The sequence below is a fragment of the Myxine glutinosa genome, chromosome 1, assembly GCF_964187855.1.
Source record: "Myxine glutinosa chromosome 1, kmMyxGlut1.1, whole genome shotgun sequence".
In the NCBI taxonomy this organism is placed as follows: Eukaryota; Metazoa; Chordata; class Myxini; order Myxiniformes; family Myxinidae; genus Myxine; species Myxine glutinosa.
The window spans coordinates 403,844,382-403,956,881 of NC_136261.1; the positions used below are offsets into that span (position 1 = coordinate 403,844,382).

Genomic DNA, 112,500 nt, shown 5'->3' on the forward strand with positions numbered 1-112,500 from the left:
TATATATATATATATATATATATATATATATATATAGTGATTTTGAAATAAACGCCTCCAACACAGTCCTTGAGGCTTGGTTTGTAAGCCACCATCTCCAATTCCAATGCAAGAGACATCATTACTCTTCTTTTCGATCTTTGGAGTCCTCTGAGGTCTTTTCGGTCCTCTGGGTCTGTTGGGTCTTCTGGTTCCTTGGGGTCTTTTGGGTCCTCCAGCTCATTTGAGTCTTTTGGGTTCTCTGGATATTTGGGGTGCTTGGGTCTTTTCAGTCCTCTGGGTCTTTGGTGTATTTAAGGGTATTTGGGGTAATTTGGGTCTTTGGGGTAATTTGGGTCTTTAGGGTCCAATTAATCCTCAGGGTATTTAAGGGCCTTTGGAGTCTTTTGAATGGTTTGTGTTTTTGAAGTCTTTAAGTGTGTTTGGGGTATTTTGGGTCTTTGGGGTCATCGTGGTATATTTGGTCTTCAAGGGTATTGGGGTCTTTTGGGTTTTTGTGGTCTTTTCGGTCTTCTGGGTCTTCAGAGTTTATGGGTATTCAGTGTTTTTGGGATATTTTGGGTATTCTGGGTCTTTGAGGGTTAAAATATTTATGGGTTCCATATTTAGGATATTGATGGGTTTGAGGGTCTTTGAGGGTCTTTGAGGGTATTTGGTACAAAAAAAGTTAGGGGACAGACACAGACAGACAAACCTCATTAATGAGCAAGGACATGGATACAACCTGACGTACACACACAAGATTGGCATCAAATAAGCTGCCACATCATCTTGTCACACAATCTCACTTGGACTTACGGCTGAGACCCGCCGGTGAAGGCCCAGAAGGACCTTGGTGATTAAGGGAAGGAAAGGAAGGAGCTGCAGTGGAGAGACGGCTGGTGATGAGTGGGATGGAGAAAGTTATTTAAAGAGTGGAGATGAAGCTCGATACGAGGTACTCGATATGCAAACCCAAGCAAGGCCTTGGAATTGATTGCTTGTTGCGTGCAGCCTCGGTGGAACGTTATGCAGAGAAGCGATCTAGAAATGTAATGTCGAGTCACCACCTTGGGGATAACTTAGATTTGAAACCACTTCCGATGGGCCAAAGGAGGGTGGGGGAAGGTAAGAGCCTTCGACAAACAAAATGAGTGTTGGAAATGAAGGGAAAAACAAATCACTGGACAGAGACCACCGTGTGGCATTTGCCTGTGCGGCGGCACCGAACTCACTCCAAAGAATGAAGCCTGCACCTCCTCTAGCGGGAAGAAAGACCAACTCACAATTGGATAGAGATTTGCACCAAGCCAAGATGCTGTGGAGGTGCTACCCATCTCAAAAACTACACTCAAGAAAATGAACCTTGGAGCATGGAAGAGAAGGAGTCCATTTACTATTGTAACGTCTATTCAAGACAAACAGTTGGGGATGACCAGTGGAGGAGCTACATTAATGGACCGGCTGAAGATCAGATTGACCACCAGAGCAGAGACGGTGACATCCAAAAAATTCGATTCAAAAAATTCCAAATAAAATTAAAATAAAAGAGATAACGGTGAAGGCCAGACACGAGCAGAAGAAATGAGGAGGATGGGAGCCACAGGCCCGGCAGGGATGGACAGAGGACAGGTGGAAAAGTGGCCACAACGTCGTGGGTTGGGACGGCGCGGAGAGGGCCTGCACGATGAAGCAATAGTTTGGAATGCAGAGCATCACTGGGGACCTAGCGGCGAAGGCGGGGTGAGACAGAGGTAGAGACGACAAAGAACCACACAAATGGGGGAGGGGAAACAGACCTGACTTACAATCGTGGTCCGAGTGAAAACACCAACATAAATGAAAGGGATGAAAATAAGAACAGTGGATGATACAACAGGAAAGAAGGGAACATGGAGGTGAAGGCGTATAAGGATGATGAGGAACAGCGAAGACTGGAATAAGAGCTGCCAAACAAAATAGTGGAGATGAGATTGCACCATTTGGGGAAAGACCACAATGATACGAGAAAACAACTGACGGACAAAAATGCTGTTGGGTGATACCCAAATACACAACAGGAAATGTGAAGCAATCCACTAATGCATCTGCAAAAGTCCTCATATTCCCGTTCCAGAAAATTCATGGAAACGTTATCCAATAGCAATCATGGAAAAACAATCCCTGGTAATCCCTGGCTCGGCACAACCTAATTATCCCATCGAGCATATAAAATAAAGCATTGTGACCGGATATCATTCTTTTATTTAAAAAAACAAGGCAAAACCCTGTCTCCAGCTGTGCGGCAGAAGGCCTAATTATTTGATCCACATGAGGCTCTTCCCCAAAATCTAACCGATACGTCCTCATCACACACGCAACCTGTCCACCAAGATTCGTCAGAATCCATCCATAATGTTTTGAGACATTCTGCTCACAGACAAACAAATAGAGGTGAAAACGTAACCTCCACCCACCTTTTTGTGGCAGAGGTTAAAATCAAAAACTAAATCACAGATCATAAAGGTTACTTCTTGACATGCTATGTTGTATCTAAAAAGTATGTCACGTACCAGACTTGGGTGTCAATACATCATCCTGAAATTGGAGACTGCCGAAATCACCGAGCCTGATTCCAGAGAAACCAGAGACGTTGTCCAGGTGCACATTTTGAGATCCAAAAGTCTTTTCACAGAAACTGGAAAATTCCCGAATAACATTCTCCAAATTGACGAAGATACTTCCCAAAAGAGAAGAACCTGAAATCTGGACATATTGCGGTTTCGAAAAAGAATTCATAAATTTACAGAAGTCAGCATACATTGCAAATTGCAATTTCTCTTTGGCGAGAGCTCGGAGCTCGGTCCGCAATGCATCCGACTCAGTACAAGCTCGAATAACCTTCTGGTCCTCAATTCCAAGCTTATCGATCACTGCTTGGGCTGTTTCTGCTCTTAGTCCTTGGGATTTGAGCCATTCCAAGAAGTTCTCCATTTCACCAATGGCCTGCCAAGGATACAATGCTTATGTTAATCATGGAAACGTTACACATGTCATTTTCTTTGCTCAGTTTGAAGTGTTTGGAGAGTTATAATTTTATCCAATTTGTTCACGTATCCAGCTAAACTGTAAATGTATACAACTTGATCACCACATTTGGACAGACAGTACACGTAAGAGACAGCCACACTTGCCTTTGAGATGTGAAGCATGGTCAAAAATAAATGATTTGCCAGTGCGTTATCCTGAGGTGCCCATAATAAGGGCATAAGCTGGATCAGCCACTCTGAATCAATGTCGTTGTGACCAAAATTTATCGGCCACTCTAATTCAACGATGTCTTCAAAGACCCGAGTAGCACCAGGACGCCATCCGAGTTTGAAGGTGATGTTGAGGTGACGTGACAGTTGATAAGGGATTGTGAGGGGTTGGTGGAGTGGGTTGAGAGGTGTGGGTCAGTCATGGGTATTGTTAGCTCGGGTGATGGTTGATGGGGAAATGTGAAGGGATGGGGGAGTGGGGTAAGGGGTGTGGGGTGGTCGTGGGTATTGTTAGCTCGGGTGACGGTTGACAGGGAATTGTGAGGGGATGGGGTAGGGAGGGGGCGGGGGGGGTAAGGTGGTCATAGGTATTGTTAGCTCGGGTGATGCTTGATGGGGGATTGTGAGGGGCTGGTGGAGGCGAGGGGAAATAAGGGGTGCGGGTTGGTTGTGGGTATTGTTAGCGAGGTTGACGTTTGCTTTGTTTTTTTTCTGGAAATTTGAGCTGCTTCAAAAACCAAGAACACATAAGTTGAACACAAATCAGCAAGAGCTATATTACCAAATGAAATCAGCAAGAAATTCAAATCAAAGCAGTTGTCAGCAGAAAAATGTTGTGCAGGCTTGAAACAAGATTGCCCGGAGGCTCAAACGTAGGGCAGGTACTCTCCTTGTAATTATAATAATGACTTTATTTCGTTCCTTATTGAAGACATTTGAGCCTTAAATATAGAGTGCTGCTTACGTCAGTGGGATACTTCCAATCAGAACCAATCAGATCAATCCGAGGTGGGATGGGTGAGAGTCCGACTCACAGAGTACCATTCAAAGTTGCTTTCAGTTTATTCCTGGTCTTCGATTTTGTGCCAATTACAAGTGAAAACCCTGACTCACACAGGTATGTGGTGGGGCACGTCAACAGGAACTTGATTGCCCGCTCTGACTGAATCCTCTGCCACTGTAAATCCAAACTTACTACATTCGGGGTCAGATTTTCTGACGATGCGTTTCACCACCATTGAGCAACTCCTGAAGTGTTGCCACCATCATCAGTTTTGCTTTTCAGTAAATGGTTCATGTTTGTCAAAATAAAATACAGTGAAAGTAAAATACAGCAGCTTGCCTTTTCGTATCAACACGAGGTGCCCGAGACGTTCTCCATCCTGGAAACACCTTCAATCAACCAAATACAGTCAATGGCGAAACTGCAAATAGCGAATCCGTGAATGTTACGGATGGAAACCCTCACGTCATTTCCGAAATCACCTTTAAACTCAATCTCTCTATATTTTCATGTTAAACAGCATCATTCCAATCACAAATTAATACAACAAGTGAGGTACACGTGTTACGCACGGGTGGGAGGCCAGAAGCAAACAGACAATGCAGAAATGGCGAATTCTAAAGCATGAAACCAATAAATTCCACATTCTTGTTGCACCTTCAGTTGCACATCAGACATGGACAGCAAGTTCGTGAAGGACTTTCATGAAAAACATACCCGTTTTCAAACAAACGGATACGTTCACCTGTGGAAACATCAAGTGTGGGTCCGTGGCGAATCTGCATATGGCGATCCGCGAATTTCACGTTTAGAAAGTAGAAACCATCATGACATTTCGTCATTCACTTGAACTCAATATCTCTTTTTTCATTCCAAACAGCATAACTCCATAATTAATACAACTCCAATCACAAATTAAATAGCACTAATATAAAAAATAAGCTTTTAACAACATTCGTGACATAAACAAATATTTAAATCCTCATGTGAAGTTCCGTACGGTTGGGTGAATACAATTATGAATTCAAAATCGTAATTGTATTCACTCAATTCCAATCATCAATTGATACTTCAACAAAATACTGTTTTAAATGACGGTTGTATTGGGATATTATCAAACCCGCTCATTGCCGTAATCTGTCCACTTCCGCATTCGCTGCAGCTTCATAATCCTCATCAAAATCTAAACAGTATTTGTAGAATTTCAATAAAAGCCACATCACTGTTCATATCGGTAAATATTATTCCATCGTGTTTGGAAAAACGAAAAAATTGGAAAAATTGGAAAAACAGTGTAGTGTCGCGGTTACCTTATTGGGACATAATCCACGTGCACGGGCCAGTGGGGCTTTTGATTGTGTGGGGGTGACATACTCGCGGTTGTTGAAGCCACGCCCTCCGAAGAGGGTGTTGGTGCTATAAAAGCTGTATGAGTTCCGTTCGCGGGAGGATTTCTGTCGGAATAAAGGAGCTTTGAACACCTACGAAATGGCCTCGTCTTCTCGTCTTCCGCAACTCTTAAACTGGTGACCCCGGCTGCTCCCAAACGGATTTGGGGGCTTCAAATGAACATAGCAAGCGCAGTTTCGACCGAACTGCCGGAGTTTTGGGAACGACGGGTGGCCATTTGGTTCGCGCGCACTGCGCTCGGCTCCTCCTCTGTGACCAGAGGGGCGAGCCTGCTCCAGGATCCTCCGAAGGAACGCGGTTACAAGACGTTGGTGGCACTGCTGCTCGTCTCTGCGTGCACTGACGTTGGCGGCACGGCTGCTCGTCATCTTCGCATGCAGTGCGTTGGGGTCATCCTCTGTGACCAGAGTGGTGAGCCTTCTCCAGGATCCTCCGAAGGGACCCAGTTACGAGACGTTGGTGGCACTGCTGCTCGTCTCCTTCGCGGGCACTGACGTTGGCGGCATGGCTTCTCGTCACCTTCGCACGCACAGGCCGAGTACTGCTGCTCGTAGGCATCGTGCACACTACAGCCAAGCACCTCCTCTGCGACCAGAGTGGTGAGCCTTCTCCAACGTGCACTGCTGCTCGTAGCCTTTGCGCGGACTTCGGCCATGCACCTCCTCTGCGACCAGAGTGGTGAGCCTTCTCCAACGAGCATTGCTGCTCGTCACCTTCGCGCACTGACATACTATAACTACAACTCGCGAAAACTCTACAACTACAGCTGCAGCTCACGTGTAGAAAGCTGTAACTCGCACAACTACTACTCCTACTCTGCAACCTCGGGAGGACCGCGAAGAACCTGAGCAGCCTCCCCTGAGGCCTTGACCAGCCCCCTTGGTTGGCTCAACCCCACTGCAGCTTTTTTTCGCGTGCACCGAGGCCGAGCACTGCTCGGGCCTGCTCGGCACTGCCGAGTGCGCCCGCGAACAACATGCATGCCCGTGCGAGTGCATTCTGGGGGGGGCGCATGTAGTGGTTACCTTATTGGGACATAATCCACATGCACGGGCCAGTGGGGCTTTTGATTGTGTGGGCGTGACGTACGCAGGGTTGTTGAAGCCACGCCATCCGATGAGGGTGTTGGCACTATAAAAGCTGTATGAGTACCGTTCGCGGGAGGATTTCTGTCGGAATAAAGGAGCTTTGAACACCTAAGAAATTGCCTCGTCTTCTCGTCATCTGCAACTCCTAAAATAGCCTATTTTACTCAAGGGTGTACCAGGATTACCCACCCAAAATATCGTTGCGATTGGTTCAGCCGTTTTTGCAGTACCTGGGAACGGACGGACAGACGGACATTTGGTGAATTGTAGTAAAATATCATTAATATCACTTTTTTCATGAGGTAAATTTTACAAACAATCGTGAGGTAAACGAATCACCTGCCTTTGCAGGTGGGTATGATGTCCGCCGACCACGAGGTTGCACCTTCCTTCCCACTGATGGTCGCGACCCACCAGTTGAGAATCTCTGGTCCAAACGACTTTTTCGAGAAGATAGTCCAACTTTAGTTTTGGATGTAGCAGATGGGACCGACATTTTTTTTCCATATCAACGCTACAGAGATCCCTCACCCATCCATCCATCCATGTACAACCTTTATAACATATCCTCGTTTTGAGGTCACATTGGATATACAAGTTAATTATAAAAACTTTCTGTATGGTTCGTTGTTAAAAGGAAGAAATAGGTTTAAACATCGTTGTTTGAGGTTCAGTGATGACGTGATATTAAACAATGCAATGAATAAAATAAAACGAGTGAAAAACACCTCATTAATATGAACAATCAAATGCCTCAACATACATTCAATAAAAATTCGTTTAACTTATCTTAATTTCCGTCATCAACGAACAGAAAATTATTTTATCATTAAATAAGCGTTTTACAGATCTTTCTCAGTATTAATAATAAAATGAGAATCTATGACCTCTTCAAATGAGATCAGATCCGATCACGTAAACCTTCGTCACAGTTAGTTTCACCACGAAGTTTTCAAGATAACCCGGAAGTTCAACGTGATTGAATACTTCCAGTTGCGTACAGAGTTCTTCTTCTTCTTTGTAGGAAGATTGTTTGTGACGTCAGCAATTTGTATATCACCGCCACATTATAGTGCAATAATAAAATTGAAGACAAAGTAGAAGGAGGGACGGCTTCCAGGTTAAGAGTGAACCACGTGCGAGTAAGCGCTGCTCTGTCCGCAATGGCGGATTAACGTATGTGAATACTGGTCACGTGCCCAAGGCCCCCAAAATGCAATGGCGTCATGCAATCAATGCAACCCGAGACCACAGAGATGAGAGATAACGCGAGACAGATCGTGGTCCACAATGTTTCGAGATGAGACCGAGGGTGGGTCTCACTTTACCCACACAACATATCACCTTGTGAGTGGTGATAAACACAGCATAAAGGTAATGCTCCATCTCAAGGAAATAAAGCTTTGTCACGTGATTAACCGATTAAAAAAAACAAAACGTTTTTCCCTGAAGTTTAACGAGACTAAACTATTATAAAATTAAGGGGTGAAGTTAGTATTGGTAAAAATCAGGTTAAGTGTAATGATGCATAACTCATTGAATGTAGACAAATGTACCAATAATCACATTACAATTCTATAAATGCTATTGTTAATACATACCGATATTGTTTATCAAATGCACATTTTTTTTTTTCGTATACAAGATCGAGGCTTGTGAAAGAGCCAACATTAATCACACAAAAAGACAAACCGACACACAAAACACAAAAAACAAGGGGAGCGGCAGCCAAGATGGGGAGAGAGGGGGAAGGACACAAAAGAGAGGGGGAAGAGGGGGAAGGACACAAACACAACATTTGAGAGCAGGGACATCGGGAGGACTTGGGGGGAGGTGGGAGAGGAATAAAACATATGAACACTGCAAGGACTCTGGGGTGAATTACCAGGGGTAGAAAAGATCATGGTTTTCGATGGGGGAAGATAAGAGATGGTGGTGAACAGCTGTTTTAAAGACCTGGAGGGAGGAGTGAGATTGAAGGGAGTGGGGGAGTTTGTTCCAGAGGCGGGAGAAAAGGGGAATGAAAGAGTGAAGGTAAGCAGAGAGCCTAGACTTTGACATAAGAGCGTTGCAGGCAGATCTTGTGCGACCTGAAGGAATATTGGGGGGACAGAGCACAGAGAGAGCTGAGGGAGCAAGGCCGGAGAGGAGTCGGTAGAAGACAGAAAGACCACCAACCTGCCTGCGGTGAGTGAGTGAAAGGCCCTCGGTGTTGACTACATCGCAGGAGATTCCAATGATTCTGAAAGCTTTGGCCTCAACAGCGTGAAGCCGAGCAAGGTGTGAGGCAGGAGCACCAGCCCAGAGGGGGGAACAGTATTCCATTGAGCTGCGGATGAAAGCCTTGTATGTGGTGAGGAGCTCAGGTGTGCCAAGGAAGGACTTCGCACGACGGAGGATGCCCAGTCGGCTACTGGCTTTGGAGGCCAGCTTGGAAATGTGGTTTTCCCAAGAAAGATCATGGCAGAGAGTGAGACCCAAAAGCTTGAGTGACAGAACTTCTTGGAGAGGATTGTTGAGAAAGTAGATGGGAGGGTTGTCCAGTCGGTCCTTTCGGAGAGACATTGTAAGAGTGTGAGATTTGTCAGGATTGAAAGACATGTTCCACTTGTTTGACCAGTCTGTGATTTTGTCCAGGTCTGCAGAGAGTGAGGAGGCTGCAGACTGCCGATCTGAGGGATGAGGAATGGAGCAACAGAGAGTAGAGTCGTCAGCAAAGAGATAGAGAGGATTTTCAAGAGAGTCAGAGAGATCATTGATGAAGACCAGAAAAAGCACAGGGCCCAGAACACTACCTTGGGGAACTCCAGCCTGAACAGGAAGAGGAGATGAGAGAAACCCATTCAGGGCCACACGTTGACTACGACCAGAGAGGAAGTCCACCAGCCATGCGTGGAGATTTCCATGGATACCAAAGGAGGAGAGTTTGGTGAGCAGAGCAGGGTGCCAGACTGTATCGAAGGCACGTGAAATGTCAAGGGAGACAGCTCTAATTTCCTGTTTGGCGTTGAGGACCTCCATCCATTGTTGAGAAAGCAGAAGCAGCATGTCCAGAGTAGAGTGACCAGGTCTGAAACCAAATTGATGATCAGAGATCAAGCCATTGGAGAAGAGGAAAGATTTAATATCTGAAGCAATGATGGATTCCATGACTTTGCTGATAATTGGGAGAAGGCTGATTGGTCTGTAGTTGCTGGGATCTGTTTTTGCACCTTTTTTGTGCAAACCGGTGATGTTGGCTGATTTCCAAGCAGATGGCAGATGACCTTGAGCAAAAGAGAGTGTGAAGAGAACAGAAAGAGGGAGTGAAAGAGCAGAAGAACATGATTTTAGGACCCGTGGGCTGATGCCGTCAGGACCAGTTGCAGAATCAGAGTCGAGGGTTGACAGAAACTTTTCCACCTTGTCAGGAGGAAAGGACACAGAGTCCAGGAGCAGCTGGGTACGACTGGGTACGGTGGGTACATTATAATATATTGTACAATGACAAAAGAAAGTTCATTAGTAAATGGATTAACCCGTGAGTTCGGTGGAACGTTGCGGTTTTTAAAATCAGAACTCCTGTCCGCCGCATTCCAGTGGATTGGGAACTCAGTACACTCGTCCCTCTCTCTATACAAGGGGAAAGGTGACCCTCTGGACTGTGGCTCTTATCGAGCGATAAAGTTATTGGAGCATGGAATGAAGGTATCGGAAAGGGTGTTGGAGAGGAGGATAAGGAAGAAAGTGAAGATCAACGAAATGCAGTTTGGATTTATGCCAGGAAGAGGAACGACAGACGCGCTTTTTATTGTAAGGCAGTTGCAGGAGAAGTACATGGAGAAGAGGAAGAAGTTGTTTCTTGGGTTTGTTGATCTGGATAAAGCATTCGATGGGGTTGCACGCGAAGTAGTGACATGGGCATTGAGGAAGTTAGGAGTGGAAGAATGGTTGATCATAGTAGTGATGGCAATGTACAAAAGAGTGTGCACAGCTGCAAGGATGAAGGACGGGAACAGTGGTTAGTTTGAGGTGAAGGTGGGAGTGCATCAGGGGTCGGTACGAAGTCCACTACTATTTGTAGCTGTGATGGAGGTGCTGGCTCAGAACGTAAAGGAGGGTTTACCATGGGAGTTGTTGTATGCAGATGATCTGGTGTTGATTGCGGAAAGTATGGATGGACTGAACGAAAAGATGAACAAGTGGAAGGAATATATGGAGACAAAAGGTCTGAAGGTGAATATCGGAAAGACGAAGGTGATGGCAAGTGGTAATGCATGTGGTGAGGTGGAAAGAACTGGGAAGTGACCATGTGCTGTGTGCAGGAAGGGTGTCGGAGTGAACTCCATTCAATGTACAATGTGCGCTGAGTGGGTTCATCAAACGTGTAGTGGTCTGAGAGGGTCATTAACCAGTGTGGCAGCTGCATTCAAATGTAAGGTGTGCACAGAGGGAGCTGCAGATGGAGGAAATGTTGAGGTGGATCTCGGAGACGGCATGAAGGTGGAAGGTGTGAAATCATTTTGCTACCTCGGAGGCATGCTGAATGGAGAAGGTGGATCAGACTTGGCAACGGTTGCTCGAGTGAGATGTGCATGGAAAAAGTTTCGGGAACTGAGTGGCGTGCTGATGAGGAGGGGAGCGTCGTTGAGCTGAAGGGAAAGGTGTATGCTGCATGTGTGAGAAGTGTTACCATTTATGGGAGCGAGACATGGGTAATGAACGTAGAGCAGCAACGAAGGCTGGAAAGGGTGGAAATGCGAATGGTTCGGTGGATGTGTGGAGTATCGTTGAGAGAGAGGAAGATGAATGATGAATTGCGAAAGATTATGGGAATAGAGCCTGTGATGGATGCTGTGAAGAGAAACAGGTTGAGATGGTTTGGTCATGTGTTGAGGAAGGATGAAAGTGACTGGTTGAGAAGAGTGATGGAAATGAATGTAGAAGGAAGTGGAGGACGGGGAAGATCAAGAAAGACTTAGCCAAGGATGGTGGAACAAGAAATGCGGGCAAGAGGGTTAACAAGGGGAGATGCAGAAAATAGGGCAAAATGGAGAAGATCGTCATGGGGACCGCAAGGCTAACCCCCACTCGAGGATGATGCAACAAAACTACCCGAGCAGTGATGATGCAACCAAACTACCAGAGGATGATGATGCAACAAAACTTCCCAAGGATGATGATGCAACCAAACTACCAGCGTGGTGATGATGCAACCAAACTACCCGAGGATGATGATGCAACCAATCTACCCGAGCGGTGATGGTGCAACCAAACTACCTGAGGGTGATGATGCAACCAAACTACCCGAGCGGTGATGATGCAACCAAACTGCCCGAGCGGTGATGAAAAGCGAAACACAGCTCAACTAGAACAGCACTCTGTTGAGAGCACACCTGCACCAGGTGAACAGTTTTTTTGTTAGATCGGAAACAAATAGTTAAGATCTGGATCCCACTTGAACCAAACCCGAATTGCTTGATCTTGTCTCTTCTCCAACTCATGAACCAAGTTTTGTTATCATCCGTCCACAAGTTTTTCACATCAAGTGATATATAATCGGTTTTTGTCCGATCTCTCAATGGTGAAAAATCTCTTTAATAATGCTCAGATCCAGATCTTCATCAAAATCAAATCATTTCTTCTTTTTTTTCACAATAACGCACAAGATCAAGCAAAATAGTTGAGAAATCTTCATTTGGGAAGAACTAAAAAGTTGCTAATGAACACCCAATGAAGGTGCTGGGTGTGTTCATTACTAAGCAGCTCGTCCGATTCCGAGTGCATGGATTCCTCGCTCCCTCCTCAGGAGACAAGCGTTGGGCTCCCCCTTCCCCTGAAGATCCCCAAGTCAAATTATTGGTGAGAATATCGGCCTCCTATGGGTCCAAACCGTTGGGTCCTAATAATCCTGTCATGTTGCTGGAATTTATCATAAAAGAATTCGGTGACATTTTGAGTGATAAAAAGTTGAGATCTGGCGATGTATGAATTCAATTCAAATCGGTGCTCAGCGGGATGAGGTGTTGACAGTGTCAGGCCAAGGTGTTGAGAGTGTCGGGCCGATGTGTTGAGAGGGTCAGGAAGAGGTGTTGAGAGTGTCGGGACGAGGTGTTGAGAGGGACGGGACGGGGTGTTGAGAGGGACGGGACGGGGTGTTGAGAGGGGCGGGGCAAGGTGTTGAGAGGGACGGGGCGAGGTGTTGAGAGGGACGGGATGGGGTGTTGAGAGGGGCGGGGCAAGGTGTTGAGAGGGACGGGATGAGGCGTTGAGAAGTTCGGGACGGGGTGCTGAGAGGTTCGGGATGGGGTGTTGAGAGGGATGGGACGAGGTGTTGAGAGGCACGGGATGAGGCGTTGAGAAGTTCGGGACGGGGTGCTGAGAGGTTCGGTACGGGGTGTTGAGAGGGATGGGACGAAGTGCTGAGAGGTTCGGGACGAGGTGTTGAGAGGGACGGGACGAGGTGTTGAGAGGGATGGGATGGGGTGTTGAGAGGGATGGGGCGAGGTGTTGAGAGGGACGGGACAAGGTGTTGAGAGGGACGGGATGAGGCGTTGAGAGGATCGCACTTTCATGAGGTGTTGAGAGGGATGGGATGAGGCGTTGAGGGGATCGCACTTTGACGAGGTTGGGGTTTCGTCTCAAATTCCGAGGTCGATGAGGGAGAGCCGCAGAGTAATCCATGTTGTGGATCCATCCATGGAAATTGATGAAATTAAGTGAAACTTTGCAGACAGTGGAGTTCTCGACCCTCAAAGATCCTGTAGATGTCTCAGCACGATCAGGAGCAAAGATCTCAACACGGGGGTCTTGTGTTGAACTTCATTCTTCTCACAATAAAACGCAAGCACACCGCAAGGAAGTTACGAACTTCTAATAACACCGTATAAACGATTACGGTGCAAACAAAATACCAATAGTCAGAACAATGTCACATTATCTGATAAACACCTCGATAGTTTAACTTTCCAAAAGACAGAGACAAAGAGCATGATACATGAACTCAAAACCACGTGGTTTGGGCCCAGAAACACGAGGCGGAGGAGAGCACAGAAACTAAATAACCCAATACTAAAGCTTGATATTAAAAACCCTTGAAACCACATTATTGTTTGTTCCATAGATGTCCAACATATTTATCCACTGAATTATAATGAAGGAATACCTTGTTACCTCTTTATTCTGGGATCCAAAGACGAGGTGCCGTGCTTCGATTCGGCGGCTTCTCTTCCGTTCAAAGACGTTTGGCGAATGAATAAAAGCCGTTGGACCCACTTTCGAACATGGTCTAAAATCTAAACAATCACACGTACATTACAAGGTATTCCTATGCACGACTCTGGGCTTGACAAACACATCTTGTGGAAACAGTGTTCAAACTAAAGTATATCGATACAAATCAGGGGTAATATGCAGCACTATTTCCTGATTACGTATGTACACACATTTGTGAGTTGTGATGCGGTCCCCGCCAAGAACAGTGCACTCACTGTATGACCGGAAGTGCGGCAGAAATAAATCCAGATTCCGGTTGATTAAATTTAACATTAGCAGTTGTATTGCAAAGAAAATGAAAATATGTCATACTATGGAGTTATATTTAACAACCAGTAACAGCCAATATAATTATGCGATGTTTGGCCCCATAAAAAAAATTATTATATTTTCACCCTCACGCGCGTCACTTATGGTGGAGTTCCGATTTATTTTATTTTTTCCTATCGTCTTTTTCGGTCTTTCTTTGCTCGAAAAGCGAACGATTCCTTCCGAATAACAACAAACGATTGAATCGCGCTGCGGAAGTCATCGGATCGATAGTTTTTACTTTATGCGCATGCGCAGTTACCACAATGTTATGTGTTTGACCTTGACCGTCAACGCGCCAGCAAACACCGGGTGATATTTGGCTTTGGCCAAAAAAAAACCCCAAAAAAAAACCGCCCTCCCTCATCACTTCTCCAGCCTGGATCGGGTGATAAGATAAGAATTTTTTTATTGGGCCTTATCATTTACACCGATCCCTGTGAACCGACGTGAGGTGAGGCGCCCAATCCACGTCTGTTTAATAAAACTTTGATTGAGGGATCTTCAAATATTGAAGCATTTCTTATGATTGTCTCCATCCACCCTTAGCCTGGTGTTGGTTTAACGGTTTTGGTGGAGGGCTTGGGATCCTCGGGTGCTGAGTTTGAATCCCAGTCAGCTGTTGAATTAACACCAGGTGGGTTAACTCACCTGTCAGGCTTCCGAGGTCGGCAAAATGAGCACCAACTCACTGGTTCCTCTCTCAAGGAGGTGGTGGCAGGATTTGCACTCCGGCTGCTGTAAAACACCTCATTTCGAAACACACACAGTGGTGTATGACGGGATGGTGCTGAGGTCACATTGATCGTGTTGACTAACTCACCAACATATGGGATAAACCAGGATTTCAATGTAATCTCTTCGTTTCCATGGTGACAGACAATTTAGATACGTAGTTCTTCAAAATAATGTGATACTTACATTATTTGCTGACTGGTATCTCCACCCAGGTCGTACTATCCTCTTCAACCAATGTATCAAACAAGCCTGGCGACGCCGCTGTTCGACTTCCAGTCTTGTTTTATTTGTTTTTGTTTGCATACTCGAGGCTCGTGGAAGAATAAAAAGTTTATTGTGGAGTGATCGCCAAGTGGCTCAAGCACACAAGCAAAAACTTCAACACCGCTGGTAAGGAACGGCTGGCTTGGCAAGCGATAGCAAGCTGCTTGGTAACTGAACACACAAGCTCGACAGACCGAGAGACCCTTTTCTGATTCTGTTGCTTGTGTAATGAACAAAGTTAATTTCGAGTTTGTTGAACCCTTTCCACCTTTTGTTACCTCCGCAACCAAAGGTGGATGCAGGTTATGTTTTCACACCTCTTTGTCTGTCTGTTGGTTTGTGAACAGATTTTCTCAAAAATTGTGGACAGATTCGGACAAATTTGGTGCAGAGGTTGTGTGTGTGACAAGCACGAAAATATTAGATTTTGGTGAAGATCCGAATCTGAATCCGAGTTTATTTTTATTTTTTTCAGTGATTCTTCACCAATGAGAGATCGCGACAAAAACTATATATTACAGCACGATATCTCAAAAAGTTGTGAACGAATTATGACAAAACTTGGTGCATGAGTTGCTAAGCGACGAGAACAAGCGATTCGATTTTGGTTCAAGTCGAATGCAGATCCGACCTTTCAGTGTCCGACCTAACAAAACACAAATTGTTCACCTGGTGCAGGTATGCTCTCGACCGATTGCCGCACTAGTTGAGCTGTGTTTCGCTTTTCAACATTGCTGGAGTTGTTTTGTTTCACCTTGGGACTTGGTTCTGATTTTAAAAACCGTGACATTCCGCCATGATCACGGGTTGGTCCATTTACAAACGAGGGGTGTTTTGTGATCGTGCAATCTATTATATTGTGGATTTGATCAACAATGTCGATATATGTATTAACATTAGGAATTGTACAATTTGTATTGTTATTATTGCTGCATTTGTAAACATTAAACGTAGTTGTTATTTTACTAAACATGTTTTTTCTACCAATACTAACCTCATAATCCCTAATTTTGTAATAGTCCTGTCCAGGTAAACATATGGGAAAATGTTTTTTCATCGATTAATCACGTAACAGTGCTTTCCTTCCTCGAGATGGAGTTACCCCTTTGCGCTGTGTTTATCACCACTCACCAGGTGATTGTTTTGTCAGCAAAGTGAGACCCACCTTCCGTCTCATCTCGAAATATAATAAACCACTATCCGTGATCTCACGTTATCTCTCATCTCTCGTGATCTCGGGTTCCATTGTTGTGTGACCTCATGGAATTTGGGGGCCCTGGGCACGTGCCTTGTGTGCCCGGGCGTTAATCCGCCACTCACACAAGTGAGTGTGAGTCAATGAGTCAGTCAGCGAGTGAGTCAATGAGTGAATGAGTGAATGAGTGTGGGTCAGTGAGTGTGTGACTGTGTGAGTGTGTGAGTGAGTTAGTCTGTGAGTGAGTTGAGTCAGTCATTGAGTTGATCGAGTCAGTGAGTCAGTCTGCATATGAGTGGTTGAGTATGTTTGTGAGTGAGTTGAGTCAGTGAGAGCGTATGTGAGTCAGTGAGTCCACAAATACTTGTCATTATTACTTGAACCAAACACACGATTTGGACCAACCTGACCACAAGCTGCATGTCTGATACCTAATCAAGGTGTATTGATTGACCACATCAAAATCTGCGCTCATGGGGGGCGCCGACTGGTGGAGAGGGGGGAGGGGGATGTTTGGCCCAACGCCAAATAGGTATTTACTTTCTTCTCCGAAACTACACACACAATTTGGATGAAACTTAACTACAACCATCTTTACCTGTGATGCACCAAAGTTTGTTCACGAAAAAATAAATCAAGCTCTGAGGAGGTCTATAGGGTTTGAGTGACTGTTGCTCCTGATCCAGGAAGCTTCGGGACCCGCAGTCCCGTTTTTATTTCTCCGATTAATCACTTTAATGTTGAACTGATGCATGATTTAACCAACTCGTCCATTGTTTGGGTTAAATAATGTCGATGTTCGTCATTGTACGACTACGGCTAACTCTTAACGCACTGTAAACTGAATGGCATTGAGGTTCAAGCCACATTCCAATTGAAGCCTGGTCAGGTTTGAAGCAGTGTTTAACCTTCACAACGGTGGCAGAGAAGAGTCCGTTTTAGTCCCTGTTTTTGTCAGTATGGGACCGGTGACAGACCCTTTAATTGTCTTCAACGTAATTTCAGAGTTGATGGTTCAGAAAAAGGCCAAGTCTGATGATCAGTAGTGCCACCGAAGTCATTCATTTCTTTCTTTCCAGAACTGAACCGATCACAAATACACACAGTCAACCAGACGTTCAGAATCGAGGAGGAACCAGTTTCCATGCATGCAGACAGTCACCATACTCTTCCTGGGAGAACAACAAATATCCCTTTTGTTTGTTCTCATCCACTTGCAGTCAAAACACCCACACTGTGAGAAACTGACCAAGGACAGTATTGGGCAGAAGGGTAGACAGGTAAAAAAAAATTGGTATGCTTAGTCTAGGCTCCTATGAGAGCTAACACATGGAACATATTGTTACGGACCGCGGATAAGATGTTGTTTTGCTGAGCGGATGGCGCCGCGGCCGAACAGTTACGCCGACTAACCCGATTCCTGGACGTTGGCCGAAATCGCGCCACAGGTATTCAATTTGGAAACCTCTAAAGCGACCGAATGTAAAGAGGAAGAAGAAGACGTACAGAAGAGTAACAGGATTTATTATATACACACACTAAGCAAAAGGAGCAGTCAAGGTTATATACAGGGAAAATGGAAAAGGCAGGTGACACAGTGACAATACTAGCTTAACTATACAAGCTTAATTAACCCTAGGACAAGACAAACAAAACAAACTCACGTACACAAGAAGGATGGAATGGCAGGAATGAATGCTGGAAGGAGGAATGGGAAGGTTCATCTGGGGCAGATGGTTCGGGTTTGATCCCGCACGGGACGTCGGCTGGACCTCGACGGCCACCGATGCCACCGCTATCTGGTTCCCGCGGAGTAACGGGTTGAAGCTGCCTGGTGGAGTCAACGCTGCTTGCGGAGCCAAAGCTGCTTCTCTGGCTCACCTCAGGACGCGTCTGCCGTCTCTGGCGCAACTCTTTCTTGGACCCTTTTGTGCAACTCTGTCTTGGTACCTTTTGCGCAACTCTTGTAATTCACCTCTCTTTGGCACAACTCTTGTAGTAGACCTTTGGCGCAACTCTTATAATTGACTTCTCGTGCAACTCTTGTAATTGACCTCGAACCTTCTCTCTCTCTCTCTCTCCAGCGCAACGGCGTCCGCGCACTCTTATATAACGCCTCGGGCGATCAAGCCGCCGGCCTTCAGGACACGCCCATCGGTGAGCTCGCTTCGGCCCTGATTGGTGGGCACAGGCCCTCTGACTCCACCCTTGATGACGATGGGCGGGCATGCCCTTCTTCCCCGAGCTGACCATGCCGTAATGGCGGCAAATGCAGTTGGCAGTAGAAGTTTTGAGAATGGGAGTGAAAGGGGATCTATCTATTTGAATTCGGTGCAATGGAGTATTAAGTTAATGGAAGACAAGGCCTTACCCCAATACACATAATAAGGAAATAACTGTCAACAAGGGGGGAAGTCTATGATTGGCTAACGTGTGGTGTTTATGAACTAATTATGGGACACACTTTGACCTTTATACATAACTGGAGCAAGGAGGGCGATACTTTTACAACAATTTACACAACAACAACAAAAAAAAAAACCATTCTCATATCCACAACACTGCACCCTCCTCCTCTTAGGCACGTCCCGGGCCTCTTACCTTAACTTTTAGGGTGGCACGTAGGTGTAGTTCCCTCGACATTTAACCTGACCCTGAGTGCGACAGTTTTAAAACATAAATAAATATGTCCCGCTGCTCCATTGCACCCTGCCTAACAGATACACGCCCACAGCTAACTGAATTGCGGAATGGTCTTCAAACTACAACACTTACGGTGGGGAGCATTATTTACAATGACGTTACTTTATTTACAAAACGCAACCCAGGACCTGTGATTGTTCTTTTGGGGGAGGGGGGGGGAGACAGTCTGCTCTGCATCGACGCACCAGGAAGCACCCAAAAATGCACCAATGCACCCTCAAGCACCAATCGGTGCACAGTCATTGCAGTTCAATAATAAAAATAACCAAACAAACCCTGGTGCTGGTCTTCCTCTTCGGCTCCCTCTGCTGGCTATTGCTATCTTCCAGGTGTTGTCATCTTCTTTGCTGGCGGCCTATTTGCACATAAAATAAAATGCACCAAACGTGTCTGTTTTTATTTTCTTTATTTATGGCCCACAGGGCCGACTACGTGTGGTTCACCTGTGGGGCATCGGTGCCCTTTGACCAAGGTCCACCAGCACGATCTCGGGCCTTCATGGCCGGTTCCAGCAGAGGGGCCATGCCCCAACCCATGGGGTCCATCAGTGGTGCTCAGCCACAGACATGTGGTCCATAAGGTGGTGCATCGATGCAGACAGCTGTGGATCCGGGAGGTTCGGGTGCCCAATGGCGGACTCACGCACGCTCCTCTCGGCGCCCAGTGGCGCACAGGTCCTCATGTGGGAGACAAAGGGGGGAAAAGATAGATGAGCGAGGGGTAAGGTCTCAAGGGTACACGTCAAACAAGGCAATGCAAGGCGAAGTGCGTACGGAGAGCGAAGTGAGAAAAGCTCGTCCCTACCATACGTCACCCCCCCACCCCCCACCCCCATCACCTACTCTACCCTTGCCCTCACCCCATATTTACAAAATCTACACCTTTACAAATTCGTCACTACTGTCACGTCTTCCCCATATTTCCCCTATACCAAATTCGTCTCCACAATCCCTCTAACCAAAATTTGCCATCACCCAATTCATCATCAATCCTCATAAGGAGGAAGAGATGGAACATCAGCACAATGTCACACCCACGTCATGATGCGTCTCACAATCCAAACATTTGCATCAATAAAAATAATAAAAACAACCTGGCATGGTGTGGAGGTACGTCATCTCAGGTGAGTGGATGCAGATGGTGCAAGGAGATTTTCATCCTAACTACTTTCTAAATGACTTTAACACACTTTACACTACCCGGGGTCTTTCCCTGCCAATCCATTGGCCAACTTACACTATGGGTTCTAAAAACCAATTCCCATTGACCAAACTGTGGTGCTTCTCAATTTGGGGTCTCACTCCCCCGATTCCTCTCCCGGTGCCCTTGCACAATTTCTGGGCTGGGGCGTGTAGCTCTCCCAGCAGGCCTACCCACCTGCACACCTCCACCACTGCAGTTGCCACCCGAGCTTACATAGCTCCTCACCCTAACCTATCTAACTGGGGAAGGCCCCTCCTGGCTCTGTCACCCCTTGGTGCCCTCTGGCACTGGGCTACCCGGGTCCATCCTCCGGATCCTCGGGCCCCATCCACAACAACTACCGGCTCCCAGAGCCCACCTGCAGCCTCACCTGGCCGACATCCTCACAGTGGTGGAGTGCCCAACCAACTACACGCACTAACAGGCTACACGCCCAGCCATTTCCACGTCACTAATGCACCCATCCAAATACCATTCTTCCACCACGCACCACAGATGCCAATATCCAACCACAATTTACCTGTACCCTCTACCTAACTCTTACACTACCCTCCCCGGGTATTCGTGATGGGGGTCCATCCTTCCCCCATTCACACCTTCGCACCATCCACTCCACTCCACAGTTTCCACCATACTCACTCCACGACCATCCATTCCAATACTCCATACTCCATATATTCCATACAACCATTCTCCATTCACCTGTTGTTGCACACCTGTGCAATCACACCTGGTGCCACCTGCACCCTCCTTCCTTCCTGGACCATTTGGTCAGCACAATTCACATCACTATCACTCACTCAAACACTGCTCCATCCACCTGTCCAGTTGCACACCTGTGCAATCACACCTTTTAACCATACACACGGCATCATCTGAACTACCTGTTGCCCTGCTAACTTAGTGCTCCCCGTCTTCCCTTTAAACTAAGCACATACCACATCATTATCATCCACACTAATCTACCTGCGTCCCCACTACAGGTATCATTGTCACTACCTAATCTTAACGTTACCTAAGGTCATCTTCTCTAGATCCCTATCGTTATATCCTAACCCTCCCGGGCTAGTTTTCACTGCCATAAACCCCATAAAACTAGTGCTCCTTTGCCCCCGCTGTGGGAGATGGCAAAGTTGCCATCCCACCACATCGGGTATCTCTCACTACCAATTTTGCACATCAAATTTCAGCCAATTAAAAATTTGCCAATCACTACCATCATCTGCCAATCATCACTCTGCCAATCCTTTGCCAATCATCAAATTTCTTTTTTTTCTAATTTCGGGTCCAAAACACTATCCTCATCATCACAGTCTACTCACTAGTGCCTCTCGGTGCGCCAATTCACTTCTACAGCCCGGCTTCGCAAAGCCGAGCAATGAATGTGGGTTGCTTGGTGCCGGCGGCTGGATACGTCCGGCATTCGGTGCAGGGAAGGACGCTTACCCGGGCCGAGATCCCACGCACCATCTCGGCACAGAGCCATCCAATGGCCCGATCTCAACCTGCCGGAACGCCTCAACAAAAAGGGGTCGCCATGACGACCCTTCCTATCGGGCTGCCCACTCCGCCTAGTGGAGCACGGACGCGGCCGTTCAAAGCGCGGCCCGGCGTGGATCCCGCACGGCGGTTCTTTCGAAACCGCCGCGGGTCCCCGCGGCACGCAAAGCTGCCCGGCGCGCACCGAAGGCCCGATTCGGCTATACGTCGCTCTAACCGCTAATCCGGTTACCGTCGATGCTTCACTTGCATGCTCACACCCCGCAGCCCGTTTCTTGCTCATACATCCAGCTGTCTCCATGCTCTTTGTCATTGCACCTTCCCTGACACACCCAGGTACACTCATTCCGCTTACAGACTTGGTCACACACCTGACCACCGCACACCTTTGCACACACTCGTCGTTCGCACACCTCACCAACACACCTCTTTGCGCCCCCTCCTCGGTCACCTCCTCTGTGACAACCACAGGTGTGCTCTCACTTGCACACCCAACCACGTGCCTCACTACCAACTCCAGCGTGCATTCCCATATGCGCTCTACCATTCCAGGTGTGCTTCCTTCCATTCCAGGTGTACATCCTCTCTCACCTGCCACAACCAACTCACGCTCCGTGTCACTCTCACAACTCTCACCTCCACACTTGGTCGCGCATTCACCCTTTCTCTTGGCAGCGCGCTCTGTACCCATACACTCCTCTGTTACACACCTTCCTCACACATCCTCTTGCGCACACTCTCCCGTTACACCCACCGTAACACTCACCACAGGTGTGCTCTCTCTCTCTTACTCTTGACAGCGCACCCTTTCCCCATGCACCCGTCCGTTACACACCTTTCTCGTGCATCCTCTTGCGCACACTCTCCCGTTACTTCCTCCGTTACACTCCCCACAGGCGTGCATGCTTCCGTTACATCCCTTGTAACACTCCCTACGACGCACTTCCATGTGCTCCCTCGGACACGCGCTACGACCAACTCACTCTCGACAGCACACTCACTCCTCGGCGCGCACTTTTTCCTCACACACCCCAGAGTTGGACATTCTCACACACCTCCTCTTTCGCACACCGTACCTGTCGCACACTTCACCAACGGCCTCTCACGAACACCCGGATCCAAATCAACCCCCAAGCCGACTGAAGCTCCCCTCGCATCATATACATTTCCACGTATATCGCCACTCACCTCGGCACCTCGTCTCCGCACCTCCTTCGCCACCTGCAAACTCTTTATTTGGTTAGCGAGCACACCATCACGATTTGAGCACCGACCTTGTACATATTCCATCACCTCCTCCTGTATTTCTCTCTTAGTTTCCGTCCGTCTCTTCTTAACTTCACTCACCCCCTCTTCCACTTCCTCTAACTTTTGCTTCACCTCTTTTATTTCCCGGTGCGTCTCCTCAATCTCTTCCTCTAACGCCACCTTAACCGTTTCTATGTGCGTCCTCACCTCCCGGTCCTTTGTCTCCATTACTTCTGTCACCTCGTCCAACCTCGTTGTCAGTCCCTCACGTACCATCTGACATTCCTTCTGTGTCGCTATTAATTCGTTCTTAATGTCTTTTTGTGTCGCTTTTAACCCTCCTAGTACCACAGTGTTCCTTTGTACCTGCTCCACTAACTCCGTCTGTCCCACCGTCAGCTGTTCCACCTCCTGCGTCAGGTCCTCTATTCCCCCCTGTAACCTAGCCGTATTATTCCTCACCTCTTTCTCCATATGCTTCTCACCTCGCTTTACCTCCTCGCGTACCCCCGAGACCGCCTCGCTTACACCTCGTCGTATTTCCTCCTTCATCTCCTCCATCTCTTTTGTGGATGCCACCCTCATCTGTCCTAATTCATCCCTTTGGGCATCCAATTTGGTTTCTACCCCGATTTTCACCTCCTATATCTGCTCTCCCATTTGTTTAATGTCTCGGGCGGATTGCTCCCCTATTTCCCGCAATTTGTTTTCCATCTTGTTTTCTAACCCCTCTAACCCATTTTTCACCCCCTCTATCTGATTCTCCTGGGCAGCCATTCTATTTTCCACCCCCGTTAACCCATTTTTCACCTCTTTTATCCCGTTGTCTAACCCCTCAAATTTATTGTCCAACCCCTTTAAATTATTGTCTAACCCTTCAAATTTCTTGTCTAAACCCTCAAAATTATTGTCTAACCCTTCAAATTTCTTGTCTAAACCCTCAAATTTATTTCCCAACTGTTCGCTGGTACCCCTCGCTTCGTCCCTCATTGCCCCCATTTGGCCCCCCATGCTATCCATTTTTGCATTCAGTTGGGTCAAGAATAATCTGAGGTCAAACCCGGTTTGCCCAGCGTCCCCAGCCGCCACCGCGGGCTCGCCCTCCACGGCGCCGCCATTTTGTGACCCTCCAACCACGTGCGCGAGGGCGCCATTTTGCGCGCCTGAAACTTCCTCAACCACCTCCTCAATGTTCTCCTCCATTTCCTCCCTCTGATCGTGGGTTACCCCTAACCCCTCTTCTAGCTCACCCACCGGCATCCCGTCGCCTTGACCAGCCATGGCGCGACTTTCAAATTTAGGATTTTATAAAATACAATTTTGGGCCACTCGTAATTTGAGCGCGCTAAGCGCTTCAGGTCCGAATCCGACACTCCTGACACCAATTGTTACGGACCGCGGATAAGATGTTGTTTTGCCGAGCGGATGGCGCCACGGCCGAACAGTTACCCCGACTAACCCGATTCCTGGACGTTGGCCGAAATTGCGCCACAGGTAATCAATTTGGAAACCTCTAAAGTGACCGAATGTAAAGAGGAAGAAGAAGACGTACAGAAGGGTAACAGGATTTATTATTTATACACACTAAGCAAAAGGAGCAGTCAAGGTTATATACAGGGAAAATGGAAAAAGCAGGTGACACAGTGAAAATAATAGCTTAAATATACAAGCTTAATTAACCCTGGGACAAGACAAACAAAACAAACTCACGTACACAAGAAGGATGGAATGGCAGGAATGAATGCTGGAAGGAGGAATGGGAAGGTTCATCTGGGGCAGATGGTTCGGGTTTGATCCCGCACGGGACGTCGGCTGGACCTCGACGGCCACCGATGCCACCGCTATCTGGTTCCCGTGGAGTAACGGGTTGAAGCTGCCTGGTGGAGTCAACGCTGCTTGCGGAGCCAAAGCTGCTTCTCTGGCTCACCTCAGGACGCGTCTGCCGTCTCTGGCGCAACTCTTTCTTGGACCCTTTTGCGCAACTCTGTCTTGGTACCTTTTGCGCAACTCTTGTAATTCACCTCTCTTTGGCGCAACTCTTGTAATAGACCTTTGGCGCAACTCTTATAATTGACTTCTCGTGCAACTCTTGTAATTGACCTCGAACCTTCTCTCTCTCTCTCTCTAGCGCAACGGCGTCCGCGCGCGCTTATATAACGCCTCGGGCGATCAAGCCGCCGGCCTTCAGGACACGCCCATTGGTGAGCTCGCTTCGGCCCTGATTGGTGGGCACAGGCCCTCTGACTCCACCCTTGATGACGATGGGCGGGCACGCCCTTCTTCCCCGAGCTGACCACGCCGTAATGGCGGCAAATGCAGTTGGCAGTAGAAGTTTTGAGAATGGGAATGAAAGGGGATCTATCTATTTGAATTCGGTGCAATGGAGTATTAAGTTAATGGAAGACAAGGCCTTACCCTAATACACATAATAAGGAAATAACTGTCAACAAGGGGGGAAGTCTATGATTGGCTAACGTGTGGTGTTTATGAACTAATTACGGGACGCACTTTGACCTTTATACATAACTGGAGCAAGGAGGGCGATACTTTTACAACAATTTACACAACAACAAAAAAAAAAACCATTCTCATATCCACAACAATATGATAAAGGGAGAGGGAGACAACAGGGGGAGAGCGAGGGAAGTATAACAGCAGAAGGGAACAGGGAATCAGGAAATCTGTGAAAGAGAGATGGCTGGGGTGGGTTATACAGGACAAACAAGATGAATACAACAGGGACGTTTTATTCACGAAATAAATCGGAATTTGAAGAAGGTGGATTTAAGATGGATTAAAGGGGCTGGAAAAGATCAAGCTTTTGTATGGGGGAAGACGTGAGATGGTGGTGAACAGCTGTTTTGAAGAACTGGAGCGTGGAGTGGAATTGAAGAGTGCGGGAGTTCATTCCAGAGGCGGCAAAATGGTGAATGAAGGAGTGAAGGTGAGCAGAGAGTCTTGATTGATTCAGTTTCACAAGAAGAGGTTTACTGGCAGATATTGTGCATAATGCAGGAATCTTTGGGGGACAGAGCACAGACAAAGCAGGGGGTGCTCGGCCAGACAGAAGTCGACAAAGGATAAAATAACCACCAACCTGCCTGTGGTGAGAGTGAAACGCCCTCCTTTAATATCATCTTCATCGTGGGAGATACCAACAATCCTGAAAGCATTGGTTTCTACAGCATGAAGCCACACTCGGTCTGAGGCAGGAGCCCCAGTCCAAAGGGGAGAGCAGGACTCTATCAGGCAGCGGATGAACACTTTGAAGGTGGTGCGGAGCTCAGCATTGCCAAGAAAGGACTTCGCACGATGAAGGATGCCCATTTGGCAACTGACTTTGGAGGTCAACTTGGAAATGTGGTTTTCCCATAAAATATTGTTGGGGTTTTGAGAACCCTGCACTTTGTAAAGTGTTGTAAATATACCCCTTTGTAAAAAATTCTTTTTGTAAATACCTCCATTTCTTGTAAAGGTCAAAGGTCGCCCCATAGTTAGTCCACATTGCAACACGTAGCGAACCATAGGCCCTCTTCGTAGTTATTTCGTTATTATGTGTTTCAGGTAGGGCTGTGTTTCCAATAGTTGGACTCTATGTTGCATTAATCAAATAAGATAGGTCCCCTTTCAATTTCCCCAATCATCTCCGCTCTCCAAAGTTCCCTTCAAAAGTGGTGCGAGTGGTTTTCCATCCCGCAAGCCGCCATTGCCCATGTGCTCATCTCGGAGAAGAAGGGGGGAGGAGCCACCAGATCATGGGCGTGGCACCAACTCGTCATCAAAGGTGGAGTCAGCCAGCCCGAACCAGCCAACCAGCACCGTGGTGAGCGACCCGGTATGCGTGCCCTCGCAGCCCACGGCTTGATCCGGCGAAGGCCGATAAAAGGCAAGAGGAGGGACTGCTTAGTGAGATGACCGAGGAGGAAGAACCAAGAGACACCAGCTGAGCTGAGATGTGCTGCAGTTGAATTGAGTCAGAGACGTGCTGCAGTAGAATTCAGAGAGAATCCAGATAAGCTGCGAGAGACGAGCTGCAGTTGAGTTGAGTAATAACCAGCGCTGATGACCGGGTTTTCGCTGCTGAACACAAGCGAGGGCAGGAACGTGGGACAGCAACGGTGTGCCACGATCCCCGGACCTCCCTGCCCGCCAGCTCTGTGGACCGTCTGCCCCTCTCATCCTTCCAGCCATTCCTGCCTGCAATTCCCATTAGTGTACGTGAGTTTGTTCTGTCTGTATTGTCCTGGGGATAAGTAAGCCTGTTTAAGAATTGCTCTGTGTCCTTCTGCTCCTTCCATTTCCTGGATATACTCGCCCTTACATTTCCCTTTAGTTAGTCAATAAACCTGTGTTCTTTCTTCTTACTTTGGTTTCATTCTCATCTGATCGCTTTCGTGATTTCTTTCAATTGAGTATCTGTGGCGCGATTTTGGCCGAACCGCTTTTAATCGGGTTTATTCTCTTGGTAATGGCTCGAGTCGCAGCTCGCTTCGCTCGGCGCAATCCAACCACGCTGCTGCCCAGATGGGGGGATTTCCTCACTTACGGCAGGTGGTAGTACTAAGGTATTAAGACAAATTATATCCTGGTATTTCAGATTTCGGCTCTCATGTATGGATCCTGATATGTGATTTCAAATTGCCTATTTGAAAGAAACCGTTGTCACATATCGAGCATTTGTAAGGTCTCTCTCCTGCATGGATCTTCATATGTGATTTCAATCTGTCGTTATGAGAGAAACCTTTGTCACATATCAAGCATTTGAGAAGATGCTCTCCTGTGTGGATCCTCATATGTAATTTTAAATGGCCTTTTTGAGAGAAACATTTATCACATATCGAGCATTTGTGAAGTCGCCCTCCTCTATGGATCTTCATGTGTGTATACAAATTGCTTTTTGTCAAGAAACCTTTATCACAGACAAAGCACTTGTGGGGGCGTTTTTCGGTGTGGATCCTCATGTGTATTTTGATGTCACTCATTGAAGCAAAATCCATTCTGCACACATTACACTTATAACGTATTCATCTTTCTAGAACCTTTTTGTGTTTATTTAATTTAATATTAATGTTGGTGTTGTGAGGCCCAGACTTCTATTTTATAGGAAGTGAGTCTTGATTTTGTGATAGTTTCCTCGAAAAATGATTCTTCCTCACTGTCAAGCTGCGACTGGACCTCATTTGTCCCATATTACTTCTGGATTGTTCTACAGAAAAAAGGAACACACTTTATTTTTTGTCAAAATCAAAATGCAAAATATTTGACACTTTTCCGAAAATTTTAGATTTTCTCAACACAAAAGATCATTTGTTAATTTTTTACGTTTCCACTGGAGAATTATAAAGACCTCCACAAGCCAGGAGGAGGCGAGTTATCACAAGCATTCAAATTCAAACTTGTCCCTGATTTTCTTAATTAATAAAATGTATTGTCATGACAATGAGATGGAAATAATTTAGTTCTTTGCTGAATCTTAATAATACGATGCTATAGTTCATAATGATCTTGCAGAAAATGATTAATTATATTATTGAGATGTGTGTATTTCTAAGTATTACAAACTTAGGAATTCAAGAGTATAACTCAGACTCTGGTAGACTCAAAAGTTGCCTTGTGATGGAAAGATATACACATCTTTCAGCTCGGTATTCCTGTCTGTGATTTTAACCATTATTAATGAATTATTTCAAATGCATGATTTAAGCTTTGTGAGATATATGAAGGACTCATTTTTTACCTGTTTGGTAATAATAAAAGGAAAATTGGTGATATAGATTATAGAAGGTAAGATGGTTGCAAGAAGACAGGGCAGCATGGACAATCATACGAACATAATCATAAAACTTCTGTATACCTCCTCAGACCAAAATTTTTCTGATGCCGTGAACAAACTTTGGTACATCACGGGTGATTAAGGTTGTGGTCAAGTTTCATCGAAATTGTTTGTGTTGATTCGGAGAAAAAAGTAAATATCTATTTTGGGGGGTCAAACCTGGAGCCACTTTGACCCCTCCCCCGATCGCTCCCCCCACAGACCTCCGAAGACTTCAATTTACCTCGTGCCATGAACCAACTTCGGTACATCACGGGTAATGAAGGTTGTGGTCAAGTTTCATCCAAATAGTGTTTGTATTTTCAGAGGAAACAGCAAATATCGATTTTGGGAGGTCAAACCTGGAGCCACTTTGACCCCGGTAGACCGCCTTAAACCCCGATTAATGTATTTATCTAATGCAGTCAACAAACTTTAGTCACATCACAATTGTCGTTTGTGCCAAGTTTGGTCACAATTGCATAAGCGGTTTTGGAGAAGTATCAAGTGTTTCCAGACTGATGGATGGGCGATGGGTCATCCCATCAGCTCCCCAAGAACCTCGTTCCAGGTGAGCTAAAAACAACAAATTTTATTATTCCCTGTTTGTGGCAAAATGCACCGTCCTGAACTTCTTCAAACTCATGATAAACTATTTATTTAAACTTGGAAAATATTACAGAGAAACAATCTGCTTCTGATAAATTCTTCTTCTTCTTCAAACTCAGCCGCCACATGCCTGTGTTGTGTGTGGTCCCCGGCGACGTGCAGTGCCTCCGACGGTGCCTCACCTGCTATATATGTCTTGTTTCCCCCCTTTTTGTGCGATCTGCTTTCACTTTTCGCACTTTTTGTGCGATATATTAATGTAGTTATAATTATTATACCAATAAAAAATACACATGTAAAACAGCCAACTCACAAATAATGTAAGTTGGTCGTGAAGAAAATAAATAAATAAATTAAGTTGTTGGTAATGAAGTAAATAAATAAAAACAATTGTTGTAATAAAAGTTTTTGTGATAAATGTGATTCCCAAAATTTATAAAAAGAGATAAATGTGTTTGTTTTTGTCCTTTTGTCTAACAATGTCTGTGACCCCGTGTTGCATCCACAGATGGACGGAGCCCGAGTCTGGACCCAAACTCTGCAAATCGACAGATCAAGATCTCCCGGGATCTCAGGATGGTGACTGGAAACAGGACCGATATAATCAGTACACGGAACGTCGTGATCGGTTTGATGATTATCTACAAGTTGTTTCCTGTGAGAGTTTCTCCTCGGGTCGTCATGACTGGGAGGTCGATGTGAGGTCGAGTAGTTGGTGGGACACCGGAATCTGTTTAAACTCCATGGGGAGGAAAGGGAGAGGGAGCGTGTTGGGAGAAAATCTTGAGTCTTGGTGTTTTGAGAAATGGTACAGCAAATACTCCGCACATCACAACAATCAACGAGCCTCCCTGTCCGTGCCGGGGGATCCTGAACGGTTTGGGTTCTTGTTGGATTGCGAGGCGGGAGAGTTGACGTGTTTCGGGGACTCGCGGGTCCTGCACGTGTTCGGGGGGAACTTCATGGACACCGTTAAACCCGCCATTGGGGTTTATTATGTTGATGATTCCGTTCATTTTGTACGTTAAGTGAAATAAACTTTTACCCCAAACTGAAGAGGTTATTTTTGGTTCAAATCAATAAAATAATTTACTTGTTCATGACGATCTGATTCCTGATTCATATTTTGATGAAGTTAATAAAATTAAATAAGTTCATTGTTTATATAACGATACAATACAGATTCTTCTTCTTCAAAAGATGTTTCATTCAAAGATAACTTTTAAACCAATGTGAGGTTATATTTTATCGATCAGGGTACAACCAATGTGGATCCATTCTATCGATCACAAGTCCAACCAATGTGGATCCATTCTATTGATCACAGGTACAACCAGTGTGGATCCATTCTATTGATCACAGGTACAACCAATGTGAAGATCTATTCTATCCAACACAGGGAAAACCAATGTGGATCTATTTTATCGATCAAAGGTGCAACCAATATGAAGATCTATAATATCGATCACAGATATAACCAATGAGAAGATCTATTCTGTTGATCACAGGTACAACCAATGTGAAGATCTATTCTATCGATCACAGGTACAACCAATGAGAAGATCTATTCTATTGATCGATGGGTGATGATGATGTGGGGGATTGAAGGGAGGAATTGACGGGCAGTTCAAGGAGATCACGTGATCATGACCAACCTCATCAATTGTGTGAATAATTACATGAATAAAAACATTTTATAATCAAAACAATTACAAAAATAGTAAAATACACAATAACGTTTAATCATAGTTTAAATAACGAACAATAACAACGGAGGACAATTAATGGGATGTTTGATTTAAGAAAGTCCTTCCAGGTCGATGAAACCCTTTGTGTTTACTTGGAAAGGAGCATGAATCTTAATTGTGAAGGTGAGAGTGGGTTTGGATCGGATCACAGGTAGAATGTGGATCCATGGATGGAATTAACAGAACGTTCATCAGGTATCGCGAAATTGATCAAAATGTGCCAGTACATATTCACAACTCGATGGTATTCATAGAATGCTTACCCTGCATAGTCAACTTGTTACGAGCCAACTGTTCTGTTTTTGAGCATTTTTTTCTTTGATCCAAGATGGCTGCCAGACCACGTGAGCGATGACATCATAAATTGATATTCTCCAACATAATTGTTGCATAGATCACGCTCAATAGATTTCAAACTGATCAGACTGTGTTGTTTTTCCTGTCGAATTATGACGTCATAATTATAGCACCAATGACGTCATCGTTAACAACATTGGTTGTACCTCACTCTCTGCAGACCTGGAGAAAATCAGACTGGGCAAACAAGTGGAACGTCTTTCAATCCTGACAAATCTCACACTCTTACTGTCTCTCCGAAAAGACCGACAGGACAACCCTCCCATCCACTTTCTGAATAATCCTCTCCAAGAAGTTCTGTCACTCAAGCTTTTGGGTCTCACTATCTGCCATGATCTTTCCTGGGAAAACCACATTTCCAAGCTGGCCTCCAAAGCCAGTCGCCGACTGGGCATCCTCCGTCGTGCGAAGTCCTTCCTTGGAACACCTGAGCTCCTCACCACGTACAAGGCTTTCATCCGCAGCTCAATGTAGTACTGCTCTCCCCTCTGGGCTGGTGCTCCTGCCTCACACCTAACTCGTCTTCACGCTGTTGAAACCAAAGCGTTCAGAATCATTGGAATCTCCCGCGATGAAGCTATCTCCGAGGGCCTTTCACCGACTCACCACAGGCAGGTTGGTGGTCTTTTCGTCTTCTACCGACTCCTCTCCGGCCTTGCTCCCCCAGCTCTCTCTGGGCTCTGTCCCCCAAATATCCCTACAGGTCGCACAAGATCTGCCTGCAACCCTCTCATGGTTAAACTGCCAAAATCAAGACTCTCTGCTCACCTTCACCCTTTCATTCCTCTTTTCTCCCTCCTTTGGAACAAACTCCTGCACTCTCTTCAATCCCACTCCTCCATCCAGGTCTTTAAAACAGCTGTTCACCACCCTCTCTTATCTTCCCCCATCCAAAACCTTGATCTTTTCTACCCCCGCTAATTTCACCCCAAATCCAATTTTTTGAAATACGAACTTCTTTCCTGGAAGTCCTTGGTGTCCTTGTGGTTTATACTTCTCCCACCCCCCCCCCTCCCCCTTCCCACGCCTCCTCCGCCCAAGCCCTCTCTCTACCACACATCTCCCGATGTCCCTGCTCTCAAATGTTGTGTTTGGGTGCTTCCCCTTCTCTCCCCATCTTGTCTACCACTCCCTCTTTTAATATATTTTGTTTGTGTGTTTGATTATTTTTTTGTGATAAATGTTAGCTCTTTCACGCACCTCGATTCTGCATACAAAAAAAAACAAAAAAACATCTACTTCCCATATGGAGTTCTTTACAATGAGCCATGTTTCAATATTTTCCATGCAGCAGTTTTGGATATATGGAGGTGCAACATTTTTCGGTTTTTCCAAGATGGCGCCTGTATCACATGACCTATGACATAACGATTATCATTAAAATATTCTGAAGGAGGAGGCGCTCGTATGGTGAAAAATTCATGCCCATCAGACCAACAGTTTCTGAGAAAAAAATTCACAACGATCGGATAAGTGTTGTACTTGTCGAATGATGACGTCATAATGAAGGCACCGATGACATCATCATTAACATATCTTATTCCCCAAGGAGAGTCCTTGAAAATGAGCCATGTTTCAATTTTTTTAATGTAGCGTTTTTGGAGATATAGAGGTGCAATTTTTTTGATTTTTTCCAAGATGCCGTCTGTACCACATGACCTATGACGTTATGATTATTCAAAAAATTCTGCAGGAAACACACATATTCTGCAAAGTTAGTGTTCATCGGACTAACAGTTGCACAGGAATTTTTTTTTCATATTGATCAGATCAAGCGTTGTACTTGTCGAATTATGACGTCTAAATGGAGGCACTGATGACATCATCATCAACATATCTTATTCCCAATGGGGTGCACTTGACAATGAGTCATGTTTCAATTTTTTTCCATGAAGCGGTTTGAGAGATATCGAGGTGTAACGTTTTTCCAAGATGGCGTTCGTACCACGTGACCTATGACGTCATAATTATCAGCAAAAAAAACTACAGACAAGGGTGCCCCTACGGTAAAATTTGATGTCAATCGGGCCAAAGGTTGCCGAGAAAATGAATTTTTAAAATGTAGACACGCATGTGCGGCACAAGTTGGTAACCGAATGCCTAACCCTGATTTTCGCTTCGCGAGCACAGGGTAACAACACAGACAGTGCACTTGTGCTTTCAGGAACTCTCTTTGTTGCAAAACACTTCACAAATTCAAGTTTAAAAAAATAGCAGGAGTTTTTTTTCTGATAAACAATTTTACAACAAGGGTGTTCTCCCCATATCACACATGGCCATGAAACATTGACTACAGCAAAAATTGATATTCAAACTGCCATGGAAAGATTCCATCTGAGCAAAACCAAGGAGGGACAAGAAAAACAACTACACCAGAGAGAAAACAAAATTCCTAAACACTGGTCACAATCAAAAACCTCAAATGGAACTTGCCTGGGTACATGGAAAAAATAGACAAAAATTACAAACTGGCAACATGAGGAAGACCCTGAAAGAAGCAGGATGAGATCCAAGATCAGATTGAGACATTAAGTTCTGTTACCATTTTAGTTTTTAGAATCAATTTTTCAACAATTCTCTCTCATGAGAACATGGAGAACCCAATTAATAAATTTTTTTTATTTTTTTTTAAGATGTCATTTTCATTAAACTTGGTTTGAAAACACAGATGTGTTAGAATTTTGAGATTCTTGTTGTATTCCGACACCAGTTTGCAGTCAGTCATTGTGGACATTCTGGTGACAGCCAGTCGTATGGCTTTCATCAAGGGGTTTATGGAGTCTGGCTGGTTGTCAGGGGTTACAGATGGTACTATGAGAAGTTGTGCTCACAAAGTATATGCGCAAAGGGCTGCACGCTTTCACAATAGCTTTCTCCTTACAGGCTCACTGAATACCTTGCCTACTGCTGAGGATCGCTAGATCCACACAACCCAGTATGGGTAATGCTATGTGAATTTAACAAAACTGAATCAGCAAATCCTTTCCCACAGTCAGATAACTTTTTATGCGAGCATTCCAGCATGGATTGCACTATTGAAGTTCAAGTTCTTTTTAGAAATAAAATAAATCGTCACACATAGAACATTTTTAAGGACCCCCTGGTTGGTTGTTATATCCATAGGTGGGTTTCAGAAGGTGGGAGGCAGTTCTCCCATAACTCAAAATCTCCAAATCCCTTTTCGGTAAAGGATCATTATTAATGAACCAGTTTGTGAAACTTCATTATTATAGCTTTGTTCTCAGGGCTCGTTTTAGAATCCTTACTGAACCTCTGACAGCCTCCACCTGAAGGTTGTTTGTTGTGATATTTCATGGAATGGTTTTTAAGTACTGAGCTAGGGTTTTATTGAGCAACCGGATTCCCTGTTGCTCCGACTATCACTGGTAACAATTTCAGATTTCTTTAATTTTGAAATCCTATTAACTTCATTTTTCAGATCCTGGTATTTCAGATTTCAGCTCTCCTGTGTGGATCTTCATATGCGATTTCAAACTGCTGTTTTGAGAGCAACCTTTATCACATATCGAGCATTTGTGAGGTCATTCTCCTGTATGGATCATCATATGCGATTTCAAACTGCCTTTTCGAGAGAAACCTTTATCACATATCGAGCATTTGTGCGGTCGCTCTCCTGTATGGATCATCATATGCGATTTCAAACTGCCTTTTTGAGAGAAACCTTTATCACATATCGAGCATTTGTGCGGTTGCTCTCCTGTATGGATCATAATGTGTAATTTCAAATCGCATTTTTGAGAGAAACCTTTATCACATATCGAGCATTTGTGAGGTTGCTCTCCTGTATGGATCATCATATGTGATTTCAAATAGCCTTTTCGAGAGAAACCTTTATCACATATCGAGCATTTGTGCGGTCGATCTCCTGTATGGATCGTTATATGCTTTTTCAAATTGCTGTTTTGAGAGAAACCTTTATCACATATCGAGCATTTGTGCGGTCGCTCTCCTGTATGGATCATGATGTGTAATTTCAAATCGCATTTTTGAGAGAAACCTTTATCACATATTGAGCATTTGTGAGGTCGTTCTCCTGTATGGGTCATCATATGTGATTTCAAATTGCCTTTTCGAGAGAAACCTTTATCAGATATCGAGCATTTGTGCGGTCGCTCTCCTGTATGGATCATCATATGCCTTTTCAAACTGCTGTTTTGAGAGAAACCTTTATCACATATCGAGCATTTGTGCGGTTGCTCTCCTGTATGGATCATGATGTGTAATTTCAAATCGCATTTTTGAGAGAAACCTTTATCACATATCGAGCATTTGTGCGGTCGCTCTCCTGTATGGATCATGATGTGTAATTTCAAATCGCATTTTTTAGAGAAACCTTTATCACATATCGAGCATTTGTGCGGTCGATCTCCTGTATGGATCGTCATATGCTTTTTCAAATTGCTGTTTTGAGAGAAACCTTTATCACATATCGAGCATTTGTGAGGTTGCTCTCCTGTATGGATCATCATATGTGATTTCAAATACCCTTTTCGAGAGAAACCTTTATCACATATCGAGCATTTGTGAGGGCGCTCTCCTGTGTGGATCTTCATATGCCTTTTCAAATTGCTGTTAAAAGAGAAACCTTTTTCACAGACAGAGCACTTGTGGGGGTGTTTTCCAGTGTGGATCCTCATGTGTATTTTGCTGTTACTCGCTGAAGCAAATTCCATTCTGCACACATTACACTTGTAATGTATTCGCCTTTCTCGACCCTTATTGTGTTTTTCTAATTTTATATTAATCTTGGTTTTACGAAGCCCAGACATGCACTTATATTTTATAGAAAGTGAGTCTTGATGTCGTGATTGTTTCTTCAAAAAAAGCTTCTTCTTCACTGTCGAGCTGCGACTGCAGCTTATTTGTCCCATATTTCTTCTGGATTTTTCTACAGAAACAAAGAACACATTTTCATCTTTTTTTGTCAAAATCAAAATGCAAAATATTTAACCATGGAAACACTTCGCCGAAAATTATGTTTTTTCAACACAAAAGATTGTACGTAAATTTTCCACTCACCAGTTGCAAAACGGGAAGCACTTCCGATTGTCATGTGAATATCATCTGAACCTTCCTTTGCATACGCACATTTTGAATCTTCTGTGACAGATGAATCGTTGTTGTGTTGTCTGCCTTCCAAATTTGCAGGATGGACATCACCTGTGTACAAATCAGCATCAGTCTTTTTCAGGTAAATGAGATTGAGAACCATCTTGAGAGTTGATAGAACATGTTACGTCATGGAATGTATACTTCAATTTAAATACAATAATGAAGTTAAAGATTGTTAAAAAGAATACTTCCGGATGTTAAGCACTATTGAAACAGTCTTCTACATCACCCTGATACACCACCATATTTACCATGTCCAAGTCCTGCTAAACTGGAGATTAGTGGAAGTAAGAAGAAGGCGATTTGTGTTCAACATTGTTCAAGTATTCAATTCAATTTAAATAATATAAAGATTATAAATTTCATCAAAAATATTTCTGGAATTAACTGGTGTTAAAAATTCTGCTCTGCCCAAAATCCTGCTCTGCCATGCTGTCACACCGTCTCTATGTTCTCTTCACCCTCTCTTTTGCTCAAGGTCATCTGCCATCTGCTCAGAAATTAACCAAGTTTATCGCTTTACAAAAAAAGGTGCAAAAACAGATCCCTGAACCTACAGACCAATGAGCCTACTTACTCCCTATCATGAGCAAGCTCATGGAATCCATCATCACCCCTGATAATTAATAAACCCTTCTTTCTCCCCAACGGCTTGATCTGTGATCATCATTTTGGATTCAGACGAGGCCACTCCAATATGGACGTGCTGTTTCTGGTATCTCGCTCAACAATGGATGGAGGCCTCAATGCTAAACAGGAAATCAGAGCAGTCTCCCTTTTTTTCTTCTTTTTTTTTTTGGATACAAGATAGAGGCTCTTTTAATGAGACATGAAGAGCTAACATTAATGACAAAAAACAAACAAACAGACACATAAGACAAAATAAAGGGAGCAGGAGACCAGATGGGGAGAAGGGGAAGCACACAAGTACAACATTTGAGAGCACGGACATCGGGAGATCTGTGGGAGAGGGCGTGGGAAGGTGGGTGGGGTGCGGGAGGTAAAAACACATGAGGTAAAAAACAAACAAATAAAAAAAACATGGACACAGCTAGGACGTCCAGGAAAGAAGTCGCTATTTCAGAAAAGTGGATTGGGGGTGAATTAATGGGGGTAGAAAAGATCAAGGTTTTGGATGGGGGAAGATAAGAGATGGTGGTGAACAGCTGTTTTAAAGACCTGGAGGGAGGAGTGGGATTGAAGGGAGTGGGGGAGTTTGTTCCAGAGGTGGGAGAAAAGGTGAATGAAAGAGTGGTGAGCAGAGAGCCTAGATTTTGGCAGTTTCACCAGAAGAGGGTTGCTGGCAAGTCTTGTGTGACCTGTAGGAATATTTGGGGGACAGAGCACAGAGAGAGCTGGGGGAGCAAGGCCAGAGAGGAGTCGGTAGAAGACAGAAAGACCACCAAACTGCCTGCTGTGAGTGAGTGAAAGGCCCTCAGAGTTAGCTTCAGAGTGGGAAATTCCAATGATTCTGAAAGGTTTGGTTTCTTCAGCGTCTAGCCAAGCTAGGTGTGAGGCAGGAGCACCGGCCCAGAGGGGAGAACAGTATTCCATTGAACGGTGGATGAAAGCCTTGAATGGGGTGAGGAGTTCAGGTGTGCCAAGGAAGGACTTCGCACAATGGAGGATGCTCAGTCAGCGACTGGCAATGGAGGCCAGCTTGGAAATGCGGTTTTCCCAGGAAAGATCGTGGCAGATTGTGAGACCCAAGAGCTTGAGTGACAGAACTTCTTGGAGAGGATAGTTGAGAAAGTAGATGGGAGGGTTGTCCAGACGGTCTTTTCGGTGAGACATCGGGAGAGTGTGAGACTTGTCAGGATTGAAAGACATGCTTCCCTTGCTTGACCAGTCTGTGATTTTGTCCAGATCTGTAGAGAGTGAGGAGGCTGCAGACTGCCGATCTGAGGGATGAGGTATGGAGCGGCAGAGAGTGGGGTCATCAGCAAAGATATAGAGAGGATTTTACAGAGAGTCGGAGAGATCTGCAAGCCATGCGTGGAGATTTCCATGGATACCACAGGAGACTTTGGTGAGCAGAGCGGGGTGCCAGACCATATCGGAGGCACTTCTGCTGTCTCAACAATCTCACTTCTGACAAATCTCACTCTCTTACGACGTCTCTCCGAAAGGACCGAAAAGACCTGCTGATAAATGGGAGCAGGCTGATTGGTCTGTCATTGCAAGGATCTGTTTTTGCACCTTTTTGTGTACAGCAGTAATGTTGGCTGATTTCAAAGCTGATGGCAGATGACCTTGAGCAAAAGAGAGGGTGAAGAGCACTGAGAGAGAGGGTGTGAAAGGGTGGCAGAGCAGGATTTTAGGACACGTGGGCTGATGCCGTCTGGTCCAGTTGCAGAATCAGAGTCGAGGATTGACAAACTTACACACATTGTCAGGAGAGAAGGACACAGAGTCCAGGAGCAGCTGGGTACACACTTGTTTCGGGCTTTATGGAAGGAAATGAGATTTCCTTCCGTTGGATTTGCCTTCCAGGAGGCGAACGCAAGTTGTTTCAGGGCAACTGCCTCACCACACGATTCCGTGTGCCATGGACGGGAGGAAGGGAAAACAACTGAAGACGAGATGGGATAAATCTTTGCAAGAGAGAGAGAGAGAGAGAGAGAGAGAGAGAGAGAGAGAGAGAGAGAGAGCAATTTAATTGGAAGAATTTCCAGGATGAGTTGATGTCAGAGGTGGTAGAGATTGGAGACCAGTCCAGATGATTGATGGCTGCTTGAAGACCATGACAGTTGGCCTGAGTGAAATGCCGGAATCTCGTCGACGCTGAGGAGGCTCTCTGAGAATGGCCAGAGGGATGTCCACTTTAACAAGCACATGATCAGATGAGCCGATTGGAGCAGAAGAAGAGCAGCAGACATTTGCAGGGAAGTTGGTCATAACCAAATCTAGAAGAGAATGTGCTCCGTTGACTGAGACCCGCGTCGGGAAATTGACAGATCGTGTCAGTCCCAATGAGTCGCAGAAGTCCTTTGCTGGTCGCAGAAGTCACAGAAGGTGAGATAGGTACCCACACCCAGCCAACTGGCATGATGACAATTGACATCACCACATATGAGGGAGAGAGAGAGTTGGGATGAGTAGATCGAAGTTGGTCCATATTATCAGACAGCGAGGTGCACAGCAGATGCAGTCATCACTGTTTGGTGGACTGTACAACACACATATAATAATAATAATTCATTTATTTTGTATAGCGCTTTTCCAGAAGCCCAAAGGCGCTTTGACAGAGTGGCAAACATAATGCATACCAATACATGAAAACATAATGCATGCATGATGCATAATGCAAACATAATGCATAACAATACATGAAAACAACAATTGCAAAAAGACAAGAATCAATAGGGAAATATTGAAAGCAAAAGGAGGGAGAAGGAGAAGAGATAGTCAGGGGTTAAATGCTGTGGGTTGAATGTTGAATGCAGTGTTGAACAGGTGGGTCTTTAGTGATGTTTTGAATGTGGTGAGTGAGGAGGAGTCTCTGATGGTGTGAGGTAGTGAGTTCCAGAGGGTGGGAGCAGCGATGGAGAAGGCCCTGTCCCCCCAGGATCTTAATTTGGTCCGGATGGAGGGGGTCAGGAGGTTGGTACCAGCAGAGCGGAGGTTGCGGGTGGGAGTGTGTCTGGAGAGGAGGTCAGCCAGGTAGGATGGGGCCAGGTTATGGAGGGCTTTGTATGTCAAGAGGAGGATTTTGTACTGGATTCTCTGGGGGATGGGGAGCCAGTGAAGCTTGTAAAGGACGGGGGTGATGTGGTCACGGGTCCGGGAATGGGTGAGTAGACGGGCAGCGGAGTTCTGAATGTATTGGAGTTTATTGGTGATTTTTGAGGGTGAACCATAGAGGAGGCTATTGCAGTAGTCCAGACGGGAGGTGATGAAGGCGTGGATGAGGGTTTCTGCAGCTGTGGAGGAGAGGGATGAGCAGAGACGGGCAATGTTTTTCAGGTGAAAGAAGGCTGACTTTGTGATCTGTTTAGTGTATTTGTCGAAGGAAAGGGTTTGGTCAAAGATGACGCCAAGATTCCGGATGTGAGGGGAGGTGGATACTGGGATACCGTCGATGTTGAGGGCAAAGTTATGGGTGGATTTTGTGAGCGTTTTTGGGCCAATGATGATTATTTCAGATTTATCACAGTTAAAATGTCCAAATGGCATATGAACAAAAGGTGGGAGCGAAGGGGAAGCCACAGCCAGAGGTACTCCTGGGGGTGAGGTGGAGAGAGGGCAGTGCAGGGAGAGTGAGGAAGAGAGTTTTTGATAAAGATAGCAACCCCACCTCCAAGACGAGGCTCAGTTCTATCATACCGGAGGAGGGAGTAACCCAGGAGAGATAAGGAATCAAAGACATCATGAAGGAGGAAAGTTTATGTTAAGCAGATCAAGTCCGGTATGTCAGAAGCAACCTGTATAGAGAGATCAGTCAAGTTTGAGCAAAGGCCCCGGATGTTTGAAAGGGGGAGCATCGGATACAGAACAGGGGAGGAGGGGTAGGGTAAGATGTGGAAGAGGAGGAAGAGGTAGGGAGGGCTGTTGATGCTGTGTCAGAGATTTCAGATAAGCTAGAAGAAAGGGAAGGATGAGGCGGACAAAAGGTTTGACCCTAACAACTTCTGTGAGAAGGTGGCTTCAAGCTTATCTCCCGTTCAACCACAGATGTTGCCTCCAACAGCAGGAGCAGCAATGTACCACAGCCTGCGTGTGTACCTGCAAGTTCAAGAATGGAAGGGAAGGGATCGGCAGATGGACTTCGTCCGACTGAGTGGGGTGGAAAGAGTGTGACGAGGGGCTTGTGCCATTCCAGACAGCCCCAGGCTCCTGCGCCTGAAAAACTGCTGCAGGTGATCAGGTGCAACTGTCAGGCTGACTGCAGCACCCTGAGATGCACATGCAAGAAAAATAACGTTGTGTACTCTAGCTTGTGGAAACTGCAGGGGGATGATTATGATGATGATGATGATGATGATGATGGTGATGGTGATGGTGATGACGACGACGACGACGCCGACGAAAAAAAGGTTCTGAATTTCTTTATAAACTTGAATTCTTCATCGATTTAAATCCTCTTCACCAAACATTAAGCATGGTATATACTAATAAGTAATTTGAACAACCGTGCAAGAACACTGATTTGTGGCAAAAAAAATCCGTTTTTGGAAGGGTTAAACATTGATGATTTTCATAATCCCCCCCCCCCCCCCCCCCCCCCAGAGGATTCCTTAAGACTTTTTTCATGTGATGGAAGACATATCCATGAATCAAAATTCGTTGTTTGTTTTTGTTGCAATTTGTGTGAGGCTACACAGCTATTTTTCGTAAAATGCCTGTACGAATGGGGAGGGGAAACAGACCTGACTTACAATCGTGGACCGAGTGAAAACACCAACATAAATGAAAGGGATGAAAATAAGAACAGCGGATGATAACACACAGGACAGAAGGGAACATGGAGGTGAAGGAGTACAAGGCTAATGAGGAACAGCGAAGACTGGAATAAGAGCTGGCAGGCAAAATAGTGGAGATGAGATTGCACCGTTTGGGGACAGACCACAACTATACGAGAAAACAACCGACAGACAAAATTGCTGTTTAGGCGACACCCAAATACACAACAAGAAATGTGGAGCAATCCACAAATGCATCTGCAAAAGTCTCAATATTCCCGTTCCAGAAAACTCATGGAAACGTTATCCAAAAGCAATCATGGAAAACAATCCCTGGTAATCCCTGGCTCAGGTACAGCCTAATTATCCCATCGAGCATATAAAATAAAGCATTTTGACTGGATATCATACTTGGATTAAAGAAAAACAAGGCAAAATCCTGTCTCTTGCTGTGCGACAGAAGGGCTAATTATTGGATCCACATCCGGGTCTTCCCCAAAATCTAACCGATAGTCCTCGTCACACACGCAACCTGTCCAAGATTCGTCAGAATCCATCCATAATGTTTTGAGATATTCTGCTCACAGACAAACAAATAGAGGTGAAAACATAACCTCCACCCACCTTTTTGTGGCAGAGGTTCAAATAAAAAAAGAAATCACAGATCATAAAGGTTACTTCTTGACATGCTATGTTGCATTTAAAAAGTATGCACGTACCAGACTTGGGTGTTAATCCATCATCCTGAAATTGGAGACTGCCGAAATCACCGAGCCCGATTCCACAGAAACCAGAAACGTTGTCCAGGTGCACATTTTGGGATCCAAAAGTCTTTTCACAGAAACTGGAAAGTTCCCGAATAACATTCTCTAAGTTGACGAAGATACTTCCCAAAAGAGAAGAACCTGCAATCTGGACATATTGCGGTTTCAAAAAAGAATTCATAAATTTACAGAGGTCAGCATACATTGCAAATTGCAATTTCTCTTTGGCGAGAGAGAGGAGCTCGGTCCGCAATGAATCCGACTCAGTACAAGCTCGAATAACCTTCTGATCCTCAATTCCAAGTGTATTTATCACTGCTTGGGCTGTTTCTGCTCTTAGTCCTTGGGATTTGAGCCATTCCAAGAAGTTCTCCATTTCACCGATAACCTGCCAAGGATACAATGCTTATGTTAATGATGGAAACGTTATACATGTCATTTTCTTTACTCAGTTTGAAGTGTTTGGAGAGTTATAATTTTATCCAATTTGTTCACATATTCAGCTAAACTGTAAACGTATACAACTTGATCACCACATTTGGACTGACAGTATATGTAAGAGACAGCCACACTTGCCTTTGAGATGTGAAGCATGGTCACAAATAAATGATTTGCCAGTAAGTTATCCTGAGGTGCCCATAATAAGGGTATAAGCTGGATTGACCACTCTAATTCAATGTCGTTGTGACCAGAATTTATCGACCACTCTAATTCAACGATGTCTTCAAAGACCCGAGTAGCACCAGGATGCTATCCGAGTTTGAAGGTGATGTTAAAGTGATGTGACAGTTGATAAGGGATTGTGAGGGGAAGGTGGAGTGGGTTGAGAGGTGTGGGTCAGTCATGGGTATTGTTAGCTAGGGTGATGGTTGATGGGGAAATGTGAAGGGATGGGGGAGTAGGGTTAGGGGTGTAGGGTGGTCGTGGGTATTGTCAGCTTGGGTGACGGTTGATAGGGAATTGTGAGGGGATGGGGTAGGGAGGAGGGGGGGGGGGGGGTAAAGTGGTCATAGGTATTGTTAGCTCGGGTGACAATTGAAGGGGGATTGTGAGGCAAAGTGGAGTGGGGGCAGTCATGTGGGGTTGCCATAAGTATTGTTAGCTAGGGTGATGCTTGATGGGGGATTGTGAGGGGATGGTGGAAGCGAGGGGAAAGAAGGGGTGCGGGTTGGTTATGGGTATTGTTAACGAGGTTGACGTTTGCTGTTTGTTTTTTTCTGGAAAATTGAGATGCCTCAAAAACCAAGAACACATAGGTTGAACACAAATCTGCAAGAGCTATATCACCAAAGGAAATCAGCAAGAAATTCAAATCAAAGCAGTTGTCAGCAGAAAAATGTGTTGCACGCTTGGAACAAGATTGCCCGTAGGGTCAACCGTAAGATGGGTACTCTCCTCGTAATTATAATAATAACTTTATTTGATTACTCATTCAAGACATTTGAGCCTTAAACATAGAGTGCTGCTTACGTCAGTGGGATACTTCCAATCAGATCAATCCGAGGTGGGATGGGTGAGAGTCTGACTCAGAGAGTACCATTCAAAGTTGCTTTCAGTTTATTCCTGGGCTTCAATTTTGTGCCAATTACAAGTGAAAACCCTGACTCACACAGGTATATGGTGGGGCAAGTTAACAGGCACTTGATTGCCTGCTCTGACTGAATCCCATGCCACTGTAAATCCAAACTTACTGCATTCAGGGTCGGATTTTCTGACGATGCGTTTCACCACCATTTCGCAACCCCTGAAGTGTCGCCACGATAATCAGTTTTTCTTTTCAGTAAATGGTTCATGTTTGTCAAAATAAAATACAGTAAAAGTAAAATACATCAGCTTGCCTTTGCGTATCAACACGAGGTGCCCGAGACGTTCTCCATACTGGAAACACCTTCAATCAACCAAATACAGTCAATGGCGAAACTGCAAATAGCGAATCCGTGAATGTTACGGATGGAAACCCTCACGTCATTTCCTTTATCACCTTCAAACTCAATCTCTCTATATTTTCATGTTAAACAGCATCATTCCAATCACAAATTAATACAATTAGTGAGGTACACATGCTAAGCACGGATGGGAGGCCAGAAGCAAACAGACAATCCAGAAACGGCGAATGCTAAAGCATGAAACCAATAAATTCCACATTCTTGTTGCACCTTCAGTCACACATCAGACATGGACAGCAAGTTCGTGAAGGACTTCCATGAAAAACATACCCGTTTTCAAACAAACGGGTATGTTCACGTGCAGAAACATCGATTGTGGGTCCGTGGTGAATCTGCATATGGCGATCCGCGAATTTCACGTTAAGAAAGTAGAAACCATCACGACATTTCGTCATTCACTTGAACTCGATATCTCTTTTTTTCATTCCAAACAGCATAACTCCATAGAGTCCCGACTCGGGCGTCCCGACCGAGGCCTGGCAAGTTGAGCGCGGGCCTGCCCGGGCGTCCTGGACGAGCCCGGCATGGTGATCGCTCCGCGTCCTTGATAGGTGCAAGGCGATTGTGAAACCCCAGCGGCAGCCGCTACACACGTCCCCCCAGAATCGACTTGCACCGGCAGGGTCAACTTGAGGGGGGTCCTGATGACCCGGCCGAAGCGACCCCTGGCGGGTCGTGGGAGGGGGTCCGGTGAGGTGGTGGGCGGTCGAGTGGGGGGCCCCGTGGACGGGGGGCGGCCTCGCCGCGGCGGAAGGGCCACCCGTGGTGGGTGGTCGACGTCCACGTGCGCCGGCTTGAGGCGGTCCACTGCAATCCGGTCCGACCTGCCGCCGATGTCGATGACGAACGACTTGTCGTCCCGTCGCCGCACCCGGAAGGGCCCGTCGTACGGCGGCTGGAGTGGCCACCGATGTGCGTCGTGACGCACAAAAACATACTCCGCTGTGCGGAGTGCTGGGGGGACGTAGGACCGGGGGTCACCGTGGTGGGATGTCGGCACGGGGGCAAACCGTCGGGCGGCCTCCTGGAGGTCCGAGCGCTGGTGAGCTGCGGACCAGGGACTGGTAGCGTCGGGCACGAATTCGCCCGGGACACGTAGCACCTGGCCATAGACCAGCTCGGCGGTGGATGCCTGGAGGTCCTCCTTGGGGGCCGTGCGAAGGCCCAAAAGGACCCACGGCAGCCGGTCGGCCCAACCGCCGTCTTGAAGGCCGGCCATGAGCGCGGCCTTCATGGAGCGGTGGAATCGCTCGCACAACCCGTTTGCTTGGGGGTGGTAGGCCGTAGTACGGCGGAGCTTGACCCCCAGGTTGCGGGCGACCGCGCCCCACAGCTCGGAGGTGAACTGTGGTCCGCGGTCTGACGAGATGTCCGCCGGTGCGCCGAAGCGGGCGACCCAGGTGGCGATGAAAGCCTGCGCCACGTCGGCGGTGGTGGTGGAGACGAGGGGAACGGCCTCCGGCCACCTGGTGGTCCTGTCCACCATGGTGAGCAGGTGTGTGAACCCCCGTGACGGGGGGAGGGGGCCCACCAGATCCACGTTGACGTGGTCGAAACGTCGTTCGGGCACGGTGAAAGGTGCCAGCGGGGCCTGGGTGTGTCGGTGGACCTTGGCCCGTTGGCAGGCCGTGCAGGCGCTGGTCCAATCGCGGACGTCCCGACGAAGGCCGTGCCAGACGAAACGCGCCGACACCAGCTTCTGGGAAGCTTTCCGGCCCGGGTGGGAAAGGCCGTGGAGGGAGGCGAAGATGCGGCGTTGCCAGGTGACGGGCACGATGGGGCGAGGCTGGCCTTGGGAGACGTCGCAGAGCAGGACAGTGTCCGCGCAGGGGATGTCGGCCAGGCGGAGGCCCGTGTCCGCCGCCCGGAGGGCTTGCACCGTGGTGTCGGTGGTTTGGTCCGCCGCCATAAGCGCAAAATCCACGCCCAGGTGGACCGCGTTCGCGCTGGCCCGGGACAGACAGTCAGCCACAGCGTTGTTTTTGCCGGCGACGTGCCGGATGTCCGTGGTAAACTCCGACACGGCGGAGAGGTGGCGCTGTTGGCGGGCCGACCATGGTTCCGTGACCTTGGCCATGGCGTAAATCAACGGCTTGTGGTCGACGAACGCCGTGAAAGTTCGGCCCTCCAGGAGGTGGCGGAAATTGCGGACGGCCAGGTGTAGACCGAGGAGCTCCCGGTCAAACGTGCTGTATTTGAGCTCGTTCGGCCGGAGCTGCCGGCTGAAAAAAGCGAGTGGCTGCCAAACCCCGTTCACCCATTGCTCATGGACGGCGCCCACCGCGTAGTCGGAGGCATCCGTGGTGAGGGCGATGGGAGCGTTGAGCACCGGGTGAGCGAGCAGTGTTGCGTCGGCGAGGGCCCGCTTTGAGCTTTGGAAGGCCGCATCCATTGCTGCGGACCAGACGATGTCGTGCTTGGCCGGCTTGCCCCGGAGGGCTTCGTAGAGGGGCCGCATGAGGTGAGCAGCGCGGGGCACGAAGCGGTGATAAAAATTCACCATTCCCAGGAATTCCTGCAGGGCCTTTATGGTGCGGGGACGCGGGAACGTGGTGATGGCCTCGACCTTGGTTGGCAGCAGAACGGCCCCGTTCTTGGTGATGTGGTGGCCCAAAAAATCAACGGCCGTCGTGCCGAAGTGGCATTTGGCCGGGTTGACGATGAGGCCGTGCTCGCTGAGGCACTCGAACAGTGTTCGGAGGTGGAGGAGGTGCTCGGCCCGGGACGTGCTGGCGACGAGGATGTCGTCCAGGTAAACGAAAAGGAACGGCAGGTCACGCAGCACGCCGTCCATCAAGCGCTGGAACGCCTGAGCCGCGTTCTTGAGACCAAACGGCATCCGCAAGAATTCGAATAAGCCGAACGGCGTGATGACTGCCGTTTTAGGGACGTCGGCCGCCCTGACAGGTACCTGGTGATATCCCCGTATGAGATCAATTTTCGAAAAAATGACCCGTCCCGCCAGACGGGCGGAGAAGTCTTGGATATGCGGGATCGGGTACCTGTCGGGGGTGGTAGCGTCATTCAGACGGCGGTAGTCGCCACACGGGCGCCATCCACCCCCCGGCTTTGGCACGATGTGCAGTGGCGAGGCCCACGCGCTATCGGAGCGCCGCACGATGCCGAGGTGCTCCAACGCGTCAAATTCGGCCTTCGCTACGGCGAGCTTGGCTGGGTCGAGGCGGCGGGCCCTGGCGTAGACCGGCGGGCCCGTGGTTGGTATGTAGTGCTCGATCCCATGCCGTACTGCGACGGCCGAAAACGTCGGCCGCGTGAGGGCCGGGAACTCCGTGAGCAGGCGAGCAAACTCGTTCGCCGCCGGGACGGTGCATGCCAGCTCGGTCGGCGCGGAGCTGCTCAATGTGCATACCAGGGAGCTGAAGGTTTCAGCGTTGATTAAACGACGCCGTCGGACGTCCACCAGCAGTCCGTGTGCGCAGAGGAAGTCGGCGCCTAGCAGAGCCACGGGCACGTTGGCGGTTACAAACGTCCAAGCAAAGCGTTGGCCGCCGAAGCAGAGGGTGACGTTGCGCGGGCCGAAGGTGCGGATAGTCGATCCGTTGGCCGCAACTAAGGAGGGGCCGCAAACCGCGGATTGCTTGTCCTGGTCAGAGGCGGGTATGACGCTCAGTTGGGCGCCGGTGTCGCACAGGAAGCGCCGTCCGGACGCTGTATCCGTGATGAACAGTAAGTTGCCCATATGGCCGGCACTCATGGCTGGTAATGAACGCCGGCCCGGCCGTTTCCCGGCCTGCCGAAGGTGCACGGGGGTCGGCATGTCCGGGCCTTTTGTCCGAACCTGGCATGATAGTAACACCACGCTTGGTCGGGTGGAGGTGGTCGGCACGGTAGAGCGGCCGCCAATTGCGTCGGCAGTTCGGCCGTCGACCGTGCCGGGTGCTCGGGCACCATGGTTGTTGCGTCGGACGGCGGTGGGTCCCATGTCGCCGCTGCGATGCGCCGTCCTGCAGCGGAGATCTTGTCGGCTTCTCTGGCAAGGGCCCGGGGATCTGTGATCGTCGTGCTTGCCAGGGCGAGGCGTACCGGGTTAGGCAGCTGACGGAGGAACAGCTCCCGGAACAGGAATGCCGGAGAGTGCTCGCCGAGCAGTGAAAGCATGTAGTCCATTCGCTCGGAAGGGCGCGTGTCGCCGAGCTCAGGCAGGTCGAGCAGGCGCCGTGCGCGTTCCGCCGATGGGAGGGCGAAAGCATCGAGGAGAAGCTGCTTAATCGCGCCGTATTTGTCAGCGGCTGGCGGGCTTTCGAGGAGGCTCAGGGCGCGGGCTGCGGTAGCCAACCCGAGCGCAGCTACCACATGGTGGAAGCGGGTGTCGTCGGCCGTGATGCCTCGCAGGGCGAACAGGGACTCCGCCTGTGCGAACCAAACCGCAGCGTGAGCCTCCCAGAAGGTAGGCAGTTTAAGGGCGACTGCCGTGTCCATGTCGATAGGTCACCAATGAAGGAGCTGGGGCTCCCACGTCGATCAGAAGAATGGACGCGACAAAAAGCTGGAATTCATCTGAGTTGCTTTATTGAAATCAAACACTCAGGCACTCTGAAAACCCGCTTATCGGTCAGCAATATATATCTATTAACCCAGGGGGTTTGCCCAGGCCCGGCGCCAGGGGGCGTGGCCCAGCGTCCCGACCGAGGCCTGGCAAGTTGAGCGCGGGCCTGCCCGGGCGTCCTGGACGAGCCCGGCATGGTGATCGCTCCGCGTCCTTGATAGGTGCAAGGCGATTGTGAAACCCCAGCGGCAGCCGCTACAACGTGATATTAAACAATGCAGTGAATAAAATAAAAAGAATGAAAAACAACTCATTAAATGAGCAATCAAATGCCTCACATACATTTGATAAAAACTCGTTTAACTTATCATCATTTCCGTCATCAACGAACAGAAAATTATTTTATCTTCAAATAAGCGTTTTGCAGATCTTTTTCAGTATTAATAATAAAATGAGAATCTATGACCTCTTCAAATGAGATCAGATCTGATCAAGTAAACCTTCGTCACAGTTGCAGTTTCACCACGAGGTTTACAATATAACCTGGTCCAAGTTCTTCATCGTTGTTGAATACTTCCAGGTGCGTACGGAGTTCTTCTTCTTCTTTGTAAGAAGCTTCTTTGTGACATCAGCAATTTGTATATCACCGCCACATTATAGTGCGAAAATAAAATTGAAGATAAGGTCGAAAAAATATATTGCTGGTCTCTGGTCAGAGCAAAGTTCCAGAATTTGTGGCGATGAGGTTTTTTTTTCTTTCTTTTTTTTTTGAAAAGCATTGATTGCATATATAAAGGTGTTGTTTTTTGTGTTCTCATGCCTTGCTGTCCTCCTCATCTGGCGTGGCGCCATCCAGAGAGAAATTAAAGACAGCCAATGGGACAGGTTGGCCTTTTTTTCATAAGGAACACAAGTTTAATGAGTTATTTTAAAATGTATTTATTCTGAAAATCATTATGTTATTCAAGCATATTGACACGCGATCCCTCCAGTTAATACCAGGGACTCGTTTGAGTTAATACTCAAACGGATTTAATGGAGGCGACGACCAAACACGGATTTCACGATGAAGCGCGGGAGGAAGAAGGGAAGAGGAAGAAGCGGGAAAAGCGCTTACCTGGAGTGCACCGACTGCAGCTCCGGTCCTGTCGGGAATTAACGAACTCGAACAACCCAAGATTGAATGTACAAAAAGAGATTTATTACGGACCCGATACAATGAAATGCGACGGTAAATAAATAATGATCCTAAATTGGGATCCCACACACCAGACTCAACAACAGGACACAGGAATGAATGAAAGGAAAACAAGCATTTCGTCTAGGTCCCCCGTCAGTGAAGTGAGGTGAGTTGACAAAGTGGAAGACGCAAGGGGGCCATCTTGCATTTTGACGTGGTGACCCAATTTTCAATGGCGTTCTCCCTTATGCGTAGATACACCCACACACCAGATTAGAAGTTAGTAGTTCGTTTATTTTTCAAGATATTTCGCTCACAAGTTTCAGACATATATATGGTGGCGGCCATCGTGGATTTTGACGTGGCGACCCAATTTTCAATAGCATTCTTCCTGATGCCGAGATACACCCACACACCAGATTAGAAGTTGGTACTTCGCTTATTTTTCAAGATATTCCGCTCACAAGGTTCAAACATACATGGCGTCAGACATACATGGCGGTGGCCATGTTGGATTTTGAAGTGGGTTGCACCCACACACCAAATTAGAATTCGGTCCTTCGCTTACGCACGCATGCATGTCCGCACGCACGCCCGCACGGACGGACACACGGACGGAGGGGAAAACCATAGTCCCCCTTTCGCTCCGCGGTGCGACAGGGGACAATAAAGCGTTATGGCATGTATTTGTGAAATGTGGTGCGTCTTAACTGTCCATCTTGTCATGTCCACCGTCCAAACGCGGCTCCGTTCGGCCCCACTCGTGCGCCACTAGGCCTCGAATGACCCGCTCACCCCGGCCTCGTCTGTTCAGCAGCACGTCTCGCTCCAAGCTCCAAATCGATCACACACGACGTCCCACCCGCTCACAGCACCAAAAGCACCGCTCCAAGCACCACAAAGATGGCAAACCAATGACCACCATGGACCTCCCAAGACCAAGAAGGGAAGCGCAGAGACAAGAGACCAGCGAGGAAAGAGAGAGACAGAGCCCAGACGAGTCAGAGAGCCGAAGGGAAGAGAGAATGTCGGGCAGCACGCTCTTTTGTAACTTCCCCGGTGACGTCAGTCTTGGCGCGCCACCAACCAGTCCCTTCCAGCTTCCCGCTGTCCACTGAACCTTCCAGCGCCTTCCCTCCAATGAACAACCTCCTCCTCAGTTGCGTCTTCGCGCCTCCCGCCCTGATTGGCAGGAGGTTCGCGCCAACCAATCACACGTTCCCTGGGCATGGTTACAGTCCGTGTTTGCACGATGTTACCAGGCCAGCTGATGGTGCAACCGGCGGCAGCCACCCGGCGGTGCCCCGATCTGGCTTCCTGTCTGTTTTCCAAAGTTGTTGTGGTGAGGGAATTTAATTACTGTGTGCACTAAAGGACCTATCTCAGTGTTTACAGGTGTGCGTTGCCATAAGGGACAAAGGTTTGACGACAGAGGGGACGGCGAACAAAGGAATCTTTACCCATAATCCCTGCACTATTTAGCACGCCCTGCTCCCTCGTAGCCAGGACATCAACACAGCTTATAGTTATACCGACAAACCGGACGACACATATAACTTATTACAACGTAGATTCCCTATCGTGACAGTCGAATACCTACCTACACAGATCTATCTGACTCCAGATATTCCCTTAACCCCCTGACATAACAATATTACAGACTGCCATTTTGTTCTCGAAATAGACTCGAAGTACAATAAAATATTCCAATGTGTCGATCACATCAACACTGCACATGCGCAAGTGGTCTAACAGGCGATTGCCGAAGCATTTGAATGCTGAAAAAACTGCGCATGCGCAAATGACCACACCCTGGACCAATCTTCGTGTATGGGATGACACGCTGCATGTGCATCAAAGTCACACATGCGCAGAGGGGCTGTATGGTGTTATTCAAATCGGCGCATTCGCAGCTGGGCTAATGTGGATGCGCTTGAATCCATGCCGATGGTCTCCCACGATCTCTTCTCCCAGTCCACCAGATTATCACAGACACTTACAACGTCATGCCAAACGACAGAGGATCCAGCCCTAACTAACGAGACCAACCGCATCTCTCTCCGCCTTGTGGTTGCTTCACACGAACCCACACAAAGAACGTCTTCGTTTCAATAAATGACAATATCCAGCCCATTGGATTCATGACGGCACGGCACACAAAACGACTCATATCTTTGGAACGGCTGGTTGGGTTTGGAAAAACTAAACGTAGTTTTGTAGGGGAGAACCGTGCGTGAACGTCGATACCAATGGCGACCATCACAGGCCTGTATTTCCCGAGATAGCGCGCCGGCCCGGCAACATCAGGCACGCGCTGTTGTCGGTACCGTTGGAAATTTGAAGCAAACAAAAAAATTGTTGACGCGCAGGGTCAAAATCGATGTGCGCGCTGACCAGAGACCGGAAATACATTTTTCTGGGCCGAAAGAATAAGCAGCGACGGCTTCCAGGTTAAGAGTGAACCACATGCGAGTGAGCGCTGCTCTGTCCGCAATTGCGGATTAACGTATGTGAATACTGGTCACGTGCCCAGGGCCCCAAAAATGCAATGACGTCATGCAATCAATGCAACCCGAGATCACGAGAGATGAGAGATGAGAGATGAGAAATAACGCGAGACCGATCGTGGTCCACAATGTTTCGAAATGACACCGAGGGTGGGTCTCACTTTACCCACAAAACATATCACCTTGTGAGTGGTGCTAAACACAGTGTAAAGGGAATGCTCCATCTCGAGGAAATAAAGCTTTGTCACAAGATTAATCGATTAAAAAAAACAAAACGTTTTTCCCTGATGTTTAACGAAACGAAACTTTTATAAAATTAAGGGGTGAAGTTCGTATTGCTAAAAAAGCAGGTTAAGTGTAATAATGCATAACTCATTGAATGTATACAAATGTAACAATAATCACATTACAATTCTATAAATGCTCGTGTTTCTGTTAATACATATCGATATTGTTTATCAAATGCACATTATAATATACTAGCAGAAGTACCCGGCATTGCCGGGCGGGGGAGGGGAGGGGGGAGGGGGGAGGGGGGAGGGGAACGGGGGGGAGGGGAGAAGAGGGGGGGAGGAGAGAAGAGGGGGAGGGGGAGGGGGAGAGGTGGAGAAGAGGGGGAGGGGGAGAGGGGAGAAGAGGGGGGATGGGGAGGGGGAGGGTGAGGGATGGGAGGGGGAGGGTGAGGGATGGGAGGGGGAGGGTGAGGGTGAGGGATGGGAGGGGGAGGGGTGTGAGGGATGGGAGGGGGGAGGGTGAGGGATGGGAGGGTGAGGGGGGTGGGAGGGGGGAGGGGATGGGGGCGGGGGGAGGGGATGGGGCTGGGGGGAGGGCGGAGAGGGAGGGGGAGGGGCGAGGGGGATGGGGAGAGGAGGGGGGAGGGGGAGCGGTGAGGGGAGGGGGAGGGGGAGGGGGAAGGGGGGATCTGAGTGATATATACAGTATTGTAGGAGGGGTGGTGGTCGATTGTGAGGGAGCTGAGTGATATATACAGTATTGTAGGAGGGGTGGTGGTCAATTGTGAGGGATCTGAGTGATATATACAGTATTGTAGGAGGGGTGGTGGTCGATTGTGAGGGATCTGAGTGATATATACAGTATTGTAGGAGGGGGTGGTGATCGATTGTGAGGGATCTGATTGATATATACAGTATTGTAGGAGGGGTGGTGGTCGATTGTGAGGGATCTGAGTGATATATATAGTATTGTAGGAGGGGTGGTGGTCGATTGTGAGGGATCTGAGTGATATTTAGTCTTGCAGGAGGAGGTGGTGGTCGATTCCGAGGGATCTGAGTGATATATAGTATTGTTGGAGGAGGTGGTGGTCGATTCCAAGGGATCTGGGTGATATTTAGTATTGCAGGAGGAGGGGGTGGTGGTCGATTGTGAGGGATCTGAGTGATATATATATAGTCGCGCAGCGCTCTGAGTGATTGATTGCAACTCTGCGTCATGTCGTGGGTGTGGCCAACGTGGCCTCATGCTCCCAGGTGATTGGCTAACTCGAGCTCGAGAGCCATAATGCGCTACGTTATGGCAAAAAATATGGATCTAAAGATGAAAGAAAAAAAACCTATGTGGTGTGAATGGCAATGTTCCTCGCTCAAATGTGAAAAAACGCAATCGCGCGGCAAGGAACATCACGTGATCGCTCTGAGCGATCGATTGGAACTCTGCGTCCTGTCGTGGGCGTGGCCAACGTGGCCTCATGCTCCCAGGTGATTGGCTAACTCAAGCTCGAGAGCCATAATTCGCTACGTTATGGCAAAAAATATAGATCTAAAGATGAAAGGGAAAAAAACCTATGTGGTGTGAATGGCAATGTTCCTCGCTCAAATGTGAAAAACCGCAATCGTGCGGCAAGGAACATCACGTGATCGCTCTGAGCGATCGATTGCAACTCTGCGTCCTGTCGTGGGCGTGGCCAACGGGACCTCATGCTCCCAGGTGGACTGTGGAGGCTGAGGTGCCTCCCGTCCCGTGGCCTCAAACTACCCGAGCAGTGATGATGCAACAAAACGACCCGAGGAGGATGATGCAACCAAACTACCCGAGCGGTGATGATGCAACCAAACTACCCGAGCGGTGATGATGCAACCAAACTACCCGAGCGGTGATGAAAAGCGAAACATAGCTCAAAGAGAACAGCACTCTGTTGAGAGCACACCTGCACCAGGTGAACCGTTTGTTTTGTTCGATCGGAAACAAACAGCTAAGATCTGGATCCCACTTGAACCAAAACCGAATCGCTTGTTCTTGTCTCTTCTCCAACTCATGAACCAAGTTTTGTTATCATTCGTCCACAAGTTTTTCACATCACGTGATATATAATCGGTTTTTGTCCGATCTCTCAATGGTGAAAAATCTTTTGTAATGCTCAGATCCAGATCTTCACCAAAATCAAATCATTTCTTCTTTTTTTCACAATAACGCATAAGATCAAGCAAAATAGTTGAGAAATCTTCGATTTGGCAAGAACTAAAAAGTTTCTAATGAACACCCAATGAAGGTGCTGGGTGTGTCCATTACTAATCAGCTCGTCCTATTCCGAGTACATGGATTCTTCGTTCCCCCCTCAGGAGACAAGCGCAGGGCTCCCCCTTCCCCTAAAGATCCCCAAGTCAAATTATTGGTGAAAATATCGGCCTCCTATGGGTCCAAACCGTTGGGTCCTAATAATCCCATAATGTTGTTGGAATTTATCAAAAAAGAATTCGGCGACGTTTCGAGCGACAAAAAGTTGAGTTCTGGCGATCCATTAATTGAATTCAAATCGGTGCTCAGCGGGATGAGGTGTTGAGAGGGTGGGGATGAGGTGTTGAGGGTCAGGACGAGGTGTTGAGAGGATGGGGATGAGGTGTTGAGAGGATGGGGATGAGGTGGTGAGAGGATGGGGATGAGGTGGTGAGAGGATGGGGACGAGGTGGTGAGAGGATGGGGACGAGGTGGTGAGAGGATGGGGACGAGGTGGTGAGGATGGGGACGAGGTGGTGAGAGGATCAGGACGAGGTGGTGAGAGGATCAGGACGAGGTGTTGAGAGGGTCGGGGCGAGGTGTTGAGAGGGTCGGGACGAGGTGTTGAGAGGGTCAGAACGAGGTGTTGAGAGGGTGGGGTGAAGTGTGGAGCGGGTCGGGACGAGGTGTTGAGAGGCTCAGGACAAGGTGTTGAGAGGGTCAGGCCAAGGTGTTGAGAGGCTGGGGCGAAGTGTTCAGAGGGTCAGGACGAGGTGTTGAGAGGGTCAGGATGAGGAGCTGAGAGGGTCGGGACGAGGTGCTGAGAGGGTAGGATGAGGTGCTGAGAGGGTAGGATGAGGTGCTGAGAGGGTAGGATGAGGTGCTGAGAGGGTAGGATGAGGTGCTGAGAGGATCGGGCGAGGTGCTGAGAGTCGGGACGAGGTGCTGAGAGAGTAGGGATGAGGTGCTGAGGGGCCGGGACGAGGTGCGGAGAGGGTCGGACGAGGTGCTGAGAGGGTCGGACGAGGTGCTGAGAGGATCGGACGAGGTGCTGAGAGGATCGGACGAGGTGCTGAGAGAAACGGGACGAGGTGCTGAGAGAAACGGGACGAGGTGCTGAGAGGGACGGGACGAGGTGTTTAGAGGGATGGGACGAGGTGTTTAGAGGGACGGGATGAGGTGTTGAGAAGGACGGGACGAGGTGTTGAGAGGGACGGGACGAGGTGTTGAGAGGGACGGGACGAGGTGTTGAGAGGGACGGGACGAGGTGTTGAGAGGTACGGGACGAGGTGTTGAGATGGAAGGGAAGAGGTGTTGAGATGGACGGGACAAGGTGTTGAGAGGGACGGGAAAAGGTGTTGAGAGGGTCAGGACGAGATGTTGAGAGGCTCAGGACGAGGTGTTGAGAGAGTCCGGACGAGGAGTTGAGAGGATCAGGATGAGGTGTTGAGAGGGTGGGCTGAAGTGTGGAGCGGGTCGGGACGAGGTGTTGAGAGGCTGGGGCGAAGTGTTGAGAGGGTCAGGACGAGGTGTTGAGAGTGTTGGGCCGATGTGTTGAGAGGGTCAGGATGAGCGGCTGAGAGGATCGGGATGAGGTGCTGAGAGGGATGGATGAGGTGCTGAGAGGGTCAGGATGAGGTGCTGAGAGGATGGGACGAGGTGCGGAGAGAAACGGGACAAGGTGTTGAGATGGATGGGATGAGGTGTTGAGAGGGACGGGACGAGGTGTTGAGAGGGACGGGACGAGGTGTTGAGAGGGACGGGACGAGGTGTTGAGAGGGACGGGACGAGGTGTTGAGAGGGACGGGACGAGGTGTTGAGAGGGACGGGACGAGGTGTTGAGAGGGACGGGACGAGGTGTTGAGAGGGACGGGACGAGGTGTTGAGAGGGACGGGACGAGGTGTTGAGAGGGACAAGACGAGGTGTTGAAAGGGACAAGACAAGGTGTTGAGAGGGACAAGACAAGGTGTTGAGAGGGACGGGACGAGGTGTTGAGATGGACAGGAGGAGGTGTTGAGATGGACGGGAAGAGGTGTTGAGATGGACGGGACGAGGTGTTGAGATGGACGGGACGAGGTGTTGAGATGGACGGGACGAGGTGTTGAGAGGGTCGGGACGAGGTGTTGAGAGGGTCGGGACGAGGTGTTGAGAGTGTCGGGACGAGGTTTTGAGAGAGTCGGGACGAGGTGTTGAGAGGGACAAGCCGAGGTGTTAAGAGGGACAAGACGAGGTGTTGAAAGGGACAAGACAAGGTGTTGAGAGGGACAGGACGAGGTGTTGAGATGGACGGGACGAGGTGTTGAGATGGACGGGATGAGGCGTTGAGAGAGACAAGACAAGGTGTTGAGAGGGACAGGCCGAGGTGTTGAGATGGACGAGACGAGGTGTTGAGATGGACGGGATGAGGTGTTGAGATGGACGGGACGAGGTGTTGAGAGGGTCGGGACGAGGTGTTGAGATGGACGGGCCATCTGCTCGAGGGCCGTGCGTTCACAGCCTTCTTCGACCACAAGCCACTGGTGTTCGCGATGGGCAAGGTCGCCGAGCCGTGGTCGGCCCGGCAGCAGCGTCACCTATCGGACGTGTCCGAATACACGACGGACATCCGGCACGTCGCGGGGAAGGACAACCCAGTGGCGGATTGCCTTTCCCGGTCCGTTGCACAGGCGGTCCACCTCGGCATCGACTATGCCCGGATGGTGGCGGACCAGGCCGCCGACCCCGACGTCCAGGCCTTGCGAACCGCCGTTACGGGCCTCCGCGTCACCGAGGTGCCATTCAACGGCATGGGCACGGCCCTCTGGTGCGACGTCTCCCTCGGGCGGCCTCGCCCCATCGTGCCCGCGGGCTGGCAGCGCCAGATTTTCGACTCCATCCACGGCCTGTCCCACCCGGTCACGAGGGCCTCCCAGAGGTTGATCGCCGACAAATTTGTCTGGCATGGCCTCCGGAAGGCCGTCCGCGGCTGGGCCAGGACGTGCCTCACGTGCCAGCATGCGAAGGTGCACCGACACACCCAGGCCCCATTGGCCCCGTTTGCGGTGCCGGAACGTCAGTTTGACCATGTTCACGTGGACCTGGTAGGACCTCTGCCCCCCTTGCGGGGTTTCACACATGTCCTGACCATGATGGACCGCACCACCCGGTGGCCGGAGGCCGTGCCTTTGGCGTCAATGGCGGCGGCGGACGTCGCGCAGGCGTTCATCGCCACCTGGGTCGCCCGGTTCGGCGCCCCCTCGGACATCTCATCAGACCACGGCCCCCAGTTCACCTTGGAGCTCTGGGGGGCGGTCGTGCGGGGGCTCGGGGTCCAGCTGCACCGCACCACGGCCTACCACCCCCAGGCTATCGGCCTGTGCAAGCGGTTCCACCGCTCATTGAAGGCTGCGCTCCGGGCCACCCTCCGCGATGGCGGCTGGGTCGACAGGCTCCCCTGGGTCCTGCTGGGCCTCCGGACGGCACCCAAGGAGGACCTGCGCGCATCCGTGACGGAGTTGGTCTTTGGACAACAGCTGCAGGTGCCGGGCGAGTTCCTCCCCGATCCCACGGCACCTTGGTCCGCGGTGCAGGAGCGCTCCGCGCTGCAGGAGACCGCCCGGAGGTTCGCACCAATGCCGACGGCGCACCACGGGCACCCACCCACGCCCGTCGCCCCGGAGCTTCGCACCGCGGAGTATGTCTTCATCCGGCACGACGCCCACCGGACACCACTGCAGCCCCCGTACGACGGGCCTTTCCACATGCTGGAGACCGGGGTGAAATACTTCACCTTGGACATCGGCGGTACTCCCGACCTCGTCTCGGTGGATCGACTCAAGCCGGCCCACCTCGACGTGGATCACCCACAGCCGGTGGCTCGGCCCCCGCGTCAGGGCTGCCCCCCGGCCGGCGGACCCCCCGTACCGCCCAGCACCGCCGGCACGCCGCCCCCCGGTCCGGCACCCATCCCGGGTACAGCCGGGGGCATCCCAGCTGGCATCCCTGCACCCTGCCAGTCACCAGAGGGCGCTTTGGCCGGGTCATCCGTTTGCCCCGCAAACTGGCCCTCCAGGTGCGCGGGAATTCTGGGGGGGCGCGTGTGGCGGACACGAAAGCCCACTGGTGTGGTGACATCATTCCGCGCACCAAGTGGGCGGCGGCCACGCCCGAGGTGTAGGCGTGGCCTCAGGATATACACCGGGCGCGCAGCCCGGAGCACGCCAGTGCTACAGTGACCTCTTGTCAATAAAGACACTTTTGTTTTAACCGCGTTGTCCGCTTCCTCTTTGGTAGCAAGTCATCTCTTATAGTGCATCTTTCATTCATTCCCTAAACTCTCCAGCACTCCACCCATCCTTCAGCGTCCTCAAACGTATTTTTGACTGGATTCAATAGCACAATATCTCAAAAAGTTGTGAACGAATTATGACAAAACTTGGTGTATGAGTTGCTAAGCGACGAAAACAAGCGATTCGATTTTGGTTCAAGTCGAATCCAGATCCGACCTTTCAGTGTCCGACCGAACAAAACATAAATTGTTCACCTGGTGCAGGTATGCTCTCGACCGATTGCCGCACTAGTTGAGCTGTGTTTTGCTTTTCAACATCGCTGGAGTAGTTTTGTTCACCTTGGGACTTGGTTCTGATTTTAAAAACCGTGACGTTCCGCCATGATCACGGGTTGGTCCATTTACAAACGAGGGGTGTTTTGTGATCGTGCAATCTATTATATTGTGGATTTGACAAACAATGTCGATATATGTATTAACATTAGGAATTGTACAATTTTTATTGTTATTATTGCTGCATTTGTATACATTAAACGTAGTTGTTATTTTACAAAACCTGCTTTTTCTACCAATACTAACCTCATAATCCCCAACTTTGTAATAGTCCTGTCCAGGTAAACATCAGTGAAAACGTTTTTTCATCGATTAATCACGTGACAGTGCTTTCTTTCCTCGAGATGGAGTAACCCGACGCCGCTGTTATTCAAAGCTGTCCCTGTTCGCACGTCTATTCAAAGCTGTCCCTGTTCGCACGCTTTCGAGTTAAGTAATTTTTCACAATTGTGTTTTTATCGAAACTGTATCTTTCCTTCGGTGTATGTACCTATTGTCTTTATGTTGTCGTTCCTTGGTGTATTGTCCTTGGTGTATATTGGTGTGTATTGATTCCTTGGTGTATCTCTTTAATAGGATTCTCGGTGTTGGTTTTCATACCTGTGTACAGAATCGTCGGTTCTTTCGTGTCACGTATTCTGAGGCCTAGTGTAGTAGACTACCGTGTCCGACCTTGGCTTGAGGCTTTGTTTTTGTCTCAGCGGTTCTTCGATCAAGCTGCAATTACTTTCGGTCTCTGGTTTTCCCGGTCTTTTCACCCCATACTTCCTTGTTTTAAAATCTCCTTTAAAAAAAAACAAAAAAATATTTTCCTTCTCTGTTTTTTCCGTTGTTCGTTCTTATTTGTTCGTTCGTTCTTCGACCACGTTGTTTGTGATCACGTGATCACGTTGTTAAAAAATGTTTCATCTGTCCCCTGAAGAACTGTATTGTGTCATATTCTATAACACCTTTTTCTTCTTCTTCTATAAAAAGATGCTTTCGACTTGCTCACCAAATCTATTCATTCCCAAAAAAAATTCCATCTCTTATAGTGCATCTTTCATTCATTCCCTAAACTCTCCAGCACTCCACCCATCCTTCAGCGTCCTCAAACGTATTTTTGACTCGAATGTCTCAAGAAACTCATTTTGCAATAAATGTTCGTTTTCCAATAAACGTACACTTTTCAAAATCCAATCTCACCCCTCCCCTCCAAATCTTCCCCATTACCCCTTCCCTCCAAAACTTCCCCAACACCCCTCCCCTTCAAACCTACCCCATCACCTCTCCCCTCCAAATCTACCCCTTTGCCCCTCCCCTCCAAATCTTCCCCATCACCCCTCCCCTTCAAAACTTCCCCATCACCCCTGCCCTCCAAATCTACCCCTTTGCCCCTCCCCTCCAAATCTTCCCCATCACCCCTCCCCTCCAAATCTTCCCCATCACCACTTCCCTCCAAAACTTCCCCATCACCCCTCCCCTCCAAAACTTCCCCATCACCCCTCCCCTCCAAATCTACCCCTTTGCCCCTCCCCTCCAAATCTTCCCCATCACCGCTTCCCTCCAAAACTTCCCCATCACCCCTCCCCTCCAAAACTTCCCCATCACCCCTGCCCTCCAAATCTACCCCTTTGCCTCTCCCCTCCAAATCATCCCCATCACCCATCCCTTTCAAATCTCCCCCCTTGCCCATTCCCTCCTAAACTCCCCCCACACCCCTCCCCTCCGAGACTCTCCCTCGCTCCTCCCCTCCTAGACTCCCCCCTCACCCCTCCTCAAAGCATCCTCCCCACTTCTTCCCCCTTCCAACTTTCACCTTCATCTCCCTCAACCTTCTGCCTCACTCTTCCCCCTCCTCAAATAACACCTCACTGCGCCTCACCCAATCACCATCAAACCTTTTGTCCGCCCCATTCTTCCCTTTCTCCAAGCTATTCTGTAATCTCTGACACACCTTCAACAGCTCTCCCTACCTCTTCCTCCTCTTCCACATCTTACCCTACCGCTCCCCTCCCCCCTGTTCTGTATCCGATGCTCCCCCTTCCTCTTCCTTAACAGTATGGACCTCAAACATCCGGGGCCTTCGCTCAAACTTGACTGATCTCTCCATACAGGTTGCTTCTGACAAACCAGATGTGATCTGCTTAACAGAAACTTTCCTCCCTCATGATGTCTGATTCCTTGGTATCTCTCCCAGGTTACTCCCTCCTCCGGTATGATAGACCTGAGCCTCGTCCTGGAGGTGGGGTTGCTATCTTTATAAAAAAAACTCTTCCTCACTCGCCCTGCTCTGCCCTCTCTCCACCTCACCCCCAGGAATACCTTTGGCTATGGCTTCCACTTCGCTCCCACCTTTTGTTCATATGTGTGTTGTACCGTCCACCAAACAGTGATGACTCCATCTACATCTCGCTGTCTGATAATATGGACCAACTTCTATCTACCCATCCCAACTCTCTCTTCCTCATATGTGGTGATTTCAACTGTCACCATGCCAGTTGGCTGGGTGTGGGTACCCCTCTGACCAGCCATGGCTCTTCAGCAAAGGACTTCTGTGACTCACTGGGACTGACACAATCTGTCAATTTCCCGACCCGGATCTCAGTCAACGGAGCATCTTCTCTTCTGGACTTGGTTATGACTAACTTCCCTGAAAATGTCTGCTGCTCTTCTTCTGCTCCAATCGGCTCTTCAGATCATGTGCTTGTTAAAGTGGACATCTCTCTGACCATTCTCAGAGAGCCTCCTCAGCGTCGGAGTCTGGCATTTCACTGAGGCCAACTGGCACGGTCTTCAAGCAGCCATCAATCATCTGGACTGGTCTCCCATCTCTACCGCCTCTGACATCAACTCATCCTGGGAATTCTTCCAAAGTAAATTGCTCTCTCTCATGCACAGATTTATCCCATCTCATCTTCAGTTGTCATACCCTTCCTCCCATCCTTGGTACACGGAATCTTGTGGTGAGGCGATTGCTCAGAAACAACTTGCTTTCGTCTCCTGGAAAGCAAATCCAACGGAAGGAAATCTCATTTCCTTTCACAAAGCCCGAAACAAGTGTGTGTCCACCCTCAGGGGAGCCAGGAAACAATATCTCTCCGTTCACAGGACCGAACTCTCTTATCTGTCTCCCTCTTCCAAATCCTGGTGGCATCTGGTCTAATCTGTTTCTGGTGTTTGTTCCCCCTCCATCCCCTTACTCACCTCAAATGGCCACACGGCTGACTCCGCACGTGAAAAAGCTGAATGCCTCAACTCTGTGTTTGCCTCTAAATCTTGTGTCCAAAACCCATCCCTCTCTGTACCCACCGTACCCAGTCATACCCAGTTTCTCCTGGACTCTGTGTCCTTTCCTCCTTACAAGGTGGAAAAGGTTCTGTCAACCCTCGACTCTGATTCTGCAACCGGACCTGACGGCATCAGCCCACGGGTCCTAAAATCCTGTTCTTCCGCTCTTTCACTCCTTCTCTCTGTTCTCTTCTCCCTCTTTTGCTCAAGGTAATCTTCCGTCTGCTTGGAAATCTGCCAACATCACCGCTTTGCACAAAAAAGGTGCAAAAACAGATCCCAGCAACTACAGACCAATCAGCCTTCTCCCAATTATCAGCAAAGTCATGCAATCCATCATTGCTTCAGATATGAAATCTTTCCTCTTCTCCAATGGCTTGATCTCTGATCATCAATTTGGTTTCAGACCTTGACACTCCACTCTGGACATGCTGCTTCTGCTTTCTCAACAATGGATGGAGGTCCTCAATGCCAAACAGGAAATTAGAGCAGTCTCCCCTTGACATTTCACGTGCCTTCGATATGGTCTGGCACCCCGCTCTGCTCACCAAACTCTCCTCTTTTGGCATCCATGGAAATCTCCACGCATGGCTGGCGGACTTCCTCTCTAGTCGTAGTCAACGTGTGGCCCTGAATGGGTTTCTCTCATCTCCTCTTCCTGTTCAGGCTGGAGTTCCCCAAGGCAGTGTTCTGGGCCCTGTGCTTTTTCTGGTCTTCATCAATGATCTCTCTGACTCTCTTGAAAATCCTCTCTATCTCTTTGCTGATGACTCTACTCTCTGTCGCTCCATTCTTCATCCCTCAGATCGGCAGTCTGCAGCCTCCTCACTCTCTGCAGACCTGGACAAAATCACAAACCAAAGCAAAATCACATTTTCAACACTAACACAGATGCTAAAAGTGGGTTTTCAACACAAACACAAGTGCGAAAAGTGGTTTTTCCACACTAATACAAGTGCAAAAGTGCGAGCCTCGATCACGAGCCTCGATCTTGTATACAAAAAAAAAAAAAAAAAAAAAAAAAAAAAATTCAGAATCATTGGAATCTCCCGCGATGAAGCCAACTCCAAGGCCCTCTCACTCACTCACCGCAGGCAGGTTGGTGGTCTTTCCGTCTTCTACCGACTCCTCTCTGGCCTTGCCCCCCAGCTCTCTATGGGCTCTGTCCCGCAAATATTCCGACAGGTCGCACAAGATCTGCCTGCATCCCTCTTATGGTGAAACTGCCAAAATCAAGACTCTCTGCTCACCTTCACTCCTTCATTCCTCTTTTCTCCCGCCTCTGGAACAAACTCCCTCACTCTCTTCAATCCCACTCCACCCTCCAGGTCTTTAAAACAGCTGTTCACCACTGTCTCTTATCTTCCCCCATCCAAAACCTTGATCTTTTCTACCCCCACTAATTTCACCCCAATTCCACTTTTTTGAAATACCAACTTCTGTCCTGGAAGTCCTTGGTGTTCTTGTGTTTTGTACTTCTCCCCCCCCCCCCTTCCCACGCCTCCTCCCCCCGGTCCCTCTCCTTTCCACGCATCTCCCTGCTCTCGGATGTTGTGTTTGTGTGCTTCCCCATCTCTCCCCATCTTGTCTTCCGCTCCCTCTTTTTATATGTTTTGTTTGTCTGGTTGATTTGTTTGTGAGATAAATGTTAGCTCTTTACGAGCCTCGATTCAGTATACAAAAAAACAAAAAAACAAAACAAAACCCTTTGCGCTGTGTTTGTCACCACTCACAAGGTGATTGTTTTGTCAGCAAAGTGAGGCCCGCCTTCGGTCTCATCTCGAAATATAATAAACCACAATCCGTGATCTCACGTTATCTCTCATCTCTCGTGATCTCGGGTTCCATTGTTGTATGACCCCATGGAATTTGGGGGCCCTGGGCAAGTGCCCTGTGTGCCCGGGCGTTAATCCGCCACTCACACCAGTGAGTGTGAGTCAATGAGTGAATGAGTGTGGGTCAGTGAGTGTGTGAGTGTGTGAGTAAGTCTGTGAGTGAGTTGAGTCAGTCATTGAGTTGATCGAGTCAGTGAGTGAGTCTGCATATGAGTGGGTGAGTATGTTTGTGAGTGAGTTGAGTCAGTGAGAGCGTATGTGAGTCAGTGAGAGCGAATGTGAGTCAGTGAGTCCACAAATACTCAAGTCATTATTACTTGAACCAAACACACGATTTGGACCACCCTGACCACAAGCTGCATGTCTGATACCTAATCAAGGTGTATTGATTGACCACATCAAAATCTGCGCTCATGGGGGGCGCCGACTGCGGGAGAGGGGGGGGGGATTGTTTGGCCCAACCCCAAATAGGTATTTACTTTCTTCTCCGAAACTACACACACAATTTCGATGAAACTTGACTACAACCATCTTCACCCGTGATGCACCAAAGTTTGTTCACGAAAAAAAAAAATCAAGCTCTGAGGAGGTCTGTGGGGTTTGAGTGACTGTTGCTCCTGATCCAGGAAGCTTCAGGACCCGCAGTCCCGTTTTTATTTCTCCGATTAATCACTTTAATGTTGAACTGATGCATGATTTAACCAACTCGTCCATTGTTTGGGTTAAATAATGTCGATGTTCGTCATTGTACGACTACGGTTAACTCATAACGCACTGTAAACTGAATGGCATTGAGGTTCAAGCCCCATTCCAATTGAAGCCTGGTCTCAGGTTTGAAGCAGTGTTTAACCTTCACAACGGTGGCAGAGAAGAGTCCGTTTTAGTCCCTGTTTTTGTCAGTGTGGGACCGATGACAGACCATTTAATTGTCTTCAACGTAATTTCAGAGTTGATGGTTCAGAAAAAGGCCAAGTCTGATGATCAGTAGTGCCACCGAAGTCATTCATTTCTTTGTTTCCGGAACTGAACCGATCACAAATACACACAGTCAACCAGACGTGCAGAATCGAGGAGGAACCAGTTTCCATGCGTGCAGACAGTCGCCATACTCTTCCTGGGAGAACAACAAATATCCCTTTTGTTTGTTCTCATCCACTTGCAGTCAAAACACCCACACTGTGAGAAACTGAACAAGAACAGTATTGGGCAGAAGGGGAGACAGGTAAACTTTTTTTGGTATGCTTAGTCTAGGCTCCTATGAGAGCTAACACATGGAACATTTGATAAAGGGAGGGGGAGACAACAGGGGGAGAGCGAGGGTTAGAAGTACAACAGCAGTAGGGAACAGGGAATCAGGAAATCTGTGAAAGAGAGATGGCTGGGGTGGGTTATACAGGACAAACAAGATGAATACGACAGGGACGTTTTATTCACGAAATAAATCGGAATTTGAAGAAGGTGGATTTAAGATGGATTAAAGGGGGTGGAAAAGATCAGGGTTTTGTATGGGGGAAGACGTGAGATGGTGGTGAACAGCTGTTTTGAAGACCTGGAGCGTGGAGTGGAATTGAAGAGTGCGGGAGTTCATTCCAGAGGCGGCAAAATGATGAATGAAAGAGTGAAGGTGAGCAGAGAGTCTTGATTGTGTCAGTTTCACAAGAAGAGGTTTACTGGCAGATCTTGTGCATAATGCAGGAATCTTTGGGGGACAGAGCACAGACAGAGCAGGGGGTGCTCGGCTAGACAGAAGTTGACAAAAGATAAAATAACCGCCAACCTGCCTGTGGTGGGAGTGAAATGCCCTCCTTATCATCTTCATCGTGGGAGATACCAACAATCCGAAAAGCATTGGTTTCAACAGCATGAAGCCACACTCGGTCTGAGGCAGTAGCCCCAGCCCAAAGGGGAGAGCAGGACTCCATCAGGCAGCGGATGAACACTTTGAATGTGGCGAGGAGCTCAGCAGTGCCAAGAAAGGACTTCGCACGACGGAGGATGCCCATTTGGCGACTGACTTTGGAGGTCAACTAGTGGGAGACCAGCCTGTAGGTCCCGTGACCAAATTCTGGGAACAAAGGTTTGAAAGTGTTTTTGTGTTCCCTGATGAATACCGAACAATTTTGACTTGGGCTGCCCCCTTGAAAATGTCAGGCATTTCCGGGAAGGGTCAACAAAGGTCAAACAGGGGTCAAAATTCAAATATATTCCAATCGTGTCGATATGCATATCAAATTATTACTCGTCTAGTCATGAGGATTCCAGAAATGTATAGTTTGTTATACCTCCGACCTTAAATGAGGGCGCTATGGTCAAAAACGTCGAAAGGTCAACGCACTTTTGACTGGTGGTCAAATTCACCAACACAGTTAACATTGTCCGATTCTAATGATTTTAGTGTCTAATAATATGTTTTCTGACCTGGCAAATTCAAATAAGCAACTTTTTAAAGTAAAGGCATATGATCTACAACACAACATCAAACATAGTGAACATGAAAGGCGAACAGGTGAATTGCCTTTTGTTGGTGGGACCAGGAATATTTTCATCAAGAGAAATGATGAACTGCCATCCCCTAGGCACTTCAACAACATGTTCAAGAACCCAGGAAACAAAATTCGTCTGCAGCAATTTCTGAAGACTGAGTTCAAACCCCTGTTACTCCAACATCCAGATACCAGATTTATTTACTCTGTGAGGGAACGCTGTAGTGATTTGTCCACTGATGAGGAGGTAGTTGAGTTGACATGTCAGCATATGGAAGCAGACACCATTCTGTTGTACATATATTCCCAACTAAGAAAGTCGGGAGTAAAAGATGCCGTTGTCATTGATGCAGAAGACACAGATGTGTTGGTTTTAGTATCGTATGTGGCACATCAAATTGAAGGTATGCGAGGACTGAAAAGGAAGAAAAGCATAATTGATTGCGCAACACTCCTTGATAAGGATATTAGTGATATCATTATCCCATTTCACATCCACACTGGTGCAGATGCTATTTCCAGTTTCTATGGCCGTGGAAAACCATCAGTCTTTGACAGCACAATGAAGTCAGAAGAGGCACGAGAGCTACTTAGAGGGCTTGGGAAATGTCTCCCAGTGACATCACAAACTCTTAAACAGCTAGAGCAGTATACCATCAAATACATATACAAGGATAAATCAAGCAAGACACTCGCAGAAGCTCGGGCCAAAAAGTGGGAGGGGATGAAGAGGAAATCGACTCTCAGGATTCCTCCTGATACAGATTCACATAATTTGAAGGTAACACGGGCCAACTATCAGGCATTCATCATGTTAAACTTTATGAATCCAGATGCTCCATCATCTCCCCTTCAGCATGGTTGGAGCTTGAGAGGGCAAATGTTTGCCAATACGGTATTAACAGCCGGCACTACCTCAACGTCTACGTGATGCCAGAACAAACCGCACTGTAGACTCTGACACAGATTCAGATACTAGTGATTGTAACAGTGATTCTGACTCTGATTCTGATGGATATGACACTGAGTAGGATGATGAACTGGGCAATAAAGCAAGATAAGCATCATTGGACAATGTGTTTCGAAATAACTGTGTTATTGTTGGCCAAGGATCCTGATTCAAGTTTTTCAGTAGCCCTTTTGCCAGCCATTTTGAAATTTCCAAGGTTATGGCAACCACCTTTACTTTTAAAAGTTCTTATTTGAATTTGCCATGTCAGAAAACATAATATTAGACACTAAAATCATTAGAATCGGACAATGTTAACTGTGTTGGTGAATTTGACCGCCAGTCAAAAGTGCGTTGACCTTTCGACGTTTTTGACCATAGCGCCCTCATTTAAGGTCGGAGGTATAACAAACTATACATTTTTGGAATCCACATGACTAGACGAGTACTTTGATATGCATATCGACACGATTGGAATATATTTGAATTTTGACCCCTGTTTGACCTTTGTTGACCCTTCCCGGAAATGCCTGACATTTTCAAGGGGGCAGCCCAAGTCAAAATTGTTCGGTATTCATCGGGGAACACAAAAACACTTTCAAACCTTTGTTCCCAGAATTTGGTCACGGGACCTACAGGCTGGTCTCCTACTAAACTTGAAAATGTGGTTTTCCCATAAAAGATCATGGCAGACAGTGAAACCCAAAAGCTTGAGTGACAACTTATTGGAAAGGATTGTTGAGAAAGTAGATGTGAGGGTTTTCCAGACGGTCTTTTCAGAGAGACAAGGTGAGAGTATGAGTTTATCAGGATTGAAAGACATGTTCCATGTGTTTGACTAACTTGTAATTTTATCCAGAGTTATTTATAGAGGCTGCCTTTTTCCCAGGACTGTCGATCTGGGGGATGAGAGATGAAATGGCAGAGGGTGGAGTCATCAGCAACACAATAAAGATTTTCCAGAGAGTCAGAAAGATCATTGATGAAGATGAGAAAAAGCACAGGGCCCAGAACACGACCTTTAGGAACTCCAGCCTGCTCAGGAAAAGGAGATGAGAGAATTCCATTTCGAGCCCCATGTTGACTCCGACAGGAGAACATCCGTGCGCCCTGTGTGGAGATTTACATGGATACCATAAGAGGAGAGTTTGGTGAGTATGGCGGGGTGTCAGCCCATATTGAAGGCACGAGATATGTCAGGGGAGACTGTTCTGATTTCCTGTCTGGCGTTGAGGACATCCGTCATTTGAGACAGCAGAAGCAGCATGTCCAGAGTAGAATGGCCTGGTCTAAATCCATATTGATGATCTGAGATCAAGCCATTGGAGAAGAGGAAGGATTTAAAGTCAGAAGTTATGATGGATTCCATAAACTTGCTGATGATTGGGAGCAGGCTGATTGGTCTGTAGTTGGAAGGATCTATTTTTGGATTTTTATGTTTGTTTTTTTAGTTTTTGATTTTTGATTTGATTTAGATTCTTGCTGCTTGGTCTGGGTAGTGGCCACATCCACTTGAATCTCAACCTTTTCGGGGACAGAGGTTCGTTCCCCCCTTCTTTTCTTTGGAAGTCCATGTTTATTGGTATTCCCTCCATTAACAATACTTTACCATTGATGTTGAGAAAAATGTGGAAGCAACCAGCTGTGTGGCTTTCCACATTGTGACCTGTTTAACAAAGCTGATTGGCAGAAATCAGTGATGGCATTAAGTGCAGTCATGTCATGATGGTAAATCTCAAGCAAGGCTTTCAACTGGTTTGGTGAACAACTCTCGGTTTGATCAGGATTACTTATGGGGATATGGACAACTCCAAACTCTCCACTGACTGATAATTAATCATTATGTGCCATTACATATCTGTCATGCTAAAATACGCAATTTGTCGTCTGTCTGTCTGTCTGATAGTGGGGTGCCCGGATTCTCAGTCATTTCAAATTGATGCATAAGTTTCGTTTTCAGTACCAATTTGAAGGTAAGGGCCAATGGAACAATTTTGGTTCGAGTGTCAAGCACTCATACAATTTTTTTTTTTGACCATTTTCTAAAATGGCAGCAATCGAAAATCATGAATTACAAAATTTATTTGAAAAAGCTCATAAATCTCACACAATTGCTGTGTAATATAACTTGTGTTGCTATCTTAAGATAACACTGTGTAAGGAATCAACTTGTCAAAATATTGATGTTTTGAATATTCTGGTATGCCAAAAATCAAAGATGGCTGCCAATTTCAGGCCTTTTTCGGATTATGCCTCATAGCTTCTGTACGATTGAACCGAGAATGGCGATTTTGGTGTCTATACCCAGGTTTTTCATGTATGAGTTATTGAATAAAAATAAAATAAACATGATTGGAGCATATCTGACATGATATTTCACACCAATGAGACAATAAATACAAAAAGTAATAATGCAAATCTGGTATTTTTTTTTCATCTCTTTCCTGGTGAACGTTTTCCATTTTTTTCCATGAGGGCTGTGTCAACGAGCTGGGGATGGTCTGTCTTTTGCCAAAATCAAACAGAAGAAAACCCTTCATTTGGTTGCACTGATAAATCAAAGGAGGCACAAGGGAAAAACGAGGACCAGGCACCCGACAACGCGTATCTGGTACTGCCAAAATCCCAGGAAATTGCCAGAAGTTTCTGGCGAACGTTGATACCAAGAAGGAACTGTTCTCATTTCTGTCAAAAAAGATAACAGAAGGACAGTTCCCAGATGACAAGGATGTCTACATCACTGCAGGTGATAAAGTCCACCATGTTGGAAACAGTCCACCAATGGATCAATGCAACCATGAGGAAGCTGACATGAGGAAGTGTCCTAGTCCATCTCCTCCACGCCCTCCAAACATTGTCACTTGGGATGGTTCATACTGGAGGCACAGATGTTGTCGTAATCCTTCTGAGTAATTGCCTTCACATCAAGGCTCTGAATCCGGCCGCAGAAATCTGGATCTCCTTCAAAGCAGGAAAGACAACTAGAATGATCTCCCGAAACACTATCGCCACAAATCTGGGCACAACAATGTGCAAAGCCGTGGCCCTCTTCCACGCATTCACTGGATCAGACAGTACATCTTCCTTCAAGTTTAAGGGTAAGCGATACTGCTGCAAGTTGATGCACGAATGATCCTTCATGGAGGAATTTGAAACTATCGTCGACACTCCATTCCAAATATCACCAAGGCTGAAAGACGTGGCAACGAACTTTGTCTGGAGGCTGTACTCCAATGAGTCAAACGAGGACAATGACGTTGACCTCATCCGAAAGAGAATGTTCTTACAGAAGATGAGGGATGTGGAGAGAATTCCCCCAACGAGTGATTCTTTGGATCAACATCTCAAAAGGAGCGTCTTCCAAGCGAGCATCTGGACAACAGCCCAACAGCCCATCTGGACAACAGGTCCATAATGCCTGTCAACAACCCCAATAATCATGGGTGGAAGGAGGAGGACGGCAAGCTGCTTCCCATTTGGACCTCGCTGCCCCCTCACCAAGGATGTATTCCACATGGATGTGAAGTGCACTTGCACAAGTACCTGTGCTCTGTGCAAGTGCATGAGGGCAAAGTTGAAGTACACCCGGACCAGAAAAATTTCCAAAACCGACATATATATATATGGTCGATTTGTTCACCACTTTCTTATTCAAACTATTGTTCAAAGAGTTATTTAAGCAATTGTCTAAGCAGTTACTCACCACCATATTGTAGCACAGTTCAAATATAAATAAAAATGTCACTATATCATTGGGTCCGAGTACAATTGTCCAGTTTATTTTTTTTTAAACATGTTTCAGCTTAACGGGCCTCTGACCCTTGGTCTTTTTTTTGTGCATATGCGCCGATACCGGCAAAATTATTGCTTCTATGGGCAATATGCTTGAAATACAAGTTGCTACCCCTGATCCTGAATCCATACATACCTCATATGTTCAGATCGGTTCATCCAATCAAAAGTTATAACAGTTTCCATATTTTGCATAGGCTGGTGGGGTGGGGAGAGGCAGGACAGGGGGGAGCGGGGTTCGGGAATCCCCCACGTCCTCAGAAGCCCCATTTTTTTTATCTGAGTGCTTGACACTCGAACAAAAATTGTTCAAAAGGTCCTTACCTTCAAATTGGTACTGAAAACGAAACTGTTTCATCAATTTGAAATAAAAAGAAAACAATGCACGCCCCCCCCCCCCCCCCCCCCCACTATGATGATTTTTTGACCGCAATACATTCCGTCGGTACCACTGATCTCTACAACCACTGGATAGCGCATCGCCCACTGAACGTAACACACACAACTGACGCTGCCGCACACACAGGTCGGCCATCTTAACCACTCGCATCATATGCGGACGCGTCAGGAGTCAGGGAGTGAACAACACGTAATTTGTATGCAATTCCCAACTAAGCTCGCTACTTTCCTTCAGATATGGACTTTATATCAAATCCCTTATACTGTAGTTTCAAATTGTATTCTCGTAATAGAGGCCTACATCGACATCAACTTGTTTAATCATCAAAAAAATGTCCCCCACTTCACCAAGTCCCAATCATTTGCTTCCTTCTTCAAAACAAAACAATGCTATTAATGTTGCAGCATTTTGCAGACGAGATCAGTAATGGCATCCACTAACAGTTCTTATTGAATGGTAATTTGTTTTCTTTGCTGAATAAAAGTAATTTTAAAAAGGTAATTACTTTCTAGTGATTTATTTCCATTCTTATTTCTTGTCAGAAGTAAACTCTTTTCAGTAGTAAATAGGGGGGGGGCATGAAGGAATCTTAAAAAATGGGGGGGGGGGCATGAAGTAATCTTAAAAATCATTTAAGGAATACATGTACTGTTATGGCAATAAAAGGCAATATGTTAGGCAAAAAGTACAGTTGTGGCAATGAAAGGCAATTTGTAATTGATCGTCCTTTGGCAATGTTTGTATTTAAAGGAGTACAATTGTGGCAATACAGGGCTACATCTCGAAACAGTAATGACGTATTGCATAGTACAAACTCATCGTCTGCATTACGATTTTAAGGATGAATTTAAATACCATCTTTCCTTTGTCAAAATAATAATTTAAGGAATACATGTGTAGTTGTGGCAATGAAAGGCAATTTGTAATTGATCGTACTTTGGCAATGTTTGTATTTAAAGGAGTACATTTGCGGCAATACAGGGCTACATCTCGAAACAGTAATGACGTATTACTGTTTTACTGTCTCACAGTAAAACAGTAATACTACTGTCTTACAGTAAAACAGTAATATTACTGGCTCACACTCTTACGATGTCTCTCCGAAAAGACCGACTGGACAACCCTCCCATCCACTTTCTGAATAATCCTCTCCAAGAAGTTCTGTCACTCAAGCTTTTGGGTCTCACTATCTGCCATGATCTTTCCTGGAAAAACCACATTTCAAATCTGGCCTCCAAAGCCAGTCGCCGACTGGGCATCCTCCGTCGTGCGAAGTCCTTCCTTGGCACACCTGAGCTCCTCACCACATACAAGGCTTTCATCCGCAGCTCAATGGAATACTGCTCTCCCCTCTGGGCTGGTGCTCCTGCCTCACACCTAGCTCGCCTTCGCGCTGTTGAAACCAAAGCATTCAGAATCATTGGAATCTCCCGCGATGAAGCTAACTCCAAGGGCCTCTCACTCACTCACCGCAGGCAGGTTGGTGGTCTTTCCGTCTTCTACCGACTCCTCTCTGGCCTTGCCCCCCCAGTTCTCTCTGGGCTCTGTCCCGCAAATATTCCTACAGGTCGCACAAGATCTGCCTGCAACCCTCTTTTGGTTAAACTGCCAAAATCAAGACTCTCTGCTCACCTTCACTCCTTCATTCCTCTTTTCTCCCGCCTCAGGAACAAACTCCCTCACTCTCTTCAATCCCACTCCACCCTCCAAGTCTTTAAAACAGCTGTTCACCACCATCTCTTATCTTCCCCCATCCAAAACCTTGATCTTTTCTACCCCCGCTAATTTCACCCCAATTCCACTTTTTGAAATACCAACTTCTGTCCTGGAAGTCCTTGGTGTCCTTGTGCTTTATACTTCTCCCTCCCCCCCCCCCCACCCCCTTCCCATGCCTCCTCCCCCCGGGCCCTCTTCCTTCCACACATCTCCCTGCTCTCGGATGTTGTGTTTGTGTGCTTCCCCATTTCTCCCCATCTTGTCTTCCGCTCCCTCTTTTTGTGTATTTTGTTTGTCTGATCGATTTGTTTGTGAAGTAAATGTTAGCTCTTTCACGACCCTCGATTCAGTATACAAAAAAAAAAAAAAAAAAATTTGCATAGTACAAACTCATCGTCTGCATTACGATTTTAAGGATGAATTTAAATACCATCTTTCCTTTGTCAAAATAATAATTTAAGGAATACATGTGTAGTTGTGGCAATGAAAGGCAATTTGTAATTGATTGTCCTTTGGCAACGTTGGTATTTAAAGGAGTACAATTGTACTGGTACAATGAGCTATCAACGGAGGCTATTCTCATTACAGCGACTTGCCACAGGGGGACTCAAGTTGCATTTAATATGCCTACATTTGCTGTGGGTCTTTGACTTGCAAGCTTTTGGTTTGCATTGAAAAAGTCAATAGATGTAGTGATTTAGATAAAATATCTAAAAAGTTATCCTGTACGTCCATCCATGGTAATAGGATGCGGGTAGTTTCCTTGTTCATGAAAGCTGCTAATAGTTCGAACTACTCATGCCTAAATAAGATGAGCTTTGACAATTGTTTGCGTAGTTTGGGTCCTGTTATCTTCTCAGTGAAGCACTTGGCAAGGTGATGCATCCGGATCTTGATGTAACATGCTGCAATGCACTTGGTAAGCACAAAAACGTGATTGTGGTCTGGCGGACAGTCGAACATGTGATCATTCAGCTGTGCAAACAAACATTGAGATCCGACATCATGCAGAACAGCCGTTGATAGGGCAGATGCAATCCCTTCAGACCGAGGTAGAGCACCGTCTGTTGTACGGAGCAGTCTCTGGAGGCATCGCTCAGTAGATTTGCACACCTTCACCACATCATCAGAAGATTTGATAAGGCCACCCCGATTCTTTCTCTTCAAGAGGCGTCCACCAGCATCCATCCCATTTGAAGTCAGAACCTGTTGACATTCAAGGCAAGGTGTGCGTCTCTTTACCATACGGACACGTAGCCTGCTATGTATCCTATAGCATCATGTAGCACTGGAGACAAGGGAGGGATGTTCGGTGCATCAATGTAATCATGGTCTTCATTACATGGCTGCCGATCTTCCAAGTCATATTTCCTGATAAGAAACATGTCGCTCTCATCGGTGATGCGGCCTTCTCTGTCATGGCTGACAAGTACACTGGACACATGAAGGATCGGTGTCTTGTCTTGCGCGATGCAATATTACCTCCCATTCCCTTGATTTCATGACGAACCAGCAGCCTCTTGTAGGTGGATTGGAATTGTCTAGCTGTTGGGTTGTTATTTGTCCCATTGGCTGACCGTACCGCACAGAATAACAGTTCGATGTGGTCCTGTGAGAGCTTGTAGGTGAGCAAGTATTTAGGCTTGGGCTCATCGCATTTAACAAGAGAATCAAACAGGCCCTGCAAGCTCTTGATTCCAGCTAGAAATCCGACTAATGGAGTTTTCCTCCTGGTGAGGTACATTGGCTGCCCATCTGCATGTGTGAGGGTGGTGAGGTAGGTGTAAGCATATGTAAGGTATCCTTTCCAAAGATGCTCATTTTCCTTTCTCATCGGAGCCTTGTACTTTCGTGCCAGAGGATTACGTGAGTTCATGATGTCAAACAGGTGGTCGATGGTCCGAATGAACTCGACTGTGGCTTCTGATTCACGAAACTGTGGAAGCTTGAGATCCTTGTTGCAGTACTCGATTGCATCAGCCACACTACTGCTCAGTGCTTGTGCAGCAAGGTTGACCTTCATTTTTTGCTTTTCCCAGGCCATGTGTGCTGCCTTCAGTTTATTGCCAAGGCGAAGTCCTTCTGCCTTAGCTGCCAAGGAACTGCCTTAGCCCTTTAGCCTTTAAGGAATAAACTACATGCATGTACATACAAGATACTTTAGTCATGTAGTGGCAGTATTGCTTGAGCTCTGAGTCCAGACTCTTCAATGACAATGTGACTAGATCTAGAGTCTAGACTCTAGATCTGGTCACATTGTCATTTGTGTAAAACTGTAATCAGATCTAGATCTGATTACAGTTTTACACCTTGTGTAGCAGCATAGCAAACGTGTTGTGCATTTTGTGATACAAGCACCAAATTTGGCACAAATGTACATTAATATGTTGCGAACATTTTCAGATATTGGGCCACTTGAAATTCCGTAATTTTTTTTTTCAATTTTTTTCAAATTTCGTAATTTCAAATTTTTCGGGTGACACCGTCACAATTTCGGTCTTCGAGGCCGGCCGATATAGTGGGGCGGCTTAGCCCAAATATTCAAAAGAATTGTGCATTTTGTGATACAAGCACCAAATTTGGCACAAATGTACATGAATATGTTGCGAACATTGTGTGGTCAGCAATGAAGACGAGAGTCTGAATTACATGTATGCAAAAGACCTTGTGAACCAGTGAAGCAAATACACGGGTAAGCATGAATTAAATCTAGGGCATGATATAATTTCCATGATGTTTACCTCTACACTCAATGGTGGAAGGAGGTAATGTTTTGATCCCAGCTTGTCTGTATGTCTGTTTGTCTGTTAGTCTGTTAGTCCACAAAATTCCAGACAAAGCTTGTAGTAGTGGTAGTTGTAGTGGTAGTGGTGATAACAGAAATTGTTATATAGAACTGAACTTATATTATTATTATATGCAGAAAATAACTTCATTTCTATATGCCCTGCAGTGGACAGGTTAATTGGTTTATGCACTGAAGGGGTCACCCTGGTGTGCACTGCTGTGTTCTGCCTCACTGAGTTGTTCAGGTATGATGTACTCAGCACAAGCTTCCGGTCAGCCCGGAGGTGGGGGTGCGGGGCCTGTCACGGAACGTCAAAACAAACGGCCTGCCGGGGCCGCCCAAAAGTCGGGCGTGAGGGGCGCGTCCACTAATGGAACGCCTCTCGCTTCCCAGATCGAGGGCCACGTGGTCAGGAGAACCTCGGCCCTTCCGGTCACACTTTGCCTATCGGCCGGCCTCGAAGACCGAAATTGTGACGGTGTCACCCGAAAAATTTGAAATTACGAAATTTGAAAAAAAAAAATTACGGAATTTAAAGTGGCCCAATATCTGAAAATGTTCGCAACATATTAATGTACATTTGTGCCAAATTTGGTGCTTGTATCACAAAATGCCCAATTCTTTTGAATATTTGGGCTAAGCCGCACCACTAACCGTAATTTTGTGCATTTTTTTTTTTTTTACAGATTTTTATTCTTCACTTACAATTAAGTAATAATTCATACTTAGCTCCACACAAATCTGTGGTTTTGCAAGCTATTTGTTGTAAAGTAGCCTAACTAAAAGTTATATTGTAATGTAAATCTTAAATATAGAACTTTTTTACACAGCAACTAACAAGGGAATCTACACATGGGTCTGTACAAACATCTAACTCGTTCATGTGTTGCACACTATTAACTCTAAACAGTCTCATTTACAGTAACTTTATTATACTTACAGATGAAATGTTGCATTGCAACCCTTGAACTGCCTATTTGTACAGTTGACCGCAGCACATGAAGGCATCTTGAGTCCATTTATAGTAACTAGGGCATGCCCGTACTATATATATATCTAAAATTATATCCCCCCCCCCCTCTATTTACATGAAATGGGTTGGTCCATTCGCAAAGCCAAAGCGAACGGCTTGCGAGTACGGTGACAATCCCCCCCCCTCTATTTACATGAAATGGTTTGGTCCAAAGCGAACAGCTTGCGAGTACGGTGACAATCCCCCCCCCCCCCCCTCTATTTACATGAAATGGTTTGGTCCAAAGCGAACGGCTTGCGAGTACGGTGACAATCCCCCCCCTCTATTTACATGAAATGGTTTGGTCCAAAGCGAACGGCTTGCGGAGTTTGGTAAAGAAATCGCCATCGCATGCACAAACGCGCAGGAAAGCGAATGAATCGCAAATTAGTTTTAATTAGTTTTAAAACATAGTTTAACGGCAACATAGTTTGCCAACGTGAAATAAATGAATACGCTCTCAAATGTGCCGTCCGAGGCAGAGTCTGTTCGCCACGTTCGGCACACGTGATAGCTCACTGCTCTCTGATTGGTTGAATCGTTTTTTGGACATAGCTCGGTAACTACTTCTCCGATTAATATGAAACCTTGAAAAGGCACATCCTCGGGTCCCCAGCAATATACCTGGCAAGTTTAAAGTATATCGGACCCGTGGTTGTCGAGAAACAGCGGTCACAGACATACAGACATACATACATACATACATACATACATACATACATACATACACACAGAGATTACTGGAATTATAGATAGATAACGAATCAAAATTATATATGTATTGGCAGGAGCGTTAACGCGAGCTTTCTTGGAGAATCAATGCGAGTGGTTAAGATGGCGGCCGGTTCGTACGTTTGGCGTCAGATCGATCAGCCAATGTGCTATCCAGTGGTTGTAGAGATCAGTGGTCAGTACTCATTCAAACTCAATCAAACTTGACGGGATGACCAAGGGTTACACAATGAAGGTTGAAGTGCATTCGTTTGCCATCCTCCCCAAGGGTGTTTTCTTCCCCATGCAGGTTTTCCCCACCATAGCCATCAATGGTGTTGTGTGTTGAGGTGTATGTCCATGTTAAATTAGCTTTATCGTGGCGTTTGCCCAGGCCGCTTCTTAAAACCAAACTAACAATAGTAGCATAATATTAATGTTATTACAAAACAATATCAACACCAATAAATATCCCACCTACCCCAGAGGTTTTTCCTCCTTGAAAAAACGGCGAGTCAACGTTGATAAATAGCTTATCATGGCGTTTTCGTGTGAGCAATGGCCCAAAGGCCTCTAACAGAAGTAAAAAATATATTAAACCACAAATACGTATGATTATCTTTTTAAACAGTCGCTAATGCTCTTTATCTTACAATAATTCACCAAATGTCCGTCGGTCCGTTCGAAGGTACCGCAAAAACGGCTCAACCAATCGCAACAATATTTTGGGTGGGTATTCCTCGGATCCCTGGGAGTAAAATAGGCCATATTGTTTTTCCAATTTTCCAGTTTTTCCAAACACGATGGAATAATATTTACCGATATGAACAGTGATGTGGCTTTTGTTGAAATTCTACAAATACTGTTTATTCTATGTACCAGGAGAGACTCAATCGACTCCTGCCAAACTCCTCCTATATAAACGTGCGGCTCCGAAGTAACATGGCAGCGTGTGCAAAGCAACTGAGAAACAGGTGTAGCGGCCGCTTCAGTGTGAGATTCGGCACGCACTCTTCACACATAAATGTGCGACAGAAAGACCTGCAGCGGCCACTGCCACCCCGTAGGACGAATGACCCTTCCTGCCACCCCGTAGTGAACGGGTATTCGACTACATATAAAAGCGAAATGTACATTTGTTTGTTTGTGAACATACTCCTCTGAGCTCCCAAGCTTACTCAGCACGAAACTTTAAAGGACAACATATTTTACCACCCTGCACCTAAACAGGTGTTTTATAACAGTTATTTTCTCACAATTCATAACTGAAGACCATCCGAGCCACCACTTGTTTCCAAGATCTCCGTGGGTCGATTCACATGTACAAATCTTTATAAAAAGCCCAATTTTTATCAGATTTCAACACGGATACAGATATAGTTTTATGGTGAGCTCCGATCATCAAATATGTTTTGATATGGGAGAAACAAACTTAAACTCAAACAGAAACAAACAAAACTCAAAAACACTTCCGTTTCCGGTCCCTGGAGCAAGGAAGCGTGTTCGACCTCTGGACGGCAGCAAAAGTTAAACTATTTTTTCCATTCGTGTATTCGTCAATTTCTACTTGTTTTTAATAGTGCATGTGTTGCAGGGTGTTTTCCAGTTGCTGTTGATTTGCAATTCCTGCAAACTTTTGTATAATTTAATCCTTTTCTGTCCCACCGCGTGCGCGGCCTAGTTTATCTCGGCCCATAGGTGTTCATAGGTGTTCTGCGAATTTAAGTTCTTTCCTTCGCTGTATTGCTTATTTCTTAGATTTTCTCTTCTCCCCCTAACTTCCCCGAACATCGACCACTTGTCTAACGTTTTAAATCTCTTCAAAGTCTCTTCACGTCTCTTCTCGTCTCGGGAAGTCACGTGACGTCACGTCTCTTCAAAGCTGTGCATGCGCGCACGCTTTCGAAGTTAATCAGTAACTTTTCACAATTGTGTTTTTGTCGTAATACCGGCTTTACCACAGGTCGAAACTTTATCTTTCTTTCGGTGTGTATGTAACTATCGGTGTGTCTCTAATAGTATTCTAGGTGTTGGTTTTTCATACCTGTGTACAGAATACCTGTGTACCTGAATACCTGAATACCTGTGTACAGAATCGTCGGTGCAGTTCGTGTCGCATATTCTGACGCCAAGCGTAGGACTAGTAGTAGGAGGCTACCGTGTCTGACCTTGGCTTGAGGCTTTGTTTCTCTCTCAGCGGTTTCTTCGAGTGCGCTCGCAATTCCTTTCGGTCTCTATTTTTCACGTTCCACGTGCGGTCTCTGTCTCTGTTTTCAGCTCAACTCCAAAAAAAAAAAAAAAAAAAATCCCTTCTCTGTTCTTATCCGTTTCGTTCTTATTTGTTCGTTCGTTCTTTGACCACGTTGTTCGTGATCACGTGTTCACGTCATTAAAAAAATGTTTCATCTGTCCCCTGAAGAATGGTATTCTGTCATATACAAAAACACCTTTTTCTTCTTGTTCTATAAAAGGATGCTTTCGACTTGCTCACCAAATCTATTCATTCCAAAAAAAAATTCCATCTCTTACAGCTACAGTGCCTCTTTCATTCATTCCCTAAACTCTCCAGAACTCCACCCATCCTTCAGCGTCCTCAAATGTATTTTTGACTCGAAGGTCGCAAGAAACTCATTTTGCAAGAAATGTTCGTTTCCCATTAATCGTACATTTTTCAAAATCCAATCTCACCCCTCCCCTCCAAATCTTCCCCATCACCCATCCCTTTCAAATCTTCCCCCTTTCCCCTCCCCTCCAAATCTTCCCCATCACCCATCCCTTTCAGATCTCCCCCCTTGCCACTTCCCTCCTAAACTCCCCCCTTGCCCCTTCCCTCCCCTCCCTCCTAAACTCCCCCCACACCCCTCCCCTCTGAGACCCTCCCTCACTCCTCCCCTCCTAGACTCCCCTCTCACCCCTCCTCCTCAAAGCGTCCTCCCCGCTTCTTCCCCCTTCCAACTCTCACCTTCATCTCCCTCAACCTTCTGCCTCACTCTTCCCCCTCCTCAAACACCTCACTGCACCTCACCCAATCACAATCAAACCTTTTGTCTGCCCCATTCTTCCCTTTTTCCAAGCTGTTCTGAAATCTCTGACACACCTTCAACAGCTCTCCCTACCTCTTCCTCCTCTTCCACATCATACCCTACCGCTCCCCCCCTCCCCTGTTCTGTATCCGATGCTCCCCCTTCCTCTTCTTTAACAGTATGGACGTCAAACATCCGGGGCCTTCGCTCAAACTGGACTGATCTCTCCATACAGGTTGCTTCTGACAAACCAGACATGATCTGCTTAACAGAAACTTTCCTCCTTCATGATGTCTTTGATTCCTTGGTATCTCTCCCAGGTTACTCCCTCCTCCGTATGATAGACCTGAGCCTCGTCCTGGAGGGGGGTTGCTATCTTTATAAAAAACTCTTCCTCACTCGCCCTGCACTGCCCTCTCTCCACCTCACCCCCAGGAATACCTTTGGCTACGGCTTCCCCTTCGCTCCCACCTTTTGTTCATATGTGTGTTGTACCGTCCACCAAACAGTGATGACTCCATCTACATCTCGCTGTCTGATAACATGGACCAACTTCTATCTACCCATCCCAACTCTCTCTTCCTCATATGTGGTGATTTCAATTGTCACCATGCCAGTTGGCTGGGTGTGGGTACCTCTCTCACCAGCCATGGCTCTTCAGCAAAGGACTTCTGTGACTCGCTGGGACTGACACAATCTGTCAATTTCCCGACCCGGATCTCAATCAACGGAGCATTTTCTCTTCTGGACTTGGTTATGACTAACTTCCCTGAAAATGTCTGCTGCTCTTCTTCTGCTCCAATCGGCTCTTCTGATCATGTGCTTGTTAAAGTGGACATCTCTCTGACCATTCTCAGAGAGCCTCCTCAGCGTCGACGAGTCTGGCATTTCACTCAGGCCAACTGGCATGGTCTTCAAGCAGCCATCAATCAACTGGACTGGTCTCCCATCTCCACCGCCTCTGACATCAACTCATCCTGGGAATTCTTCCAAAGTAAACTGCTCTCTCATGCACAGATTTATCCCATCTCGTCTTCAGTTGTCATACCCTTCCTCCCGTCCATGGTACACGGAATCTTGTGGTGAGGCTATTGCCCAGAAACAACTTGCTTTTGTCTCCTCGAAAGCAAATCCAACGGAAGGAAATCTCATTTCCTTTCACAAAGCCCGAAACAAGTGTGTGTCCACCCTCAGGAGAGCCAGGAAACAATATCTCTCCGTTCTCAGGACAGAACTCTCTTATCTGTGTCCCTCTTCCGAATCCTGGTGACATCTGGTCAAATCTGTTTCTGGTGTTTGTTCCCCCTCCATCCCCTCCCTCACCTCAAACGGCCACACGGCTGACTCCGCGCGTGAAAAAGCTGAATGCCTCAACTCTGTGTTTGCCTCTAAATCCTGTGTCCCAAACCCATCCCTCTGTACCCACCGTACCCAGTCATACCCAGCTGCTCCTGGACTCTGTGTCCTTTCCTCCTGACAAGGTGGAAAAGTTTCTGTCAACCCTCGACTCTGATTCTGCAACTGGACCTGACGGCATCAGCCCATGGGTCCAAAATCTTGTTCTTCCGCTCTTTCACTCCCTCTCTCTCTGTTCTCTTCACACTCTCTTTTGCTCAAGGTCATCTGCCATCTGCTTGGAAATCTGCCAACATCACCGCTTTGCACAAAAAAGGTGCAAAAACAGATCCCAGCAACTACAGACCAATCAGCCTTCTCACATTTATCAGTAAACTCATGGAATCCATCATTGCTTCAGATATGAAATCTTTCCTCTTCTCCAATGGCTTGATCTCTGATCATCAATTTGGTTTCAGACCTGGTCACTCTACTCTGGACATGCTGCTACTGCTTTCTCAGCAATGGATGGAGGTCCTCAATGCCAAACAGGAAATCAGAGCTGTCTCCCTTGACATATCACATGCCTTCGAAACGGTCGGCCACCCCGCCCTGCACACCAAACTCTCCTCTTGTGGTATCCATGGAAACCTCCACGCATGGCTTGTGGACTTCCTCACCGGTCACAGTCAACGTGTGGCCCTGAATGGATTTCTCTCATCTCGCCTTCCTGTATCGGCTGGAGTTCCACAAGGCAGTGTTCTGGGCCCTGTGCTTTTTCTGGTCTTCATCAATGATCTCTGCGACTCTCTGGAAAATCCTCTTCCTCCTTGCTGATGACTCCACTCTCTGCTGCTCCATACCACATCCTTCAGATCTGCAGGCAACAGCCTCCTCACACTCTGCAGACCTGGACAAAAACAGAGACTGGTCAAAAAAGTGGAACATGTCTGTCTATCCTGACAAATCTCACTCTCACGATGTCTCTCAGAAAAGACCATCTGGAAAACCCTCCCAATGACTTTCTCAACAATCCTCCCCAAGACGTTCTGTCACGCAAGCTTTTGAGGCTCACTATCTGCCATGATCTTTCCTGGGAAAACCATATTTCCAAGCTGGCCTCCAAAGGCAGTCGCCGAATGGGCATCTACCGTCATGTGAAGTCCTTTCTTGGCACTGATGAGCTTCTCACCACATGCAAAGCTTTCATCCACAGCTTGAGGGAATACTGCTCTCCCCTCTGGGCTGGTGATTTTGCTTCACACCTAGTTCAGCTGTATGCTGTTGAAACCAAAGCTTTTAGAATCATTGCTATCTCCCACGATGAAGTTGATTCTGAGGGCCTTTCACTCTCTCATCACAGGCAGGTTTGTGGTCTTTCTGTCTTCTGCAGACTCTTCTCCAGCCTAGCTCTCCCTGCTCTGTCTGTGCTCTGTCCCGCAAACATTCCTTCAGGACACACAAGATCTGCCAGCAACCCTCTTCTGGTGAAACTGTCAAAATCAAGACTCTGCTCACCTTCACTCTTTTCTCCCGCCTTTGGAACAAACTCCCACACACTCTTCCATCCCACTCCTCCCTCCAGGTCTTTAAAGCAGCTGTTCACCACCATCTCTAATCTACCCCCATCCAAAACCTCTTCCCCCATCCAAAACCTTCATCTTTTCTACCCCCGTTGATACACCCAAAATCTACCTTTTCCAAATTCCGACTTATTTCCTGAAAGTCCAGGTAGTTTCGACTTGTTTTATACCATATTATCCCCCTCCGCCTCCAATCCCAGCCCTCTCCCTTCCACAGATATACCAATGCCCCTGTTCTCTGCTGTTGTGCTTTCCTCTCTCTCTCTCCCCCTCCCTATATTACTACCCTGCGCTTGCGAAGTGAAAAGCGGGGTGATGCATTCATGTACATACGTACATATGTGTCTGCATTTCAGTAAAGTAAAGTTTGTGCCATGTCAGCATTTTAAAAATTCATTTCCTCGGCAACCGTTGGTCCGATTGACATGACATTCTCACCATGGGAGGGCCCCCTCCTGTGGAACTGTAATTATGACGTCATCCTGTCATCAGTACTTTAATTATGACGTCATAATTCGACAAGTACAACGCTTGATTCGATCAGTATGAATTTTTTTCTCTACAATTCTTTGTCCGATTGACACTAAATTTTCATCATAGGAGGGTCTCCTTCTGTTGAATATTTTAATGCTAATCATGACGTCATAGGTCATGTGGTACAGGCGCCATCTTGGAAAAAACGAAAAACGTTGCACCTCTATATCTCCAAAACCGCTCTAAGGAAAGAATTGAAACGTGGCTGGCTCATTGTAAAGAACTCCATATGGGGAATAGGCATTGTTAATGATGGTCATTGGTGTCATAATTGTGACGTAATAATTAGACAGGGACAACGCTTTGTCTGATCAGTTTGAAATTTATTGAGCATGATAGATGCAACAATTATTTAGAGAAGATAAATTTATGACATCACTGACGTGGTCTGCCAGCCATATTGGATCAAAGAAAAACAGAAGAGTTGGCTCACACCAAGTTGACTGCGCAGGGTAAGTATTCTAGGAATGCCATCTAGTTTGTTTTTGTGTTTTATGTGTTAGCTCTTACACGAGCCTCGACTTTGTTTTCAAAAAAAAGAATAAAATAAAATAAAGTAGAATGGCACTCAGCGGTACATTGTTTTGACTTCAAAAACAGTTGGTGGTTTAAATCAGTCAGCTGATATGAAAATCACATTCAAATTTGAAGTCAATTGGATGAAAATTGAGGATTTTAGAAATTTGAAAAGGTTATTCACCTTTGGCCTATGTTGAGCTTATGGCCTATGCTGATCTCAAAAATAGTTGTCAGTTGAATTCACTTAGCTAATGTTTGGTTTATTCCCACAGAAGTTTGAACGGAAACATATATTATTAGAAGACAGTAGAAACCCTTTAAAAGGACATGGAACGAGCATACAAAATTATATCTACCTAGTAGTGATATTACCTCGTAGTAATTATGATGAGTAGCGATATTTTGTGAAGCAATCGAAAAATATATAGAACTCCACGGAAGGAACCCACAAACAATAATCACAGCCACGATAACAATCAAGTTTTAGAAAAGCTCTATATTTTCACGTGTTTGTCTTTCACACTGAATGAAAAACGTAAAGGTAGAGCATGCAGATTGTGATACATGACGATTTCAACGATATGTCCGGCCTGAACAGCATAGGAATGAAAATGGCAGTGTGTGGAGTCAGCCATTGTACCAGCATAATGACATCACATCACCCCTGTCATGTGACCAAATCCTCAGCTCTGATTGGTGTATGTTTGAGGGGACAGACATACATACTGTTGTGTCGCTCAGCGATTAAGACCACTGGGTGATGAATGGCCGATCGTTTTTAACGCTGAGGCAGCATCCCGAAAATTGGTGATTTTTGGTGCACGCATGATGAAAGGAAACAAAGCGTTTACCTGACGAAACACACGGGCTTATTCCTGAACCCACAAAACATGCAAACACGACCAGGAAATTTAACAAATAAGATTTAATGACAATAAATCAAGCCATGAAAAGATCTAAATGAAGGCAGAGGTAACAATTTCCTACCCGAGGTACCTCCACACGCAGACGCAAAAACGGACAAGGGGAAAGATGAAATAAAAGAAAACCCCCCTTTATGCCGGCACTCAGCTTTGGCCTCAACGAGCACTTTAAGTCACTTGGTAGTCGATGATACTGGTGAGGTCGGTCGACAAAAGGACCGCGCACGTCCAAGTGCCCCAAAATGGCGCTGGTCAACCACATAATGAGCCATGAAGCAGGCAGCCAAAACGTCGTCCTCAATTCCTGGCCAGCAAGCACAACGCGGACCTCAATTCCCCCAAAAGGCACCACAGCCGAGCCCCTCCTCACGCCGGAACTGCAAAACCCGCTCTCAGCATCAGCGCACCAAAGAATGCCAGCCGCATTTTTGTGCGAAGGGATCAACAATGGCGAAGGCTGCTTGTTCATACAAAAAGTGACCGAGAGCAGATACGTGCTCTTCTTCTTCCCTCCCTCACAAAGCTGCCCATGAACGTTGACTGGTGTCACAGACAAATCATGTTCATGACAATTCATGAACCTCGGGGGCGTGGCCTGCCTGTTTTACCCTTCTGGAGGCAGGGCTTACTCACCGAATGGCTCCGCCTGCTTGCAGTGGACGGTTGTTGTTGTTGTAGTTGTAAAAACGTGGGGAGAAAAACCACCGAGCAATCACATACTGGGGAAACGAATCTTAACCCCTATCTAATTACCATAGCTCCACCCCTCGTGTGAAGACACGGAAACAAACTTAAGTTCCAGTTTCCCGACTTAAATACATCAAGAAGTTTCCTACACGTCCATGGTCCATGCCTTAACTATGGAGACCTATCTTTACTATGGGATTCCAACATGTACCCCCACAAACATAACAATACATACATACAGTCATGTGAAAAAGTAAGTACACCCCATGTAAAGATTTGACTTTTTCAACATATTTCAACATACAGCTATTTGATCTTCATTTCAACAATATTGATAAAGGTGATATTGTGGTGCTATGCACACACAGCTCGTTTGCCAAGAAGGTAGGCCACCACGCGTTGAACAAAACCAAACACTTTATTCACTGCTCGCACGTAAGCACTGGGCGGGCTCGACTTTCGAGCCCGCGTATATATCCCGAGGCCATGCCTTTCCCCGGGCCTGGCCGGTCGGCCGAAAGGCGGGGCATGTATTCCAGTTCAACCCTGAGCCTCATGACTCCTTTGCTCCGAGCGTGGCCCGAGCTTTGCTTCCACGCCCGGTCGCTTGCATCACCCGCTGGTGCGCGGAATTGTGACCCGCTGGCATTGTGTCCGCCACAATATAATATAACAAATATGAAACATTTACATTTTGTTGTCCATTGTATAATTTAAATAAACATAAATGCAAATTTTGCATGTGGAAAAAGTAAGTACCCAGCCAAATTGGCCTCAACAGCACAGGACTCAAGAAAATGATGAAATACTAAGATCGCAAAAATGAAGTGAAAAGACAAAGAGTGCTGAAAATGTACCAGTGATTATCTATATTATAATAGCCATAGATGATTCTGTCTGTCTGTCTGTCTGTCTGTCTGTCTGTTGGGCGTCTGTCCGGGGTGTGGCTTACACGGTTTGCAGAGTAGCTCCACCCATAGCTCCACCCATTCTGGGAGTGGCTTCATATAATTATAAACAAATATCCACCATTTTATTAACTCGCATAGCTAATAGCTTTGAGGCCTGTTTTGTAGGCCCGTGGTGTCTTGCTCTCTCTCCCAGTTTTATTTCAAATCAAATTCGATATATCATTTCATTTTTTACAGTCGCTAACATAGTTTTAGACTCGGTTGAAAAAAAACGGGAAGAAAATCCAATGAACGTTTCCCTTTATAGAACGAAATGAATTCTCAAACGCCTGTAACTTCAAGGCCATTGAGTCTCTCTCACGCCTTTATCTCCAATCTAACTCACCATATGATTTCATTTTTATCGATGGTTTTAGACTCGGTGTCAGCAATAATTGGAACTGTTGACCAGAGATATATTTTTGCAGAGATATATTTTTAAAAATCGCGTCATGGTGTATCATACACCGCCCAACATGACACCGACGGCAACGTGTCGATACATATTAAAAATTCGATATATCATTTCATTTTTCACAGTCGCTAACATAGTTTTCGACTCGGTTGAAAAAAAACGGGAAGAAAATCCGATGAAAGTTGCCCTTTATAGAACGAAATGAATTCTCAAACGCCTGTAACTTCAAGGCCATTGAGTCTCTCTCACGCCTTTATCTCCAATCTCAGTCACCATATGATTTCATTTTTATCGAGGGTTTCAGACTCGGTGTCAGCAATAATTGAGAACATTCCACACACGCAGGAAAATGCAGAGATATATTTTTAAAAATCGCGTCATGGTGTATCATACACCGCCCAACATGACACCGACGGCAACGTGTCGACATATATTAAAAATTCGCTTTTGCTTTTCCATTAAGATATATTACTTTTTCGTTTGATGACAGTCATCACAAAAACGTCAACAATGATGCCGACATATATTTCTTCGTTTTTAATTTCATTCAACATTATTAGCCGGAAGTAAAATATGTTTCAGGAAATTACCGAGAGATATTTCTTCGTTTTTTTATTAGTTATGTGCACATACACTTTAAATAGGTTTATTTGAAATCTTTAATTTTCCACAATATAATTTACTTGCCATTTATCATTTGATGATTACGAGACAAATTCCTCTTGAGGATCGTGACAATTCATGCGCTGCGTGGAAACTTCTATTTCCAAAATGAATGAGACGATCGATGAAGAACGCAGACTTGAACAGGATGCAGCAAGAAAACGAATGAGACGGGCGAACGAGTCCATCGACGAACGTCAATGCAAACTTGCGGGGTCACCCGTGGGAATCCCACGGGCATGGACGTGTGTGGCATTTCGACATATTGAGTTAGATGCTGCACATTCATTTTTACAAAATGGTTACTGGCAAATCATCAGATCCAGAAATGGTGTAATGAACACAATTTATTTACACGCAAGCAAGAAAGCAAGACGGGCCGATTTCCGATTCCGACGGGCCGACGGGCGAGACGGGCCGATTTGGAGCAAGAAAAAGAACGAGACGGGAGAAAAACGAGAGAAACGAGACGGGGAAAGCCGATTGGAGAGGCGAGTGAGGAGCGATTGGAGAGGCGAGTGAGGAGCGATTGGAGTGGAGAGTGAGGAGCGATTGGAGAGGCGAGTGAGAAGCGATTGGAGAGGCGAGTGAGGAGCGATTGGAGAGGCGAGTGAGGAGCGATTGGAGTGGCGAGTGCGGAGCGATTGGAGAGGCGAGTGAGGAGCGATTGGAGAGGCGAGTGAGGAGCGATTGGAGAGGCGAGTGAGGAGCGATTGGAGAGGCGAGTGAGGAGCGATTGGAGAGGCGAGTGAGGAGCGATTGGAGAGGCGAGTGAGGAGCGATTGGAGAGGCGAGTGAGGAACGATTGGAGAGGCGAGTGAGGAGCGATTGGAGAGGCGAGTGAGGAGTGATTGGAGGGGAGTGTGAGGAGAGGCACGATTGGAGAGGAGTGTGAGGCGCGATTGGAGAGGAGTGTGAGGCGCGATTGGAGAGGAGTGTGAGGCGCGATTGGAGAGGAGTGTGAGGCGCGATTGGAGAGGTGTGTGAGGCGCGATTGGAGAGGCGTGTGAGGTGCGATTGGAGAGGTGTGTGAGGCGCGATTGGAGAGGTGTGTGAGGCGCGATTGGAGAGGAGTGTGAGGCGTGATTGGAGAGGTGTGTGAGGCGCGATTGGGGAGGAGTGTGAGGCGTGATTGGAGAGGAGTGTGAGGCGCGATTGGAGAGGAGTGTGAGGAGCGATTGGAGAGGAGTGTGAGGGATTGGAGAGGTGAGGGATTGGAAAGGAGAGGAATGTGAGGGATTGGAGAGGAGAGGAGTGCTAGGTGGAGAGAGGAGAGTGTCAGGTGGAGACAGGAGAGTGTCAGGTGGAGAGGAGTGAGGGGTCACATATTATGTGAAATAAATAAATTATGTTCATTACACCATTTCTGGATCTGATGACTTGCCAGTAACCATTTTGTAAAAATGAATGTGCAGCATCTAACTCAATATGTCGAAATGTCACACACATCCATGCCCGTGGGATTCCCACGGGTGACCCCGCTAGTCTTATTATAATAGAGCAAATGCATGTGGTAATGTTTGTTTGTTGAGATGTGCCGAAGACGTCTTCTTCTATTTCTTCAAAAAAATTTTACACCCAAAACACAGTACATGAAATCTTAATTACGTTTAGACTGCTGAGACCCCTCAGAACTTTGATGACCCAAAATACCCCGAAGACAGAAAACACCCTGAATACCCAAAAGGACCCTGACCCAAAAAGACACTGAAGACCCAAAATACACCTTAACACCCTTAAATACCCCAAACAATCAAAATACCCCAAAACACCCACAAGGCCCAGAGGATAAAAAAAAGATCCTGAAGACCCAATGGCCCTGGAGACCCAAAAGACACCGAAATGGTCAGATGCCTATCCCACTGAAACGACGTGTGGTGAGTGACTCTATCTTATTAGAATAGAGCAAACGTATATGGTTATGTTTGTTTAGATGCGACCAAAACGGCTTCTTCTTCTTCACAAAAAATTAACACCCAAAACACTCCTTGAACTCTTAATTACGTTTCGACTGCTGAGACCCTCAGACCTTTAATGATCCTTAAAGCCCCCAAAACCCTCAAGACCCCACAAAACACGCCAAAGACCCAAAACACCCCAAAGACCACAAATACCCTGAAGACCCAAATTCGCCCGAAGACTAAAAAAAAAGACCCATAAGACCCAAAATACCCTTGAAAGCCCAGAGGATCCAAAAGACCATGAAGACCCAAAAGACCATGAACACCCAAAAGACCCTGAAGACCCAAAACGTCCTGAATACCCAAAAGGATGCTGAAGACCCAAAATACCCTTAAGACCCTTAAATACCACAAACAACCAAAATACCCCAAAACACCCTTAAGACACAGAGGATAAAAAAGACCCTGAAGACCCAAATGGCCCTAAAGACCCAAGAGACCAAAAGACACCGAAATGGTCAAAGATGCCCAGCCCTCTGAAACGACGTGTGGCGAGTCACTCTATCTGATTAGAAGAGAGCAAACGTATATGGTTATGTTTGTTTCGATGCGACCAAAACGGCTTCTTCTTCTTCACAAAAAATTGACACCCACAACACTTCGTGAACTCTTAATTACGTTTACACTGCTGAGACCCTCAGACCTTTGATGACCCTTAGGAAGACCCAAAACACCCCAAAGACCCAAAATAACCTTAAGACCCTTAAATACCCCAAACAACCAAAATACCCCAAAAACACCCTTAAGGCACAGAGGATAAAAAAGACCCTGAAGACCCAAATGGCCCTAAAGACCCAAGAGACCAAAAGACACCGAAATGGTCAAAGATGCCCAGCCCTCTGAAACGACGTGTGGCGAGTCACTCTATCTGATGAGAATAGAGCAAACGAATATGGTTATGTTTGTTTCGATGCGACCAAAACGGCTTCTTCTTCTTCACAAAAAATTGACCCCCACAACACTTCGTGAACTCTTAATTACGTTTAGACTGCTGAGACCCTCAGACCTTTGATGACCCTTAAGAAGACCCAAAACACCCCAAAGACCCAAAACACCCCAAAGACCCAAAACACCCCAAAGACCCAAAACACCCCAAAGACCCAAAACACCCCAAAGACCCAAAACACCCCAAAGACCCAAAACACCCCAAAGACCCAAAACACCCCAAAGACCCAAAACACCCCAAAGACACAAAACACCCCAAAGACCCAAAACACCCCAAAGACCCAAAACACCCCAAACACCCAAAACACCCCAAAGACCCAAAACACCCCAAAGACCCAAAACACCCCAAAGACCCAAAACACCCCAAATACCCAAAACACCCCAAAGACCCAAAACACCCCAAAGACCCAAAACACCCCAAAGACCCAAAACACCCCAAAGACCCAAAACACCCCAAAGACCCAAAACACCCCAAAGACCCAAAACACCCCAAAGACCCAAAACACCCCAAAGACCCAAAACACCCCAAAGACCCAAAACACCCCAAAGATCCAAAACACCCCAAAGACCCAAAACACCCCAAAGCCCCAAAACACCCCAAAGCCCCAAAACACCCCAAAGCCCCAAAACACCCCAAATACCCAAAACACCCCAAATACCCAAAACACCCCAAAGACCCAAATCACCCCAAATACCCCAAACACCCGAAATACCCAAAACACCCAAAATACCCAAAATGATCCAAAAGACCATGAAGACCCAAAAGACACCAAAATGGTCAAAGATGCCTATCCCTCTGAAACGACGTGTGGTGTGACTCACAGAGCATGCCAAATCACGCTGGTTGCAGCAATTCAAATGATAAAAAACAGAACTACGCAGAGATATTTAAAACGATACCTGGGAATATTATTACAAACAAACTTCAGTTGGAAGCTGTTCAATGCTCAGTGATGATCCTCAAAAGAGCCCTTCAAACAAAACTTTGAGAACAAGAAAATTTCACAACTTGTCCGTGAAACTTGGTTTTGTATTCCTGAAGTGTGGAAAACTGGATTATCATGACATACGAATGAGTTATATATGCATAGGGGGCATGATTATCTACAATTTGGTACCATCTGTGTATATCTTTTTAAAATATTAGTGCCTGTATGTAAAATTTAACAAATGAGGAAATATTGCGAATCACGGACATGACGAGCTAAATGAATAAACCTTCAGATAATGTCAACCGGGCATTCCTTGGAGGAAGGGCCGGGGGGAGGGGGGGGGGGGAGAGGAAGATATGCAGACAAACACACACACACACACACACACACACACACACACACACACACACACACACACACACACACACACACACACACACACACACACACACACACACACACACACACACACACACACACACACACACACACAGGCAAACACACAGGCAAACACACAGGCAAACACACACACACACACACACACACACGTCAGCTGCTGCATGGCGGATGGGCTAATTATATGATCCGCATCCAGATCTTCACCAAACTCTAGCCAATACGTCCTCGTCACACACGCAACCTGTCCACCAACTTTCGTCAGAATGCATGCACAATGTTTTGAGATATCCTGCTCACAGACAAACAGACAGGGGCGAAAACATAACCTCCATCCACCTTTGGTGGCACAGGCAAAAATAAAAAAATAATCACAGAACATAAAGGTTACTTTTTGACATGCTATGTTGTATTTTCAAAATGTGTCACGTACCAGACTTGGGTATTAATCCATGATCCTGAAATTGGAGACTGGAGAAATCACAGCCCGATTCCACAGAAACCAGAAACATTGTTCCGGTGCACATTTTGGGATCTGAAAATCTTTTCACAGAAACTAGAAAGTTCCCGAAAAACATTCTCTAAGGTGACGAAAATACTTCCCAAAGGAGATGAACCTGCAATGTGGACATCTTGCGGCTTCGAAAAAGAATTCATAAATTTACAGAAGTCAGCATACATTGCAAATTGTAATTTCTCTTTGGCGAGAGAGAGGAGCTCGGTCCGCAATGAATCCGACTCAGTACAAGCTCGAATAACCTTCTGATTCTCAATTCCAAGATTATCAATCACTGCATGGGCTGTTTCTCCTGTCAGGCCTTGGGACTTGAGCCATTCCAAGAAGCTATCCATTTCAACAATGACTTGCCAAGGATACAACGCTTATGTTAATCACAGAAATGTTAGACATGTTATTTTCTTAACTCAGTTTGGAATGTTTTTCGAGCTATTATCTCATCCAATTTGACCATGTATCCAGCTGAACGGTAAACGTATCCACCTTGATCACCACATTTAGACTGACCATATGTAAGCCAGACACACTCACCTTTGAGCTGTGATGCACGTGGTCACAAATGAATGATTTGCCAGTACGTTATCCTGATGAGCCCATAATAAGGGCATAAGCTGCATAGGCCACTTTAATTCCATGTATTTGCGACCAAAAATCTGTCTTCAAAGACCTGAGCACATGGATGCTATCCTAGTTTGAAGGTGATGGCAAAATTTACGTATGCGACATCAGCATTATGTTGCGTTCAGTATCATAGTTGATCCTCTTGTTTAATACACACGTACAATCGTACATATATTAGGCCGAAAAATATATATTGCTGGTCTCTCGTCAGACCAAATTTCCAGAATTGATGCAGCGATGCGGTTTTTTGTTTTTTTTTGAAAAGCATAGATTGCACATATAAAGGTGTTGTTTTTTGTGTCCTCATGCCTTGCGGTCCTCCTCATCTGCCGTGGGGCCATCCACAGAGAAATTAAAGACAGCCAATAGGACTGGTAGGCCTTTTTGTAAATAATGAACAAAAGCTAAAGTTATTTTCAAATGTATTTATTCTGAAAATCATTAAGTTCTTCAAGCATATTATAGACTGCCATTTCGTTCTCGAGATCACCTCGCCATAACGTCAAACATTCCAATGCGTCGATCGCGTCAACACCGCGCACGCGCAAGTGGTCTAACAGGCCGATGGTCTCCCACGATCTCTTCTCCCAGTCCACCAGATTATCACAGACACTTACAACTTAATGACAAACGAGATAGGATCCGGGCCTGATAAACGAGACCACCCGCAGCTCTCTCGGCCTTCTGGATGCTTCACACGAACCCGACAAAGAACGTCTTCGTTTCAATAAATGACAATATCCAGCCGATTGGATTAATGACATCACGGCACACAAAACTACTCATATCTTTGGAACGGCTTGTTGGATTTGGACAAACTAAACGTAGTTTTGTAGGGGAGAGAACCGTGTCCGAACGTCAATACCAATGGCGACCCTCACAGACCCGTACTTCCCGAGATAGCGCGCCGGCCCGGCAACAACAGGCGCACGCTGTTGTAGGTCCCTTTGGAAATTTGAAAAAAAATAATTGTTGACGCGCAGGGTCAAAATCGATGCGCGCGCTGACCAGAGACCAGAAATATATTTTTCTCGGCCGAAAAACCTGTTTTGATTTTCCTTTCACTGCAATTGTCTCACACACATGCACCAAGTAGTCTCCACTTTGCTGGAAGTTAAACTTTTCAGGTTCAACACGCATAATCCTGTCATCTCAGAAACTTTCGCTGTCTAAACATGGTAGCGCTAGGCCAGTGGGACCGCCGGGACCCACGTGCACTCACAAGGTGTTCTGCGCGTGGGCGGCAGTATCAGACCGGGACGCCCAAAGGCGCCACGCACCCAAACGCTCCCCGGCTAAAGTTCATCCTGAAAGCGCCCACATTGTGTGGACAAACCAAGTCAAGGGCCACGTGGTCAGGAGAACCTCGTCCCTTCCGGTCACACTGTGCCTATCGGCCGGACTCGAAGACCGAAATTGTGATGGTGTCACCCGTCATTTGTGACGGTGTCAACACGCATAATCCCGTCATTTCGGTTTTTCACGGTTTTTGAGAAGTGTAACAATTTTGGAGGAAGTGTAACGAATGTGAAAACGTTACAATGTGAACGTTACAAAAGTATGGTAACATCCTCGTAATGTAAATAATGGTCGCAGCCGTCGTCCTAGTTAATTCCATGAAACTTACACGCAGGTCACGATATATCTTTTAAATAGTGTATTTCCTTATTCCATGTAGGCTAAATATGTGCTTCCCACTAGATTGACTTTGCATTGTATCAAACAAAATAAGCGTAGGCCCTTCCAATTTCCCCAAAACCTCCCTTCCAATTGCCTTCCGCATTTTGGGCGGTTTTCTTCAACCACCATTGCCCATGTGCTTTCAGGTAGGGTTGGGGAAGAAAGGCGTGTCTCCACCTCGTCATAAGGGGGGAGGAGTGAGCCAGCCCTAACAGCCAATCAGCACCGCGGTGAGCGACCCGGTAGGCGTGCCCTCGGAGCCGGCGGCTTGATTTCGCCCGAGGTGATAAAAGCGACTGTAAGGGACTGCTTTTCGAGAGGCCTTGAGAGATGACCCTGGGAGATGAGCAAAGAGGCTGCACCAAGAGGAGCGGTGAGATGCGAAACGCTCCAAGCCAAAGAGGAGAGGTACTCGGCAAGGAAACCAGCTTTGGAGAGACGCGCTGAAAGGAGGGAGACGGCTCCACCACAAGAAGAGGAGCAGGTGTGCCGAGCCAGCGCGTGACGTCTACCGCAGCGGATACACGACGGAGGGTTTCCCGCCAAAACCGCGAGGAATTGCGAGCTGCTGCCTCCCGACTTTGCCTCCCTCTCAAGCAATCCACCTCGAGCCCTACCTGCCTGCAATATCCCCTGTGTAAGTGTGAACGTCCTGTCCTGCTCGTTGTCTTGGGGTTAAGTAAAAATGAATAGTGTAAGTTAACGATTCGCTGTGTTACTGCTTCTTCCATCCATTGCTTGTGTGTGTATAATAAATCTGTTCTTCCTCTGTATTCTTCTTCTTCTTCTTTTTCATTCTCTTTCGGTCGCTGTAGAGGTTTCCCGATTGAATATCTGTGGGGCGATCTGGTCAACGTCGGGTGGAATCGGGTTCTAATCGGGGAGTAACTGTTCGGACGCGGTTAAATACACCACCGCTCGGTCAATATAACATCTAAAACCCGCGTCAGTAACAATTGGTTGTCAGGAGTTGGATTCGGACCTGGGACTAAATTTGTTAGGCCCAAATTTTGGAACACCAATTGTACTATTAGAGTAACAATTGGTGTCGAGGAGGGAGATCGGACCCGAAATCGGACCCGAAGCGCGCTTAACGCGCTCAAAATTACAAGCTGCGGAAATTTATTTTGTTTTATAAAGCAAAACCCGAATTTTGAGATCGCGCCATGGACAATCAAGGCGATCGGATGTCGGTGGGAGAGATAGACAGGGTGGAATCGACCCAGGACCTCGGGGAAATGTATGTGGAGGAAAGGGAGGAGGAGAAAAATAGCAATGTGGTTGCGGAGGTTTCAGACGCACAAAATGGCGCTCTCGCGCACGTGGTTGAGGGGGCCACGGTCGCGGAACCAATGAGCACAGCCCAAATACAAGCCTTCATGGCCCAATTCATGGTGGAAATGCAGAAAAAAAACGACAGTATGGAACAAATGGAAAACAGAAGGAGGGCTGATAGTGAAAAAATGGAAAGCAGAATTATGGGGCAAATGGGGGTAATGGGAAACCAAATGGGGATAATGGGAAACCAAATGGGGGTAATGAGGGACGAAGCGAGGGGTACCGGTGAGGAGTTAGACAAGAAACTTGGGAAGTTCGACAATAATTTTGAGGAGTTAGACAAGAAATTTGGGAAGTTAGACAATAATTTTGAGGGGTTAGACAACGGGATAAAAGAGGTAAAGAATGGGTTAACGGGGGTGGAAAACAGAATGGCTGCCCAGGAGAATCAGTTAGAGGGGGTGAAAAATGGGTTAATGGGGTTAGAAAATAGGATGGAGGACAAATTGCGGGAAATAGGGGAACAATCTGCCAGGGAAATCAAACAAATGGGAGAGCAGATAGAGGAGGTGAAAATCGGGGTAGAAACCAAACTGGATGCTCAGAGGGATGAATTGGGACAGATGAGGGTGGCATCTACAAAAGAGATGGAGGAAATACGACGAGGGGTAAGTGAGGAGGTTTCGGGGCTACGCGAGGAGGTAAAGCGAGGTGAGAAGCGTATGGAGAAAGAAGTGAGGAATAATACGGCTAAGTTACAAGGGTGAATAGAAGATCTGACGGAGGAGGTGGAACAGCTGACGGAGGGACAAAAAGAACTAGTGGAGCAGGTTCAAAAGAACACCGGTACTAGGAGGGTTAAAGACGACACAAAAAGAAATTAAAAACGAATTAATAGCGACACAGAGGCAATGTCAGATGGTACGTGAGGAACTGACAATGAGGGTGGACGAGGTGACAGAGATAATGGAGACAAAGGACCGAGAGGTGAGGACGCACATCAAAACGGTTAAGGTAGCCTTAGAGGACGAACTTGAGGAGATGCACCGAGCAATAAAAGAGGTTAAACAAAAATTAGAGGAAGTGGAAGAAGAGGTGAGTGAAATTAAGAAGAGACGGACAGAAACTAAGAGAGAAATAAAGGAGGAGATAGCGGAATATGTGCAAGGTCGGTGCTCAACTCATAAGGTGATGCTCACTAACCAAATAAAGAGTTTGCAGGTGGCAAAGGAGGTGCGGAGACGAAGTACGGAGGTGAGTGGCAATGCATATGATGTGAGGAAAGCTTCAGTCGGCTTGGGGATTGGTTTGGATCCGGGTGTTCGTGAAAGGCCGTTGGTGAAGTGTGTGACAGGTCAGGTGTGCGAAAAAAGAGGTGTGCGAGAATGTCCGACCATGGGGTGTGTGAGGAAAAAGTGCACGCCGAGGAGTGAGTGTGCCATCAAGAGTGAGTTGGTCGAAGCGCGTGTGCGAGGGGGTACATGGAAGCGCGGTGTGGTGAGTGTTACGGAGGAAGTAACGAGAGAGTGTACACCTGTGGTGAGTGTTACAGAGGATGTAACGAGAGAGTGTAAACCTGTGGTGAGTGTTACAGAGGATGTAACGAGGAAGTGTACGCCTGTGGTGAGTGTTACAGAGGATGTAACGGGAGGGTGTGCACGAGAAAGGTGTGTAACGGATGGGTGCATGAGGAAAGAGTGTGGCGTCTAGAGTAAGGGTGAGTGCGCTGTCAAGAGTGGAGGTGAGAGTAGTGAGAGTGAAACGGAGCGTGAGTTGGTTGCGACAGGTGAGCGAGGATGTACACCTGGAATGGAAGGATGCACACCTGGAATGGTAGAGCGTGTGTGGGGATGCACACTTGAGTTGGTCGTGAGGCACGCGGTTGGGTGTGCGGGTGAGAGCACACCTGTGATTGTCACAAAGGAGGTGACCGAGAAAGGGGCGCGAAGAGGTGTATTGATGAGGTGTGCGAGCGACGAATGTGTGCCAAGGTGTTCGGTGGTCAGGTGTGTGACCAAGTCGGTGAGCGGAATGAGTGTACCGAGGTGTGTTAGAGAAGGCACGACCAAGAGCAGGGAGACGGCTGCATGTATGAGCAAGAAAGGGGTAGCGTATGCATGTAAGCGTCCAGGTGAAGCGTCGACGGTAACCGGTTTAGCGGTTAGGGCGACTTATAGCCGAATCGGGCCCTCGGTGCGCGTCGGGCAGCTTCGCGTGCCGCGAGGACCAGCGGGGATCCGAACCACGGCGGTTTCGAAAGAACCGCCGTACGCGATCCACGCTGTGCCTCGCTTGGAACGGCCGCGTCCGGGCTCCACGAGGCGGAGCGGGCAGCTGGATAGGAAGGGTCGTCATGGCGACCACGTTTTGTTGAGACGTGCCGGCAGGTCGAGATCGGGACATTGGATGGCTCCACGCCGAGGTGGTGCGTGGGATCTCGGCCCGGGTAAGCCCCCGCCCCTGCCCCGAATGCGGGACGCATCCAGCCGCCGGCACAAAAGAATCCGCGTTCATTGCTCGGCTGTACGGAGCCGGGCTGTAGACGTGAATTGGCGCACCGAGAGGATGTAATAAGTAGACGGATGATGATGGTAGTGATTTGAAACGAAATTTATAATCGTGGGTAGAAATGGCAGGAAATGGAAAATTTTTGAATTGGTTGGAATTTGGACGAGCAAAATTTATAGTGAGAGACCCCCGATGTGGTGGGATGGCAAATCCACCATCCCTCACAGGTGGGGCAAATGCGCAATAGCTTATGGGGTGTATGGCAGTGAAAACTAGCCCGGGTGGGTTAGGTTATATTGTAGGGATCTAGCGAAGATGACATTAGGTAACGTTAAGTTTAGTTAGTGACTGATACCTGTAGTGGGGACGCAGGTAGATTAGTGTGGATTATAATGACGTGGGAGCGCAATAGTTTAAAGGGACGACTGGGAAGCGCAAGTTTCAGAGGGGAGTAGTTAGCTGAGATGATGCTGTGTGTGTGAGGATTGAACAGGTGTGATTGAACGGGTGTGATTGCACAGGTGTGCAACTGAACAGGTGTGTGGAGCAGTGTATGAGGGAGTAGTGGTGATTGCGTGTTGTGTTGACCAAATGGTCCAGGAAGAAAGGAGGGTGCAGGTGGCACCAGGTGTGAGGGCACAGGTGTGCAACAACAGGTGTATGTGGCTGTGTGGAATAAATGGTAGTGTGGAATATCTGGAGTATTGGAATGGATGGTCGTGGAGTGAGAATGGTGGAAATTGTGGAGTGGAGTGCATGGTGCGAAGGTGTGGATGGGGGAAGAGTGGACCCCTTTCACGAGTACCCGGGGCGGGTAGTGTAAGTGTTAGGTAGAGGGTACAGGTAAATTGTGGTTGGATATTGGCATCTGTGGTGAGGGTGGCAGAATGGTATGTGGATGGGTGCATTAGTGTTGTGGAAATGGCTGGGCGTGTAGCCTGTTAGTGTGTGTCGTTGGTTTGGGCACTCCACCACTGTGAGGATGTCGGCCAGGTGAGGCGGCAGGTGGGCTCTGGGAGCCGGTAGTAGTTGTTGTGGATGGGGCCCGAGGATCCGGAGGACGGACCCGGGTAGCCCAGTGCCAGAGGGCACCATGGGGTGACAGAGCCAGGAGAGGGGCTGTCCCCAGTTAGTTAGGTTAGGGTGAGGACCTAGGTAAGCTCGGGTGGCAACGACAGTGGTGGAGGTGTGCAGGTGGGTAGACCTGTTGGGAGAGCTAGACGTCGCAGCCCAGAAATTGTGCGAGAGCACCGGGAGATGAATCGGGGGAGTGAGACCCCAAATTGAGAAGCACCACAGTTTGGTCAATGGGAATTGGTTTTTAGAACCCATAGTGTAAGTTGGCCAATGGATTGGCAGGGAAAGACCCCGGGTAGTGTAAAGTGTGTTAAAGTCATTTAGAAAATAGTTAGGATGAAGGATCTCCTCGTACCATCTGCATCCACTCACCTGAGGTGACAGGTACTCCACACCATGCCATGTTTTGATTATTTTTTATGATGCAAATGTTTGGATTGTGAGACGCATCATGACGTGGGTGTGACATTGTGCGTAATTCCATCTCTCCCTCCTTATGAGGATTGATGATGAATTGGTGATGGCAAATTTTGAAGTAGAGGGATTGTGGAGACGAATTTGGTATAGGGGAAATATGGGGAAGACGTGACAGTAGTGACGAATTTGTAAATGTGTAGATTTTGTACATATGGGGTAAGGGCAAGGGTAGGTGACAGGGGGGTGACGTACGGTAGGGACGAGCTTTCTCACTTCGCCCTCCGTACGCATTTCGCCTTGCATTGCCTTATTGACGTGTACCCTTGTGACCTTACCCCTCGCTCAATTGTCTTTCTTTTGTCTCCCACATGACCTGTGCACCATTGGGTGCCGAGGGGAGCGTGCGTGAGGTGGCCATTGTGCGCCCGAGATTCCCAGAACCAGCATGCATTGCGTTGATGTACCACTTTATGGACCGCTGTTCTGCGGCCAAGTACCACTTGATGGACCCCAGGTTCTGGGGCAGGGCACCTCTGTTGGAGACCGGCCATAGTGGCCAGGGAATCTTGCTTGCGGACCTCGGTAAGGTGGCACCTATGCCAAACAGGTGGACCACCCTGAGTTGGCCCCTGAGGCCCTAAATAAAAATGGACACAAGTTGTGCTTTTTATTATTTCCAACTAGGCCGCATGAAGCCAGAAGACGTCGGGAAGAACATCGGCCCAGCAGAGAAAGAGAAGACCACCACCAGTTGTTTTGTTGTGTTTATTATGAACCATGGTGACTGCGCACCGAGTGGTGCTTTTGGTGCTTTGTGGTGCTTGTGGTGTTTTTGGGTGTTTTGGTGGTATTGGTACTGGTGCATCGATGCAATGCATGCTGTCTCCCCCCTCCCAACAGGAATTTCTTTCCCTTGTTCCCTAAAAAAAAAAAAAAAAAAAAAAAAAAAAAAAAAACAGGTCCTGGGTTGCGTTGTAAATAAGAAATCACGTCATCTATCTATAATTCCAGTAATCTCTGTGTGTGTGTGTGTGTGTCTGTGTGTGTGTGTCTGTGTGTGTGTGTGTGTGTGTGTGTGTGTGTGTGACCGCTGTTTCTCGACAACCACGGGTCCGATATACTTGAAACTTGCCAGATATATTGCTGGGGACCTGAGGATGTGCCTTTTCAAGGTTTCATATTAATCGGAGAAGTAGTTACCGAGCTATGTCCAAAAAACGATTCAACCAATCAGAGAGCAGCGAGCTATCACGTGTGCCGAACGTGGCGAACAGACTCTGCCTCGGACGGCACATTTGAGAGCGTATTCATTTATTTCACGTTGGCAAACTATGTTGGCGCTATGTTGGCATTAAACTATAGCCGCACATCTCTCTCTCTCTAGATTAAAACTAATTTGCGATTCATCGTAACTGCGATTATGCGACATTCCAGACAGTCAAATGAGGACGTCATTTCCAGACTTACGGATAGTCATAGTGACGACATACTGATGCTGAACGTGGCGAGCAGACGCTGCCTCGGACGGCACATTTGAGAGCGTATTCATTTATTTGACGTTGCAATCTGTGTTGATTGTTGTAAGGTACGATCGATTGTAGTACACGTTTATAATAACTCTGCCGATACAGGCCCGATTAACTGCAGCGCCATCCGAGCTGCGGCGTCGGGACGATACATTCATTGTACGGTCACATCACGCACTTACGGGCACGCCCATGGGCCCATGGGCACGCCCATGCATGCATGGGCGAAGACATTTTTTTATTTTTATTTTGGCAAGGAACGGGCACCCACGTACGGGCACGTCCTAGTTGTAAATAATGCTCCCTACCGTATATGTATAGTTTGAGAATAATTCCGTAATTCGGTTAGCTGTGGGCTTGAGTCTGTTAGACAGGGTGCAATGCAATAGGGGGACATACTTATTTGCGTTTTAAAATTGTCACACTCAGGGTCAGGTTAATTGTAGAGGGAATTACACCTACGTGTCACACTAAGTTAAAGTTTAGTAGGCCCGAGCACGGGCCTGAAGAAAGGAGGGTGCAGTGTAACGATTTTGAGAAGTGTGTAACGAATTTGAGAAGTGTAACGGTTTTTGAGAAGTGTAACAATTTTGGAGGAAGTGTAACGAATGTGAAAACGTTACAATGTGAACGTTACAAAAGTATGGTAACATCCTCGTAATGTAAATAATGGTCGCAGCCGTCGTCCTAGTTAATTCCATGAAACTGACACGCAGGTCACGATATATCTTTTAAATAGTGTATTTCCTTATTCCATGTAGGCTATATATGTGTTTCCCACTAGATTGACTTTGCATTGTATCAAACAAAATAAGCGTAGGCCCTTCCAATTTCCCCAAAACCTCCCTTCCAATTGCCTTCCGCATTTTGGGCGGTTTTCTTCAACCACCATTGGCCACGAGGTAGGGTTGGGGAAGAAAGGCGTGTCTCCACCTCGTCATAAGGGGGGAGGAGTGAGCCAGCCCTAACAGCCAATTAGCACCGCGGTGAGCGACCCGGTAGGCGTGCCCTCGGAGCCAGCGGCTTGATTTCGCCCGAGGTGATAAAAGCGACTGTAAGGGACTGCTTTTCGAGAGGCCTTGAGAGATGACCCTGGGAGATGAGCAAAGAGGCTGCACCAAGAGGAGCGGTGAGATGCGAAATGCTCCAAGCCAAAGAGGAGAGGTACTCGGCAAGGAAACCAGCTTTGGAGAGACGCGCTGAAAGGAGGGAGACGGCTCCACCACAGGAAGAGGAGCAGGTGTGCCGAGCCAGCGCGTGACGTCTACCGCAGCGGTTACACGACGGAGGGTTTCCCGCCAAAACCGCGAGGAATTGCGAGCTGCTGCCTCCCGACTTTGCCTCCCTCTCAAGCAATCCACCTCGAGCCCTACCTGCCTGCAATATCCCCTGTGTAAGTGTGAACGTCCTGTCCTGCTCGTTGTCTTGGGGTTAAGTAAAAATGAATAGTGTAAGTTAACGATTCGCTGTGTTACTGCTTCTTCCATCCATTGCTTGTGTGTGTATAATAAATCTGTTCTTCCTCCGTATTCTTCTTCTTCTTCTTTTTCATTCTCTTTCGGTCGCTGTAGAGGTTTCCCGATTGAATATCTGTGGGGCGATCTGGTCAACGTCGGGTGGAATCGGGTTCTAATCGGGGAGTAACTGTTCGGACGCGGTTAAATACACCACCGCTCGGTCAATATAACATCTAAAACCCGCGTCAGTAACAATATATATGTATATGTAAATTTCAGGTGACACCGTCACAATTTCAGTCTTTGAGGCTGGCCGATAGGCACAGTGTGACCGGAAGGGACGAGGTTCTCCTGACCACGTGGCCCTTGACTTGGTTTGTCCGCACAATGTGGGCGCTTTCAGGATGAACTTTAGCCGGGGAGCGTTTGGGCGCCCCAGTCTGATACTGCCGCCCACGCGCAGAACAACTTGTGAGTGTACGTGGGTCCCGGCGGTCCCACTGGCCTAGCGCTACCATGTTTAGACAGCGAAAGTCCGTCCCCGGGCACCATGTCTGACTGTCTTATTCAGAGAGCATGGCGATGTGGGCACGGTAGGACACCCGCGGAGCCCAGGCGGACCGGGGACGCGCGAGCCTACGCGTTAGCGGGCTACGGCGGAATCAATGGCTTCAACCACGTCCGGGCCGATATTCGGCCCGGCCGCACCGGGAATGAACTGGTTCGACGCCCACGCTAGAGAGGTCGCGGGCGACTGAGATGGGTTAACAAATTAATTAATTAATTTGAGACGTCCGATTCCTAGTGTTTGGAAATTTGGAAGAGCTTGACCCTAGCCTTTCCCTTGCGAGGGCAAGGAGGAACTTAACACTTGACACTTAAGCTTAGTTTGAAGTACACCCTGCCAGCGCTCCCGGTGGGACGGCAGGGCAACCAGAAGGGACGAGGTTCTCCTGACCACGTGGCCCTCGATCTGGGAAGCGAGAGGCGTTCCATTAGTGGACGCGCCCCTCACGCCCGACTTTTGGGCGGCCCCGGCAGGCCGTTTGTTTTGACGTTCCGTGACAGGCCCCGCACCCCCACCTCAGGGCCGACCGGGCGACCGGAATGAATCCCGGTGTCCCGATCCGAACCTTCAGAGCGGGCCGGCTGCACTTTCCGTCCCTGCGGTCCCAAATACCGGAACCACCCGGTGATGGCAGAGGGTGATGGGGGAGGGTGATGGCAGGGTGATGCGAGGGTGATGGGAGGGTGATGGCAGGGTGATGGGAGGGTGATGGCAGGGTGATGGCAGGGTGATGGGGGAGGGTGATGGGGGAGGGTGATGGGGCAGGGTGATGGGGCAGGGTGATGGGAGGGTGATGGGAGGGTGATGGGATGGGAGGGAGGAGTTTGTTTTGACGTTCCGTGACAGGCCCCGCACCCCCACCTCCGGGCCGACCGGGCGACCGGAATGAATCCCGGTGTCCCGATCCGAACCTTCAGAGTGGGCCGGCTGCACTTTCCGTCCCTGCGGTCCCAAATACCGGAACCACCCGGTGATGGCAGAGGGTGATGGGGGAGGGTGATGCGAGGGTGATGGGAGGGTGATGGCAGGGTGATGGGAGGGTGATGGCAGGGTGATGGGGGAGGGTGATGGGGGAGGGTGATGGGGGAGGGTGATGGGGCAGGGTGATGGGGCAGGGTGATGGAGGGTGATGGGAGGGTGATGGGAGGGTGATGGGATGGGAGGGAGGAGTTTGTTTTGACGTTCCGTGACAGGCCCCGCACCCCCACCTCAGGGCCGACCGGGCGACCGGAATGAATCCCGGTGTCCCGATCCGAACCTTCAGAGCGGGCCGGCTGCACTTTCCGTCCCTGCGGTCCCAAATACCGGAACCACCCGGTGATGGCAGAGGGTGATGGGGGAGGGTGATGGCAGGGTGATGTGAGGGTGATGGGAGGGTGATGGCAGGGTGATGGGAGGGTGATGGCAGGGTGATGGGGGAGGGTGATGGGGGAGGGTGATGGGGCAGGGTGATGGGGCAGGGTGATGGGGCAGGGTGATGGGGCAGGGTGATGGGAGGGTGATGGGAGGGTGATGGGATGGGAGGGAGGAGTTTGTTTTGACGTTCCGTGACAGGCCCCGCACCCCCACCTCCGGGCCGACCGGGCGACCGGAATGAATCCCGGTGTCCCGATCCGAACCTTCAGAGCGGGCCGACTGGGGAGTGCCAAGCACCCCGTACCTGCACTTTCCGTCCCTGCGGTCCCAAATACCGGAACCACCCGAATACCACTTTATTTGACAAAATGAGGTGCGGCCTACAGCCTTAGAAAACCAGCCCTAAATAAGTCAATACCGCCAACGACACAGGTGCGCATTCGTGCCGCGTGACGTGGTGACGTCATCGTGCTTTCACCTTAAAAGATTTATTTGATATTTTGATATAAACCTTAGAAAACCAACCCTACAGAAGTCAAATGGTCCAATAAAGGGTGATGGGGGAGGGTGATGGCAGGGTGATGGGAGGGTGATGGGAGGGTGATGGCAGGGTGATGGGGGAGGGTGATGGGGGAGGGTGATGGGGGAGGGTAATGGGGGAGGGTGATGGGGGAGGGTGATGGGGCCTCCCTATAGAAGTCAGTATCTCCAACGACACAGGCGTGCATTCGTGCCGCGTAGCTATCTGCAGTATGTAGCTATCTGCAGCAATGGATTAAATAAAATATAACAATAATAATAACTTTATTTGGTTTAAGCCTGAAATAGAGTGCTTCTTACATCAGTGGGATACTTGGGTTTGCTTCTGAGAACCAATCAGATCAATCTGTGGTGGGATGGGTGAGAGGCCGACTCGCAGAGTACCATTCAAAGTTGCTTTCAGATTATACCTGGTCTTTGATTTTGTGCCAATCACAAGTGAAAACCCTGACACACACAGGTATGTGGTGGTGAAAGGTAACAGGAACTTAATTGCCTGCTCTGACTGAATCTCTGTTAATGTAAATCCAAACTTTATATATTCGGGGTCGTGTTTTCTGACAATGCGTTTCACCTCCTTTCAGCAACTCCTGAAGTTTCGCCACCATCATCTGTTTTTCTTTTCAGTTAACGGCCCATGTCGTCAAAATAAAATACAGTAAAAGTAAAATACAGCAGCTTACCTTTTCGTGTGAACACGAGATACCCGAGACGTTCTCCACACCGAAAGCACCTTCAATCAACCAAATACAGTCAATGGCGAAACTGCAAATACCGAATCCGTGAATGTTACGGATGGAAACCCTCAGATCATTTCCGATTTCGGCTTTCAACTCAATCTCTCTCCATTTTCATTTTAAACAGCATCTTTTCAATCACAAATTAATACAATAACATTATATATAACTTTTTTCGTGAGGTAAATTTTACGAGCACTCGTGAGGTAAACTAATCTCCTGCCTTCTCAGGTGGTTATGATGTTCACGGACCACGTGGTTACACCTTCCGGCCCATTGATGGTTACGACCCACCGGTTGAGAATCTCTGGCCTAAACGACTTTTTAGAGAAGATAATCCAACTTTAGTTTTGGATGTAGCAGATGGGACCGACATTTTGTTTTGGACCAGCGCTACATAGATCCCTCACCCATCAATCATCTACAACCTTTGTAACATCTCCTCATTTAGAGGTGACATTGGATGTACAAGTTAATTATAAAAAACCTTCTGCCTGGTTTGTAGTTAAAAGGAGGAATGAGGTTTAACCATCGTTGTAGGAAGTTTAGTGATGACGTCGTTTTAAACAGTGCAATGAATAGGCCTAAAATAAAACGAGTGAAAAACCTCATTAAATGAACAATCAAATACCTCAACATACATTTAATAAAAACTCGTTTAACTTATCTTCATTCCCGTCATCAACGAACAGAGAATTATTTTATCTTTCAATGAAAGTTTTACAGATCTTTCTCAGTATTAATAATAAAATGAGAATCGCAGAACAAACCTCTTCAAATGATCAGATCCTATCGCGTGAACCTTTGTCGAAGGTACAGCACGAGGTGTACAAGCAGATAACCCGGAAGTTCTTATCGTTATTGAATACTTCCTGTTTACACACATCGTTATTTTTCCTCTTTCTATGAAGACTGTTTGTGACGTCATCAATTTGTGTGTCGCCGCCACATTGCAGTTCGTAAATAAAATTGAAGATAAAGAAGATGCAGGGAATGCTTCCGGGTTAGGAGTGAACCACGTGCGAGTGAGCGCTGCTCTGACCCCAATGGCGGATTAACGCACGTGCATGTGGTCACGTGCCCAGGGCCTCCAAATTCAATGACGTCATGCAACATTACTCCCAGTGCTGAAAATTTACGATGTGAACACCCCCATCTCCCTTGCCACAGATGCGTCAAATAACGGCTGTGGCATTGTGCTCATTGAAGCCGATTGGCTGATAGCAGATGCATCACGCAGTTGAGCGGAATTATGCGCCAATTGAAAAAGAGTTGTGTGCAATATTTTTCGCCTGTTGGAAATTCCACGACTTTGTCTTCAGGCAGACAACGATATACACCGATCACAAACCGCTCGTCGGTATATTCGGTAAACCCCATACACAAGCTTAGCCCACGACTTCAGCGCATGCGGATTCATTTGTTACGATACGACCTCGACATACAATGGAAACCAGGCCTCGAAATGTTTGTCCCTGATGTGCTCATCCGCATAGTCAAGCAAGGCCCTAATAGGCCCTCTGTGGAATTTGATGACAAGTTGGAGGTCAATTCCATTCTCAATGACATGCCGGTTTCAGAACCGATAATGAGCCAGATTATGCGGGAAACTAGAGAAGACCCAGCTCTGCAGTTGTTAAAGCAGCAGGTTCAGAGGGAGTGGCCCTGTAACAAACACCTGTTGCCGAGGGAGCTCGTTCCGTACTTGTGTGTCTGGCCCCCTTCATAAGGCTAGGTTTTAAAGGCTTTGAGTCGTGTTTCAGGAGGGATGTGAGTGGGTGGGTTCAAAGGGCAATCTTTGAACATGACTGTGTGTCAACCGGTTAAAAGACCTAAAAGACACTGAGCACACAAAATACCCCAAGGACCCAGAAGACCCATTGGACCCCCCAAACACCCAAAATACCCTGTAGACTGTTAAAGACACGAAAGAACATGAAGACCCAGAAGAACCCAAGGACCCAGAAGACCCCCAAGGCCGCTCTATCCCACCATCCCAAAATACCCAAATGACAGAGGACCCAAAAGACCCCAAGGACTCAAATGACAGAGAACCATAAAAGACCCCAAGGACTCAGAAGTCCCCCAAGGACTCGGACGACCCAAAATACTGAAAAGACCCTGAAGACCAAACGGACCCCAAACACACAAAAGACCCCGAGGATCCAAAAGAACCAAACAACCCCAAGGACCCAAATGACAGAGGACCCAAAAGACCCCATGGATTCAAAAGACCCCCCAAGGACTTTGAAGATCCAAAATAGCCCAAAGACCCAAAACACCCCAAAGACCCAAAATATCCCAAAGACCCTGAAGACCCAATGGATCCCAAAGACACAAAAGGTCCCAAAGATCCAAAAGACCCTGAAGACCCAATGGACCCCAAACACCCAAAAATACCCCGAAGATCCAAAATACCCTGAAGACCCCAAAATACCCAAATGACCCAGAGGACTTAAAAGACCGACAAGTCCCTGAAAACCCAAAATACCCCAAAGACACTAAGACCCTTAAAGATCCAAAAGACAACAAAAAACCCAAAAGACCCTGAACACCCAAAATTCTCCAAAGACCCATAAAGACCCCAAATACCCAAAATACCCGCAAACCCTTAAAGACCCAAAAGACCACAAAGACCCTGAAGACACAAAAGACCCCAAAGACCCAAAATACCCCAAAGACCTTTAATACCCAGAAGACCGAAAAGATCAATAAGACCCTGAAGACTGAAAAGACCCTGAACCCTGAAGACTCCAAAACCCAAAGACTCCAAAAGATCCCAATACCCAAAATATCTAAAAGGCCTTTAAAGACCAAGAAGACCCAAAAAAACCCGAACACCGAAAATATTAAAAAGACCCAGAAAACAGAAAATACCCCGAAGACCCCGTAGACACTTAAAGACCCGGAAGACCCCAACAACCCAAACAATCCAAAAGACCGAAAAAACCCCAGAGCCCATTAAATACCCGAGGACCCACTGGACCCAAAATTACCCCTAAGACACAATTACCCCCAAAGACCCTTAAATACCCCAAAGATCCAGATCAAGGACCCAAAAATACTTGAATGACTCAAAAAACCTCGAGGACCCAAAAGACTCAATTGACTCCAAACAAAAGACACCGATGAACCAGAAGACCCAAAAGACACAAAAGCCACAAAATGCGCCGAAGACACTGAAGACCCCAAGGACCCAAATTACACAAAAGACCCCAAGGACTCAGAAGACCCAAAAGAACTGTATTTATGCCTCTTACATTGGAATTCAACTCATCCTGGGAATTCTTCCAAAGTAAATTGCTCTCTCTCATGCACACATTTATCCCATCTCGTCTTCAGTTGTCAGACCCTTCCTCCCGTCCATGGTACACGGAATCTTGTGGTGAGACTGTTGCCCAGAAACAACTTGCCTTCGTCTCCTGGAAAGCAAATCCAATGGGAGGAAATCTCATTTCCTTTCACAAAGTCCGAAACAAGTGTGTGTCCACCCTCAGGAGAGCCAGGAAACAATATCTCTCCGTTCTCAAGACCGAACTCTCTTATCTGTCTCCCTCTTCCAAATCCTGGTGGCGTCTGGTCAAATCCGTTTCTGGTGTTTGTTCCCCCTCCATCCCCTCCCTTACCTCAAATGGCTACACAGCTGACTCCGCACGTGAAAAAGCTGAATGCCTCAACTCTGTGTTTGCCTCTAAATCTTGTGTCCCAAACCCATCCCTCTCTGTACCCACCATACCCAGTCGTACCCTGCTGCTCCTGGACTCCGTGTCCTTTCCTCCTGACAAGGTGGAAAATTTTCTGTCAACCCTCGACTCTGATTCTGCAACTGGACCCGACGGCATCAGCCCACGGGTCCTAAAATCCTGCTCTGCCGCTCTATCTCACCCTCTCTCTGTTCTCTTCACCCTCTCTTTTGCTCAAGGTCAACTGCCATCTGCTTGGAAATCAGCCAACATCACCGCTTTGCACAAAAAAGGTGCAAAAACAGATCCTAGCAACTACAGACCAATCAGCCTTCTCCCAATTATCAGCAAAGTCATGGAATCCATCATTGCTTCGGATATGAAATCTTTCCTCTTCTCCAATGGCTTGATCTCTGATCATCAATTTGGTTTCAGACCAGGTCACTCTACTCTGGACATGCTGCTTCTGCTGTCTCAACAATGGATGGAGGTCCTCAATGCCAAACAGGAAATTAGAGCTGTCTCCCTCGACATATCACGTGCCTTCGACACGGTCTGGCACCCCGCTCTGCTCACCAAACTCTCCTCCTTTGGTATCCATGGAAATCTCCACGCATGGCTGGCGGACTTCCTCTCTAGTTGTCGTCAATGTGTGGCCCTGAATGGGTTTCTCTCATCTCCTCTTCCTGTTCAGGCTGGAGTTCCCCAAGGCAGTGTTCTGGGCCCTGTGCTTTTTCTGGTCTTCATCAATGATCTCTCTGACTCTCTTGAAAATCCTCTCT

The 112,500-nt window shown here is 47.3% G+C and overlaps 2 protein-coding genes across 4 annotated transcripts in view; both read right to left on the reverse strand.

Moving 5' to 3' along the window:
- Nucleotides 1-13,989, reverse strand: part of LOC144889591 (uncharacterized) — a 69,699-nt gene extending 55,710 nt beyond the window's left edge. The window contains exons 1-5 of one of the 3 annotated variants that reach the window (XM_078770399.1): nucleotides 13,925-13,967; nucleotides 13,653-13,774; nucleotides 4,660-4,747; nucleotides 4,342-4,423; nucleotides 2,532-2,964 (exon numbers count right to left, since the gene is read on the reverse strand). In XM_078770399.1, the coding sequence (XP_078626525.1) occupies nucleotides 2,532-2,952 (421 nt within the window). In that variant the 5' untranslated portion in view covers nucleotides 2,953-2,964; nucleotides 4,342-4,423; nucleotides 4,660-4,747; nucleotides 13,653-13,774; nucleotides 13,925-13,967. Of the gene's footprint in view, nucleotides 1-2,531; nucleotides 2,965-4,341; nucleotides 4,424-4,659; nucleotides 4,748-13,652; nucleotides 13,775-13,924 lie in introns of all 3 variants that reach the window. The other 2 variants (XM_078770398.1, XM_078770400.1) reach the window with 2 other exon arrangements.
- Nucleotides 13,990-34,044: 20,055 nt separating this feature from the next.
- LOC137412739 (uncharacterized) lies at nucleotides 34,045-108,871 on the reverse strand. The gene is made up of 6 exons (XM_078770410.1): nucleotides 108,806-108,871; nucleotides 107,982-108,063; nucleotides 42,943-43,127; nucleotides 42,695-42,819; nucleotides 36,481-36,621; nucleotides 34,045-36,349 (listed from the first exon to the last, which is right to left on the reverse strand). The coding sequence occupies exons 3-6, from the start codon at nucleotides 43,113-43,115 to the stop codon at nucleotides 34,983-34,985; spliced, it is 1,806 nt and encodes a 601-aa protein (XP_078626536.1). The 5' UTR covers nucleotides 43,116-43,127; nucleotides 107,982-108,063; nucleotides 108,806-108,871; the 3' UTR covers nucleotides 34,045-34,982.
- Between the last annotated feature and the right edge of the window lie 3,629 nt (nucleotides 108,872-112,500).

What these genes read in the sequence shown, in the direction of transcription:
- LOC137412739 (XM_078770410.1), bottom strand. Translation starts at nt 43,115, where the DNA reads ATGGAGAACTTCTTGGAATGGCTCAAATCCCAAGGACTAAGAGCAGAA. An exon ending in GAGAAATTGCAATTTGCAAT is followed by an intron (nt 42,820 to 42,942) that starts GTATGCTGACCT and finishes GGAACTTTCCAG; the next exon opens with TTTCTGTGAAAAGACTTTTG. An exon ending in TGGATTAACACCCAAGTCTG is followed by an intron (nt 36,622 to 42,694) that starts GTACGTGCATAC and finishes ATTTGTACACAG; the next exon opens with GTGATGTCCATCCTGCAAAT.